This window comes from Schistocerca serialis, chromosome 6 (assembly GCF_023864345.2).
Source record: "Schistocerca serialis cubense isolate TAMUIC-IGC-003099 chromosome 6, iqSchSeri2.2, whole genome shotgun sequence".
Taxonomy (NCBI): Eukaryota; Metazoa; Arthropoda; class Insecta; order Orthoptera; family Acrididae; genus Schistocerca; species Schistocerca serialis.
Genome location: NC_064643.1, coordinates 340615114 through 340759292, shown reverse-complemented (window position 1 = coordinate 340759292; position 144179 = coordinate 340615114).

Here is a 144179-nt window from a genome sequence, read left to right as displayed (position 1 = left end):
GATACACCACAGCATCATCTGCAAAAAGCCTCAGTGAACTTCCGATGTCATCCACAAGGTCATTTATGTGTATTGTGAATAGCAACGGTCCTATGATATTCCCCTGCGGCGCACCTGAAATCACTCTTACTTCGGAAGACTTCTCTCCATTGAGAATGACATGCTGCGTTCTGTTATCTAGGAACTCTTCAATCCAATCACACAGTTGGTCTGATAGTCCATATGCTCTTACTTTGTTCATTAATCGACTGTGGGGAACTGTATCGAACGCGTTGAGGAAGTCAAGAAACACGGCATCTACCTGTGAACCCGTGTCTATGGCCCTCTGAGTCTCGTGCACGAAGAGCGCGAGCTGGGTTTCACACGACCGTCTTTTTCGAAACCCATGCTGATTCCTACAGAGTAGATTTCTAGTCTCCAGAATAGTCATTATACTCGAACATTATACGTGTTCCAAAATTCTACAACTGATCGACGTTAGAGATACAGGTCTATAGTTCTGCACATCTGTTCGACGTCCCTTCTTGAAAACGGGGATGACCTGTGCCCTTTTACAATCCTTTGGAACGCTACGCTCTTCTAGAGACCTACGGTACACCGCCGCAAGAAGGGGGGCAAGTTCCTTCGCGTACTCTGTGTAAAATCGAACTGGTAAGCCATCAGGTCCAGCGGCCTTTCCTCTTTTGAGCGATTTTAATTGTTTCTCTATCCCTCTGTCGCCTATTTCGATATCTACCATTTTGTCATCTGTTCGACAATCTAGAGAAGGAACTACAGTGCAGTCTTCCTCTGTGAAACAGCTTTGGAAAAAGACATTTAATATTTCGGCCTTTAGTCTGTAATCCTCTGTTTCAGTACCATTTTGGTCACAGAGTGTCTGGACATTTTGTTTTGATCCACCTACCGCTTTGACAGAAGACCAAAATTTCTTAGGATTTTCTGCCAAGTCAGTACATAGAACTTCACTTTCGAATTCATGAACGCCTCACGCATAGCCCTCCTCACACTACATTTCGCTTCGTGTAATTTTTGTTTGTCTGCAAGGCTTTGGCTATGTTTATGTTTGCTGCGAAGTTCTCTTTTGCTTCCGCAGCAGTTTCCTAACTTGGTTGTTGTACCACGGTGGCTCTTTTCCATCTCTTACGAACTTGCTTGGCACATACTCATCTAATGCATAATGTACGATGGTTTTGAACTTTGTCCACTGATCCTCAACTCTATCTGTACTTGAGACAAAACTTTTGTGTTGAGCCGTCAGGTACTCTGTAATCTGCTTTTTGTCACTTTTGCTAAACTGAAAAATCTTCCTACCTTTTTTAATATTTCTATTTACGGCTGAAATCATCGATGCAGTAACCGCTTTATGATCGCTGATTTCTTGTTCTGCGTTAAATGTTTCAAATAGTTCTGGTCTGTTTGTCACCAGAAGGTCTAATATGTTATCGCCACGAGTCGGTTCTCTGATTAACTGCTCAAGATAGTTTTAAGATAAAGCACTTAAAAAAATTTCACTGGATTCTTTGTCCCTGCCACCCGTTATGAACGTTTGAGTCTCCCAGTTTATATCCGGCAAATTAAAATCTCCACCCAGAACTATAACATGGTGGGGAAATCTACTCGAAATATTATCCAAATTATCCTTCAGGTGCTCAGCCACAACAGCTGCTGAGCCAGGGGGCCTACAGAGACATCCAATTACCATGTCTGAGCCTGCTTTAACCGTGACCTTCACCCAAATTATTTCACATTTCGGATCTCCGTCCATTTCCTTCGATAATTATTGCACTTCTTATCGCTATAAACACGCCTCCCCCTTCACAATGCAGCCTGTCTCTGCGGTATACATTCCAATCTGAGTTTAGGAGCATTCGGGAGGGCGACGGTTCAGGTCCGCGTCCGGCCATCCAGATTTAGGATTTCCGTGATTTCCCTAAACCCCTTCAGGCAAATGCCGGGATGGTTCCTTTGAAATGGCACGGCCGAATTCCCTCCCCATCCTTCCCTATTCCTATGAGACCGATGACCTCGCTATCTGGTCTCCCCCCTCAAAAAACCGTACCCAACCCTATACGAAGGCGTCGACGAGAGAATTTTTGCTCTGCCACTGCAGATTTCTATGCCTGGTCCAGACGTGTCTCTCCTCCACGGAGCGTCCAACGTATGACGTCCCGCAGCCTCAAGAAATTTTACAGACACCTGATCTTCTGCACTGGCATAAACTGTCGCCAGCACAGCGGACGGCAAAGATGAAGCGCGAAGGTCGATGGCTCTGAGCACTATGGGACTTAACTTCTAAGGTCATCAGTCCCCTATAACTTAGAGCTACTTAAACATAACTAACCTAAGGACATCACACACATCCATGCCCGATGCAGGATTCGAACCTGCGACCGTAGCGGTCTGGCGGCTCCAGACTGTAGCGACTAGAACCGCTCGGCCACCCCGGCCGGCTTATAAGATAACCGCGATTTACATTACATCAGTTTGCAAGATGAGTGTAACTGATGAGCTTGTACCACACCACATGGGCTCTACTCAAGTTAAGTTGCCAGTTCATGTAAATAAACAACTATAATAATACGTCTCTGCATTTGTGTTGTAGAAAGAGGATACCGGCCACCCAAAACAACATCCTCTCCGTTGCTTCCTTGCACCACAAGATTCAACATCTTCTTAAACCTCTATGATCTTTCATTGAGCCTAAATAAGCTCTGAGTTTCTTTGGCGGACGAAAGACGCATTTATCTTTCTGCTTATTCAGTAATCCTCGTATTTTAGAAGAAACTCCTTCTGGCATAAGGCAAGACGAAAATTCCTCTTCGTTCTTCACTTTCTTCCAGCTCCCAACTTTGTTTACGCTGCATGTCTCATTCAGAGCATCCACTCTTTGAAAATACGGCATGGAAGTGGTCTACCTCATGAGATAAGCTATCTGAATCTGATACGGCTGGTGGTAAACACGCCACTTCGTTGTGCAGAATCGTGACAGATGGTAGCCTTCTTAAGTCCTTGTTGTTGGAAATATTGGGAAATTTCACAAAGGCATACGACGTCTCACCCGAGAATCATATTTACCACTACGATACACACTGAAGAGCCAAAGAAACTGTAACAACTGCCGAATATTGTGTAAGGACCCCGCGAGCACGCAGAAGTGCCGCAACACGACGTGGCATGATTCGACTAGTGCCTGAAGTAGTGCTGAAGGGAACTGACATCATGAATCCTGCAGGGCTGTCCATAAATCCGTAAAGGTACGAGTGGATGGAGATGTCTGGAGAGCACGTTGCAAGGCATCCCACATATGGTCAATAATGTCCATATCTGGGGAGTCTGGTGGCCAGCGGAAGTGTTTCAACTCAGAAGAGTGTTCCTGGAGCCACTCTGTAGCAATTACGGACGCATTGTCGTGCTGGCATTGCTGCTGGAATGCAGACTGGACGTGAATGAACGCAGGTGATTAGACAGGATGCTTACGCACGTGTCACCTGTCAGAGTAGTATCTGCACCTATCAGTGGACCAATATCACTCCAGTTGCACACGCCCCACATCATTACAGAGACTCCAAAAAAATGGCTCAAACGGCTCTGAGAACTATGGGACTTAACATCTTAGGTCATTAGTCCCCTAAAACTTAGAACTACTTAAACCTAACTAACCTAAGGACATCACACACATCCATGCCCGAGGCAGGATTCGACCCTGCGACCGTAGCAGTCGCGCGGTTCCGAACTGAAGCGCCTAGAACCGCTCGGCACTGCGGCCGGCACAGAGAGTCCACCAACTTGAACAGTCCCTGCTGACATGAAGGGTCCATGGACTCATGAGGTTTTCTCCATACTCGTACTCGTCGATCGGCTCGATAAAATTTGAAACGAAACCTGTCGGACCAGACAACAGCCGGCCGGTGTGGCCGAGCGGTTCTAGGCGCTTCAGTCTGGAACCGCGCGATCGCAAGGGTCGCAGGTTCGAATCCTGCCTCGGGCATGGATGTGTGTGATGTCCTTAGGTTAGTTAGGTTGAAGTAGTTCTAAGTTCTAGGGGACTGATGACCTCAGATGTTAAGTCCCATAGTGCTCAGAGCCATTTTTTTTAACCAGACAACATATTTCCAGTCATGAACAGTCCAATGCGGGTGTTGACGAGTCCAGGCGAGGCGTAAAGCTTTCTGCCGTGCAGTCATCAAGGATACGCGAGCGGGCCTTCGGCTGCGAAAGCCCATATCGGTGATGTTACGTTGAATGGTTCGCACGCTGACACTTGTTGATGGCCCAGCATTGAAATGTGAAGTACTTTGCGGAAGGGTTCCACTTTGTCACGTTGAACGATTCACTTCAGTCGTCTTTGGTCCCGATTTTGCAGGACCTTTTTCCGACCTCAGTAATGTCGGAGATCTGATATTTTACCGCATTCCTAATATTCATGGTATACTCGTGAAATCGTCATATGGGAGAATACCCACTTCATCACTACCGCGGAGATGCTGTATCCGACCGTTCGTGTGCCGACTGTAACACCAAGTTCAAACTCACTTTGTAACGTCACAATAGGTTTCGTTGCATAGTTAAAATCACTGTTATGTTGCTATCAGCTGATAGACATTATCGGCGTAAATTCAATTACTTTACATAATTAATGAACAGTGAAATAATCTCAGCCCCAAATTACATGCACGTAGAAACAATTATGGATCAAAGTCTTTTATTCTCATTACAATATGCACGTCCTGTGTCCCTATTTACATTTCCCCACCTCTCCTTAAAGTACGTGGTCAGATGTGAATGTTTTGAGTGTGGCAGCAGACAAACCAAAGATGTAGTGGGTCTCAGAATCTTCTACCAACTTTAACACAGTCAGTGGAAGGCCAAGAGCAGGAACAGGATGGTTCGACCAAAGGTGCGAAAGTCTAAAAAAAAAAAAAAACGTTTTCTTACCAGAGGTTGGTCATGGGCCTCCCCCACCACCCCACCACCTCGCGCTTCTCGGGAGAAAGAGCCGCGCAACGGTTACGGGGAGTTTTTTGGAAGACAGGTAAGCGACCAGACGTTCCTTCAGAATGCTGCGTCGTAATCAGGACAAAGGTATTTTAGTGTTTAAATATGTTTAATGTTAACAATTTATTTATCAGTGGCTTTTTCGTGATTGATTAATTAAGAACCATTTATTGATATTTGTTCAATTTATCCGATATAAGAATAATCTTCTCCGTTCGAGATTTCCGTTACGACCCGCCACGTGGTGCATAGTTTCAAACTGCAGCCGCCGAGAAAGCTGATAGAGGGAGTTGTAGCCAGTTTTTTGCGATTGCTGAACATTTATGCTAGCGTGTGTCGATGTTTAACAACTTATTGAAAATTTAGTTAAGAGTGTTGCTTTTGTAAGATGAATCGTTTCGTATTCAAGCACTTCGCGCTGGAGATGCCAGCCACTGTACATAGAAAATCTGCATAGAGAAATAATTACGATATTTGCATTTCAGTGATAACTTAGTGCATATGCATGTATCAGCATAGTAGTAGTGACCACGTGCTCTCCAAGATTTTCCTTCCCCCCACAGGACGATGCAAATCAAAGGCAACACGGCTTGTAATTCAAAGGAGAAATAATCTATGTGCATAGGTAAATAATCTTTATCCATAGTTAAATGAAAATTCAAAGCAGAATTAGTGAAATCTGTATTCAAAAGATTGTTAAGAAGTAACTTCGTAAATTTGTCTAATGTTGCTTAAAATAAAATTAACTTTGTTTTTCGAAGTAATTTCCGTTCTCGGCTTGCTCATTTAAGCCATACCTAAGAAAAGAGAATCATATGAATAACGCTGCCCCTTTACTAAAATTATTGGCACAAGACTAGATTCGTGCAGGATGTAGTTTTCTCTGACCATCCCCATAATTACAATTGCGTTATCCGTTGCGACTTCACCTTCAATCGATAAGATTGTATTCTGAACTTTGATGGGCCTAAGCATCATTTCTAAAGCGGGCAGAATGGTCAGGGAAGGTTACGCTGGCGAGAGAGAAAAAGTGTGCATAAGATCCTTCCCCACAGCAGGCTTATATAAAAATGAATAAAAGTAATCGCTGCTGATAAAATTAAGCAAAGTCCCTTCTCAGGCTGCCACAGACAGGGAGAACTAACGACATTTACGCTCTAAATACCAGTCGTTGGGAGCTTGCAACTTAAATATTGATAACCTGCGATTGTAGCTGCAGTAACTGATCTAACAACTGCGCCAGCCACATTTTGTTCTATATAGGCGTTGCCGACGGCAGCGCCTTATTCTGCCTGTTGACATATCTCTGTGTTTGGATACGCATACCTATACCAGTTTATTTGGCGCTTGGCGGTTCAGTTTAGTTCAGAGATAAACACTAAAAACTCTCCATTGAACATTTCTGACTTGCCATCGGAAATATCAATCGAGTAGTTGCACAGACGGAAGCAGACGTGGGCTGCAGGGACCGTGTCTGCTCGCGTTCCGCGAAGAAGCGCTCCGGCTGTGCGGCTGTGTGTTGTGGCTCGCGTCCTCTCAGCGCTGCCGCTTTACGGTCCCATCCACTCTCAATCGATTCGGTACCTGCCTCTGCTGCCGCCGCCTCCGTCGTAAACTAAATACGAGCAAATCCCACAAAAGCCCACCCGCCGTCTCCTTTAGGGCTTTTCTCCCGAGAAACGCTCCTCATTTTATCTAATGCTGCACTCTAGCCGACTATAAGGTGCTTTATTCTCACCCGCGCGCCTTTCATTCGGAAATTTCTTTAGTAGTACTTCCTCTTGTCACACGAATATGTCGTTTCCCGTTACGGTGCTCGAGGTTACATATTTTGCGCGTCGCCTTTTTTATATGCGAAAATACGACGCTGTTGACACACTTTCAGCGGATCTTCCATCAAAACGGTGGAATACGTAAGCAATCTACAGGATATTAAACGTACAATGGAACAGAATGAGTGAAGTAAGAATGAGCGAAAAGTAAGCTTCTAATAGTATTTAGGTAAATGGAGAACATAGCAAACAATCGCAATTTGTTGTCTTTCGACTTTCGTGCCTACATAAACTACTGTTCATATTTGGAGAAAACTTTGAGCAGACTGAGTCAATTTAAAAGCTGTTTATCAATGCTAGTTTATAATTAATGTTTTCAGAATGCCTAATCCTCTTAGTACAGAAAGACAAACAACGTCTGTGTAACTTTTTTATTTTTCTGCATAAAAGGTTCCTACCATTTTTTTAGATCATCCTCAGATCCATTGATCACTAAAAAGGAAAGAAATGGAGGCGCGATACCTCTAGAAATACACTGCCTGACAAAAAAGCTGAAGCACCCAGAAGACATGTTCGGATATCTGAGTAACTTCTCACAGATATTCACCATTGGCAAGTATGTAAATGATTAGAGTTAAGAGGTGGCATGAGCCCGCTCTCATATTTCTATCTTACTCTGAGTAATTCGATTTTCCTCTCTAATTGCATGCGGTGAAAAGTTGCTATTTCTTCACACGCGGACTTCCCATGCAGCGTCTCTCGTCACCCGGGTGGTCTGGTGACAGGCGAGTTCTGCTGATCTTGAAATGGTTAAGCCGACGGGTGTGAGGGAGTCTTGTGGATTCTTTCCAGATGCCGACATTGTCATAAGAGCGGGAGCGACACACCCAGAGGGGCCTGAAGGAGCGGCTGGGCTAGAGATTCCGTTACTTCGCAGAAACTTCGTGAAAACACTTTCTGGCGGGCTACCAGCGAGGTGTGGGAATGACTTGTGTTCCCAGGCAGTCTTGGTGGGCAAATTTCCGCGTTTTATGCAAATTCGTAACTGTGATTGGCTAGCTCAGAGCATAGCTCCGTGACGTAGAAAAATCGGCGCAGAAACTGGCGCCAAGAATCTTCATTGGTGGAATGGTAGTGCTTCAGCAATAGAGTGGAATTTTCCGCCGGTTTTCGAGTTGCTGATTGGCACGTTTAACCACGGCCACTGTCGTGGGGGCGGGAATGTTCTGTGTTTGGTTTGTAAGGGTGCTCTTGAGAGAGTCGGCTCTCGCCTTTCGGTCGGAGTAGGCTACAAAACTGAGCTCTTGCTGCTGTGGACAGCCTGCCTTTCGTTGGCTGTCTAATATACTGTTATTTAATTCTAGCTGTTTGACGAAGTTGCTGAAGTTTCGACTTCAACGTAACTTTCCGAGTACAGTTGCCAATTGAGCGTTCTGCGTACAAGCGGCCTATGTTGTTTGTCTGGAGCAGTTTTGGCTGAAGTTGACTGTATCAGAGTTACTGTGTGACTTCGCTTGTTAAAATCAATCACTGTACCGTCAGTGATTGTGTGGCGGGCCTTCTTCGTCTCCCTCAGAGGCGCATTTGTATTGTTAGGAAGTCTTTAGTCTGGAACAACCAGACCAGGAAAATTTGTTTCGCGCTATACTCGCGATATTATCATCACCACAACGGGACGTCGAAGCAACCAGACATCGCCTCCGGTACGCCAGATGGTGTTCTTGCAGTTAAGAAGACAGCTTGGTAATGTATGTCCGCAGCACTGGCAGATTAGGGATTTTGCTAGGTGATAATCAGAGCTCAGCAGGACGCGCCTGTTCGCATTTTCTTTGTTCTGTCTTGGGTGTTCATTGTTTGAGTTCTCACTACTGTAGCAGCAATTAATGTTGGGTTAGCTGTGTGTTTCTCTTAAAATTTGAGTTGCAAGGAATTGGCTCCACATACCACATCGTCATAAATGTCACAAACTAGTTTCGGGACAATTTCACCCTCACAGCATTTATTTGAGTATCCAATTTGAGCCAATTTGATGCATTGTAAATGTTCCATGTGTTTTGTTTATTATTTTGAGTTTAGTCACAATAAATCATATTGCTATTTTGGACAGAATTTTCATTCTGTTAATTGGTAGAGCAATCCTTTTATTTCTCACTATGTTAATGAAACTTTCCTTTATTTAATTAGTTTCTATCAAATTAAATTATTGCAGGTGCCAAACTCTTTTCTACTCCACTTGCAGGGTCGATTACAGTCAGTTCGCGTTTCTTCTTAATCCATGTGCAACAGCAAAAGTCGGAGTTGAAAAAAGGGTGGGGGGGGGGGGGGCGGGCTTAGAGCATCATTTACATATGAAGATTCTAGAAGAATTTAGTGTTAAATACACTGCTAGCCCCGGCACCTCGCAGAGTTGCAATTCTCACTGACTTGTGGAACAGCTACAGCAGTGCATTAGTGTCGTTCGTGTTCACTGTTGTTAAAAAGCCTAGAACAGTATACAAGGGGCGTAAACAGACGTTGTCCGATCACTGTGGAGGATACGGAGATACCGCGTACACTTGTAAGACAGCGCTATCAGCACCTGAGTTTGAAAGGGGCGTCACTGTGGATCTCTATTTAGCCAGCTGGTAGAATCGTGCAATTTATGTGGCATTCGGATGTGACAATGGCCTGATATTTGACAGCATGGGAACATGAGGGCACGAATACTTGTCGTCAAGGTTCTGGTCGACTGTCACGAGGGAGGAGCGTCGTATTGTGTACCGAGCAGATTGCAACACCATATCTGCACGTACCGTACGACAAAAAGCAATGGACTCCCTGCAGCGTCCCGTGTTATGTGTCATCGCGCACCATAGGTCGGAGACTAGCAGAAATTGGACTAGGTCAGTACCGTCACAACCGCGCGGGGTAGCAGCGCGATCTTCGACGTCTTGTCTTGGTCTGTGAGGCTCCCCCCGTCGGAGGTTCGAGTCTTCCCTGGGGCGTGGCTGTGTGTGTTGTCCTAAGCGTAAGTTAGTTAAAGTTAGATTAAGTAGTGCGTAAGCTTAGGGATCAATGACCTCCGCAGTTTTGTCCCATAAGACCTTACCACAAATTTCCAAATTTCCACTACCGTCACATGCGTGGGCTGCCGTTAACACCACAACACAACCGGGTGCTTTTGGAATGGTGTCGCGACTCATAGTCGTGGACTGCTGAAGAATGCCGTCGCACTGCGTTGAGCGATGACCATCGTCGACAATTATGATGGCTACTCATTCTTCCAATGTTTTGGAAAGGCACAATGATGTTACACCTGGCATCAGGCGTGGTAAATCATCGGATTTGATTTCAGATATCTTCTAGTAGTGAGTGAGGAATCTCCGAGGACACAATGGTACGTCATGGACAAACTGTGTCCTCCTGTGTTAACTTTGATGCGACAGTGTCGAGATGCCATTTTTCAACAGGACAATAATTGTTTACATATGGCTCAGGGCTCTATCAACTGCCTGCATAAAGCTGAGTTTCTGGTGTAGCAGCAAGATCCCCTGTTCTGTCCCCAGTTGTGTGCTGGACCAGCTCAGATCTCATTTCCGTTCCAGTATTAGTATCCAGGACATTTAGGTTAAAAAATGGCTCTGAGCACTATGGGACTTAACATCTGAGGTCATCAGTCCCCTAGAACGTAGAACTACTTAAACCTAACTAACCTAAGGACATCACACACATCCATGCCCGAGGCAGGATTCGAACTTGCGACCGTAGCGGTCGCGCGGTTCCAAACTGAAGCACCTAGAACCGCTCCGCCACACCGGGACATTTAGGCCCAGTTACAATATGTGATGAATGTGTGGGTGCTATTCTGTCATTCTGCGCAACGGATTAATCTGAGATATACCCTTTATCCTGTGGCCCCTGCAAGATGCAATTTCCACCCCCACACTACTATGCAAGTCAGACAGATGCTCCTAACGTTCTAAAGAGAAATGCCTGAAGAACTTCCAACAATAAATACCTTCTGGAGTCATCCACTGTAAGGAAATGACACAAAAATTCACAAAATTTCTTACATAACTAGTGGGATACTTGTGTACTGGAGTAGTGCTAGTTAGTGTAAGAAAAACTCAATGGCACTTTTAGTTATGAACTGAACACGTTATTTCTGGGTTCTTTTCGGAATGTGAAGTTACCTCTTAAGGGTAGGATTCGCTAATGAAATTTCTGTACAAAGTTTAAGAGTGTTATTGACTGGCCGGCCGGGATGGCCGAGCGATTCTCGGCGCTACAGTCCGGAACCGAGCGACCGCTATGATCACAGGTTCAAATCCTGCCTCAGGGATGGATGTGTGTGATGTCCTTAGGTTAGTTAGGTCGAAGTAGTTCTAAGTTCTAGGGGGCTGATGACCTCGGAAGTTAAGTCCCATAGTGCTCAGAGCCATTTGAACCATTTGTTACTGACTTGGCAGAATGACTGAGAGCCGCACCTACTCAATTTGAATAATTATCCATTAGAATGTTGCTAGGTACGGTCGAGGCTGTCGCATGTGAAATGCAGTGAAGTGTACTGTGTGGAGGAAATATGGGGTCGCAGGAGCTGTAGCGCACAATACCATAACCTGCTATGACTGCTGTCTGCGCCGCTCGCTGCAGACAAATAAGATAACTCTCGTTCTATGTGGATTGACCTTTGCCAATCAAACTCTCCCTATCCCTTGATGAAGTCAAGGATCCCTATTCGCCCCTAGTCTAACTATAACTAACTATAACCTGTCCACTGCGATGCCACTCAAAAATTCGTGTGCAGGTGTTTAACTATAACTCTGTCCGTTCACATCGCACAATAAGTGAGGCGGCCAACACAGTGAACAACACTTAAACGCAAGGTCTCAATATAGAGTCGCACTCCGATTCGCTCTCGACAGAGGTGCTCTCCCAGTGAAGTACTGAGGAGACACTTGTTCCTCGCTCTTTGAGTACATGTATGAGCGTGCAGGTTCTCCTTACGTGTTCCCGGCCAACAGAACAGTCCCTCTCCATGGCAGACGTGAAGGGGTATATCTTTCGGTCTCTTCCATTACTCCTTCAGCTCAAGGCGTCAGAAATATCGTCTGCCAATGAGCATTGCTCTTCTAAAACAGGAGAATGACGTTTCGTTTAAGGCGACCAATCCGGAAATCTGTAGCATCGGCGTTTGGCGTTTGCTGTCTCCCTGTGAAAATCTCTGAAACTGTGTGCTATGTCTAAAGAATGCGTAGGCTGGTCGCTCCCACACAATGGAGCAGAATTTGCTTTTAAGCCGAACACGGGTCGTCCTTTCACTCGGGCAAACGCTGTCTGCTCTACGGGCGGTCACCAGCCGACGTAGATGGGTTGGGACTGGCCTCCTGGTGTGCGGTTGCTCTCCCAAACTAAAAGCCCCTGCGACCGTCGTGTCTGGAATGTATGTGTGTACGCCAGCCGCGAGTATTTCAACCACGGTGCACTTACTTGTTATCTGCATATCGTTTACATGCAACATTGACTTTATCTTATCGAGTTTGGGTTCGAATGAAGCGTCTTGATGTGCGGAATATGATTGTGAGGGCGGAATATGTAAGCAATGAAGGTCAGGAGACCACGATGTCTTACAACAATTGTGGTGAGCCATTTTGCCTCAGGAGAGAATACAAATGCTTTGCATCTTCCTTCATAACCGATGTATTGCATGTACCCAGACCAGAAGCGGTGTAATGTGATACTGTCTTGTTGGTTAATACTGCCAAGTTCTTTGTAATCACTGAAATAATATCACACACCCTCTCCACCCGCGAAGTTTCATTTCGTTTCCTCCTCTCACTGTAGAGACACTTTTCCGTCAGGCAGTGTATGTTTGATGTTATCAAATGGTTCAAATATGTCTAAGCACCATGGGACTACATCTGAGGTCATCAGTCCCCTAGAACTTAGAACTACTTAGACCTAACTAACCTAAGGATATCACACACATCCATGCCCGAGGCAGAATTCGAACCTGCTACCGTAGCAGCAGCGCGGTTGCCGACTGAAGCGCCTAGAACTGCTCGGCCATAGCGGCCGGCTCGATGTTATCATGCAGATAAAAATAAAATATATGAATCAAGTGGTGCAGAATAACTGTAAAGTTCAATTTGTCAGTTGAAAAGGACTCAGTCACAACTAATGAATTTATGGAAATTGAGCTACATGTTAAGATAGGCACACACTGTCAAGTGACTGAGAACATATTCCTAGGCCCTCATATAATGAAACCACTTTCATAATAAGTTACCATTTGAAAGTAAAAGTAGCAATGGGAACAGCACCACAAACTCCGACACCGCATAAAGGCTGCCAGCAGGCCCGGCCAAACCATGCGCCACAGAGATTTCCTCACTGCTCCACGCCAACCGACCAACTCCCAGGCCCAGAAACGGTGAAAGGACCAAATATACGTCAGCCGATGAGACGACCAACCGACCAATCGACCAACCAACAGTCGTCCCTCTCCAGTCTCCCTCCGTCGGACAGTTTGTGTGTGTCGGCAATGGTCGGCTAGTACTGGCTGTCGGCGCCTCACCGGAGCTCCGTTCCAGACTTCACTGCTGCTGCGTCGCGACTGAATTGCTGGTCCGTCTCCAACTGACTGCCAGACACACGACGACCCGGAAATACTATCGGCAGCTCCAGAGATGGTACGACAGTGCACTTACCGATAAAAGCTGCTGCTGCTGCTGCTCAAGGGGAAAATAAGGCAGGAAGTTGGTAACGCCAGTAATTGGAATAAGAAAACGAGGCGGCAGTACTGTAACAGAAGATGACAAACAATAAATGGGATAAACAGGAGCCTTGCACGCCTCAGTGGTGCACGGTAAGGTGTCGAAGTTGGGTGACTGTAGGAAGATAAAAGACGCCTTAGACAAAATTGTTTGTTACTGTGAAGAATGGCAGCTAGCCCTAAATGTAGAAAACTAAATTAATGCTGATGAGTAGAAGGAACAAATCTGTAATGTTCGGATACAGTATTTCTAATCTTCCGCTTGACACAGTCAGGTCGTTTAAATATCTCGGCGTTGCGTTGCAAACGATATTGTAACTGGGTAACCTTTTTTGATGCTAGTCAATTGGCAGGATGAGCATTACTGCAAAGGGCATTTGATTCTAAAAGCATTATGTCAGGGTGAAAAACACTAAATAAATTACTTTTTCTCTCTTAACAACACGTGGGCAAGGTGGGTTCTTCCTTGGCTCGGGTATGAGCTAGAATGAAACAGCTTTTTACATAAGATAACTTTTATTGAAAGATTTGTACAATGGTTTCCTTACTGGATTGTTCTGGCTGGGAGAGCGGCAGCTGTGTCGTTTGCGAAGCATCTGCTGCGTGAGTGGCGGCGTCTGATTACGCCTGGCGGTGTATATCTCGTGTCGCTGTTTCGCCCAGTTGACTGGAGACGCGCATCGTGAGATGACCCGTTTAATTATTGAGAACAAAATCGTGAATCGGATGGTGATACCTTGGATGTGGCGTCCCATTGTTTCTCTTCTCTATGCGGCCGCGTCTCTCCGTGTTGTGCGTCGGGCAGCGGAGTTGCGCGGCGGGGGAAGGCCAGTGTCCCGGACTCGAACAACAGACTCCAGCTTGCCAGTCTCCGGCTGTCAGATCTTTATCACCAGCTCACAGGTGACTGCTGATGTGAGGCCATCTCCTTCCCGTCCTCACGAGTCACCCGGGTATGTAAAGATCAGTCTTCAAATACCTTCTAACTTCTGCCTTCTGGCGGCGAGGCTGCTGCTTGCTATTCCATTACAGTGGCGGACTTGGTGCTTCTGTGTACGATGTAGTCTCTTCCTGTATGACGGTCTTCAGCACCGACTGCACTGTACTGGAACTCAAAACTACTGAAATGAAATGTCGTGTGGCTAGGGCCTCCCGTCGGGTAGACCGTTCGCCTGGTGCAGGTCTTTCGATTTGACGCCACTTCGGCGTCGATGGGGATGAAATGATGATGATTAGGACAACACAACACCCAGTCCCTGAGCGGAGAAAATCGAACCCGGGCCCTTAGAATTGACAGTCTGTCACGCTGACCACTCAGCTACCGGGGGAGGACCTCAAAACTGCTGTCGGGCCCACTGCGGCTTGCATATTTATTTACTTCAGTTCACTGGAGGGGAACAACTTCATGGTCATTGCCTCTTCAGTCACGTTGAAAAGCTTCTCGAAGAATCTTCTTAACGTCGGCCATTGGCTCTTGGAATGTAGGCGAGGGCCTCTGATCACATGTGACAATTGAGAAACACGTGAGCCGGTCGGGCGATGCCCTGATGGCTGAATCGACAGCTTCCGCTTATGTGGGGAGGGCGATGGCTTCTCCTGAACGTGCTGACTTGCAAGCGCCAGCCGTTGCCACTGCTGCTCTGCTCGCTGTTTGCCAGTGTGTAATTCTTCTAAACTAAGTTTTTCATTTATTTTCTGATTTCTACTTCGCTTCACATTGATTTCACTGATTTATTTACCTGTCTTAAGTACCACTCAACAATATGAAATGGAAAGAGCATGTGAGAACTGTTGTAGGGAAGGCGAATGGTCGACTTGGGTTTATTGGAAGACCGTGTATAGAACACTGGTGCGACGTATTCTTAAGTACTGCTCGAGTGTTTGGGAGCTGTACCAGGTCGGATTGAAGGAAGACATCGAAGCAATTCAGTGGCACGCTGCTAGATTTGTTGCTGGTAGTTTCGAGCAACACGTGTTACAGAGATGCTTTGAGAAATCAAATGGGAATTCCTGGAGTGCAGGAGACGTTCTTTTCGAGAAACACTGTTGAGAAAATTTAGAGAAGTGGCATTTGAAGCTGACTGTCGAACCCTTGTACTGCAACGAACATACATTGTGCGTAAGGACCACGAAGATTAGATCCAAGAAATTAGCGTGTAACCTCCCAACAGTTTATTTCTGTAGCTTCGGAATATAAATGTGACTGATATATAACCTTTCAATAATTAAATGACTGTGAATATAAACTGGTAAATCTGGACGTCAGCAATGCTGCGTCATGGCCCTGAAAAGTCATTCTGAATAAACTGAAAATTCTTACCTCAATTACGTCGCCAGATAACGCGTATATGTTTGCTCCTATAAGAAATTTTTCTGACGCAATCCAGTGCAATGCTGGCCACTAGATTTTGTTACGCATAAAAAACAATTGACTTTATTTACGATAATTGGCATGACTACGAATAGAAGAAATTAGTAAAAACTTCTATTCAGATGAATGACTGTCAAAAGTTATCTTTATAAGAAAGATTAGTATTGAAAAATTATTGAAAACTATTTACATGTGACTTTCATATAACAATAGTACAAAATGAGTTGTTGCAAATTACATATGCGCGCGGCAATAAATAATAATAATTTTTGCTTTTACCTTATACTACATAGCTGAGGCACCGCCATCGTTCTCCACGACCGGCCTTGGAAATTCCATATAGGATATAAGTGGTCTCTGTGAGCTATACAACTAGACAACTGCTCTCTAAGAGCGACCTGGCCCAACCGCCCGACTGCGACCTACTACTAATGCTGCTGCTGCCAACACTGCTCTCTGGTCTGCGATTCTATTGCAGCTTACATATCGCAGGCAGCGCATGAGCAAGCCATCGATGTTACATCTGCTCGAGTGCGTTAGCAATAAATTCCTTAGTATGAAATTACAATGAAATGAACACCTTTAGCTGCTTACAGGCGTTGACATACGTCAGCGGGGATAGATGAAAATGTGTGCCCCGACCGGGACTCGAAGCCGGGGTCTCCTGCTTACATGGCAGACGCTCTATCCGTCTGAGCCACCGAGGACACAGAGGATAGCGCGACTGCAGGGATTTATCTCTGGCACGCCTCCCGCGAAACCCACATTCTCAACGTATTGTCCCGCACTACATTCATAGTGCCACCGCCCATTATACTCATTACTCGCGGCGCGTTGCCGATTCCCGTAAGAGTTCGGGCACTGTTTGTGCATTCGCATAGAAGAAGAAGATGGTCAAGTGGCCTATATATATATATATATACACTATATATACTATATATACTAAGATGGCATCTTATGTCCGAAAGAACAGATACCATCGGTGTCAACGTTCGTTTCATTGTAATTTCATTCTAACGAGCTGCTTGGTCACCGATGGTATCTGTTCTTTCGGACATGTTCGAAAGAACAGATGCCATCTCAATATATATATATATATATATATATATATATAAGGCTCACCGGCCACTTGACCATCTTCTTCCTCTGTGCGAATGCACAAACAGTGCCCGAACTCTTACGGGAATCGGCAACGCGCCGCGAGTAATGAGTATAATGGGCGGGGGCACTACGAATGTGTTGTTGTTGTTGTTGTTGTTGTGGTCTTCAGTCATGAGACTGGTTTGATGCAGCTCTCCATGCTACTCTAACCTGTGCAAGCTTCTTCATCTCCCAGTACCTACTGCAGCTTACATCCTTCCGAATCTGCTTAGTGTATTCATCTCTTGGTCTCCCTCTATGATTTTTACCCTCCACGCTGCCCTCCAGTACCAAATTGGTGATCCCTTGGTGCCTCAGAACATGTCCTACCAACCGATCCCTTCTTCTAATCAAGTTGTGCCACAAACTCCTCCCCAATTCTATTCAATACCTCCTCATTTATGTGATCTGCCCATCTAATCTTCAGCATTCTTCTGTAGCACCACATTTCGGAAGCTTCTACGAAAGCTTCTACGAATGTAGTGCGGGACAATACGTTGAGAATGTGGGTATCACGGGAGGCGTGCCGGAGATAAATCCCTGCAGTCGCGCTATCCTCTGTGTCCTCGGTGGCTCAGATGGATAGAGCGTCTGGCCATGTAAGCAGGAGATCCCGGCTTCGAGTCCCGGTCGGGGCACACATTTTCATCTGTCCCCGCTGACGTATGTCAACGCCTGTAAGCAGCTAAGGGTGTTGTTCATTTCATTGTAATTTCATTCTAACGAGCTGCTTGGTCACCGATGATATCTGTTCTTTCGGACATGTTCGAAAGAACAGATACCATCTTAGTATATATATAAATTCCTTAGTCATGGACCTCTTACAAACGTTCATATGGAGGCTTATAGAGGGTCGTTTTTCCCTCGCTCTATTTGCATGTGGAGCTGGAAAGAAAATGACTAGCAGTGGTACAAGGTATCCTCCGCCATACATCGTGCGGTGGCTTGCGGAGTATCAGTGTAGATGTAGATTTAGATGTTAACCTTTTTTTTTCAGGCAAATCGGATTCTTGAAATTTCGTTCTCCGTGAACCGCGCGATAGGGGTCTGGTGGTATCGATCAACACCTCTGCGGTTGTGGGTACCCAGAGAGAGGGTTAGCTTGACACAACTTGCGCGACCCGAAGGCCACTCTATTTACCTCTACGCACTATGGTCGTCTACGGCAACTTCCGGCAAGCTGCGAGAAGTTGATCCGCGCTCTCCGTCGCCGACTGCCGAGCACTGGGGTTCACGACGATCCCCAACGTCTGCGCTGCTCAAGGTGTAGAGGGCGCTGCCCCAGTGCGGCCGTAGTTGGGTATGCAGCGGCCGCTGACGCCGGCAAATCAGCGGTAACCACATTTCGCTCGTCAGGCGGCCAAACATGCGCGCTATTTGGGGCACGCGCGCATAATTATGCAAATATGCGGCCCCGGGTCGCTGGTGCCGCCACTGTTTTATTCCGAATTATCGGCTCTCGTCTGCGAGTCCTCAGCTGCAGCCGTTCCAGGGTCGCGAATTAGCGTCATTGCAACAGAAATGAGTTTTCCGGGAGCCACTTCTGTTTGGTTTAACAACGGCGGATCGTGTGTGAAGCGCGGCTGCTGGTGGTTCGCATAGCAGCCTAATGCTATTTCCACAGGAATACGTGCTGCTGCTGTTGTGTGCTTTATTGCAACTTTTCATTTAATATATCTGAACCGTGGTACTACCCAATTCTTTAGAAAATCGAAATTGCAATCTCACCACAGTTATTTAAAGGATGGAGGAAGCCCGGGATCACTGGTGATGGACAAGATTGTGATTGTTTTACAGTTTTAAATTGACTCAAAACAGACTTTATTATAAACTTCAGCCGGCCGGAGTGGCCGAGCGGTTCTAGGCGCTACAGTCTGGAACCGCGCGACCGCTACAGTCGCATGTTCGAATCCTGATTCGGACATGGATGTGTGTGATGTCCTTAGCTTAGTTAGGTTTAACTAGTTCAAAGTTCTAGGGGACTGATGACCTCAGAAGTTAAGTCCCATAGTGCTCAGAGCCATTATAAACTTCAATTCGGTCATTTGCCCTCTTACTGATGCAATATACAAATTTTCACTTTGACTGAATTACATAAACAAGAATGAGAATCATATTATTTTGCATCCGCAAGCAAAATCATTGATAGTAGGCACGGTGAATAATCAATCACAAACAATCGTTCTTGTTTAACCATGTCTCAACAGACTAACAACACTATACAATTCCAACCAATGTTACAAAAAATGGCTCTGAGCACTATGGGACTTAACATCTGAGGTCATCGGTCCCCTAGAACTTAGAACTACTTAAGCCTAACTAACCTAAGGACAACACACACATCGATGCCCGAGGCAGGATTCGAACCTGGGACCGTAGCGGTCGCGCGGTTCCAGACTGAAGCGCCTAGAACCGCTCGACCACACCGGCCAGCAACGACTGTTACACAGCCACATAATACCACTACTTCATAAAGAACAAAGAGATCTTAAAGCTTAATAAAACTGAACTGCCCACATACAGGTCCACAGTGAAACATGCTTATACTAAAAATACAAAGTGAGCCAACCAAGGTCGCAAAACTTGCACACAGAAATAATAACAAGTTACACATTCATTAAAGATACACAGATGATTAACATAAGTCTCAAATAAGAAGAGATAGTAATAACTCAAGCAGTCAAATGACTTACAAAAACGCCGCTTGCACTTCAGAGAACAGTGTTAAGGCCCGTAACAGTATTTGGGTAGTAATAACGCTGCGGCCGGGAGGCAATACGAGCGTTCACTCCCCACGGCTTGTGCACAGGGTCACATAGTCGGCGGTACATATTTCTATATAATCCGACCAGCCCCACAATGGGCGGTCCTGACAAGAATCCATAACCGCGTCGACGCCAGGGAACGAGCAATCTTACCAAATGGCCTGTAGCACAAATAGATTGCAATGAAAACAAGGTCAAATTGCAGCCACACTGGAATATATAATAAGCACGCCCCCAAATTCGTAAGGAGCAATACTTTAACATTAGCCGTCTCCCAGTAAATGAGCAGGAAACTTAGAGATCACTTACAGTTGCACTAAGACACTTTCAACATTAAATAAACGTAACAAATGCCGTGACAAATGATTAAACCATTAACTCTACGGCTGCCGGGCACGTACACAACCGCAGCCAGTCCCAAGGCGGACAATATGTCCTAAAACAAGTTAAAATCTGCATAAAAACCACTTAAAACATACATTCCACGGATGATCAAAAGCGGGATGAAGAACATCAGCCTCCTTAAATTAGCCACTGTGGAATCAAGTTCAGAATCATTTCCGGCAGCTACCCATGCCAGAATAAGTTTCAACAATCTTCTTAGTTAAACACAGAATAAAAGTCATGCGTAACTTGGAGCTTGCAAATTACGAGCTGGGAAGCTGTTCTGCGTGAGACGACAAACCCGCCACAATTTTGCACGTGAAGGCGGCAAATGATCGGCACCGAACATCCGGCGCGCGCCAAAAGACAAGGACGGCGAGCACGGCGAGGCCCACGCACCACGGTTAGGGACGCGGGCTTGTTTCCAACACGAGTTGTCTCGTTGAAAGCCGACCGGAGACTCGTCACACGTTCACCCGGAAAACCCGCCGGGGGAGCAGTCAAAGTGTGGTGTGCGTACTGTAAGACCTTCGGTACACACACCATCAAATTATTTGACTTGACGCTCTAACGAAGTAGGCGAGTGTCAGCAATATGTCCCGTGGTCTTATCGTGGCGTATTTATCTTCTGCCGTTAGGTCAGACAATAGAAACGCCACTTGCACGCTTAGAGTAGCAGATTGACGGTGACCAACTTTAAACAGAACTTGATTAATTTTCACACACATTTATTAAAATAATAAAAAGCATAGACATTACGTAACTTGATTCTGGATGCTATTTACAATTGACAATCTGAAGTTCCTTTGGTCTTGGTACGTTAATGTTATTCTGACATATCTCTGATGCTTGACAAAGTGTCTATACATTTATCTTCATGGCTATGTACAGGAATATGATAATCTTATTAGGTGTAGATTGAAACTTCACTATAGACTGGTACAGACTAATGCAGATTAATGCAGACTGGTACAGACTGGTGCCAACAAATGCAGACTGACTAATCGGAGGTCTGTACACTCGTTATAAAACCTCGCGCGTTCAGGTATCACTGCGCGAGTGTGATCCGCGAGGAGAAAAGGTTCTACGTTAGCAGCAATCTCATATTAATACACGGATCGGCGGAAGCAGAATTTGGTCCGTCTCTATGGCAGCGCCATCTCGTAGTGCGGAGATGGACGAGCGCTGCGCCTGCGCTGTTGTTTTTAGCGGGGCGCGCTCTAGTGGGAAAGTTGTGTATGCGCTGACTACGTGGAACTATGTACACAGCACAAAGATAGCAGGACAACCGAATGTCGATATCAGCGATGCAAGTCGAACACCCTAGCGCCAGCTGCCAATATCTTTTTAAATCTAGCAGTAATCTAACACATGTCTGGCATTAAAATCAAATGGCTGCACTGACTGACGCTATTTGATTGTCACCGGAACATAAAAACCAACTTCTGCAAGAGAGGTCTTGGAGTCAGATCGGATACCAGACTAGTGTTCTCTGGAAGAGTGTTAGGGAATGTACGGTGGGCGTTCAATAAGTAATGGAACACATTCTTTTTCTTGTCCAGTTACGGTTGAAAAAATGCGGAATTTGTTGTGGGACATTGTGGAACATTCGTACTTCAGCCCCTGTAGTACCTTGAAGTTCTGATAGATGGCAGCGCTACATTTAGCTTTCAAAAGGGTATCTGCAATGGAGGTGCGGTCCAAGCGGAGAGATGTCCTATGGCGGAAAACCAGAGCATGTGTTTGCAGAATACCAGTAGAAACCAGGCAGTGAACAAACGTCCGGTTCATTTATTTCAGCTATTTAGTTAACTCATCCGTAGTTTCGATTACCTGGCAGTCTTGTAGGAGGCGATCTGTAGTTGTACATTTTGAAGTCTTATTACGCGAACACTTTATTTGCCAGTATTGCAATTGTCTGTACAGTCATGATTAGTTTCGGCAGATCTGTGTTGTCATATTCAAATCTCAAAATACCTAAGATGTATGCTATAGATTCTAACAACCCTACCACAACAAAGGTCAAAATTTAATAATTGTGGTGTTGCTCACGCTGCTAAATACTGCATTTTCGGGCAACAACAAAGTTATTATGTGGCAGGTGTCATTAGAGCACAGTTAATAAAGTCATTTCATGTAATAATGAATAAACTAGGCACTCATCTTTTCGTGTTTCCCACGCTGGTCTCTTTGTATAATCGTGGCTCAATCGTCGAAAATCTAGGTGGTGGTGATTCCAAGCTCGGATGCAAAGAGGCCTAGGTTTTATTCTGCTATATTCAAAAGTTTTGTAGATGCGCTTCACAAACCATTCTTGAAGATTAAACCTTTCAAAGTTAGCACAATGGCGACGTAAAAAAATAATCAGCACTCCGAATTTAAGTTACACTTCTTTTTTATTGCTTTTGTTGCGATAGCATGTAACACACAAAACATCACTTCACAATACAAAACATACTTGAAAACATCTTCCTCACTGTTAAAGTTCACATTTTATAAGCTGACTACGTTATGCGTCTTTCCAACATGACGTCCAAGACATGACTTTCTCAAGGTCCGACTCTAACTACTAACTAATAATCACTTACGCGCCCAAAAATCAGAGTTACAAATACGTCAAAGACCATAGTGACAAAAGAAAGAATACACGTAAAAATAATATCATTGCAATTTAAACATATCGATGTATCACAAATGAAATCAAATCTGAATGTTGTCTCAGAAATATGTTAAGTAGTTAACAGAAACACAGTAGAATGTCGCTGGTATAGAGAGGTTGAGTTGAGGTGCCGTAATGGTTACGTAATTCAAGTACCATTACAAGGTGAATGTTCGCCTTGAGTATGTAATACAAGGTAACAGATAACAAGGACAAAAATTACGTACTATATTCGTATAAGCACAGTATCGTCGACAACGGACATTATCGGTAGACACTTAGTCATAGTCCATAATAATGTTACTATAAGACAAAAAATAGGTGACTACGTAGAGAGATATCCATAGTCATAAAAAATTAATACAAGATATGTTCATAACTGACGTACCTCATAGTAAAGGAAAGACTGTATCGTGTACCATGGGAATTAGAAAAATAGGATGTACATGAATTGTTACAAGTCGTTGATAAGAAGTACCTTAGCCAGTACCATGTTAGATAATACGTCCATATTAACAGCTTGCAAAATTTTTTTAAAGGTATTGCAAACATTCGTTACATATATCTTCTTGGCTCAATGATCGGTTAAACAGATCTTTTGCACTGTCACTACATGTATCAATTAAAAGTTGGTGTATTGTTCTATGGTGTACGTTCAGTGGTTTACGCGCTGCGTGCGCAAACGTGTACAAAGCTATTTACACTCCGAGGGATAACCAAGCACTCTCGTGATGTCACCTCAGGACACGAACGACTTTGCTTTCTAGGCTGCATTCCCACCACCATCCTTTACTACTAGCCATCGACTAACTCAGTCCAACGTCTCGAAAGTACTTGTAGTTTTATCTAGGATAGTCCGACCATTAGAGTGAAACTTCTATAACACGAAGGATATCACTGCCACCGGAAACGAGGTGCTAATGTCGAAGTTCAATAAAAGTATCGATAACCGTACTAATACATACTGCAACATATAATGCTGCATCTTTAACAAACTGTAATGAACCACAAACTGTGGTAAGATCTACCGTGAAAAGCTCACAGACGCTTATGTATTGCTTTTTAAGGTAGTGGCACCGCCAATTGTTTGCAGTTGTTTGTTAAGCAGTACATACGAGGGCTATTCGGAAAGTAAGTTCCTATAGGTAGCGAAATGGTAACCACTGTGAAAAACAAAAATACTTTATTTGCAACAGTTAGCTACACTTTCCAGCTACTTCTCTACAAAGCTGTCGCTCCGACTTAGACATTTGTCGTAGCGTTATGCCAACTTTCCAACACTCGCGCCACAGGAGGGAGCCGCCTGTGTCTTCCATCAATATGCTGGTCTACGGCTTGTTGACTGTGCCAAAATGTTGTTTTCAGAGCCAGCGGTTCGTGTGAGCAGAGATGAAACTCAGGGGCAGCCAGTTGCGGGCTGTACTGTTGGTGATCACGCATTTCTCATCGAAAACGCTACAAGAGGATTTTCATTGCCCCTGCAGTGTGCGGCCAAGAATTTTCTTGAAGAAGGAACTGCATGACGGCTACGTTATGTGGGTTGCATGACATCAGGGGAAATCTCTCAGCAGGCCTCTTACTTTTCTAGGCATCCTTACGTGATGACTGTGCGTTCAGAAAAGCCTGGATAATTACAGGAGCTATGTTGAAAGGTCCCCCCCCCCCCCCCCCCCCCATGAACCATGGACCTTGCCGTTGGTGGGGAGGCTTGCGTGCCTCAGCGATACAGATAGCCGTACCGTAAGTGCAACCACAATGGAGGGGTATCTGTTGAGAGGCCAGACAAACGTGTGGTTCCTGAAGAGGGGCAGCAGCCTTTTCAGTAGTTTCAAGGGCAACAGTCTGGATGATTGACTGATCTGGCCTTGTAACACTAACCAAAACGGCCTTGCTGTGCTGGTACTACGAACGGCTGAAAGCAAGGGGAAACTACGGCCGTAATTTTTCCCGAGGGCATGCAGCTTTACTGTATGATTAAATGATGATGGCGTCCTCTTGGGTAAAATATTCCGGAGGTAAAATAGTCCCCCATTCGGATCTCCGGGCGGGGACTACTCAAGAGGATGTCGTTATCAGGAGAATGAAAACTGGCGTTCTACGGATCAGAGCGTGGAATGTCAGATCCCTTAATTGGGCAGGTAGGTTAGAAAATTTAAAAAGGGAAATGGATAGGTTAAAGTTAGATATAGTGGAAATTAGCGAAGTTCGGTGGCAGGATGATCAAGACTTTTGGTCAGGTGAATACAGGGTTATAAACACAAAATCAAATAGGGGTAATGCAGGAGTAGGTTTAATAAAGAATAGTAAAATAGGAATACGGGTCAGCTACTACAAACAGCATAGTGAACGCATTATAGTGGCCAAGATAGATACGAAGCCCACACCTGCTGCAGTAGTACAAGTTTATATGCCAACTAGCTCTGCAGATGACGAAGAAATTGAAGAAATGTATGATGAAATAAAAGAAATTATTCAGATTGTGAAGGGAGACGAAAATTTAATAGTCATGGGTGACGTGAATTCGGCAGTAGGAAAAGGGAGAGAAGGAAACGTAGTAGGTGAGTATGGATTGGGGGTGAGAAATGAAAGAGGAAGCCGCCTGGTAGAATTTTGCACAGAGCATAACTTAATCATAGCTAACACTTGGTTCAAGAATCATAAAAGAAGGTTGTATACATGGAAGAAGCCTGGAGATACTGACAGGTTTCAGATAGATTATATAATGGTAAGACAGAGATTTAGGAACCAGGTTTTAAATTGTAAGACATTTCCAGGGGCAGATGTGGATTCTGACCACAATCTATTGGTTATGACCTGTAGATTAAAATTGAAGAAACTGCAAAAAGGTGAGAATTTAAGAAGATGGGACCTGGATAAACTGACTAAACCAAAGGTTGTACAGAGTTTCAGGGAGAGCATAAGGGAACAATTGACAAGAATGGGGGAAAGAAATACAGTAGAAGAGGAATGGGTAGCTTTGAGGGATGAAGTAGTGAAGGCAGCAGAGGATCAAGTAGGTAAAAAGACGAGGGCTAGTAGAAATCCTTGGGTGACAGAAGAAATACTGAATTTAATTGATGAAAGGAGAAAATATAAAAATGCAGTAAATGAAGCAGGCAAAAAGGAATACAAACGTCTCAAAATAGAGATCGACAGGAAGTGCAAAATGGCTAAGCAGGCATGGCTAAATGTAAGGATGTAGAGGCTTATCTCACTAGGGGTAAGATAGATACAGCCTACAGGAAAATTAAAGAGACCTTTGGAGAGAAGAGAACCACTTGTATGAATATCAAGAGCTCAGATGGCAACCCAGTTCTAAAAAAGAAGCGAAAGCAGAAAGGTGGAATGAGTATATAGAGGGTCTGTACAAGGGCGATGTACTTGAGGACAATATTATGGAAATGGAAGAGGATGTAGATGAGGATGAAATGGGAGATACAATACTGCGTGAAGAGTTTGACAGAGCACTGAAAGACCTGAGTCGAAACAAGGCCCCGGGAGTAGACAACACCCCATTAGAACTACTGACAACCTTGGGAGATCCAGTCCTGACGAAACTCTACCATCTGGTGAGCAAGATGTATGAAACAGCCGAAATACCATCAGACTTCAAGAAGAATATAATAATTCCAATCCCAAAGAAAGCAGGTGTTGACAAATGTGAAAATTACCGAACTGTCAGTTTAATAAGTCACAGCTGCAAAATACTAACGTGGATTCTTTACAGACGAATGGAAAAACTAGTAGAAGCCGACCTCGGGGAAGATCAGTTCGGATTCCGTAGAAATGTTGGAACACGTGAGGCAATACTGACGCTACGACTTATCTTAGAAGCTAGATTAAGAAAAGGCAAACCTACGTTGCTAGCATTTGTAGACTTGGAGAAAGCTTTTGACAATGTTGACTGGAATACGCTCTTTCAAATTCTGAAGGTGGCAGGGGTAAAATACAGGGAGCGAAAGGCTATTTACAATTTGTACAGAAACCAGACGGCAGTTATAAGCGTCGAGGGGTATGAAAGGGAGGCAGTGGTCGGGAAGGGAGTGAGACAGGGTTGTAGCCTCTCCCCGATGTTATTCAATCTGTATATTGAGCAAGCAGTGAAGGAAACAAAAGAAAAATTCGGAGTAGGTATTAAAATCCATGGAGAAGAAATAAAAACTTTGAGGTTCGCCGATGACATTGTAATTCTGACAGAGACAACAAAGGACTTGGAAGAACAGTTGAATGGAATGGATAGTGTGTTGAAAGGAGGGTATAAAATGAACAACAACAAAAGCAATACGAGGATAATGGAATGTAGTCGAATTAAGTTGGGTGGTGCTGAGGGAATTACATTAGGAAACGAGACACTTAAAGTAGTAAAGGAATTTTGCTATTTGGGGAGCAAAATAACTGATGATGGTCGAAGTAGAGAGGATATAAAATGCAGACTGGTAATGGCAAGGAAAGCGTTTCTGAAGAAGAGAAATTTGTTAACATCGAGTATAGATTTAAGTGTCAGGAAGTCAGTTCTGAAAGTATTTGTGTGGAGTGTAGCCATGTATGGAAGTGAGACATGGACGATAAATAGTTTGGGCAAGAAGAGAATAGAAGCTTTCGAAATGTGGTGCTACAGAAGAATGCTGAAGATTAGGTGGGTAGATCAATAACTAATGAGGAGGTATTGAATAGAGTTGGGGATAAGAGAAATTTGTGGCACAACTTAACTAGAAGAAGGGATTGGTTGGTAGAACATGTTCTAAGGTATCAAGGGATCGCCAATTTAGTATTGGAGAGCAGCGTGGAGGGTAAAAATCGTAGAGGGAGGCCAAGAGATGAATTCAGTAAACAGATTCAGAAGGATGTAGGTTGCGGTAGATACGGGGAGATGAAGAAGCTTGCACAGGATAGAGTAGCACGGAGAGCTGCATCAAACCAGTCTCAGGACTGAAGACAACAACAACATGTTGTAAGGTAGTGTAAGGGTTATAGATTTTTGTGAAATACTCGATTCCTTTTTGATTACCAAACGGAATTTATTTTCCGAACTACCCTTGAACTACGCACTGATTACTGGAGAGTGCTTTAAACGCAAATTTCGGATCACTGGTTTGTAATTTCAAAATACTCAGTTTATAACTTTCTACAAAATGCATGAGCTTGGCCTTAAAGATTTTGGGCACGCTGTGTTTGCAAAGTGTTGAAGAAAATCTGATTTAAGATTGTATCAGTTTCGGGTCGACTGAATCAAGCCATATGTCTAAAAAGTACAGCGAGTAGCTGCAGCTGTAGCACAACAAAGAGTCGCAGTTGTGCAGAAGTCCACGCCTGTGAAGAGATGGTCGCAAGAAATTTGCAAGGAGTGCGTCAATTATTTCTTCGGCAATGACAACTTTGTGGTGATAGTGGAGACAGAATTTTGAATCATTTCCTGAAAACAGATATTTAAAAGAGCAAGGCTGTTTAAAATTCTATTTGTGTTTCCTTTTCTGTCTTTTCAGAGTATTTATTTCCAGTTACCGATCTACTTGCTGGAATAACAGTTCATACTTACTCTTCCTACACTATTGAAAACTACAACTCACTGCGTTTTCGTTACCGTAATTTAAAAAGTATTGCAACTCAGATTACCACACGCCGACTGCCTTATTACAGGGTTTTTTTCTATATTACAGTTTATTATCTTAACAAATTACCCGAAATGCAGTACTTCTAGTGTTGTGTTGGCAGAAGAGCCAACACCGTGTTACTAGTGGAAGCCGGCTCACGCAGGCTGGCGTGAGGAGGGAAGGACTACACTGACGTGATGTCTTGAACATGACAAGGAATTAGAATTCAGAAATCGGACGTAATTAGTTTGATACTTAACTTTAATCCATTAATGATGAACGTCGCTCTTGACGGTACATGATTCACAATGTTTTCTGTTCAGGATACATAGCAACTGAATATGGCGCCTTGCTAGGTTGTAGCAAATGACGTAGCTGAAGGCTATGCTAAACTGTCGTCTCGGCAAATGAGAGCGTATGTAGATAGTGAACCATCGCTAGCAAAGTCGGCTGTCCAACTGGGGCGAGTGCTAGGGAGTCTCTCTAGACCTGCCGTGTGGCGGCGCTCGGTCTGTAATCACTGATAGTGGCGACACGCGGGTCCGACGTATACTAACGGACCGCGGCCGATTTAAAGGCTATCACCTAGCAAGTGTGGTGTCTGGCGGTGACACCGCATCTAGTGCAGATTGTTTAATGGTAAACCCTTACCCGGTAAGCATTACGGAAAAATCGCTTCCAACGCAATAAGACATTATTAGGATTTTAAAGTTTGCCTACGTCTGTCTCTTCATTTTAAGTAATTGTCTTGAAACAGTTTAAACAATAACTGCGCTCTTTGGAAAAACAAATATTATCTTGGGGCAAGCTTGGTTTGATGCATACACCTTTGCTCTCTCCTCACTGATTATTTGCCGTTTTATGGATGTAACTACATAGGGCTGTAGTTCTGTGCTATGCTTATCTGCAAAATTTTGTCCAGTTCAGCGTCCTGTATCTTGCTCCGAGTTCATCGGTTTTTTGCTGTGTATTTTTCTCCACTGCCATCGCAACATTGGTGAGACTACAGCTCGTGGAGGAACAATCTTAAACGAAAGAAACAACTCTGATAGTTCTTTGCGGCAGCCCTCCAGCGCGGTAGTAGAACAATATCAATAGATTCCCGGGACGAGTGCTACAGACCGGCGGTGAGTAATTTACCCTCGCCAGCGTCATCCGCCTACGTTTTCGTCTCTATCGCGTTTCTTCTGCGTATACGGCGACGCACGCAGAAATCCCGTTCTTTTCTAGTAATCCTCAAGCAATATAGGTCAGAAACGCGGGTAGTGCATAAGTAAATAGCGTACACTGCAAACTTACCATAAACTGCGTAAGTGATCGGCGTAGCTGGGGCGAGGATAAGATGGAGCGCAAAGCGCGCACGGTGTAGAGAGAACTCCGCCTACGGACCCTGACAAAACAAGGCACTCCCATGTCGGAGTTCTCTGGCCCTGAGAAACGGCCTGTTTCGGGGCCTTCGCACTCTCCACTTACACCAGGCGGTTCCAGTTCTGCTTTGCTTCTCTTTGCAGACTCCAGCTAAAACTTGCGCCACCAACTTTATACAACATCTAGCAGGAGGTGTGTCGCTTAACTCGTGCCCCGGAGAAGTTGTGATAAACGACTCTCGCACCTGACTGTTTTTCCATGCAACTAAACGGAACTAATAAACCACGCGATACCGTGTCGATAGACCGATGACATCATCAATATAGTGGCGGTACGAGTCTTAGGAAGAACAAGAGGATGAAGTCACTAAGAACATGAAACCATTATCGAAACAAAAACCGAAAAGATATAACCTTGATCGTTGCGTGATTGGATTGAAGAGTTCCTTGATAACAGAACGCAGCATGTCATTCTCAATGGAGAGAAGTCTTCCGAAGTAAGAGTGATTTCAGGTGTGCCGCAGGGGAGTGTCGTAGGACCGTTGCTATTCACAATATTCATAAATGACCTTGTGGATGACATCGGAAACTCATTCTGGCTTTTGCGGATGATGCTGTGGTATATCGAGAGGTTGTAACAATGGAAAATTGTACTGAAATGCAGGAGGATCTGCAGCAAATTGACGCATGGTGCAGGGAATGGCAATTGAATCTCAATGTTGAGAAGTGTAATGTGCTGCGAATACATAGAAAGAAAGATCCTTTATCATTTAGCTACAATATAGCAGGTCAGCAACTGGAAGCAGTTAATTCCATAAATTATCTGGGAGTACGCATTAGGAGCGATTTAAAATGGAATGATCATATAAAGTTGATCGTCGGTAAAGCAGACTGAGATTCATTGGAAGAATCCTAAGGAAATGCAATCCGAAAACAAAGGAAGTAGGTTACAGTACGCTTGTTCGCCCATTGCTTGAATACTGCTCAGCAGTGTGGGATCCGTACCAGATAGGGTTGATAGGAGACATAGAGAAGACCCAACGAAGAGCAGCGCGCTTCGTTACAGGATCATTTAGTAATCGCGAAAGCGTTACGGAGATGATAGATAAACTCCAGTGGAAGACTCTGCAGGAGAGACGCTCAGAAGCTTGGTACGGGCTTTTGTTGAAGTTTCGAGAACATACATTCACCGAGAAGTTAAGCAGTATATTGCTCCCTCCTACGTATATCTCGCGAAGAGACCACGAGGATAAAATCAGAGAGATTAGAGCCCACACAGAGGCATACCGATAATCCTTCTTTCCAGGAACAATACGAGACTGGAATAGAAGGGAGAACCGATAGAGGTACTCAGGGTACCCTCAGCCACACACCGTCAGGTGGCTTGCGGAGTATTGATGTAGATGTAGATGTAGATCATGTTGAGCAATTCAGCTGACGTAATGGAATGTAAGGAAACCGGGGAAGTACTGGAGTATAGCGTTACAGAAGTACGCTGAAAATTAAATGGAGTGAAAAGGTAATAAATGAGGAGAATCAGCATAGAATTGAGACGGAAAGAACTACGTGCGTAACAATAACAAGAAGACGATGGGATGATTGAGCTTGTATTACGAAAGGCGGAAATAACTTCCATGGCCCTAGAGGTAGCCGCAGTAGGAAAACCTTGCAGGGGAAGACAGGGTATATTCGTAGATGTACAGGGTGGTTCACAAGTACATGTACATCTACATGGATACTCTGCAAATCACATTTAAGTACCTGGCAGAGGGTTCATTGAAACTCCTTCACAGTTCTTTATTATTCCAATCTCGTACAGCGTGCGAAAAAGCGACCACCTGTATCTTTCCTTGCGAGCGCTGATTTCCCTTACTATCGCGATCGTTTCTTCCTATGTAGGTCGGCGTCAACAAAATATTTTCGCTTATGCTTATTCATTACGGATATTTTAGAACCGTGACTGTATATTGAATGTAAATAAGTTACACAAAACTGCAACCAGTCACTTTTTGGAATAATTATGTTTTATTCCATGAACCGGTTTTCGAATCTTTTCAGGTTCATCTTCAGATGGTTTCAGGAAGTTACATCATTATTGCTAGCATAATGATGTAACTTCCTGCTTCGAACCTTTTCAGGTTCATCTTCAGATGGTTTCAGGACGTTACATCATTATTGCTAGCATAATAATGCAACTGAAAAGGTTCGAAAACTGGTTCATCGAATAAAACATAATTATTCAAAAAAGTGAGTGGATGCAGTTTTGTACAACTTATTTACATTAAATATTTTCGCATTCGGAGGAGAAAGTTGCTGACTGAAATTTCGTGAGAAGATTCCGCCGCAACGAAGAAGAAAACTGCGCGAAATCTACAGCAAATAGAAACATAGCAATGGATGGTGAATCCCACCACGTTTTCTAACTCACGTTACAGGTGTTCGACAAGACATATTTTTGTGATGCAGCAAACGTCAGTGCAGGCGGAAGATCACGTACGTGAGATTCATTGCTGCCCTGGAAGACGCAACGGCAGCAGCCCGGATTGGAAATCTGTCCATGGGGTTGCTTTCACGCAGGCGCGAATTAGTTCGATGCAACAACACGGAGCAGATGATTGGTCTACAAGTTCTGACGAGTCTCTCTCTTGTGCGACTACATCACGGCCTGTATTAAGAATGGAAACTTGGAGACACACTCTGTCCGCTGATATGTGGCATTTTTCTGCATTTCTGCACTCTGTAAAGCACATCGGACTACACCAGTGGGCGAGTGTTATCGTGTTGGAAAACGCCTCCTGGTATACTGTTCATAAATGTCAGCACAACAGGTCGAATCACCAGACCGACGTACAGCTCTCCAGTCAGGATGCTGGACTAACCATGAGAGTGCTCCTACTGTTATACCAAGTCGCAACCCTGACCATAACTTCAGGTAAGGTCCACTGTGTCTAGCACGCAGATAGGAGACTTATATGATTGCAGTCTTTCTTGGCGTATTCCACTTCGCCAGAAGATGATGGGTATGAAACTCATTGAAACGCTGCGACAAGACGACACCACCACTCGGCGGATAACCCGAGAAGAATTAATCAGATAGGAGACAGGTTGCTTGCAGGCTCTCAACCAGCCTCTTCCTAACCAACACTCGACCATCACTGGCTCCGAGGCAGATCCAGCTTTCATCAAAAAATGCAGCAGACTGTCACACAATGAGCTCTCGCTTGATGCCACTGAAGTTGCATACGGCAGTGGTTTGGGGTTAGTGGAATGCACGCTACAGGGCACCCGGCTCGGACCTGTCCGTGAAGCAACCGATTTGTAACAGTTCGTTGTGGCACTGTGGTGCTAACTGCCGCTCATATTACTGGTGCAATACGATGCGCCAGAGCCATGCGCCTAACACGATGGTCTTCCCTCTCGGCAGTGCCAGATGACCTTCCGGAGCCCGGTCTTCTACCAACTGTACTTTCTCAAGACCACCACCAACAGCTTTCATGTACGAGAGTAACAACATTCCAGCCAAATCTTTGTGCCTCAAAGGGATTTTTGACGAGGATCAACTCATACGTCAAATCTCAAAGGCAACTAATGCTCGCCGCGCGGGGTAGCCGAGCGATCTTGGGAGCCTTGTCACTGTCCGTGCGGCTCCCACTGTTGGAGGTTCGAGTGCTCCCTCGGGCATGGGTGTCTGTTTTGTCCTTAGCGTAAGTTAGATTAAGTAGTGTGTAAGCCTAGGGACCGATGACCTCAGCAGTTTCGTCCCATAGGACCTTAACGCAAATTTCCAAAAAATCTACCGCTCACGACCATTTCAGTGTATATCTACAGCAAATCTGATTTGCAAAGTTATAGTGGCCCTACTGGCGCCACTCTTATGCGACTGGCGCGAAATCTGAATAGACATCATCTTTCGATCTAGAAACAAGCCTACCGACTTTCGTTTATGCCGCACAACTCTTGTTTTCCATTGGTGTAGTTACATAACACACGGCCATACTGTAAATTACAATTCGGAGACCTCTAGCGGTAGGGGGTTGCAACTTTGTCAGCGGAGCAGAAAAGTCGACCGAGTAATACGCATGACATGTAAATCCTCAACCAATATTGATAACAGAGTAAAAAAAATCAGAGGCACTACTTTTTCAGCTCGGCACATACGTCTTTAACAGGACCATGTTAGAAGGATAAGGTAACTGACTCGTGTCTTTAACTTTAGTACTAAAATTAATATTTCACATGCAGTTAACTACAAAAGGTGCTTGATACGCCCCATATTGTTTTCGTTACGCAAAATGTGTATAGCCAGAAACTTTTGTTACACTGTTTCACTGATTTCAGCTGTGCACATGACTTGTGCAACTAGGTCTCTGGCCGACTGTGCTCTGTTCTAATACACAAGATTCGTCATCTATCACCAGAAGAATGTTCAAAAATGTTCAAATGGGTGTGAATTACTAAGAGACCAAACTGCTGAGGTCATCGGTCCCTAGACTTACAAACTACTTAAAGTAACTTATGCTAAGAACAACACACACACACACACACACACACACACACACACACATATATATATATATATATATATATATATATATATATATATATATATATATATATATATACCCGAGGGAGGACTCGAACCTCTGGCGGGAGGGGACGCGCAATCAGTGACATGGCGCCTCTAACTGCGCGGCCAGTCCGTACGGCCACCAGAAGAAGCAAAGGAAGAAAAGAAGATTAAATTTTTATTCAAATAACTATGTGATTGACGCTTTAGCGAGTGGAATGGCAAATATCAGTCGCCAGCCAAACTTAATTCCTTATCCAACGCTATTTGCTGATTGTGTTCCGTGTTTTTATAGGTTCGTGTAGAGCCATTCAAAGCGTGACTCGCTGCACGCTAACAGAACCGCCGTCCGCCCCCTACCCTGCCCCAAGCCACAGCAGTCTGTCAATCACGGAGTTAGTTTATTCAGGCTGACGTCAAGGAAGAGGTTATTACGAGGTGCATTCAAGTTCTAAGGCCTCCGATTTTTTTTTCTAATTAACTACTCACCCGAAATCGATGAAACTGGCGTTACTTCTCGACGTAATCGTCCTGCAGACGTACACATTTTTCACAACGCTGACGCCATGATTCCTGGCAGCGGCGAAGGCTTCTTTAGGAGTCTGTTTTGACCACTGGAAAATCGCTGAGGCAATAGCAGCACGGCTGGTGAACGTGCGGCCACGGAGAGTGTCTTTCATTGTTGGAAAAAGCCAAAAGTCACTAGGAGCCAGGTCAGGTGGATAGGGAGCATGAGGAATCACTTCAAAGTTGTTATCACGAAGAAGCTGTTGCGTAACGTTAGCTCGATGTGCGGGTGCGTTGTCTTGGTGAAACAGCACACGCGCAGCCCTTCCCGGACGTTTTTGTTGCAGTGCAGGAAGGAATTTGTTCTTCAAAACATTTTCGTAGGATGCACCTGTTACCGTAGTGCCCTTTGGAACGCAATGGGTAAGGATTACGCCCTCGCTTTCCCAGAACATGGACACCATCACTTTTTCAGCACTGGCGGTTACCCGAAATTTTTTTGGTGGCGGTGAATCTGTGTGCTTCCATTGAGCTGAGTGGCGCTTTGTTTCTGGATTGAAAAATGGCATCCACGTCTCATCCATTGTCACAACCGACGAAAAGAAAGTCCCATTCGTGCTGTCGTTGCGCGTCAACATTGCTCGGCAACATGGCACACGGGCAGCCATGTGGTCGTCCGTCAGCATTCGTGGCACCCACCTGGATGACACTTTTCGCATTTTCAGGTCGTCATGCAGGATTGTGTGCACAGAACCCACAGAAATGCCAACTCTGGAGGCGATCTGCTCAACAGTCATTCGGCAATCCGCCAAAACAATTCTCTCTACTCTCGATCGTGTCGTCAGACCGGCTTGTGTGAGCCCGAGGTTGTTTCAGTTTGTTGTCACACGATGTTCTGCCTTCATTAAACTGTCGCACCCACGAACGCACTTTCGACACGTCCATAGCTCCATCACCACATGTCTCCTTCAACTGTCGATGAATTTCAATTGGTTTCACACCACGCAAATTCAGAAAACGAATGATTGCACGCTGTTCAAGTAAGGAAAACGTCGCCATTTTAAGTATTTAAAACAGTTCTCATTCTCGCCGCTGGCGGTAAAATTCCATCTGCCGTACGGTGCTGCCATCTCTGGGACGTATTGACAATGAACGCGGCCTCATTTTAAAACAATGCGCATGTTTCTATCTCTTTCCAGTCCGGAGAAAAAAAATCGGAGGCCTTAGAACTTGAATGCACCTCATAGAAGTGGAACACAAGCTCGGATTAGGAACGATGAGGAACGAGATCATCCTTGCCCTTTTCCATGGATCGATGCAGCCATTTCCATTAACGGATTTAGAAAAGCCATGCATAAACTAAATCTATATGGCCAGACGGGTACTTGAAGCAAAGCCCTCGGAAATGCGGGACCCAGGCAAGTAAGACTCGCTTCACCGTGCTCCCGCACCACATGCAGATATCCAAAGATATGAAAGTTACTAATATCGACCATAAACCAAAACTGTAACGAGGTACTTTGTATCGATTCGTATTCATGTCCCTCGAAGGCGGACATAGCCGGACCACATAAGGAGAAGTGAGCCAGTAACAAATACTTATGGTCAGGATAAGAAGGGGGTGAAGCTGACTCCTGCACGTGGTGCCCCTGCATAGGTACTGGACTAGATTCTCCAGTACTGAACTGAACGTCAGCATTCCAAAAGCATTGCATTATAGGTTTCACTATGAATGGAAACCAAAGGTCTTTATCAAGACCTCACCTTGTGATTTGTTATATTGTATATATTGTAAATATTGTTGTAATGTTTTTGACTCGAAATAAAAATAAAAGGATAAGAAAACTTTTTAAAAATTTGTTGGCTTCCGGATCTTACCCGTATAGCCATCTCACCACAGGAAATGTTACATTTTTTTGACAATTCATGGTAGTTATTATTTTAAGTAATACCCTGCTAAGAAGTGACATAGGACTCAGTCAACATAAAGCAACATTTACAATCAGAATCTATTAAAACGAGTAAACAAGACGAAAATGGAACACAGCATACGCAGTGGTAGTGTAGTATAAAAATCCTACTGGTAACACAATAAGAAATGGTAAATCCCAATTGGTACGCATTTGGGACATTCTCAGTTCAGGCCGTATTAATGACTACATGTCTAAATTAACCATAAAATGTTCTTTGTATGTGCTGTGAGAATTGTTACAAAAGCTGCGGATACAGAACTGAATATTTTTGCAATTCTATAGGCCACTAAGACGGTTTTACAAGAACTAGAGTTGTTTATTACAGCCACAAGGATAGATACACCAGCATTCAGACAGGTACGTATAAGAGGTACATAGTGACATACATTTAGCGGCTGTGCGTTCCAGCATCTTCTGCAGAGCAGCATGTGGGAATATAGTCAGGTAATTGAGCTTTTGGTCTTCCCCTACCACAACCGTAAATATTTGTTATTAGCTCACTTCTCCTTTATGTTCTGGCTAGAGTCCACCTTCAAGGGATATGAATTCTAATCGATACAAAGCCCCAGGTCACAGTTTTGGCTTATGGTTGGCATCAGAACATTAGATTAGCAGTGCAGGGAGCTATATTTTGATGTTGGCACTGTTGACGAACTCGTACAGTAAGCTTATACGTTGCTACGTCGTTGGATACTAACAAGGTTTGGAAGCTGCTTTGGAAGTGATGATCAAGAGCCCGAAGATAACTTGCAAGGACGTTTATGTGATACGTGTCCCAAATACATTGTACAAATATATGGTTTGCTTAAGGTTGAGCCAATGTAAGTGTTTGCCGAACTTCCAATGATTAAATTTCAGCCACTCTGTAGCACTCGTGAATCTCCGTGATGTTTATGCCTTATGGATGGTACTCATAGACTCGTACGGTGGATTAGCACGTAGTGACTGTCATTAATTTTAGATGTCCTTGACCACTCCTCTTGCAGAACAGTTATGTTAGACAAGAATAACATTTTGATACTGCACTGAAGCGCAGATGAAACTGGTATAGGCATGCGTATTCAAATACAGACATGTAAACAGGCAGAATACGGCGCTTAGTCGGCAACGCCTGAGTAAGACAAGTATCCGGCGCAGTTGTTAGATCGGTTACTGTTGCTACAATGGCAGGTTGTCAGGATTTAAGTGAGTTTTAACGTGGTTTTTATAGTCGGCGCACGAGCGATGGGACACAGCATCTTCGAGGTAGCGATAAACTGGGAATTTTCCCGTACGCCCATTTCACGAGTGTACCGTGAATATGAGGAATGCGGTAAAACATCAAATCTACAACATCACTACGGCCGAAAATAGATCCTGCAAAAACGGGAACAACGACGACTGAAGGGAATCGTTCAAACTTACAGAAGTGCAACCCTTCCGCAAATGCTGGGCCATCAACAAGTGTCAACGTGCGAACCGTTCAACGAAACATCATCGACAAGGGCTTTCGGAGCCTAAGACCCACTCGTATATTCTTGATGACAACACGACACAAAGCCTTACGCCTTGCCTTTGCTCGTTAACACCGACATTGAACTGTTGATGACTGGAAACATGTTGCTTGGTCGAACGAGTCTCATTTCAAATTGTGTCGAGCGGATGGACGTGAACGGGTATGGAGACAACCTCACGAATCCATGGACCCTGCATGCCAACAGGGGACTGTTCAAGCTGGTGAAGGCTCTGTAATGGCGTGGGGCGTGTGCAGTTGGAGTGATATTGGACCGCTGATACGTCTAGATACGACTCTGACAGGAGACACGTACGTAAGCATCCTGTCTGATCACCTGCATCCATTCATGTCCGTTGTGGATTGCAACGGACTTTTGCAATTCCAGTAGCATAATGCGACACCCCACACGTACAGAATTGCTGCAGAGTGCCTCCAGGAACATTTCACTGTGTTTAAACACTCCCGCTGTTCACCAAACTCCCCTGACGTGAACATTATGGAGCATATCTGGGATACCTTCCAATGTGCTGTTCAGAAGAGATCTCGACCCCCTTGTACTCTTACGGATTTACGGACAACCCTGCAGGATTCATAGTGTCAGTTCCCTCCAGCACTACTTCAAACATTAGTCGAGTCCATTCCACGTCGTGTTGCGGCACTTCTGCGTGCTCGCCTACACGGTATTAGGCAGGTGTTCCCGTTTCTTTGGCTCTTCAGTGTTCGGCACAAATTTTCATTGTCATCATGCCATCTACAATTTATGCGAACTCATCTGATACGTTTCGTAGCGGCTGTGGTCGCCACAGTGCATCGTCGTCAGAATAGCACAGGCACTGCAGTATTGTGGGATGTACTTTGATTGAAAGGGAAACTTCTTTAAAAAATTTAACTTTCACAATCGCAGACAAAAATTGTGTAATTCGTAATGCTGTTATTCTTGTACTTAATGATTCGTAAATACGGTACACGCAATATACGATGGTCATTTAGTGCTTTTTAAGCCACTGATCTTTTAGCCTCGATGTTAGACAACATCCATTATTTGCGATCGATTATTACCAAGCCGGTGATGAAATATGAATCAATGTAGATGATTTGTCCACAACTCATGTTCTGTGTGTCATCAGCCTTCCTATTTATTTTGACACCGGCTGTGGCGATATCTTGTCCTGCACCTTCTCTTCATTTTTGAGTAGCACTTGTACGTCCTCGATGATTTGTTCTATATATCCAAATCTCTCTCTTATGCTACAGTTTCTATCCTCTACAGCTCCTTCAAGTGCCTTGAAAATTATTCGCTGTTGCCTTAACACATATCCTGTTACACTGTCCTTTCTTTTTCATGTTTACCATATTTTCGCTCCTTCATAATTCTTCAGAGAACTCTCTAATTTCTTAACAGTTCTCTTTATGTCTAACATCCTTTACACGGCACCACACCTCAAACACTTTGATTCTCTCCTTTTCCGGTTTTGCCATCGGACATGATTCACTTCCGTACAATGCTGTACTCTGAACGTACATTGAAACTTCTTGTTCAACTTAAGGTCAATTTTTGATACTATGAGAGTTACTTTTAGAGAGGAATGCTCTCTTCATGGTAAAAACTGCTGTTTGGTCGCTACGTAACTGGTTGCTCGACAAAACCGCTATAGTATGAGGAACCATTCGAGCTGTGTACCACATGTGGAACAGTAGAATCACACTACAAAATCAGCAGTGTGAAATTACTCTTAACTTTGACACAGAGTTTCTGGCGAAATTTTTCACCAAAACTATTATATATAGTACAGCTGATTCACGCAGATGTGTTGCCCCAGCCGCGTAGACAACAGGGAACAGAGCAGACGTACTACGCTTTGCGAAAGGTTTCACTAAGATCTTTATCAAACGTCACAGAACTATAATAGTCCTTTATGGCTACCGAATTATGTGTAAATTACGTCGCTAGATTTTGGACGGATAAAGTATACATTCATGTCCTGTATACTGGCAGTTAGTACTGTCACTTATTAACCACAAAGCAAAACACTTGCCATTTTATGAATCAGAATTTGAAGAAAACTCTGAGGTCATATAAAATGTTTCATCATGGAGGTATGCCATGGTTCCATGAACTTAAGAGGTTATAAAGAAGTTTTTGTGCTGGTAATACCAATATCTCACCTCCTTATTGTACAAAAATGTGTTCCACCACAAAAAGTCGCAATAAAGAAGCTTAATAATGAATATGTAAGAAATATCACTCGAGGATGAACAGCGAAACAGTGTTCTCCCACTGCGATACTCCTTTTACAATATTTTCCAAGAGGAAGCCTCCACTGCAGTAAACAGCATCAGAACACGTTCCGTTTATGCAAAAATATACAATTTTGTTTCTTATTTGCTATTCATATTTTTTTTCTACCAAATACTTTTTCCCTTGAATACATTTCTGTTTTTCATTTGCAGAAATGCAACTCCTGCGTTTTGACTTCCCAACACAGAGTTGCATAATTTCTGTCACTAAAAAATATATAAAAAAATCCTCCAGTACCTTCCGCAAAGTCGTGCTCGTTGTTTGAAGCATGCCGGCATCGTTTGCATGCAAATACTTGTGGCTGGTGTGGGGGAGAGGGAGGAGTGAGAAGCGTGCGGTGCCCCCTCCATTCCCTACTCTCCCCCCTCCCCCCACCCCCCCACCCCCTCCTGGCATCCCCATTCAACCACTGGCTTCGCGCCAGCAGCCTCGATGAATTCCCTTTTCCTCCTCGTTTCTATAGTCTGGTGCTTCTGTGACACGACGCGAAGTATGCGAAAATGCGTTGAATGCTTATCTCCAGAGTGTATCATGATTGTTGGGCGTGAACGGTGATTCTCGCTCTTGTAGCAAAGTTGCTAACGCATGTCGGTGTCGGGGCGCTCAGCCGGGCTTCGTGGCCGAGCGGTTCTAGGAGCTTCAGTCCGGAACAGCGCGGCTGCTACTGTCGCAGGTTCGACTCCTGCCTCGGGCATGGATGTGTGTCATGTCCTTAGGTTAGTTAGATTTAAGTAGTTCTAAGTCTAGGGGACTGATGACCTCAGATGTTAAGTCCCATAGTACTCAGAGCCATTTGAACCAATTTTGTTGGGGCGCTCGATTGGCAGGTGGTCGGTTCAGAGCCTGGAGACGGCGACGTTTGAAACAGCGTCTGCACTCCATCACATCAACGTCATACGATCTTCATGCAAGTACAGCGAAAACGAGAAAAGAAATCACAATTTCTTTGGCTGCATACACAGGAAGAATATGTCAACAGACTTATTAAAAAAATTTGCATATGAGACATCATTTACCAATCTCAGTCCCTGTAATGTTATCATTAAAAGAAGTTGTAATGTACCCCTACCTGACAAAAAAGAAAATGAAACACTCAGACGAGATGGAGGAAACGAAATGAAACTTCACAGACTCAGAGTGTGTGTGACTTTATTACAGTGATAACAAAATCAAGCCAAGTTTACAGAGAACTGGAAGATCTTCCAACTTATCAGTATGATGTAGCACCAACGTCCCGATCCTAAAAATTTTCTCCGCCGTGAAAAATCGTCACAATCGTGAACGGCATAAGCTAAATGTAGCATTAAACATAAACCTGCCAGTGCGAAACCGGCCAAAATGTTAACAAAGAGCATTATTAAAAGTACCAGCTTGCTGTTTTTAGTTTCTTTTCTGAGGTTAGACCTTTATTTTTACACAGCCACGGTGTCACTTTGTCAATTTTCGACTTGCTTAGCATGTTTACTCTGAAATTGCTATGTAAGTCTTTATAGCTCCCGATGATGTCTCCAGCACTATGAGCCAGAAACTAGGGTACCGTCAGGAGTGCCCCAGGGAAGTGTGGTAGGACCGCTGTTTCTCGATATATACATAAATGATTTGGCGGACAGGGTGGACAGCAATCTGCGGTTGTTTGCTGATGATGCTGTGATTTACGGTAAGGTGTCGAAGTTGAGTGACTGTAGGAAGATACAAGAGGACTTACACAAAATTTTAGTTTTCTGTGACAAATGGCAACTAGCTCTAAATGTGTGTTCTTTCTACTCATACGCATTAACGTACATTTTTAAACTTTTACTCTTCGGATACGTATTACTAGTGTTCTGCTTGACGCAGTCACATTGTTTAAATATCTGGGCGTAATGTTGCAAAACGATATGAAATGGAACGAGCACATGAGAAGTGTTGTAGGAAAGGCGAATGGTCGAGTTCGATTCATTGGGAGAATTTTAGGAGACAATGGGTCACCTGCAAACGATACCGCACGTAGGACGCTGGTGCGACATATTCTTGAATACTGTTGGAACGTTTGGGATCTCTTCCAGGTCGGACTGAAGGAAGACATGGAATTACGAGGCGGGCTGCTAGATTTGTCACAGGTAGGTTCGAGCAACACGTAAGTGTTATAGAGATGCTTTGGGAACTCAAAGGAAGACGACGCTCTTTTCGAGAAATACTTTTCAGAAAATTTAGAGAACCGACATTTGAGGCTGAATATCAAACGATTCTATTACCGCCAACATACATTGCGCGTAAGGACCACTAATACACTAATATACCACGAAGTTGACGTGCTACAGACGCGAAATTTAACCGGCAGGAAGAAGATGCTGTGATATGCAAATGATTAGCTTTTCAGAGCATTCACACAAAGTTGGCGCCGGTGGCGACACCTACAACGTGCTGATTCGAGGAAAGTTTCCAACCGATTTCTCATACACAAACAGCAGTTGACCGGCGTTGCCTGGTGAAACGTTGTTGTGATGCCCCGGGTAAGGAAGAGGAATGCATACCATCACGTTTCCGACTTTGATAAAGGTCGGATTGTAGCCTATCACGATTGCGGTTTATCGTATCGCGACATTGCTGCTCGCATTGGTCGAGATCCAATGACTGTTAGCAGAATATGGAATCGGTGGGTTCAGGAGGGTAATACGGAACGCCGTGCTGGATCCCAACGGCCTCGTATCACTAGCAGTCGAGATGACAGGCATCTTACCCGCAGGGCTGTAACGGATCGTGCAGCCACGTCTCGATCCCTGAGTCAACAGATGGGGACGTTTGCAAGACAACAACCATCTGCACGAACAGCTTGACGACGTTTGCAGCAGCATAGACTATCAGCTCGGAGACCATGGCTGCGGTTATCCCTGACGCTGCATCACAGGCAGGACCGCCTGCGATGGTGTACTTAACGACGAACTTGTGTGCACGAATGGCAAAACGTCATTTTTTCGGATGAATCCAGGTTCTGTTTACAGTATCATGATGGTGGTATCCGTATCTGGCGACATCGTGGTGAACGCACATTGGAAGCGTGTATTCGTCATCGCCATACTGGCGTGATGGTATGGGGTGCCATTGGTTACACATCTCGGTCACCTCTTGTTCGCATTGACGGCACTTTGAACAGTGGACGTTACATTTCAGATGTGTTACGACCCGTGGCTCTATCCTTCATTCGATTACTGCGAGTCGCTACATTTCAGCAGGATAATGCACGACCCCATGTTGCAGGTCCTTTTCTGGCTACAGAAAATGTTCGACTGCTGACCTGGCCAGCACATTTTCCAGATCTCTCACCAATTGAAAACGTCTGGTCAACGGTGGCCGTGCAACTGGCTCGTCACAATACGCCAGTCACTACTATTGATAAACTGTGACATCGTGTTGAAACTGCATTGGCAGCTGTACCTGTACACGCCATCCAAGCTCTGTTTGACTCGATGCCCAGGCGTATCAATGCTGTTATTACGGCCAGAGGTGGTTGTTCTGGGTACTGATTTCTCAGGATCTATGCACCCAAGTTGGGTGAAAATGTAATCACATGTCAGTTCTAGTATAATATATTTGTCCAACGAATACCCGTTTATCATCTGCATTTCTTCTTGGTGTAGCAATTTTAATGGCCAATAGTGTATAAGACACGAAAAATTAGGGCTCATACGGAGGCATATAGACGTTTTCCGCTAGTTCTATTTGCGAGTGGAACAGGAAAGGAAATGACAAGTAGTGGTACAGGGTCGCCTCCCTGCTGTGTATTGCGGAGTATCTATGTAGATATTGATGTAGACGAAACGCTAGGCACATATGTGTGCGTTGGATCATGGCCTAATCCTCTCAAAAGAAAATTGACCGAGGACGCAAATACCGGTCTTTAAAGCCTGCATTGTTAGTGAATGAACCCTCGAAACGCGTTCTGCTACGGATGGAAAAAGATACTGGAAAATATTATAGTACGAAAGCAGTAAATATTGTGGCTAATGCTCGACGGCGCTCAGAAAGAGCTGACGATGCACGTGGCTTCCCACAGGCGGCTTCTAAACATACAGTGGCGGGGCAGAAAAGGCTAGGACATAATGGTAACGAAGCAGAATTTACGGCCACATCCCTGCCCTTTCGATACAGTGGACGTAGAGGAATGCTAGTCAAACACACAAGAAGGAGCGCGCATTGTCCATGGCTGTTGCCTCTGAAACGGTAGGGAGCAATCAGGGAGAGAGCAGGGACGCCCGTGTGGTCTTGCGGTTGATTTATACACGCCTGCGAGGGGGCGTCTCGTGATTTGTGAAGGACCCGCCACCTCCCACGCATAATACTGGTACACGGGGGCGCGAAAGTGTGTTAAACGGTGCTGCCAAGTACGGGGGTAGCACTAAGTAAATAAGTTCCTCAAGCCTCCGTGTTGGGGTTTACTCTATACAGAATTGTAGTGATACATACAGTTTGACCCATTACCGAGAATCTAATCAAACTGCGTGCCTACGGAGTATCGCCTCAGTTGTGCGACTGGATTCCCGATTTCCTGTCAGAAAGGTCACAGTTCGTAGTAATAGACGGAAAGTCATCGAGTAAAACAGAAATAATATCCAGCATTCCCCAAGGAAGTGTTATAGGCCCTCTATTGTTCCTGATCTATATTAATGACATAGGAGACAATCTGAGTAGCTGTCATAGATTGTTTGCACATGATGCTGTCATTTACCGTCTTGTAAAGTCATCAGATGATCTAAACGACTTGCAAAATGATTTAGATAAGATATCTGTATGGTGCGAAAAGTGGCAATTGACCCTGAATCAAGAAAAGTGCGAAGTTATTCACACGAGTACTAAAAGAAATCAGCTAAATTTCGATTACGCGATAAGTCACACAAATCTGAGCTGTAAATTCAACTAAATACTGAGGGACTACAATTACAAATAGCTTAAATTGGAACGATCACAAAGATAATATTGTGGGTAGAGCAAACCAAAGACTGTGATTCATTGGCAGAACACTTAGAAGGTGTAACAGGTCTACCAAAGAGACTGCTTACACTACGATATTCTGTAGTATTGGTGTGCGGTGTGGGACCCGCATCAGGTGGGACTGACGGATGATACCGAAAAAGTACAAAGAAGGGCAGCTCGTTTTGTATTATCGCGAAACAGGGGATATAGTGTCACAGACATAATACGTGGAGTGGCAATCATTAAAACAAAGGCGTTTTTCGTTGCGACGGGATCTTCTCATGAAATTTCAATCACCAGCTTTCTCTTCCGATTGCGAAAACATTCTGTTGGCACCCACCTACATAGGGAGAAATGATCATCACGATAAAATAAGAGAAATCAGGGCTCGCACGGAAAAATTTAAGTGCTCGGTTTTCCTGCGTGCCGTTCGTGAGTGGAACGGTAGAGAGACAACATGAAAGTGGTTCATTGAACCCTCTGCCAGGCACTTTCTTGTGAATAGCAGAGTAATCACGTAGATGTAGATGTAAGAAGCTGGAAGTGAGCTAATGAAGCAATACAAGGTATTTACAGAGACAGTTTTAAACCAGTCAATGATATGAGTGCGGAAAGTGACGCAGGAATAGTTTCGCGTGTATTTGGCGGCGCATGTTCCGTTGCGTGGCTGAGCAATTTTGCAAAATGCAAATTTTGCAAAATGTTGTCTCTCTACCGTTCCACTCACGAACGGCACGCAGGAAAACCGAGCACTTAAATTTTTCCGTGCGAGCCCTGATTTCTCTTATTTTATCGTGATGATCATTTCTCCCTATGTAGGTGGGTGCCAACAGAATGTTTTCGCAATCGGAAGAGAAAGCTGGTGATTGAAATTTCATGAGAAGATCCCGTCGCAACGAAAAACGCCTTTGTTTTAATGATTGCCACTCCACGTATTATGTCTGTGACACTATATCTTGGGACAGAGAGTAAGAGCAAGGCCTTCAAGTACAAACTCGATGAAGACACTGGCCTCGGGCAAAATCGACCTTACCAGGAAACTTCACAGAGAAGTTTTTCTCAGTCGTTGTATGGAGTGGATGCTATTCTAACAACAGTCCACCAGAGACTGTTTCTTAGGGTCCTCTGTCTCATTCGATAAAAACAGAACCCTTAAAGAATCGCTTTGTAATCCGTCTGTCTGTTTGTCCAACTGTTGGAAACTCTTTCTCTCAGGAACGAGTACACGTATTAAGGTGAAATTTATGTCACATACTGAGATCTATGGCCCCTTTTCTAGATAAAAAAAAAGCTTGTAAGTCACTGCAATCAAAAGATATGGCCGTTTACGTCACATAGTTTAATACTCGCAAACTCACTCATCGGAGCCTATATGATATTTTCTGTTGATCTACAATGATGAAATTTGGCAAGAAGTAAGGTTTCACAGTACAAGTAAAGGAAAAAATCCGAAAGCTGTTAATTTGTGATCATATCACATGAAAAAATATTTCTTTTGTAATTTGTTAGGCAACGGCCTTGTCGCAGTGGATACACCGCTTGCCGTGAGATCACCGAAGTTAAGCGCTGTCGGGCGTGGTCGGCGCTTGGATGGGCGACCATCCGGGCCACCATGCGCTGTTGCCATTTTTCGGGGTGCACTCAGCCTCGTGATACCAATTGAGGAGCTACTCGACCGAATAGTAGCGGCTTAGCTCAAGAATACCATCATAACGACCGGGAGAGCGGTGTGCTGACCCCACAACCCTCCTAACCGCATCCTCCCTTGAGGATAACACGGCGGTCGGATGGTCCCGATGGGCCACTTGTGGCCTGTATACGCAGTGGTTTTGTAATTTGTTACCTGATGTTAAACTTGAAATTAAAACAATTAGTAGTTGTGCATTCAGGCTGATTATGTCGCGATGGTAAAAGTCAAACACCAGACGAGGAAATTTTCTATCGTCATTCGTCCAGGAGCGAATACTGCATGTAGATATGGCATTTCAAGTTGCATGTGAAACAAATATTCTCAGAATGGTTTTGTACAAAAGTTCTTCATAGTTATAAACCTTTGGTGAATTTTAGTCTACTCCTTATTTTCAGCATACATACAATTTTTGGCTGTATCTATAATCTTTACTTACGTTGTAAAATCTTATTTATCAATTATAATCTAGTTATTTTATTTGTGCGTGTGTTAGACGGTGGCATGACATTTAGATTATCGATTTATATGTGAAAGACGTAGTTTGTTATGAAATTTATATCTTTGATGAAAATCATTTCAGATCGTATGTAAAACATAAGATTGTCATATCTACCACTGATAAGAATTTTGTCAATGTCCTCAATATATTTATTTGTGAGTTCTATTTCTTCCATTTCAAAAGTTGTTTGGATTTTTTGCCAAATCTCTGTAGATTTCTGTTTCCTCTAAGGTATTCATATACATTCTTTTTTCGGCTTTATGAAGAATGAAAAGATTAATGCTTACATCTGCCGCAGTGTCGATTTTCTGGAAGATTCATTACGTGAAGCGCGATATAAACTTTTCGTTTGAGGCCACTGCTACAGCTTAAATGCAACGTGGCATTGCCACACTGCACCATGTGCTATGCAACAGTTTGTGTATGGTTCAGAAATTTTATTCTGAAATAGAAATCTAATTTAGTCGCAGCTTGCTTGCTAATGTCGTTGTGTTTTTGAGACATCTGCAACTATGTTGTCAAGACGCGAGGTATGTGGACATTTTGATTAGTTCAATTCAAATTAAGTTTTGTCCATCCAAAGGTTAGCAGACGAGTTTGTGAGTACATAGTTTTTGCTTTACGTAGACTTTCTATAGGGTGGGAAGTAAAAAAGGGCTACAATCTCGTACAGAAACATATATGGTGCGGAGGTTATACAGGTAGTTTTCGGGTTACTCAATGTGCTTTTTAGCTCATGATGCGTTGTACGGAAGTGTTGACACAGTGGATAGAGTCACGGTCTCGCTGTTTTACACTCGTGTTGGAAACCCGATTATTGCTTTTATTTACGTTTTTGTTTTTCATTATCTGCCGTGGAAGGTTACTACACGATTGTTTTCCAGTGTACGTTGAAATCAAGTTGTCCTTATTCGTCTAAATTGTCTTCCTGGAGAATGAATTCAAAAATAAATAAATAACAGAACGATAAAATTATTTAAAACAGTTTCCGGTGAAATTCCTATGGTGTACCTTGATCCATAACCAACTGCAAGCGCCAATTTTCGGAAAAAATGACTCATTATGTGTGGTTTGCCCCGAAATCATTTGTGAAATGCGTGAAATTTTCAGCAATGTTGACGACGTTTCTTTCCCAACTGACATTCATATCAAGATATGTCACTGCGACAAACTTGCCTTCGTGTGGTGCTCGTGATATTTGGAGTTTATATGTTTCGAATGTTTCTACGATCGATAGCATCCACGGTAATGCACCAAATCTTCCTGAAGAATGAACGTAAGAAGAAAATATAAGTTTGAACCTAAGTATTGAAAAATATAAGAACGGACTTAAGTATTGATATAAGAATGAAGTACAAGATTATGAGAATTTAAAAAGATTGTGACCCCTGAAAATACCACACACACATGTATGTCACTTCTTGTGAAGCCTAGTTGTAATTTTACCTTTAATATAACGCCACTGTATCCCCTATTTTGATATGAAACGTTTGTGTAGTAACCTCCTGCGAAAAAGTGTAGATAAACGAAATAAAAGGAATCGGGTTTCGAACACGGGGCGGAGAAGTGCAAAATCTCGATGCTAGACACTTCGCCGCCGCTTCAATTCAACTGCAAAAGCGCTAAAAGGCATATAAATTGCGGTGAAAACTCTCTTCATAAAGCGGCCAAGTATCTAACAAGGGAACCTCCCCATCGCACCCCCCTCAGATATAGTTATAAATTGACACAGTGGATAGGCCTTGAAAAACTGAAAACAGATCAATCGAGAAAACAGGAAGAAGTTGTGTGGAACTATGAAAAAATAAGCAAAATATACAAACTGAGTAGTCCATGTGCAGGGTAGGCAACATCAAGGACGATATTAACTGATGAGCGCCGTGGTCTCGTGGTTAGAGTGAGCAACTGCAAAGTGAGAGGTCTTTGGTTCGAATCCTCCCGCTACTGAAAATTTTATTTTCGCAAAGTTACGACCTGTCGGTTCATTCATTGACGTCTCTGTTCACTGTAATAAGTTTAGTGTCTATGTTTTGTGACCGCACCGCAAAACCGTGCGATTAGTAGACGAAAGGACGTGCCTCTCCAATAGGAACCGAAAACATTTGATCGCAAGGTCATAGGTCAACCGATTCCTCCACAGGAAAACACGTCTGATATATTCTTTACGACACTGGTGATGGCATGTGCGTCACATGACAGGAATATGTTGTCGACCCACTTAACATGCACACTTGGCGAATGGGTAAAAAGATTCTTCTACCTTGCCCGATTTAGATTTTCTTGTGGATGTGATAACCACTCCCAAAAAAGTGATGAAAACATAAGAGTTTGTCACATATACTGCAACAAATGAATGCAACAGTTTCACAGTCGCACAGTTTTCCCTGTGCTCTGTCAAAACATATGTTTTTTACGTTTTCAAATGTTTCCGTGCATAGACTGTCAAATTCTGTATATGTCCAAGCAAATCTGAACATGTCCTGGAATTTTGGAGAGCGAAGTTGATTATGTGTGAGTGCCTGAACTTTGATAATTATCTGAAAATAAAAAAATTAAACTTTTCTCTCGAGGGGAGACTTGAACCAAAGACCTCTCGTTCCGCAACCGCTCACGCTAACCACGGGACCACGGCGCTACTTAGCTCACATTCTCCTTGATGTTGCCTATCTTGCGCATGGACTACTCAGTTTATATATATTGCTTATTTTTGCATAGTTTCCACACAACTTCTTCCTGTTTTCTCGATTGATCTGTGTTTAGTTTTTCAAGGCCTATCCCTGTGCCAACTTATAACTAAATCTGAGGGGGGTGCGATGGGGAGGTTCCCTTGTAAGAGTAAAAAATGGCTCCGAGCACTATGGGACTCAACTGCTGAGGTCATAAGTCCCCTAGAACTTAGAACTACTTGAACCTAACTAACCTAAGGACATCACACACATCCATGCCCGAGGCAGGATTCGAACCTGCGACCGTAGCGGTCGCGCGGTTCCAGACTGTTTATCTAAGAGTAAGCAGAGACATGTGCTCGCTTACTTTGACCCATCTTCCACTGAGCGAATTTGGCAGTATCTAACAACGGAGCCTGGTACTTGGCCGTGCTTACACCACTATTTCCGATTCTGACCACTTTGACTTTTTCGGATTTTTTATGAAAAGTTTAGACGTCGACATTAACAAGTGTTATATCACTGGCTTGTGCTTTTAAGGAATTTAGAATGCCGTTCAAATGTATATCATTCCAAAAGTCCATTTTTGATTCAATATTTTGCTTGATACTAGAGTCAAGTAAAACTGTATCGTAGTGTATTGTGCCGAATAAGGTGACACAGAATTTAATGTGGTCAGTAACAAACTAGAGGGTGACTGTTGTAAATCCCAGCTGGCAGGTTCTGTAATGTGGTCCGCTTGTTTCGCGTCTTTCCGCTGCCCCATTAGACCGTGAGAGCTGTCAACCCGACAAGGACGAACCTGCTGGCATTAACGACTGTGCGGTTCGCAGGCTTTTGTGCGGCAGGAGGACGTGCATGCGTGAGTGTGACGCACTTCCCATTACATTATGCGCAGCAATTAGTGTAATTAGCGAGCGCAGCCGACGCTAAGCCGTGGATCACACACCTGCCGCTGGGGAGTATCATCGTTACAACGGAGGACAATCCATTACCCAGCAGCGTGTTCACGCTTTCCGGGCGCGAGAGTGGGAACCGACCTTAATGAAGTCTGAGTTACCCCGACGTCAAATAGAAGGGGAAAAAAGGAAGTCCTCATCCTAACAGACAAGTTAATTGACAACTTAGCAAGAGAGGTTTGAAATCTACTTTTCTTTGGAATAGAATTTTGCCCAAAAATGCCGGAGTTTATACCGAAATCTGGAAAGTAAGATTATGATATAACATTCCATTCACAACGAGATTGTTAGAGACGAAACATGTTGCCGAAAGTGGTAAGGGCTAGACGAGCAATATGCTGTGTGCTTTGCTGTCTTTTTCCACTGGTTCTGCTTTTAAAGGAAGCATCTCGGCTTGCGTGGATCTACAAAAAGCTTAAGTCTGGATGATAGGACAATTACACTGGTGTCCAAAATTAAAGCAACAAACGGAAATTTTGCCAGTTAGCGTTTATTTTTCCACAAAATAGTATAAACAGGTGATAGTAAAGAAGAAACAATGTAAAGAATATAGAACGTAAACAACTGCAACTTGCAATGGCAGACAAAAATGCTCTTCGTTTTTTCCAAATTAAGGGGCTCCGGAAAGGCTCAAAATCATGAAAAGTTCAATTTTTACTTTTTTGCGTTTTCTGAATCTGCAGATTAATAGATATATAATTTATTCAGTTCCGAACACTACAACTATTTTTAAATTTTTTTTGAAATGTGTTCTACATGGGCGTGACCCACTGTGGCGCTGTTAAACTGCTGTCAAATGGTGTTATTATTAACGTCCGTGTTCATCAGGTAAATTTTAGTGATGTGAGATAAAGTATGTGTTGTGGCTAACCTGTGATGGTTCAATATATATCGCTGGTGTGATTGTCGATTGTTTCATGTTTATTTACTCTGTCGTTATCTCGAAAATATTCGTAATTAATTCTGTTTCCTGAGTCTCTGTTTTGTTGAAGTATAATAATGAGTAAAAGCAAAGTTATTAGAAATCCTCTGAAGGCTTCTAAGAAAAGGAGAAATGTTGGAAAGCCAAAGGTATGTGTTATTACTGTAAACAATAAAGACGATAACCAAGTGAGTGAACCTAACCTCTCAAGTACACCTGCCCATAGCAGTCAAAGTGGGAAAGAAAATACTTCACAGAAGAAGCTTGGTTCAATGAGTGAAAACTATGAATGTTTTATGGGCGAATCGGATGTGAATGAAATATTTGATATGTCGGTTCTCAAACGAATTTTTTCAAACTGTGTAAGATGTATTCATTGTAGTGAAGTTGGTCTGGAACTCTCCATAATAAAGCAAGTAGGACTTGCTAGTGAAATACAACTGAAATATGATAAGTGTTCATACATGACCACCTTTTGGAACAGTGTTGCAGTAACTGCAACAGAAGAAAATGGTAGCAAAATCTACGAACACAACAACGAGCGATGCTTGCTTTAGACAAGGAACGCCTTCGGGCTGCAGACAGGGCTGTAAAGAGTCTAGAAATACAAGCAAGAGTAAACAGGAGGAGGAACAAGAGGAAGCTGGAGGAGGAGTGTGCAGAGGATGAAGATAATCCATCCTATGGACCTGGAATGCACTAAAAAAGTTAATCCAATCTTTGTCGCTCGATTCCCAAAACTTTTATTTTCCCATACTAATTACATGTTTTCTAAGAATCTTCCAAACATATTTGTTTCAAACTTTCAGTAAATGTTACACAGTACCTTCTGCATAATTTAACACAGCCTTTTTCCAAAAAACTGTATATTTTTGAATATATAAATAAAAAATTGCAAAAATGTTGTGAATTTTCATTACAATTGAAAAAAAATCATCTTTAATAACTGAACTAAAATTTTGTAAAATCCCTGTGTTAAGTTGTAGCCCATATTCCAATAAATAATCTGTAAAAAGTTCAACTTCCTACCTTGAGGAAAGATGTAATTTATAAGCGTTATTTTAACATTGCAAGTATAGGGCGTTCCGGAGCCCCTTAAGGGATTTGCACACACATTCCAACAACCGGTTAATGTGTTCAGTATAGGGTGTGAACAATTCTAGCAGCAAAACAGGCCTGACAACGATGGTGCATGCTGTGAATGATGTCAACAATCTCAAGTTGAGGCAATAGCACCTATTCTTCCTGCAGAGCTGCTCGCAAATTTTGGTGTGTGGTTGGTGGATGCTGATGTGATGCAATCTGTCTTCCTAGTGCATCCCAGATATACTCTATGGTATTTAAATCGGGAGAGCGAGGAGCCCACCGGCATGCTTGCAATATCTTCGGTTTCCAAGAAAACATTAACCACCCGTGCCGTGTAAGGTCGAGCATTATCGTCCAGCAACACGAAATCCGATCCCATAGTGGCATAGCACATCGCAGCAGCCACACATGAAATCCCAGGATCTCCTCACGATACCTGACAAGCTAAACCTTACGATTCACTCGTACAATATCATGAAGAGGCGTTCTTGTGGTCAACATAATCCCTGTCCACACCACTAGGGATCCTCCTCAATATCGGTCTCTTTGCACAATGTTCGGGTCCCAAAATCGTGTTCCATGTTCTCTCCAGAAGCGAATCCGTCGAGCATTGCTCTCAAGGCCAAATCGGGACTCATTTGTGAAAAGAACATTAGCTCACTGTTCCACAGTCCAGGTGGCATGTTGACGACTATAATATAGACTTCCCTTCTGTGAAGACGCATCAGAGGTACACATACAGCAGGTTTCAGACGTGAAGGGCACTCTGTGGAAGCCTTTTGTTCAGCGTTTGCGTCGATACAACTCGTCCAGTGGATGTTGCGAGGTTAGATGCCAGTTGCCGTGCGGTTCTAAGGCGGTACCGTCGCGCTTTTACAGCCACATAACGGTCCTTTCTTTCTGATATCACACATAGTCGGCCCTGTCCTGGTCTTCGGGATACAGTTTCGGTCTCTACAAACTGTCGCCACATCCGAGAAACAACAGAACGATTCACATTAAGCCATCGGGCCACATCAGGTTGCGACTGTCGCGCTTTCATTCTACCTATGGCCCTCTTCTACAGTGTCTGGTAGGAACGTTCTCTGCGTCATTCTGCAACGTCTGTGACTGTGTAAACGGCGATTGTTAATGTGGAACCACCCGGCAAACACTATCCCGTATAATAGGTGCACCGACGTCATTGGCATGGCTGGCTATTAACCTGAATGCCATCTTCCGTGCATAACACCTGTTGATTGTTTGTATGATTATCTCGTGAATTAGACACAGTACGGGTAAACAGCGGTCTGTTGCTTTAATTTTGGACATCGGTGTATTTGAACTCCGCTGTTCCCGAAAACGAATACAGAGTCAAGGTCGCTGCATTTCCTTTCTCTGTAAAATAGAGGAGGATATTCTTAAAAATCTATTGAACCTTTATTCTCAGCCACAGGCATATTTAATGTATCCAGCTAGCGCCGATTTCGCCACTGTGGTGATCTTGAGGTAACATATAATAAGAAGAAATACTACTGTTTGTTTGCGTATAGCACGAAATGCCACAAATCTTAATTTTTTTAATAATTACTGTAATAATAATATTTGCAATATTCCAGTAATGAGAAGATATAACTCACATCCACCAAAATGTAACTGGCGCGGAGACACCGTACCTGGTTGAATTCTGGTGCTGTTAGTCTCTGGTGAATTCCTATAGACCTGATCCCTCACTTGAGAGCGTCATGCAGTTTGTACTGATGCTTCTCTACAAACTATTGCCATTAGGTTGTAATTCTTGGATGAAGGTGCAGTTATTTCTTTTAAATCCGTAAAACAGATATTAAAAACTATCAATCACTTTATATGGGAAACACGTGTTGGGTAATGATTCATGACTGTGATGTACTGGTTACCGTCGCTGTATCTCAGTATACACTTTTGCACCAATAAAAACACAGGCAGTTCTAAAGGTAAGATTAACAACAGGGTTTTTTTAACAGTGTAAAGCAAAACCATTTGATATATTTCTCTTATTAGAGTTGATCACATTACGATCGGTATTTAAGGCCAGAAAATATAAGTACATGTACTTGCAATATTTAAAGAAACTGAAGGGAATTTAAATACGAAATGGCTGAAAATGGGACGTATTAAGAAATTATTTTAAGGAAGTAGGTTGCAAGTGCTACTCTGAGATGAAGAGGTTGGCGCGGGGGAGGAATACGTGGCGGGCCGCATGAAACCAATCAGAAGGCAGATGACCCAAAAAAAGGAAAAAATACATTCATTATTCCACGTAATGGTTTTCTTTATCCGCAAAAGGGATGCACACTGTTGCGACCGATATTTTTGGTCACTTATATAAAACGTCTGACAGACAGGAAAGTTTTATTGGAAAAAAAAATGAAAACGTTTCTCTTTAACTACTGTTCCGTAAAAGAATGAAAATAAATGGTCAGCATGTAGCCTTATTTATATATGAATGCGTAATATGAATTTAAAATTCGTCCACGTCGTTACATTTAATTGTAGAAATGATCTATGGAACGTAAATCTAACTTACGTTTCGCAACAAGCAGCGGCCTGCTTCACCGACGTGTGTGTGTGGCAGGATCCTTACAATAAGAAATTCTTTTTCTTTGTTTAACCCCTAAACATATTTCAACACACATGTGGCATATTCAAGTTTTTTTTTCTGTTTCCGAAATATACGCTTATAAATTTTATGTAGATGAGAAATATGTTAACATAAGATTTTGTTTTTTAGGTCACATTTATATATTACATGTGATAACGTTTGTATGCGTGTGTCAACAGAAATCATCCCCAAGTCTAAATTAATACAGCATGTCATATGTTACACAGTGGTGTTAGGGCAACATCTGAACTAAATTTTTATTAATACTATAACCTCTTAATTATATATTCCGGTCCTTACAGTTGGTGTACCTGACCCATTCTGAGCAGTACTTAGTTTTTATTTGCCTGCTAAATGTGGTCTTGTTTTTCTTTTTGTGTTTAAAATGACCTGTGGAGATTGATGAACTAAGGTTTGGGTTTGGAAAACTATTTGGCGTGCTTTGCTATTTATGGATTGCGTTACTTGTTTTTGTAGCCATAGTGCACACACAATTTAATAGGAAGTAAGGTACATACGTCATATAAACAACAACAAAATCTGATGCTTCTACTTAAAATTTTCATGCATGCCTATGATATTTCAGAAGCAATAAAACAAAAAAAAATTAAGGTGGTTTAAACAAAACAATAAAATAAGTTCTTGCAAGAAGACGTACTCTATCCAATTATTTTTAGCTATTTTCTGCAAAGACGGGAGGCCGGCGAGAGTGGCCAAGCGGTTCTTGGTGCTTCAGTCTGGAACCGCGCGACCGCTACTGTCGCAGGTTGAAATCCTGCCTCGGGCATGGATGTGTGTGATGTCCTTAGGTTACTTAGGTTTACGTAGTTCTAAGTTCTAGGGGACTATTGACCTCAGAAGTTAAGTCCCATAGTGCTCAGAGCCATTTGAACCATTTTTTTTGCAAAGACGGAAACAGAGTTTATGACGAATTTAATGTACGGTGCAGCATGATGAAGCGACTTTAAATCAGTATAAATGTACAGAAACCAGTTTGAAGTTGGTGTCGTCCTAACTGGAAAAAAATATCGTTGTGGTAGAAAACTAACCCTGTTGTCGCAGAGAGTTGGTCAAGGTTTTCGAGAAAGAATTCTGCGCTGAGTACTATTGCAGGAAACGCTCTTGGACCGTGTAAAAGAAGATCCATTAACAAACAATGTGAACTTGCCTGTCACATGCGCATGAAGAAGTTACAATGTAGCTCTTTCTGGTGTAGCAACGATATCAATCCTTTCCTAAAGAATGTGTGCAGTCAATGGGAGCCATATTACTTTTAACCTATATTCAGATCTGTCAGTCGCAATCTGTCGTATCTAACAGTTGCTATGACGATAGATTGTTATAGCGTGTACGTCGTAGGCGTCTATAAAAGTAAATATTCATTTGAACCAACGTTTCAATGTACTTCTGTTGTGATCCATCGCCTATGAGCCTAGGTTTGGGAAGCTATATACCTGATGAGCTGCCAGTTTTTACAAGACAACACCGAAAACAAATAGATTGCGTCGTAATTAATTTATTGTACGGTGTGTGTGTGTGTGTGTGTGTGTGTGTGTGTTTGTGTTTGTGTTTGTGTGTGTGTGTGTGTGTGTGTGTGTGTGTACTGCGGATTGCAATGGAGCTAGTTTTTAAGGCCGAATACTTGGACAAAATGATCGAGCACGCCCCACACAATTATTCGTTGCGACATATCTGTTTCTTTTTCCAGTCAGGTGTCATTTTTGGTCATTATCATATAGACGAATGTGTGACACCTATACTCTACATCCAATCATGTTATCAAAGTTACGCCCTCTCGACTGCGGGGCGAGAAGCGGAACTTGGAAGATGTTATTTTAGATATTCGTCACTTTATTTTTTTCCCCCTGCGTTTCGATTTACGATTAACGTATTTATGCATAAGGGTGCAGACAGAGCGGTAACAAAGCTTCTGTAGCTGAAGGAAGCGACAATGGGGGACGATTTTGTGGACCTCGAACTGTGGAATACATTCAGGTGTCATGCTTCCGCCTAAAGAGACTGCGGAGCGTCTCTTTCGATGTGCGGAAGGAAATTAATTAATGAAGTCCAGTTGTAGAACACCAAGCATTTCAGAAATAACTTATCACCAGTCTAGATTACAATTTTTAATTTTTATTAAGGTATTTCCGATAACCAGTTTCAGCGAGTACAAGGCATCTTAAGATCTAAAAACTCGTCGCAGTAACTGTTGCTTGTGGCTGAGAACAGCTGTTGCAACGGGATTCGTCGATCCGAAGTTGGGTTATTCTGGCTAAAACTGGTTACCGAAAATACAGGGCGTCCAGCGAACGAGTGCCAGATATCAAAATTAAATACGTCGAAAACTAAGATCGATAGACTAGTGCAACAAACGGTATGTTTATTTTGCAAGCTGTACGAATTTTATACAGAAGTTATACTGAAATTTTGAAATAATTCTAAAAATTCCTAACAGATGGTGCTATAATCGCAATACGTAGTACCTATAACTAGTGCACAACAACTCGGAGCGATCAGTACCACGGTTTGGGCCGTTAAGGAGGTTAATGAACCAAAGAAAGAGGCTGAAGTCATGTATTCAATTGAACAACTTTTTCTTCAAAAATGGTTCAAATGGCTCTGAGCACTATGGGACTCAACTGCTGTGGTCATAAGTCCCCTAGAACTTAGAACTACTTAAACCTAACTAACCTAAGGACAGCACACAACACCCAGCCTTCACGAGGCAGAGAAAATCCCTGACCCCGCCGGGAATCGAACCCGGGAACCCGGGGTGGGAAACGAGAACGCTACCACCGCACGACCACGAGATGCGGGCAACTTTTTCTTCTTCTAGGGAACACCACAGTTTAAAATACAGTCGTACGACAATAAGGTGCATTTCTCAGACACTAACTAAGGTACCAGAAGGACCCGATGCGAAAACCATTTGCAACCTCTTCGCCAAATTCCAACGCACAGGCAGCGTGGAAGATCATCAAGCGGAGAATTTTGCCTCGTGAAAATTGCAGTTACGCCAGTAATGTCGCTACGATTTCTCTAATTACTATGCAAAATCCAAGGAATTCCGTCTGAAGAATTTAAGCAGAGACTGTCTGAAGCCTTACGGCACGCAGAAAATAGTAAGACGAAGCCTACACGTTTCCATTCAAAATCCAAAGCCATCAGGGCATCCCGTACGTGTTGTGCGGCAGTGGTCTGATTTCGCGAACACAATGATGTATGATGAAGGATTTCATGTTGGCTGCTTCTGTTTCACAGATGAAGCACATTTGTGCCTAAATGCAACGGTGATTTTTTTTAAAAAAAAGTGGCAATTTTGCGGTTCTGAAAATCTCAATTTGTGTGAAACGAAAGCACTGTGTTCTTTCAAAGCTGCAGTAGCCAGCACAGGTATTACTGGTCTTTTTAAATGCGAGAAAGGATGACTAGAATACGTTACCAACATTTTAGACTAAAAATCTTTTAGCGGATCTGCAAGCATGTTTTCATTAATACGCCCTTGTCTTGCTCGCCTTATATACAGTATATAGTACTGTCATAAAAATTATAGTGACGAAGACAAGTGTGGTATTCACAGGGCGTTGCATTGCAATTCTGGAGCAATTTGTCGCCAAATAGATAGTGTTGGAGGATCGACAAGGCCCCGAGTGGTTCATGCAAGATGAGATCAGAGCACATCTCTCCGGACCTGTATTTCACTTTATTGTTGAATACTTCGGAAACAGAGTCACTGCGTTGGATTATTGCATTAATGCTGGCACAGGGATGGATTGGCCTCCATATTCATCCGATCTGTCTCCTTGTGACTAATTTTTGTGGGGCACATTGAAAGACATATCTACCGGAACCATACCGCCACGCTCAAAGAGCTTCAGTCGGTGAGTTGTGTGGCATCTCAACCGATTTCTGTTGAGACACTACAGGATGTAATGGCAAATTTCATTGTTCGTTTGCGCAACCTCCGTACTGCGACTGGTAGGCATTTCGAAAAGATTGTGATGCAACTGCAAGACTGCTTGCAGAGCATGAGTTTAGTTATGCACGCTGATATTGTACGAGGTGCGCAGGCTACAGTGCCGTCTATATGTAGCATTTAGAACTATTTCGAAAGTTCTGATCTACATAATTCTTACAGCTTTAATCAAAAGGAACCAAAATTTGCACCATCATAAACAAAGAAGAAAACAAATTAAATACATCTGAATGTAAAATATTAAGAAAAATATTTGAACATCTAAGAGCAGCACTAATAAGGTCTGGATAATATTAGTTAATAATGGGCTCTGATATCTACACAAAACAGATAAGCTAGTCAGAATTAGAATTAAAGAACTACTTTTTCTGCGGCACGTCTTCAGAGACCAGGTATAGTGGAGCTTGAGTTGACTGCCGGAAGATCGCACGAATTCCGTTCTTAATATTAATGGTGATTTGGAAAATTTAGTCCCCCTACAAAAACCGGGAAATTATCCCTGAGGACAGAGCAAAGTGATTCACTGTGCTTCATCTTGCAGCGAAGAATCTACGTGGCTTGTTCAAAAATGGTTCAAATGGCTCTGAGCACTATGGGACTCAACTGCTGTGGTCATAAGTCCCCTAGAACTTAGAACTACTTAAACCTAACTAACCTAAGGACATCACACACATCCATGCCCGAGGCAGGACTCGAACCTGCGACCGTAGCGGTCATGCGGTTCCAGACTGTAGCGCCTTTAACCGCTCGGCCACTCCGGCCGGCTACGTGGCTTGTAATGCTACATAGTGGTAACAATAATAACTGTGAAGATCGCACAAGACTTAAAAATTCATCATTCTGCAGGCAAATTCAGAAGGCAGTTGTACTAAAGATCGCTTAATACTTCGTAGGATGCTCTGAGTGTTACAGTTCATTAAGTGATAAGTTGTTGTTTAAACCGTTATCATTACATAATTGTCATGTAAAAGTAAATGGTCCAGGCAGCAATAATAACAATAATAATAATAATAATAATAACAGTAATGGTCATAACAATAATAATAATAACAGCTCAATTAGGAAAACGATGAAGCTCATGTCAATTCGTCATGAAATGCAGCAATATTGTCCCAAAAATATCAAGTGGTCCCGAACGTCAGAGATTTAGACAGAGAGTGAAAGAAGAAAGCTATTCACTAGCACAATATATGAAAAAAAGCGAGAAAGGTAACACTTGGAAGCTGCTGAATTTACGACAAACCGTGTGTCAGCACCGGATAACAGGTGTGCTAATTCGGGCGCACAGCTGACGCAACAAAGTACTACACTGACAATTTGTGGGGATGATCGAAGGTAAAGTAGGTAAGAGAAAACATGATTGTCACGGAACAATGGAATCCTGAAAATGGGAAACATAAGGGCCAATTCTGCACCACAGTAGCAACCTGGAACACAATAAGCCGGACATCGTAACTGTGGAGAAAACGGAAAGTACGGATAGTTGATATTGCTATTACACACGATAGCTTATTCGATGTAAAACAGTTCCTAAAACTTACTGAAACTCCCTGCTAAATCCGAAGGACATGACAGGTAGTTGGAATTGTGCAAATAAGTCAAAATGATCGGCTGTCAGTTCCACTCGAACACGTATAAGTTTATTTATTTGACCAAACATTGCAGTACAAATTCTTGAACTTAGTAATCGGCTAATACACCACACTACCTAATGCCTTAAGGGAACAATCACTTTAATTAAAAAAACTAAAAGCCATTAACTCAAAATTCAGACGCCAAAGAGAATATTTAGAGGGCAAGAGGCCTCAAGATCTACAATTTGGCTGAAGGCACAAAATCTAACACTTGAAAAGCAACAACCTTAATTTAAAGACGGCTGAAGGCCCATGATTTAAGACTCAAGGTAACGTTAAATAAAAAAACACAAGGCAGAAGGCCTTATCTTCAATTAGGCTGAAGGACCCAAACAGTCCGATGCTCGAAAGACAAAGATCCTTAATTTAAAAACGGCTGAAGGCCCCATGACTTAAAACTCAAGGCAAAATAAATTTAAACAACAAAGCCTTGTCTTAAATTAGGCTGAAGGCCCCAAACAATCTAATGTTTGACAAGCAATGAACTTTAATTTTAAAACGGCTGAACGCCCGTGACTTAAAACACCATTAAAAACAATTCAATTTTTAATTCAAAACCATCGGCTATGAACCATAAAAATACACACAAAAGAAAATAAGAAAAGGCAGTGCAGCTAACGGCGCTCAGAAGTTGGCAGTCAGCAAAGATAATATGCCAGGGCTTATATCGATAAGCGCCGCTGCTCCCGCTCACGGGCAGGCAAGGCGGCAACTCAGTGACACCAGTAATGGAAATTAACATTACGAGGTGGTATTACAGTAAAAACAGGATGTCAAATGAGATATGGCACGAACACGACCCACGCACGACTCACTCACAACGTGCCTAGACCAGAAATTCTACCTTAAGTGGCTCTGTAACAAAGCACTAAATGATAGTCTCAGTTGTTCTCGATACAATGGGTGGAGGGGCACTTGGTCTCATTAGCGTTTGCCAACTACAAGAAGCTCCATCGGTGGGATCGGTGCGCACTGTCCGCCGATGTAACATTCTGGATTGGATTGGATTGTTTGGGGGAAGAGACCAAACAGTGAGGTCATCGGTCTCATCGGATTAGGGAAGGACGGAGAAGGAAGTCGGCCGTGCCCTTTCAAAGGAGCCATCCCGGCATTTGCCTGGAGCGATTTAGGGAAATCACGGAAAACCTAAATCAGGATGGCCGGACGCGGGATTGAACCGTCGTCCTCCCGAATGCGAGTCCAGTGTGCTAACCACTGCGCCACCTCGCTCAGTCCGCCGATGTAACACTCAGTGCTAGGCACTTGGGAAGTGTCTGTCTGAAGTTAAACTATAAAATCTGGAATAGTTATAGTTACATGGTAAATGAAGGTGCCTGATTTGTTCGAGTATTAACGCGGAGTGTATATCGTGTCGCAGTCGCAGTAATATAACACTGCGTAAGATCTTACTATCGTCTCACTTTTCTTTTTTTAATTCATTGGCTTTCAGTTCGTGCCCGAAAAACGACCTCATTGGTGGGATGTCAGTTATGACGATACGAACGTAAGGAAAACTCAACGCCCAGTCCGTGAACAGAGAAAATCTTCGACACGGCAGGGAACCGAACCCAGGAGCCTTTGTATACCAATCCGAGACAAACAGTCGTCTTTTATGACAAGAAGTAACAGATAAGGAGTTGGGCACAAAGCACCAATAGTAAAATGTTTACTGTGAAGCTGACGTGTTGCGGGAAGCCGTTCCAGGCACAACAGGCAGATGACACCTGCTGCTTCTCCGCACTATGAGATGTTCGATTTTCGAGGCAGAACGCTTCCTGAAGGGTCAAAATGAATAATTCTTCAACCAAGGTCTGATCCAGGTCATCCACAGTTGCGAAAAATGTATCGCAATGGTGTGATTATGTAGAGGAGGACAAGAGGATCAGCAAGTTTCATGATCGCAGCTTGATTTTCTGGAGGTGCTAACTGAAACTTTACATGTACCCCACGTACAACATTACGTTCTCCTTGGTACCAGATATCGACAAAGTTGGCCGTATATCTGAACACATTTTCTTAGATTAAGCTGTCTCTGTTTTTCCTTCTGTCTTCGCGTTTCGCGGGTGACACTGACAGGACGCCGCGCAAGCGAAGTTTCCGGGAGGTCCCTCCCCGTCGCTACGACAGCAGGCTCTGGTGCCGCAGCTGGCTGGAGAACACGACACGCAGCGTGTCCTCACGGCATCGCGTGCTGCGGAGCCGTCACACGACTATCTGCCCGCCGCAGCTGCTCAGACTGCCCAGTTCGACTCTCTGTCTGCCTTAATGGCTTTTCCGGACAGACGGGAGCGCTGTTCTCAAGGCGCCAACTTCCTCTACCTCGAACCACTGCTCTACTTCGACGAAGATTGTAGTCCGTCACAGTTAGCAACGAAGCAGCATACCACGGCTCGGCACGGGTGACTGACTGCATGGGGACGGTACAACCGCGTTCGTCTGAAATCAGAAATATGTCACGTGACGTTGAAACGTCCCCTTAGAAAAATTTATGAATTACTGTGCTGATAAACCCCCTTACGTTATTTGATTTTCAAACAGCTGAGCAAAACTGAACGCGCTCAGACGTTTCTCTCTTTACTTATTCCGATCATCAATAAACTGACACACAATATTTTTAGCGCAACGCAAACTGACTTTCAATAACTCCTACAAAAGAATGACCCTGACTAACAGTAACCTATACCTTTCATGAATGACTTACCTCACAAAAATCTTCGTTACTCGAACTACTGCAGTACAGCGAGCGCCAATACTGCCAGCTAAATAAAAGATTCTAACTACTGAAGGCACTAACTACGACAGGCATACTTAGCAAATGAAAGATTTTGACAGAGAACAAACAATGTATTTACCTTAATAGTGTTCAAAAAATGGTTCAAATGGCTCTGAGCACTATGGGACTTAACATCTGAGGTCATCGGTCCCCTAGAACTTAGAACTAGTTAAACCTAACTAACCTAAGGACATCACAAACATCCATGCCCGAGGCAGGATTTGAACCTGCGACAGTAGCGGTCGCGCGGTTCCAGACTGAAGCGCCTAGACGTAATAGCGTTCAAAAGTCATAAGATATATATCAGTTCATGACACCCAGTCTTACAATTTTACTGTCTCTGATGGACACACGTCCAGATCATCCGCTCTCAAAAATCCGCCATCTCTCTCCCCACATCCACCACTGCTGGCAGTTCACCTCCAATTGTGCAACGCTACATCCAACTGCCCAACACTACAATAGCAAAATTTCCAACAATGCAAAGCAGCCACAGACTGCACACAGTACAGTCAGTGATTTTCATACAGAGCGCTACGTGGCGTTACCAACATAAAAACATAAACAGCCTACTTACAACGTCACTCGCTCGTTAATTTGGAAACGCACAGTAGATTTACTTATTTCGTCTTTTTCTTGTTGTAGTTTGCGTGTTACGGAAGTCAGCCCCGGCTTTACGATATTTCCGAACCGGGGAAAAAACTTGATAGTGGCATCTACCCCCTCCACTCCCCCTCGAGCGTTTGAGATAGGACTTCAGATTTTTAAAATACTCTGCTTTTCAAAAATATGTTCATATTGAAGCATATGTTTGATATATAAAACATATATGTTCGAGGAAATGTAAGACATGTTATTTGCTCGTAAGTCTACCAAAGTGCAGTGCCACGCCTCTTCACACAGCATTCTTCTATCGCAAGTCTTTGTATTCCGCTCTGTGGAATTCAAAAGCGTATACTTTGTAATGGAAGCCTTCAAACGTGTATTCAGGATGGTGCAAATTAAAATGTCCTGTGGTGCCTCTCCTGCTTCCAGTCGCCCAGTTTGACAGCCTAACCCTCTTGAAAATGGTTCAAATGGCTCTAAGCACTATGGGACTTAACATCTGAGGTCATCAGTCCCTAAAACTTAGAACTACTTAAACCTAACTAATCTAAGGACATCACAAACATCCATGCCCGAAGCAGGATTCGAACCTGCGACCGTAGCGGTCGCGCGGTCCCTCTTGAAAAGAAGACTCACAATTAATACTGGGTGGGATTATTTGAGACCGGAGGAATAAGAACTCTTCAGAAAATTTGCTCTCTTTATTGCCTGTTAGCTAATAACTTTCCCTTTTGTGACCTGAATATAGGAAATAAGAAACCAGTAAAGACAAGAGACAAGCAAGACAGTAGACATTTCTTCAGTCCCTAGGTCCCAGCATTTTTTTGTCTCTAATCTTGCTACAGCGTTACGCGACGTGCTTTCCTTTCTGCGAAAGAATCTATTACCTCACCAGAGTTCGTCAAACATCTTGCTGCATGAAAATCAAAATGTTGTTGTCTAATACTGAAAAAGTTGTTAAAACGAATGGTATCCAAGACTGGCGTGATTTCTGTCAATGTCTCCTAGATAAAACCAAACAGGCCTTTCTAATATTGCAGCAATTGTAACACACGCCAAGTAAGCGAGACTGACGAGTGTGAGAATTATCACAAAATTAGTATAACAGCTCGTGCATCCAAGTTGCTGACAATAATAATATACAGAATAATGAAAAAGAAAATTGAGGTGTTAGATGAAGATCAGTCTGGCTTTAGAGAGGCAATTCTGACGTTTCGGTTGATAATGGAAGCAAGACTAAAAAATCAAGATACGTTCGTATTATTTGTCTACCTAGAAAAAGCGCGAGACAATGTAAAATGTTGTAAGGTGTTCGAAATTCTGAGAAAAATACGAGTTAGCTATAGGGACAGACGGGTAATATACAACATCTAGAAGAGCCAAGAGTGAATAATAAGAGTGGACAACGCGGACGACCAAGAACGAAGCGCTAGGATTAAAAAGGGTATAAGACAGGGATGTAGTATCTCACCCCCATTGCTCAAGCCGTGCATCGAAGAAGCAATTACGGAAATAAAAGAATGGTTCAGAAGTGGAATTAAAATTCAAGATGAAAGGATATCAATGATACAATTCGCTGATGACATTGCTATCCTCAGGGAAAGTGAAGAAGACTTACATTATCTGCTGAATGGAATGAACAATCTAATGAATACAGATTATCGATTTAGAATAAATGGAAGAAAGACCAAAGTAGTGAGAAGTAGCAGAAATGAGAACAGCGAGAAACTTAACATCAGGATTGGCGGTCACGAAGCAGATGAAGTTAAGGAATTCTGCTCCCTAGGCAGTGTAATGGGACGCGAAATTAAAGCGTCACCCATCCACAAGGTTGGCTCTGAGCACTATGGGACTCAACTGCTGTGGTCATAAGTCCCCTAGAACTTAGAACTACTTAAACCTAACTAACCTAAGGACAGCACACAACACCCAGCCATCACGAGGCAGAGAAAATCCCTGACCCCGCCGGGAATCGAACCCGGGAACCCGGGCGTGGGAAGCGAGAACGCTACCGTACGACCACGAGATGCGGGCCATCCACAAGGATTAGCTCAATTAAATATAAGTTTAATTTAGTGTTTTGTTTATGTATTTGTAATATTTTGTCATGTTTGTAAAATATTTAAAGTTTTGTATGTTTCATGTTTGGAGAGAGCAGCGCAACTCGCGGAAACAGCATCTTCACTGCCGGAACCAGAAAGAAAATTGCTGGCCACTAGACGTCGCGGGTCAACGGCCAACGAGCAGCAAATGATCCTGTGACCGGGTTGTTGCGTCGAACCTCCAACATTCAAATAAATAAAAATTTGTAATTTTCCATTGTAATGACGTCACAGAATGTTTAGTTCATGTTGTATTTTGTTCAGTTCTGCTTTGTCGAGTCTGATGTTCACATCTGTATGTAGCATATACGAAGACAATAAAACAGTGTATACTCTAAAGCTTAAATACGTGTTCGAGAATTATTTATGAAGAGTTATATTGAGGATGAATTATTACTGAATTTTTCCAAGATATTAATTTTCAGGAGACTTTGATTTAGATTTTTTGAATCTTAAAGGTTTTACAGTCTGATTTTAATATGGGAAAAATAAGATAACTTGCAAGAATATTATTTCCAAGAAGAAACAAACGACATCTAAATTTCAAAAGTCTGCGCAAACCAGTTGGACTGAGTGACGTAATTTTGCACATACGACTCAACTGAAGGTGTTTTAATTACAGTTTCCTTCAAGAATTTTTTATAGAGAACTTTAAAAGAATTTAAATAATTTTTTGAAGTGTTTTGTAAACGACGTAGGTGACGAAGTCTGCACATGGTCATATTTCAAACAAAAATCATTGAGTCATACGCGTCGTTACACTACAGCAACAAACTAACTGACCAATGACGGACGGGGCAAGGACATCAAAAGCAGACTAGCACCGGCAAAAAGGGCAATCCTGACCAAGAGAAGTTTACTATTATCAAACATAGGTCGTAAATTGAGGAAGTAATTTCTGAGAATATACGTTTGGAGCACAGTATTGTACGGTAGTGAAACATGGACTTTGGGAAACCGGAACAGAAGAGAATCGAAGTATTTGAGATGAGGTGCTACAGACGAATGTTGAAAATTAGGTGGACTGATAAGGTAAGGAATGTGGAGGTTCTGAGTAGAATAGGGGAGAAAAGGAGTATGTCGAAAACATTGATAAGGAGGAGGGACAGGCTGATAGGACTTCTGTTAAAACATCAGGGAATGTCTTCCACGGTACTAGAGGGAGCTGTAGAGGGCAAAAACTGTAGAGGAAGGCAGAGATTGGAATACATCCAACAAATAATTGAGGACGTAGGTTGCAAGTGCTTCTCTTGAGACGAGTAGGTTGGCGCAGGAGAGGAATTTGTGGTGGGGTTGCATCAAACCAATTAGAAGACTGATGACTCAAAAGGATAGGAATTTCGGCTTAGGAAAATGGAAAATGTATACTTCGCTATGGATTTCCTTCTTGTACTTTTCCGTTGTGATCTAATCCGCTCCCGTTATTTTCCATTCGAATGGCCCAACTTCGGTTACCTCAAGTACGTAGCGCACGGTTTATAAACAGCTAAGCCCTGTTGCTTTCTCGAACTACAGATACTTCCACAAATCAAACAATCTCCAGACTCTCACTACGTTGAGCACACAAACAGTCAATAGAGCAGTCGCTTCGCAAAAACCTTTGTTTACCGTTACCAGGCAGTCAACTGCATCAGCGTAAGCACAATACAGCAGTCAAAACACTTCTTGCTTCGCCGTGTTTTCAACTCTCAGCAGTTCACCTGTTTGTTTAACTCGGCTCCGTAGCTACTTATGGTCCTAACTAATAGCTTCTGTTTAGTAGGTAGTGGAGTGGTGTAGGCGATGGCGGGAGGGGGAGGGGTGGGGGCGGTAACGCAGAGCGCAGAACAATCTCTGCGACGTCAACTGAAACCTGCTACTTCTAGTAAATACCAACACTTGCACAAACACATACATCCGTTGCCTGTTTTCCACATACAGCGACTGTCATAAATATTCTCATATAGAACTGGTGACAATATGCTCTACGGTTTTATTCAGTGCGTAAACGAAAATATTAATTATAGCCGACACTTTCGTCCCGAGAGCCGAGAGAATCAGTCGGTGTATTGGTAATTACGGCAATTCTGATTTATTCTTCAGTCTCTGTTGCACATTTTTAATTGCACATGTTTCTATCTCTCTGGATCATTTCCAGGTCTAAGTAGTTGTTTCAAAAACCCGTCTTGTCTGTGTCAGAACCTCATATCAGAGTATTGTGAAATCAGAATACATTACTCGGATGTGAGGTCTGACACAGACAAGATGGGTTTTTGATGCAGTTGCTTAGATCTGACGATCATCCAGAGAGATCGAAATATGTCATGTAACTAAAAATGTGCAACTGCGACTGAGGGATAGATAGTAACTGTTTTTAAAATAATAATATTTTTCAAGAAATACAGCTTTTATCTTTTCACAGGTACGAGAGCTATTCGGAAGGTAGGGAACGATAGGTAACGAAATGGAAACCACAGTGAAAGTCAAAACTGTTTTATTTGCAACAGTTAGATACAACTCCCAGCTACTTCTCTCCATAGTCGCCGCTCCGACTTAGACGTTTGTCGTAGCGTTGTACCAACTTTCCATTACCTTCGTTATAGAAGGCAGCAGCCAGTGCTCTCCGCCAATTCCCTACGCTGGCCTACAGCTCGTTGTGTGTCCCAAAATGTTGTCTTCATAGCCAGCGGTTCATGTGAGCGGAGATGAAACTCAGAGGGAGACAATTACGGGTTGTATTGTTGGTAATCAAACATTTCCAATTGAAAACGATGCAGGAGCATTTTAATTGCCCCTGCAGAATGCGGCTTAGAATTGTCTTGAAGAAAAAAATGCACGACAGTTATGTAATGTTGGTTGCATAGCTTCAGGCGAAATTTCTCACCAGGCTCTCGTACATAGCGGGAGACACTATTGTTCTAGGTACCTTTATGTGCTCCCTGTGTGCTCACAAGAAAATAGAACGACGGAACGCGATCAGCGGACATACTACAGATGCTGCCCAACACTCCTGTGCACAGTTTCATCGGATTTTCATTGTGGTTTCCATTTCGCGACCGATCGTTTCTTACTTTCCGAGTAACTCTGGTGCATAAAATAATTTTTCGATACAGAAAGCAGTAAACGTTTCAAATGTCAAATGTTTGTGAAGTCCTAAGGGCCAAACTTCTGAGGTCATCAGTCCCTAGACTTACACACTACTTAAACTAACTTATGCTAACAACAACAACAACAACATCACACACACACACACACACACACACACACACACACACACACACACACACACACATATATGCCCAAGAACTCGAACGTGCGGCGGAAGCAGCCGCGCAGTCCATGACACGGCGACTCAAACCGCGCAACCACTCCGCGCGGCTAATAAACGTTTCAGTCGTTTCTAAATTTGAATGAATGCTGTTCGAACAATGTATATTATCCGGTAGAATTTCTACCGGTTCGTCATACGTCTTTTAAACGTTCAAACTCATGGTGGACAAAAATTCAGTCCATCGTTAGGCTGATAACGTAACTGGTCATTCAGTAGTATTTGAAGTTAATATTTAGAACTGACAGGTGGAAAGAAATCTCGGTTGGCTGCAGAGATGCAGGTATTCGTAAAATAAAGGCAACTCACAAATGAGCAACAGGACAATGGGCTTGCAAATACCAGAGAAGCTACACTCATTTAAAGAAAAGGTTAAATGATTTCAATGAACTTTCTTGTTAATTGTGTTTGCATTTTAGTGCGAGAAAAAGAGGATTTACGAAACGGCTACGAAATTTATTGTTAAATAATTCAGTTGGTGCTGACAACCTCAGCTGGTCCCTAAGCTGTGTGGACACAACGATAGAAAATTTTTCAGAACACCTGGGGCGAGATCGTCTTAGTATGGAACGCTTCACTCCAGAAGTTCAAAGCGAGTCTTCATGTGAGACACTTCACTGTTAGACCTAATGTGTGGCACTTGAATTACTGTTCAGAGGTCACTCAAGAATTGGCTTTCGAGTGCAATGACTGACGGTGGAAGTCACCGTTGCTAAAGCCAAGCCTGCGCACGCCTGCCTCCTGAACAATGCTACCTGCTAATTCCAATAGGCAGTCAAATGCATTGCTTACAGGGCGACAATCACCTAGTAACGATTTGCACTGGAAAACTGTAGTCACAACCTGCGTGCAAATGTTCCATTTGTCTCAAGGTTACAGAACTAAAAACAAAGGAAAAATGGCTGTCAGAGACTTTCATTAATACAAGAGAATATTATTGTTCTATTGTTTAAGTGGTAATGATGGTCATCTAATAAACCTCTTGCAACTGTGTTTCGAAAAGCGTAACCGAAATTAACTAGCCATAGCCAAGAGCAGAACATTTTATGTAAACAAAATCATTATAATGTACTCTATTTGCATTCCTGAAGCCTGTACTCATTATCCCTTTATTTACTGAAATAATTGCAAAAGTTATGCTCAAGTGCTATTATCTTCTAAATAAGAAATAGCATTAAAATTTAGTAATGTGGGGAAGTCTTAATTTGGCAAAATTCTATCTCTTGCCGTATACAATACTATAAAATATTTAGTCTATTGGTATGATTAAATTTGTATTTGTTACTCACTATAAAAACTGCTGGCTTATTAACGTAAAATTTCCTGTGGAACAAGAGGAATTCCTCCTAGCTGCTTCAGCTTCCTTTAAAATTTGATAAAAGATTTTGGCTGCAACATTATTCGCTCTATTGGTATGATTAAATTTGTAATTGTTTCTCACTATAAAAACTGCTGGCTTATTAACGTAAAATTTCCTGTGGAACAAGAGGAATTCCTCCTAGCTGCTTCAGCTTCCTTTAAAATTTGATAAAAGATTTTGGCTGCAACATTATTCGCTCTATTGGTATGATTAAATTTGTAATTGTTTCTCACTATAAAAACTGCTGGCTTATTAACGTAAAATTTCCTGTGGAACAAGAGGAATTCCTCCTAGCTGCTTCAGCTTCCTTTAAAATTTGATAAAAGATTTTGGCTGCAACATTATTCGCTCCTTTCTGAACTACAGAAATTTCAGTGAAAATAAAGATTCCTTTCTTTTAAAAAGAGCAAGTACAAGTGATGTGGAGCTGTAGTTTTAAAAGTTAACTCCTTAACGTTTGCCCACAAGAAAATGATGAGTGAGGATCGCGTATTATAATTATTACATATCCATCTTTCTTCATATGGGCGAAATCAACCCATACAATATTAGTGGAGGAAAATATGCAAACTACGTTAACTCACTGATTTGTTTCTCATCGAGGCTTGGAATGATGCAAAAAGCAAAACGGAATCAATTTTGTTACTGGAATTTTAGAACCTCCAGAACATGTGTTTCTCTTTCTTAATTTAATTTTTCATCGTATGTGTATGATCAAGGAACAGAAAGTGGTCTCTCAAGCAGTTGGTTTGGACAAGAAATGGGATAAACTGAAGTTCTGAATCCAGACAAATGACTTATTAAAACTGACGATGAAGCTATTGAAATCGTCCCCAAATATATCATCCTTGGCCATAAAATACATCCGCAGAAACCGGAGTGGCCGAGCGGTTAAAGGCGCTACAGTCTGGAACCGCACAACCGCTACGGTCGCAGGTTCGAATCCTGCCTCGGGCATGGATGTGTGTGATGTCCTTAGCTTAGTTAGGTTTAAGTAGTTCTAAGTTCTAGGAGACTTATGACCACAGCAGTTGAGTCTCATAGTGCTCAGAGCCATTTGAACCATCCGCAGAAAGCCAACGAAAAGGTAGGAATTTCACGAAAAATAGATTTGAGTTGGTCTTTGTTCAGAAAACTTTCAAACGCAAACCTAGGAAAAAGAGTCTACAATACCTTTGTCTTACCAGTAACAACACACTTTCCAAAAACATTGCTTCTGTGAAAATTGAGCTCTCGTGAAATGGATGCTGGCCGTTAGCCCCAAGGAGAAGATCAGGAATGAGGTCATCAAAAGAAGAACTCGTGAAACAGGTAGCTTGGGGATAGTTACCCGACTGAAATGGCAGTGAGCCGACCACCCAGCGAGGGAAGAATCCAACAAAAGGAGCAGTACTTCATTGGACACCTTGGTGGGACGGCTGAGAGAGCACAGAGAGACACTGCAAGACCCTAAAAGACAAGGCTCGATGTTACAAAGAGCACTGCTGTAACAAGATCGTATCTAAAGGTACACATCCGAGTGCAGTGGAAGAATATGGAAGAGATCTTCATTCAACAGTGGATGGGTTGTGGCTAAAGGCGGAGAAGATCATTGGTACCCAGGTTTTTGATGATTCCGCTTTACATATTAATTCTTGTCTATCTACTAAACTTATCGTTGGTGGTGCATTTTGCGTTCCAGAGAACTGTAAATGCTTTCCTGAGTTTGATTAAGGGAGACACCGTCAGCAGAAAACGTGAAAGCAATTCTTTTAAAAAGATTTCTCGTGTTACGTAGTCTATTGGAGTTAATTACAACATTTGCGACAACCTGGGAAACATCCAGTTCTCCACGTTTACCGTACATCAGCTTCGGATGGAAAGTGGGACTTCAGTTGATTAGTATATTAGAATTGATGGTAACACTTTCAGGCTGCGTCAAAATCTCTTTAGTCAAATGCGACTGTTTCTAGTGCCTGTCATCAGGACCCTCTATTGGCAAGTATTAGTCCTATAACCAACTTCCCATGACAAGCAATAAAAAGCAAACTCGGCGTCCGTGGACGAGTGAAGTGCCCGCTACACACATCACGCAACTACTCAACTGTAGTTAAGTGTTACCATTAATTCTCAAATACCTTGCACGTTGCGTGCAATCTGTAAAAATAATCTACTCAAAACACTGAATACAGAAAACAGGTGGTATTTAGGTTTCGGACTACAGCTAAATCACGACCTTAATGGGAAACCAACACCCAACAATGAATGAAGTGCAATAGTTCGGCTTCATACGCAGTGCTCATCATCACTGCAACAGGTGACCTAGAAATGAATAAACCAGTTTTTTTGGCAATTTTCCATTCACTGATAAGTTACGTACTGGTTATCCAAGTAAAAAGTATCCGTGATACATATTGTTTTCAGTGAAGAAATTATATCTGGTGTTAGTTCTACAATGTATTACACAAACTTCGCAAAAAATCCTGATATTTTGACTACTTCTTTGCAATACATACGTATGCAATAATACTGTCGTTACCAAGAAAGTGCATAGCCTGAAGTAATACTAGGACAAAGAATAGCCTCTAAAAAGACTTCAAGAGTGCACGTATGCATTAAACGACCTGCCAGAGTGTTTTCAATGCCTTTTGGTTAACGAGATTCTGTTTAAGACTGAAATTAGCGCTCTGTTTGTTTTTGTTACAGTGAAGATTATCTTCAGAGAAATTCTTAAAATTAAAGTTTTACGTCATTTTATTATTAAGTATCTGCAGTGCCCGGTGTTTAATACGTTTAATATTTGCCACAAGAAGTTATTGGCCCTGTGCTTTGTTGACACTCACAGCGAATGTAAGCCGTATGGAATACTGCCATTGCCTTAAATCGAAGGGCATATTTAAATCACGGAGTATCAACGGAATGTGAGGAATGAGTACTTATTCGTCTGCAAAATACCCCGTGGTGATGGTGGTCTCTATTACGTTCGGCAATACGTTCTTCACGAACAGCCTTGAATTTGTAACAACGACAGCTAATGAATAAATAAGAGTTTGCAATCATCTTCCTGTTAAATTCTCGAGCTATCACTCGTCCCATCATTTAGTGACCTCTACTTGTATGGTCTGCAAGACGGGTATTGCCGCTGTAATTTATGCTCGCTATAGGAATTACAGTCAGTTCACTACGATATATTTCGCATGTTGGGCATTTAATCTTTTATTAAATCTCTTCACAGTTTCGTCTGAATGTAGAAATTTGAAGAAAATCTGTCAAGTACTTTTCGAGATGTTTGATACACAGGATGGTCCATTGATAGTGACCGGGAAAAATATCTCACGAAATAAGCGCAAACGAAAAAACTACAAAGAACGAAACTTGTCTAGCTTGAAGGGGGGAAACCAGATGGCGCTTTGATGGCCCGCTAGATGGCGCTGCCATAGGTCAAACAGATATCAACAGCGGTTTTTTTTTATATATAGGAACTCCCGTTTTATTAAATATTCGTGGAATACGTAAAGAAATACGAACGTTTTAGTTGGAGCACTTTTTTCGCTTTGTGACAGATGGCGCTGTAATAGTCACAAACATATGGATCATAATTTTAGGCAACAGTTGGTAACAGGTAGGTTTTAAAATTAAAATACAGAACTTGGTACGTTTGTACATTTTATTTCGATTGTTCCAGTGTGATACATGTACCTTTGTGAACTTATCACTTCTGAGTACGCATGCTGTTACAGCGTGATTACCTGTAAATACCACATTAATGCAATAAATGATCAAAATTATGTCCGTCAACCGCAATGCATTTGGAAATACGTGTAACGACATTCCTCTCAACAGCGCGTAGTTCGCCTTCCGTAATGTTCGCACATGCATTGACAATGCACTGACGCATGTTGTCAGGTGTTTGTCGGTGGATCACGATAGCAAATATCCTTCAACTTTCCCCACAGAAAGAAATCCGGGGACGTCAGATCTGGTGAACGTGCGGGCCATGGTATGGTGCTTCAACGACCAATCCACCTGTCATGAAGTATCCTATTCAGTAACGCTTCAACCGCACGCGAGCTATGTGCCGGACCTCCATCACGTTAGAAGTACATCACCATTCTGTCATGCAGTGAAACATCTTTTAGTAACATCGGTAGAACATTACGTAGAAAGTCAGCATACGTTGCACCATTTAGATTGCCATTGATAAAATGGGGGCCAATTTTCCTTACTCCCATAATGCCGCTCCATACATTAACCGGCCAAGGTCGCTGACGTTCCACTTGTCGCAGCCATCGTGGATTTTCGGTTGTCCAATAGTGCATATTATGCCGGTTTACGTTGCCGCTGTTGGTGAATGACGCTTCGTCGCCAAATACAACGCGTGCAAAAAATCTGTCATCGTCCCGTAATTTCTCTTGTGCCCAGTGGCAGAACGGTACACGACGTTAAAAGTCGTCGCCATGCAATTCCTGGTGCATAGAAATATGGTACGGGTGCAATCGATGCTGATGTAGCATTCTCAACACCGACGTTTTTGAGATTCCCGATTCTAGCGCAATTTGTCTGCTACTTATGTGCGTATTGGCTGCGACAGCAGCTAAAACATCTACTTAGGCACCATCATGTGTTGTAGGTCGTGGTTGACGTTTCACATGTGGCTGAACACTTCGTGTTTCCTTAAATAACGTAACTATCCGGCGAACGGTCTTGACACTTGGATGATGTCGTCCAGGATACCGAGAAGCATACGTAGCACACGCCCGTTTTGCATTTTCATTACAATAGCCATACATCAACACGATATCGACCTTTTTCGCAAATGGTAAACGGACCATTTTAACACCGGTAATGTATCACGAAGCAAATATCGTCCGCACTGGCGGAATGTTAGGTGATACCACGTACTTATACGTTTGTGACTATTACAGCGCCATCTATCACAAAGAGAAAAAAGTGGTCGAACTAAAACATTCATATTTCTTTACGTACAACACTAATATGTAATAAAAATGGAGGTTCCTATTAAAAAAAAAAAAAACCAAGTTGATATCCGTTTGATCTATGGCAGTGCAATCTAGCGGGCCAACCATAGCGCTATCTGGTTTCCCCTTTCAAGCTAGACGAATTTCGTTCTTTGCAGTTTTTTCGTTTGATGCTTATTTCGTGAGATTTTTGGCCCGGTCACTATCAATTGACCACCCTGTATATGTATATAATAGCCTATATCCACCCAACTATTCATTTTGGGATGCAGAATTTTGAAGTAAATCGGTCAAAAACTTTCAGAGATCCTTTTATTTTAGATATAGTTTATTGCATACATATACACTCCTGGAAATGGAAAAAAGAACACATTGACACCGGTGTGTCAGACCCACCATACTTGCTCCGGACACTGCGAGAGGGCTGTACAAGCAATGATCACACGCACGGCACAGCGGACACACCAGGAACCGCGGTGTTGGCCGTCGAATGGCGCTAGCTGCGCAGCATTTGTGCACCGCCGCCGTCAGTGTCAGCCAGTTTGCCGTGGCATACGGAGCTCCATCGCAGTCTTTAACACTGGTAGCATGCCGCGACAGCGTGGACGTGAACCGTATGTGCAGTTGACGGACTTTGAGCGAGGACGTATAGTGGGCATGCGGGAGGCCGGGTGGACGTACCGCCGAATTGCTCAACACGTGGGGCGTGAGGTCTCCACAGTACATCGATGTTGTCGCCAGTGGTCGGCGGAAGGTGCACGTGTCCGTCGACCTGGAACCGGACCGCAGCGACGCACGGATGCACGCCAAGACCGTAGGATCCTACGCAGTGCCGTAGGGGACCGCACCGCCACTTCCCAGCAAATTAGGGACACTGTTGCTCCTGGGGTATCGGCGAGGACCATTCGCAACCGTCTCCATGAAGCTGGGCTACGGTCCCGCACACCGTTAGGCCGTCTTCCGCTCACGCCCCAACATCGTGCAGCCCGCCTCCAGTGGTGTCACGGCAGGCATGAATGGAGGGACGAATGGAGACGTGTCGTCTTCAGCGATGAGAGTCGCTTCTGCCTTGGTGCCAATGATGGTCGTATGCGTGTTTGGCGCCGTGCAGATGAGCGCCACAATCAGGACTGCATACGACCGAGGCACACAGGGCCAACACCCGGCATCATGGTGTGGGGAGCGATCTCCTACACTGGCCGTACACCACTGGTGATCGTCGAGGGGACACTGAATAGTGCACGGTACATCCAAACCGTCATCGAACCCATCGTTCTACCATTCCTAGACCGGCAAGGGAACTTGCTGTTCCAACAGGACAATGCACGTCCGCATATATCCCGTGCCACCCAACGTGCTCTAGAAGGTGTAAGTCAACTACCCTGGCCAGCAAGATCTCCGGATCTGTCCCCCATTGAGCATGTTTGGGACTGGATGAAGTGTCGTCTCACGCGGTCTGTACGTCCAGCACGAACGCTGGTCCAACTGAGGCGCCAGGTGGAAATGGCATGGCAAGCCGTTCCACAGGACTACATCCAGCATCTCTACGATCGTCTCCATGGGAGAATAGCAGCCTGCATTGCTACGAAAGGTGGATATACACTGTACTAGTGCCAACATTGTGCATGCTCTGTTGCCTGTGTCTATGTGCCTGTGGTTCTGTCAGTGTGATCATGTGATGTATCTGACCCCAGGAATGTGTCAAAGTTTCCCCTTCCTGGGACAATGAATTCACGGTGTTCTTATTTCAATTTCCAGGAGTGTATGTTTGAAGTAAGAATACGAAATCTGATGTAGAGAGCGATCTTCCTCTTCTCTTGAAGGTGAAGTGTGCAAAATTTCATCAAGATTGGATTGTTTGAATTACAAACAAATTGACAGACGAAATTGACAGACGCTCTTCTCACGGAAGGGGTTCACCCTAGAGAGGATATGGGCTGCAAATAGGGAAATCCATTGATATAAACGACTTTCACAAAGGGCAGATTATTGTTATGCAGAATCTGTGAATGAGTATCTCGAAAAGGGCGAAGCTGGTCGAATGTTCACTTGCTACTGTCATGAGCACCTATGGAAAGAGGTGAAAGAATAGTAAGCTATCACTAGGATTTAAATGGTTGATCATCCACGACGTTTTACAGAACGTGGGGTTCGAAGGCTTGTCGGCTCTATAAAATAGGATAGATGGCAATATGTGTCATCTCTGCCCAAAGAGCACAATGCTGATGCATGCAAAAATATTTCGGAGCACACCGTTCATCGTACATTGTTGAAGATGGAGCTCCGCAACAAACCTCCCCTACGTGACCTAACGACATCAGCAGTTACAATTGCAGTGAGCGCCGGACCATCGGGATTCGACCGTCGACCAATGTAAACATATCGGCTCTTCGGGTAAATCACATTTTTGCCACACTGTGTCGATGGTCTTTTCCAAAAACACCATCATCGAGGTGAACGGCGGCTCGAAACGTACGGACGCAGGATAGTGGGAGCAATATTGTACTATGGGACACATTCTTCTGCGCTTGCATGGGACGTGTGGTAGTAATCGAAGACACGCTGACAGCTGCGAACCACGTGGGTCCCTTCAGACTGATGTCTTCCCCGACGGCGATGTCATATTTCAGCAGTGTAATTGTCCGTATCTCGCATCCAGTGGTTTTAGGAGGATTATAGTAACTCACGTTGACGTCTTGCGGCCAAATTCGCCTGATGTAAATCCTATGGAATCCATCTGGGTCGCTATCGGACGTCATCACCACGTACGCAAATCAGCGGCCCGTTATTTACGCGAACCACATGACCCGTGCGTAGACGACTAACCTACCAACAAATAGTCGGATCGTTGATACGCAGAATCAGTGATATATTTCGTTCCAAAGACGAACAACCAAGCTATTACGCTGGTGGTCTTAATGTTTTGGCTCATCAATATACGAGGTGCGACAATAAAGTAATGAGACTGATGTGAGAAAAAAATGTTGCTTACCGTTTTAGTCAAGTTTAGTGTTGTCTCCTTCAAAGTAGTTCCTTCCTGATTGAACACACTTTTTCCAGAGCTTCTGCCATTGATGGTAACATTTATGGAACTCATCTTCTGTAATATCCTCCAAGACCCTCGTCACAGCTTTTTGGACATCTTGTGTTGTTTGAAAATGGTATCCCTTGACCGCCGTGTTGACTCTTGGAAATAGAAAAAAGTCGCACCGAGCGATATCTGGTAAATAAGGTGGCTGTGGTAGTACTGAAATTTGTTTTGAGGTTAAAAATTGCTGTACTGACAGAGCAGTATGGGATGGCGCATTATCGTGATGCAGAATCCAATTATAAGCAATGTTGTCACGGACACGAAGAACTCTTTTACGAAGTCTTTCTAAAATTTGTTTGTAGTAATACTGGTTAACTGTTTGTGCAGGAGGCACCCACTCTTTATAAACAATTCCCTTGGAATCAAAGAAGCACACAAGCACGCATCTCACTTTTGACTTTGACATGCGAGCTTTTTTTGGTCTGGGTGATCCCGTTGAGCTCCATTGCGAACTTCAGCTTTTTCTCTCTGGATCGTACTGAAAAAACCATCTTGCATCATCAGTGGTAACATGACTTAACAATTCTGGATTGATTTCCGTTAGCTCTAACAGATCGGCTGTCACATTTTTCCGTGTTTCTCGCTGTTGTGGTATGAGATTTTTGGGGACCATTTTTCCACAAATCTTTGTCATACCAGGATCTTCAGTTATTATTAGACGAACCGTTTCTCGACTGATGTTCAGTTCTTCTGTAATCATTTTCACGGATAATCTTAGATCTGATAGTACGAGTTCACGCACCCTGGCCAAGTTGACATCCGACCGTGATGTTGATGGTCGTCCACTGCGGTCTTCATCTTTAACATTCGTTCTGCCTTCACTAAACATTTTATGCCAACGAAAAACTTGAGCTCTTGACGTAACCTCCTCTCCAAAAGCTTTCTGAAGCTTACGGTTTTCATCCAATTTAACGCGAAAAGAGGTGGCATACCGTTGCGCAATATTATGCGGTTCTATTTCCATGACGAGAAGCAGCTTATGGACCTAGGTCAAAGATATTGTGCCTACGCAAGCCTGCAGGATTGCCACATCTTCCAAAGAAAATCAGTCTCATTACTTTATTGTCGTACCTCGTATATAGTGTGACAAGAATATTGTGTAATGTTTAGTCATTTCATTTATTATTCTTAAATGGAAGGTACGTGTTTGATTTGCTTCCAAGCCTCAGAGATCCATCTCATATTGAAGGAATACAGTGTAATGCAATAACACATACAGAATATCTTTATTGTTATTGGTACCGCAGCAGACGTGAAATTTTATAGATTCACCGGTAATATATTTCTACAACTCTAACTCCAGTTACTTACGAGTTACGTAAAAAAATACGTTGACGCAAGTGCGGTTGCCAGTGAACTGTGCTTTCTTATTTCATCTCTCCCTACCATGGCCCGTAACTCTGGGACAGGTAATTTATGGCGGCAGCGGTTCCGATTGGCCTCCGCTGCCGGGAGGGAACGGCTGCAGCTCACAGGCCATTAGAGACGAACACTTGTCCCGCTGCAGTCTGGGAAGGCGGTCGCTGCACTTTCTCCAGACGAGCCGCTTCCTCATTCCTCTGTCTCGCCGCCGGCGGACGGCGTGCGGGGGCGGAGGGGGTGGCGGCGGCGGCGGGGACGGGCGCCGCAATTCTCGCCGCGACGCGACGAGGCGCCTCCCTCGCCCGCAAACGAGAGATCGATAGCAGTTATTGCTCGACTCGACTCGCGAGGATGAGGCTCGCCTCCGTCTGCCGTAGGGCTTTGCAAGTCTCCGCACCACCGCGTCCTCGCGCTCCCGGAATCGTTTGCTGCTGCTCTAACTTTCATCCTTTCACTAGTTTTTTTCTTTTCTTTATTGTGGTTTCATCCCCCTCTCCATCGGGGGACTGGGGGGTGGAGCGCGGTGGAGGAGAGACATTCGAGGTACAAACTTTCCGCTCTTCAGCCTAATGGTTTTAAACTCCGTAAATTGATATTACGCTGTTAAAAGGTGAAACATTTACATGGTTATTTAGAATTATTTAAAAAGATGATTTTCATTGACAACTTGTAAATAGTTGTTTTATTGTTTTCTTTGATTTTAAATTTAAATAATTTTATGTCTGAAATTCGGGCCCATGTCGTAGTCTTTTCGTGAAAATATGGGAATAAAATCAGCTACAAATATTTCGAATTAATATGTAAATTGATTACCATAGAATAGTAAAATGTTTACTGAACAAATAAATCACTAGTTCGGACTGTCGCTGGCCACTATATCACCAATGGTCCACCGACGTAATTTTTCATCTCTTTCTCGACACTGCCGTAGATCTTGCATTCGCTCGGCACTATATTTTTAGGATTTTTGGATTCCTTTCGATGCGAACTTTCCTCTGACTTCCGTTTACTACAATTCCAAGCAAATTTACGAGCCATATGAGAAGACTTCTTACACTAACCTGCAAAGTTCTAATTTATACTGATTTTCGCTTATGTTCCGGCGAATATTGTTATTCCGTCCTCAGCTCATCGTATCGCGGTAGCGTTCTCGCTTCCCGAGCACGGGGTCCCGGGTTCGATTCCCGGTGGGATCAGGGATTTTCACCTGCCTGGAGATGACAATGTTGTTGTGTCGTTTTCTCGTCATCATTCATCCCCATTACGGTCGGAGGAAGGCAACGGCAAACCACCTCCACTAGGACCTTGCCTAGTACGGCGGTGCGGGTCTCCCACATTGTTCCCCTACGCTCTGTCAAGGCGTATGGGACTTCATCATCATTGTTATTGTCTGATTTTGGAGCCTTACAGTGTTCAAGCCACGTTTTTTTAACATGATTTTATTGCACCGCTACTAGATTCCTGCCTGGGGCTATCACCATACAGTTACGTTCATTTCTTGGCAAGTGTTACTTTTGTGTCCAAAAATACCGCAAAGTTTTTCTGATTACAAGAGATATTATATTTGTGCCCTAAAATAGAAAAGGAGCTGTTGTGATTACATAGGTTTGCAAAAGGTTTTACAATGTATATACGCTCTATACATTGCACTTACTTCAAGCTCGGCCGGCCATTTTGGCTGAGCGGTTCTAGGCGCTTCAGTCTGGAACCGCGCTGCTGCTGCGGTCGCAGGTTCGTATCCTGCCTCGGGCATGGATGTGTGTGATGTCCTTAGGTTAGTTAGGTTTAAGTAGTTCTAAGTCTAGGGGACTGATGATCGCAGATGTTAAGTCCCATAGTGCTCTGAGCCATTTGAACCATTTTTTTCAAGCCGAAGCTAGTAACGGCACAATGAAATCATTTCGAAAAAACTTATGGCTGGTTTAACTATTCCCCGCAGTATAATTTGCGAAATCGCCTGCGGTATTCTCAAACCACAATAGATAACGTGATGTTGTATCCATTGTGGGCTCAATCACTGTGTTAACGCATTATTAATCTCGTAGGTGTCAGCGATTCATACCTGTCCGTATTTTGTCACACGAGGAACTTCGGCCGATGAACGAGTAAACGGTTACAAGCCAAAAGTAATAATAAAAAATGAAATAATGATGGCACAGAAACGTGGACGATCTTTTGAATAAGCACTGTATATCCACTGACACTTGAAGTATTCAATGGAATACCTCTTCAACTCTCACATCGAAGAAACTGTGAAAGAAGTGACAGAAAGGTTTGGAAGAAGTGCAGTAGGAACAAATATCAAGGCCAAAGTATGCACGCGATACAATATTTCTGGCCAGAGAATTTATGGCAGATGGTAAATGAAAGGGTACATCCTAATACCCAACACAGTGGCGGAATTTGTCACTACGAATATGTCGCTTTATGGATAATCGGGTCCTTTGCGCGGTTTTTTAGTCAAATTTTAAGTTTTATGGAGATTCATACATTGCAATGTTATCTGAAGCTGCAGCTTACAGAACTATCAACAGCAGCCAGAAGCTGTTCCCACGACCGGAGAGAGGTTTAACAATACATACGGCCTGCCATAATTTTATGGTGCTTATAGCGGGTCGGTGGTGTGAGGGACGACTCGAAACGAGGGATGATACCTCGCACAATGATTCATAGATAAAGGTTGACCCGGAGAATGTGCGCTGAAAAAGCGTTAATTAGAAATACTAATAACAATAACTCCTTTTGATACAGAAAATGCCACGGAAGTCTCTCAGTCACTGGCCAGAATTATGTCATTATTAAACGCAGAAAACCTCTAATTGTTCTAAACGAATGATGGTGACAGAGAATACAGGACGAGATACGAAATAGTACCACATTTTAAAGGAGAGGCTCGTATATACCAAATCTCGGCCGGTGCTGCTTGCTAACGGTATTAACTGAAACCACTATACATCACAATATTCAGAGTAGATGTACGCGGTTCATTGTTGCTGGCGACAGTTTTCTAGTCTTCTATTTGGGTTTTTTTGTTTTTGCAGCTGTAAGTGTTCATTTTCTGGTATAATTAGATCCCATTATTCATTCCGTATTCAGTGAAGTCTATAGCCCGGTTTTTTTCTATTACGAGGGGTATTCGGAAATAAGCGACGGCAAAATGGGAGCCACAGTGAAAATCAAAAATGTTTTATTTGCAACAGTTTGTTACACTTTCCAGCTGCGTCTGTCCACAGTCGCCGATAGTCATTTGATGTAGCGCTGTACCAACTTTCCAACACCCTCGTCAGGTAGTCGCCTGTGCTTTCCGCCACTTCTCTACCCTGGTTTGCAGTTAGTAGTCTGTGCCAAAACGTTGTCGTTATAGCCAGCGGTTCGTGTGAGTAGAGACCAACATCAGAGGGAGCCACGTCCGTGCAACATGATGGGTGGTCAAACATTTCCCATCCAAAAAGCTGCAGGAGCGTCCTCATTGCCCCTACAGTGTGCGTCAGACGATTGTCAAGAAGAAGGAATTGCGTGACAGCTACATTATGTGGGGTTGCGTGAAATCAGGCTAAATCTATCAGCGGCCACCCATTCTTGGCGCAAGCCATTGTTGTTGACCGTGTGTTCATAACTGAAAAGAGCGACGAGACGCTATCGACAGGCATGGTAGAGACATTTGCAAATACATCTGTGCAAAGTTTCATGGAGGTTTTACTGACGTTTCCATTTCGCGACTGATCGAACATACTTTAGCAATAGCTCCCATATTTTATGAAAGTTACCCATCATTAGTCTGTGATACCATTGACATTAGGTACAGAGTTTTTTTTCCAATTCGATTTTTATCTGAAATATCTGTTCGGGATTGATGTCATAAAAATTTCCTTAATGGAATTCACATTCCAGCAGGTCATTTCAGTAGTTTTTGCACTTGTTTGAAAAAAGACAAATGTAGGAGTGAGGAAGGGAACAAGGAGGGATTATCAGTTCGCAAAACTGCCGCTGATTACCAAGTTAATTATTGAATTTTTGCTATATTTTGTAAGAACTCACTTTCACTGAGCGTAGAAATACCATCAGCAAATCTTATTGTTAATGTCTTTTCACTTCCGGTTTTATTCCCACTCTTGAATTTTTATTTTATTTCCTTGTTTCTGTAAGATGTGGATCTAACTGTAAAGAGAAGTGGACCCCTGTCTTACATCTTTTTTAATCCGAGTACTTAGTTTGTGGTGTTCCATCCTTATTTTTAATAAATGTAAACATCATCTGTAGTAGGCTGTAATGTGATGTTGTAAGTAGGCTGTTTAGGTTTTTATATTGGTAACGCCACGTAGTGCTCTATATGAAAATCACTGACTGTGCTGTGTGAAGACTGTAGCTGGTTGGCATTGTTGGAACATTCGCTATTGTAGTGTTGGGCAGTTGGCTGTTAACAGCGCGTAGCGTTGCGCAGTTGGAGGTGAGCCGCCAGCAGTGCTGGATGTGGGCAGAGAAATGGCGGAGTTTTGAGAGCGGATGATCTGGACGTGTGTCCATGAGAGACAGTAAATTTGTAAGACTGGATATCATGAACTGATATGTATATGACGACTTTTGAACATTATTAGGGTAAATACATTGTTTGTTCTCTATCAATGTCTTTCATTTGCTAAGTATGCCTATCAGTAGTTCGTCCCTTCAGTAGTTAGAATCTTTTATTTAGCTGGCAGTAGTGGCGCTCGCTGTATTGCAGTAGTTCGAGTTTTTTTTTTTTTGGTCATCAGTCTATTGACTGGTTTGATACGGCGCGCCACAAATTCCTTTCCTGTGCTAACCTCTTCATCTCAGAGTAGCACTTGCAACCTACGTCCTCAAGTATTTGCTTGCCGTATTCCAATTTCAGTCTTCCTCTACAGTTTTTGCCCTCTACAGCTCCCTCTAGTACCATGGAAGTCATTCCCTCATGTCTTAGCAGATGTCCTGTCATCCTGTCCCTTCTCCTTATCAGTGTTTTCCACATATTCCTTTCCTCTCCGATTCTGCATATAACCTCCTCATTCCTTACCTTATCAGTCCACCTAATTTTCAACATTCGTCTATAGCACCACGTCTCAAATGCTTCATTTCTCTTCTGTTCCGGTTTTCCCACAGTCCATGTTTCACTACCATACAATGCTGTACTCCAGACGTACATCCTCAGAAATTTCTTCCTCAAATTAAGGCCGGTATTTGATATTAGTAGACTTCTCTTGGCCAGAAATGCCTTTTTTGCCATAGCGAGTCTGCTTTTGATGTCCTCCTTGCTCCGTCCGTTGCCGGCCGAAGTGGCAGTGCGGTTAAAGGCGCTGAAGTCTGGAACCGCAAGACCGCTACGGTCGCAGGTTCGAATCCTGCCTCGGGCATGGATGTTTGTGATGTCCTTAGGCTAGTTAGGTTTAACTAGTTCTAAGTTCTAGGGGACTAATGACCTCAGCAGTTGAGTCCCATAGCGCTCAGAGCCATTTGAACCATTTGCTCCGTCCGTCATTGGTTATTTTACTGGCTAGGTAGCAGAATTCCTTAACTTCACTGACTTCGTGACCATCAATCCTGATGTTAAGTTTCTCGCTGTTCTCATTTCTACTACTTCTCATTACCTTCATCTTTCTCCGATTTACTCTCAAACCATACTGTGTACTCATTAGACTGTTCATTCCGTTCAGCAGATCATTTAATTCTTCTTCACTTTCACTCAGGATAGCAATGTCATCAGCGAATCGTATCATTGATATCCTTTCACCTTGTATTTTAATTCCACTCCTGAACCTTTCTTTGATTTCCATCATTGCCTTCTCGATGTACAGATTGAAGAGTAGGGGCGAAAGGCAACAGCCTTGTCTTACACCCTTCTTAATGCGAGCACTTCGTTCTTGATCGTCCACTCGTATTATTCCCTCTTGGTTGTTGTACATATTGTATATGACCCGTCTCTCCCTATAGCTTACCCCTACTTTTTTCAGAATCTCGAACAGCTTGCACCATTTTATATTGTCGAACGCTTTTTCCAGGTCGACAAATCCTATGAAAGTGTCTTGATTTTTCTTTAGCCTTGCTTCCATTATTAGCCGTAACGTCAGAATTGACTCTCTCATCCTTTTACTTTTCCTAAAGCCAAACTGATCGTCACCTAGCGCATTCTCAATTTTCTTTTCCATTCTTCTGTATATTATTCTTGTAAGCAGCTTCGATGCATGAGCTGTTAAGCTGATTGTGCGATAATTCTCGCACTTGTCAGCTCTTGTCGTCTTCGGAATTGTGTGGATGATGCTTTTCCGAAAGTCAGATGGTATATCGCCAGACTGAAATATTCTACACACCAACGTGGATAGTCGTTTTGTTGCCACTTCCCCCAATGATTTCAGAAATTCTGATGGAATGTTATCTATCCCTTCTGCCTTATTTGACCGTAAGTCCTCCAAAGCTCTTTTAAATTCCGATTCTAATACTAGATCCCCTATCTCTTCTAAATCGACTCGTGTTTCTTCTTCTATCACATCAGACAAATCTTCACCCTCATAGAGGCTTTAAATGTATTCTTTCCACCTATCTGCTCTCTCCTCTGCATTTGTGGAATTCCTGTTGCACTCTTAATGTTACCACCGTTGCTTTTAATGTCACCAAAGGTTGTTTTGACTTTCCTGTATGCTGAGTCTGTCCTTCCGACAATCATATCTTTTTCGATGTCTTCACATTTTTCCTGCAGCCATTTCGTCTTAGTTTCCCTGCACTTCCTATTTATTTCATCCCTCAGCGACTTGTATTTCTGTATTCCTGATTTTCCCGGAACATGTTTGTACTTCCTCCTTTCATCAATCAACTGAAGTATTTCTTCTGTTGCCCATGGTTTCTTCGCAGCTACCTTCTTTGTCCCTATGTTTTCCTTCCCAACTTCTGTGATGGCCCGTTTTAGAGATGTCCATTCCGCTTCAACTGTACTACCTACTGCGCTATTCCTTATTGCTGTATCTATAGCGTTAGAGAACTTCAAACGTATCTCGTCATTCCTTAGTACTTCCGTATCCCACTTCTTTGCGTATTGATTCTTCCTGACTAATGTCTTGAACTTCAGCCTACTCTTCATCACTACTATATTGTGATCAGGGTCTATATCTGCTCCTGGATACGCCTTTACTATCCAGTACCTGATTTCGGAATCTCTGTCTCACCATGATGTAATCTAATTGAAATCTTCCTGTATCTCCTGGCCTTTTCCAAGTATACCTCCTTCTCTTGTGATTCTTGAAGAGGATATTCGCTATTACTAGCTGAAACTTGTTACAGAACTCAATTAGTCTTTCTCCTCTTTCATTCCTTGTCGCAAGCCCATATTCTCCTGTAACCTTTTCTTCTACTCCTTCCCCTACAACTGCATTCCAGTCGCCCATGACTATTAGATTTTCGTTCCCCTTTACATACTGCATTGCCCTTTCAATATCCTCATACACTTTCTCTATCTGTTCATCTTCAGCCTGCGACGTCGGCATGTATACCTGAACTATCGTTGTCGGTGTTGGTCTGCTGTCGATTCTGATTAGAACAACCCGGTCACTGAACTGTTCACAGTAACACACCCTCTGCCCTACCTTCCTATTCATAACGAATCCTACACCTGTTATACCATTTTCTGCTGCTGTTGATATTACCCGATACTCATCTGACCAGAAATCCTTGTCATCCTTCCACTTCACTTCACTGAAACCTACTATATCTAGATTGAGTCTTTGCATTTCCCTTTTCAGATTTTCTAGTTTCCCTACCACGTTCAAGCTTCTGACATTCCACGCCCCGACTCGTAGAACGTTATCCTTTCGTAGATTATTCAATCTTTTTCTCATGGTAACCCCCCCTTGGCAGTCCCCTCCCGGAGATCCGAATGGGGGACTATTCCGGAATCTTTTGCCAATGGAGAGATCATCATGTCACTTCTTCAATTACAGGCCACATGTCCTGTGGATACACGTTACGTGTCTTTAATGCAGTGGTTTCCATTGCCTTCTGCATCCTCATGTCGTTGATCATTGCTGATTCTTCCGCCTTTAGGGGCATTTTCCCACCCCTAGGACAAGAGAGTGTCCTGAACCTCTATCCGCTCCTCCTCCCTCTTTGACAAGGCCGTTGGCAGAATGAGGCTGACTTCTTATGCCGGAAGTCTTCGGCCGCTAATGCTGATTATTTATCGAAATTTAGGCAGTGGCGGGGATCGAACCCGGGACCGAAGACGTTTTGATTGTGAATCAAAGACGCTACCCTTTTTTTTTTTAATCTCAATTTGTTCTTGATTGTTCGTTGAATTTGTTCGTGGCGGACGTCCGATGACGCCTGTTGAGGTTGATCGTTGATTCGTTCACTCAGTTTTTTTGTTAGAGAGGGTAGCTAAACCCTCTGACCGAACACGCTGAGCTACCGTGCCGGCGACCCCTAGACCACAGGTACCATTTCAAGTAACGAAGATTTTTGTGAGGTAAGTGATTCATGAAAATTTATAGGTTATTGTTAGTCAGGGCCATTCTTTCGTAGAGATTATTGAAAGTCAGATTGCGTTGTGCTAAAAATATTGTGTGTCAGTTTAGTGTTGATCAGAATAACTAAAGAGCGAAATGTCTGAATGCGTTCAGTTCTGCTCAGCTGTTTGAAGATCAAATAATGTAAGAGGTTTATCAGCACAGTAATTCACAAATTTTTCTAAAGGGACGTTTCAATGTTCATTTAATGGTGCGATTAGCTAATTTCTGCTAAGCGTCATTGTGAAGCACATTTGTAATGAACCTTCCTGGCAGATTAAATCTGTGTGCCAGACCGAGACTCGAACTCGGGACCTTTGCCTTTCGCGGGCAAGTGCTCTACCAACTTGGTAGAGCACTTGCCCGCGAAAGGTAAGGGTCCCGAGTTAGAGTCTCGGTCCGGCCCATAGTTTTAATCTGGCAGGAAGTTTCATATCAGCGCACACTCCGCTGCAGAGCGAAAATCTCACTGTGGGCACATTTGTAATATCTGTATTTCAGGTCACTATCAAATCAGTCTCAATTAGAAGTAAAAAATAGCCATACTCCGTCATTTCATGAAAGGATCCATACTACAGTGCTACCTTTTAAGATCGTATTCCGAACTTTGTGTACAACGCCTTGGTTACCATGGTTAACATGTTGTTGTACACAGAGCAATGTTCAGAATACGGCCTTTAAAAGGTATCACTGTAGTATGGATCCTTTCGTAAAATGTCAGAATATGGCTACTTTTTACTTGTAATTGAGACTGATTTGAAAATGACATGAAATACGGATGTTACATGTGTGCTTGACAGTGACACTTAGTCGAAATTAGCTAATCGCACGATTAGATAAACATCACATTACAGTGTAGTACAGAACATGTTTACTTTCATTAAGGTTCTAGAGGCTGTGGATCCCCAAAAATGCAAAATTGTATTTTTATTTTTTCCTCTTGGTTCTTCTACACATTTTACAGGGAGCGCAAAATAGATGTTTCTCAAGAAATATTTCTTGCCCCTTAAGATAGGCAGCCCAACTTGTATCATCCGCATCCGAGGCGGATGATGTAAGTTGGGTTGCCTATCTTAAGAGGCATTAAATATTTTTCGCCCCAGTTATATTTTGCGCACCTTATATGTACAGGGTGGTCCATTAATCGTGACCGGGCCAAATATCTCACGAAATAAGGGTCAAACGAAATAACTACAAAGAACGAAACTCGTCTACCTTGAAGGGGGAAACCAGATGGCGCTATGGTTGGCCCGCTAGATGGCGCTGCCGTAGGTCAAACGGGTATCAACTGCGTTTTTTAAAAATAGGAACCCCCATTTTTATTACATATTCGTGTAGTATGTAAAGAAATATGTATGTTTTAGGTGGACCACTTTTTTCGCTTTGTGATAGATGGCGCTGTAATAGTCACAAACATATGGCTCACAGTTTTAGACGAGCAGTTGGTAGGAGGTAGGATTTTTAAATTAAAATACAGAACGTAGGTACGTTACCTTTGTGAACTTGTCAATTCTGAGAACGCATGCTGTTACACCGTGATTACCTGTAAATACCACATTAATGCAATAAATGCTCAAAAAGATGTTCGTCAACCTCAATGCATTTGGCAATATGTGTAACGACATTCCTCTCAACAGCGAGTAGTTCGCCTTCCGTAATGTTCGCACATGCATTGAGAACGGGATGACGCATGTTGTCAGGCGGTGTCGGTGGATCACATCAGGATAGCAAATGTCCTTCATCTTTCCCCTCAGAAAGAAACCGGGGACGTCAGCTCCGGTGAACGTGCGGGCAATGGTATGGTGCTTCGACCACCAATCTACCTGTCATGAAATATGCTATTCAATACCGCTTCAAGCGCACGCGAGCTATGTGCCGGACCTCCATCATGTTGGAAGTAGATCGCCATTCTGTCATGCAGTGAAACATCTTGTAGTAACATCCGTAGAACGTTACGTAGAAAATCAGCATACATTGCACCATTTAGATTAGCATCGATAAAATGGGGGCCAATTATCCTTACTGCCATAATGCCGCACCATACATTAACCTACCAAGGTCGCTGATGTTCCACTTGTCGTAGCGATCGTGAATTTTCCGTTGCCCAATAGTGCATATTACGCCGATTTACGTTACCGCTGTTGGTGAATGACGCTTCGCCGCTAATTACAACGCGTGCAAAAGATCTGTCATCGTCCCGTAATTTCTCTTGTGCCCAGTGGCAGAACTGTACACGACCTTCAAAGTCGCCGCCATGCAATTCCTGGTGCATAGAAATCTGGTACAGATGCAGTCGATGTTGATGTAGCATTCTCAACACCGACGTTTTTGAGATTCCCGATTCTCGCGCAATTTGTCTGCTACTGATGTGGGATTTAGCCGCGACAGCAGCTAAAACACCTACTTGTGCATCATTTGTTGCAGGTCGTGGTTGACGTTTCACATGTGTCTGAACACTTCTTGTTTCCTTAAATAACGTAACTATGGGGCGAACGGTCGTCCAGGATACCGAGCAGCATACATACCACACGCCCGTTGGGAATTTTGATCACAATAGCCATACATCAACACGATATCGACCTTTTCCGCAATTGGTAAACGGTCCATTTTAACACGGGTAATGTATCACAAAGCAAATACCGTCCGCACTGGCGGAATGCTGCGTGATACGTACCACGTACTTATACGTTTGTGACTATTACAGTGCCATCTATCACAAAGCGAAAAAAGTGGTCCACCTAAAACATTCATATTACTTTACGTTCTACACGAATATGTAATAAAAAATGGGGGTTACTATTTAAAAAAAAAAAACGCAGTTGATATGCGTTTGACCTATGGCAGCGCCATCTAGCGGGCCAACCATAGTGCCCCCTTCAAGCAAGATAATTCTCGTTCTTTGTAGTTTTTCGTTTGATGCTTATTTCGTGAGATATTTGGCCTGGTATATTGCCTATCTTTTCCTGTCCCATACACATGTTTTCCTTAAAATTTCGAACATCTTGCACCCCTTTTCTGTACAAGTGATACAAAAACAGTAATTTTGATAGAAGGCAACTGGTTACGTCGTAGTGCCCGGCAGCGTGGCGGCGGTGGACTCCGCACGAGCGAAGGCTTCGGCCTCGCTGGCGCGGCCGCTTGCAGATTCCGGGCACGCAGGCCCACCGCACTGCAGCACCGTCTGGAGGCCGAGGCCGGACAGGGCTGGCGCACGTTTCACCAGCTCTCTGCTCCTCACTTTTCTTCTCCTTTTTTTCTGGACTCTTTCTCTCTTTTGGCTAGTCTGATGCGACCCGCCTAGTGTGCCAATCCTATCATCTCACAAGGAAAGCGTACACCCTACAGCTCACCTATTTTGCTCATCCTTCGCACTATTGTAGTACATACCTAGACGTAACACATGCTGCTCTAGCACGACGCGCTTCTAGAACTTTCCGGAGAAATACAGTTTCAAAGACTGCCGAACTTTCCGAATACCGTACGAGAGCGTCGGGCCGTACAGCAGGGGCGTTAACGGAACTGGCTAAAGTGGCAAGCTGGAATACAAATCCAATTGCCTTATAATCTTCCATTTTTTTCTTAATCTCTCAACAACTTCTAAATATTAGAAAAGTTACGCTTCTTCGGCCAGGAATCTCATTGACTTGAGTACAGTTGTCTTCAGTGATGAGTCCCGCTGCGAAATGAGCGCCGATGACCAGTGAAGAGCTGGCCTATTTGGCCGAGCGGTTCTAGGCGCTTCAGTCTGGAATCGCGCGACCACTGCGTCGCAGGTTCGAATCGTGCCTCTGGCATGGATGTGTGTGATGACCTTAGGTTAGTTAGGTTTAAGCAGTTCTAAGTTCTAGGGGACTGATGACCTCAGATGTTAAGTCCCATAGTGCTCAGAGCCATTTAATCCAGTGAAGACGTGACTGGAGACGTTGTGGACGGCGGTGGGATACCGGTGAAGCGCGCCACCCGGACATATAACTAAGAATGATGGTCTGGGAAGCCCTTTTTTTTCATATCTGGATCGCTTCGGTTGTCATTCTCGGCTTCATTATAGCACAGCAGTACGTCGACTACATTCTACGCTCCATTTTGTTGACAAGAAAAAAAATTGTTCAAATGACTCTGAGCACTATGGGACTTACCTTCTGAGGTCATCAGTCCCCTAGAACATAGAACTTCTTAAACCTAACTAACCTAAGAACATCACACACATCCATGCCCGAGGCAGGATTCGAACCTGCGACCGTAGCGGTCCCGCGGTTCCAGACTGTAGCGCCTAGAACCGCTCGGCCACCCCGGCTGGCCCATTTTGTTGCCCTTCATGGACAGTCATCCTGGACTTACACTTCAGCAAGCCCGTCCTAACACTGCGAGAGTTTCTACTGCCTGTCTTCGTGGTTGTCAAACCCTATCTTGGTCATCAAAGTCCTCGGATCTTTCTGAAATTGATAACGTTTTGACCAGCTCGGGATTTTGACGATATGACGTGCCAATTGGACTGAATTTCGCAAGATGACCCTTCAGAACATCCTACAACTCTATCAGTCAATGCCAAGCCGAATAACTGCTTGCATAAGGGCCAGAGGTAGGCCAACGCGTTATTAACCTGCGTTTCTATTGAATAATTCATCCAATTTTTCTGAAATTGTAATGATTTCTTTCTGCGTACATGTACATCACATCTACTGATTTCCGTTCCGTTTGGATAATTCTTCCGTGATGCGCGGTTTTTTTCTTTTCTTTTTTGTCAAAAAAGAAAAGTAGGAATATACTTTCCCATGGCGATAAATACTGAACATGGTAAGGAATTTTCTGTGAACAAGATTGCATAAATACTTATTTTAGACGATCGATGTGAACAGTCTTTGCTGCCATCTTCTGGTCTTGAAAGACTTCAAATGGTTCAAATGGCTCTATGGGACTTTAACATCTGTGGTCATCAGTCTCCTAGACTTACAACTACTTAAACCTAACTAGCCGGCCGGTGTGGCCGAGCGCTTCTAGGCGCCTCAGTCTGGAACCGCGCGACCGCTACGGTCGCAGGTTCGAATCCTGCCTCGGGCATGGATGTGTGTGATGTCCTTAGGTTAGTAGGGTTTAAGTAGTTCTAAGTTCTAGGGGACTGATGACCTCTGCTGTTGTCCCATAGTGCTCAGAGCCATCTGAACCAAACCTAACTAACCTAAGGACATCACACACATCCATGCCCCAGGCAGGATTCTAACCTGCGACCGTAGCGGCAGCGCGGTTCCGGACTGAAGCGCCTAGAACCGCTCGGTCACAGCGGCCGGTCACAGCGGCCGGCCTTTAAACACTATCATGCCGTCGAAAAAAAAAAATATATTTGCGATTCTCGCTATAGAAATATTTTTACCGTGTAAAACAGATAGCTTCTTTTCATTTCTCAACATGTGAAATTTCAATCAGATATTGAACAGATTCTGTTGATTTTCCACCGACTTCAAGTAGCTTAAAACCCACGAAATTTCGACTAACCGCTCGTCGATCATTGTCAAGTTCGCTTTATCACTTTCCAGCAGCTCCGAGGCTATGTAACTCGCCATTCAATTCGACAAGTACGCATTGTACCTGAAAAAGATCGAACTCACCCTTCTTGCGAAACGGTAGATCTGAAAAACTTTGAATACAGTTTTATATTACAGCTGCTAACGAATTAAGAGTTGATTATACATTTGCAGATTCTCTCCGGAAATGTTCAAATTTATGTATCACTTGGTCTCCAGTCCTGCACAAGCTGCAATATGAACATATTATTAAAGTATTAAAGTCCAGATTTGTTCGCAGCTTACAGTGAGAATACTTCGTCTGAATGGTGGGGAACACCTTGGCGCCACATGCCAGGATCATACATCAAATGTATCAGCACTCAAACGACTGGAGACGTCTCCTGGTAAACGTGGCTTTCGCCAGTAGTGGCTTTACAGTACGGACCCCTCCATCCATCACTGCTGTGGTGTTCTCGCCGCGCCACTAGAGATGACCATCGGCGATGCGCGCTGTCAGCTTGATGACCGATCGTTTCGTACCTGTCACGACGAAACTGGAACGCTGGTAACTCCACAACAAGCTCGTGATGCTCCCATCAGTAGGTATACAACGTTGTACCACGACTTAAAGTGAATAACATTGCCATCCCACTCTCGTGTTCAACATAAAAGATTTATTGGTACCGTTAACCATTACCATTATTGAAGGAGTAGGGTGACAGCATTGATATTGACGTATTTTACGGGAAACGTACAATGATACTGACAACTATACTGAAATGAGGACATAAGTAATATAAACTGTAAACTGAAAATAAAGTGTTATATTGTCAGAGTGAATGCTTAAAATATATTGTGGGAAGTGAAGCGAAATGGAGAAAGATAGGTGATGGAGCGAAACTTTAAAGTACACTACTGGCCATTAAAATTGCTACACCACGAAGATGACGTGCTACAGACGCGAAATTTAACCGACGGGAAGAAGATGCTGTGATATGAAAGTGACTAGCTTTTCAGAGCATTCACACAAGGTTGGCGCCGGTGGCGACACCTACAACGTGCTGACATGAGGAAAGTTTCCAACCGATTTCTCATACACAAACAGCAGTTGACCGGTGTTGCCTGGTGAAATGTTGTTGTGATGCCTCGTTAAGGAGGAGAAATGCATACCGTCAAGTTTACGACTTTGATAAAGGTCGGATTGTAGCCTATCGCGATTGCGGTTTATCGTATCACGACACTACTGCTCGCGTTGGTCGAGATCCAATGACTGTTAGCAGAATATGGAATCGGTGGGTTCAGGAGGGTAATACGGAATGCCATACTGGATCCCAAAGACCCCGTATCACTATCAGTCGAGATGACAGGCATCTTATCCCCACGACTGTAACGGATCGTGCAGCCACGTCTCGATCCCTGGTCAATAGATGGGGACGTTTGCAAGACAACAACCATCTGCACAAACAGTTCGACGACGTTTGCAGCAGCATGGACTATCAGCTCGGAGACCATGGCTGCGGTTACCCTTGACGCTGCATCAAAGACAGGAGCGCCTGCGACGGTGTACTCAACGACGAACCTGGGTCCACGAATGGCAAAACGTCATTTTGTCGGATGAATCCAGGTTCTGTTTACAGCATCATGATGGTCGCATCCGTGTTTGGCGAGAGCGCGGTGAACGCACATTGGAAGCGTGTATTCGTCATCGTCATACTGGCGTATCACCTGGCGTGATGGTATCAGGTGCCACTGGTTACACGTCTCTGTCACCTCTTGTTCGCATTGACGGCACTTTGAACAGTTGACGTTACATTTCAGATGTGTTACGACCCATGGCTGTACCCTTCGTTCGATCCCTGCGAAACCCTACATTTCAGCAGGATAATGCACGACCCCATGTTGCAGGTTCTGCACGGGCCTTTCTGGATACAGAAAATGTTCGACTGCTGCCCTGACCAGCACATTCTCCAGATCTCTCACCAATTGAAAACGTCTGGTCAATGGTGGCCGAGCAACTGGCTCGTCACAATATACCAGTCACTACTCTTGATGAACTGTGGTATCGTGTTGAAGCTGCATGGGCAGCTGTATCTGTACACGCCAACCAATCTCTGTTTGACTCAATGCCCAGGCGTATCAAGGCCGTTATTACGGCCAGAGGTGGTTGTTCTGGGTACTGATTTCTCAGGATCTATGCACCCAAATTGCGCGAAAATGTAATCACATGTCAGTTCTAGTATAATATATTTGTCCAATGAACACTCGTTTATACATCTGCATTTCTTCTTGGAGTAGGAATTTTAATGGACACTAGTGTACAGAAGGATGAGGAAGACAGTCGGCCCGTCCTTCGAGCTGCACGGCAAACGGATTTCCGTGGACTCATTGTGAAACTATGGGGATGCGTTTGACGTCTGTGCCAGACACTCGGGAACGGCCAGGCGATTTGCCTTAACACAAACAACCTGTTTCTCGGAAATGTTCATGCCATCGTCTAATGCTCTGTGCTGCAGGAGGGTCCACACCGTACCTAGTACGAAAGTCACGCTGAACAGTTATTACTGACCAGCACAGTGCAAAACTTAGAACGTTCTGTTGTCCCAATAACATTGTTCCTGTAACTGAAGTGGGCGCACACTGCTGCTGCCTAGCGGGAACCAAAACTGGAGAGTTTGCTCTTTCTAACAGTACTTTGTTCACTCACATATCTCGAATAACTTCACAGTTATGATTTTTTTAATCGGATGATTCTTTTTGATACCCCCTGTATATTAGCGGTGCAGAGGTGGACGATGAACCATTCCAGTGACAATACGGGCTACCAACGGAGAAATCAACAAAGCGATCTTGACTAAGGGCAGATTGTAACGGCGGGGCGCCTGTGAATGTCCATCTCAAAAACAGCGCAGCTGGTCGGCTGTTCGCGTGGTAACGTTGTGAGCATCAATATAGAGAGGTTGAAGAACGGTGGCAAGGTGTTGACCGTCCATGCCTCACCACTTACGTGCAGATCAGCCTCCCCGCTGTGTAAAACAGGATAGGCGGCAATCTGACGCAGACTACGATGCTGCTGTAGGCACAAGTCCTTCGGATCACCCATACAACGTACATTACTGAACAGTGCAGTGAGCATAGGATCATCGAGAATGGGCTGTGCATCAATAGACACCAATGCACCATGACACGGAAACAACGATAGTGGTGGTATCAAGCTGTGCGGGATATTCTCCTCGGCTTCGATGGAGCTTGTGGTAGTAATAGAAGGCACCACAACAGCTCTGGCCATCATGAACATTTTCGTGGTCCACTCCATTCTTGATGCCTTCCCATACGGCGATGGCACATTTCAGCAGGATATGTGTTATTGAAAACGGGTGGTGATTTGAGGAGAATGGCAGTGAACTCACGTTGATGTCTTGACTACTAAATTCGCCTGATCTGAGCCATGTGGAACACGTGTGAAATGGTATCAGGCACCAACACTTCGCCCTTAAACCACTGGGCCACAATCTATGGGAATCGAGTGACCACTGACTATACATACGGTGCCACGTATCAACGACTTGTCGAATCCTTGCCATGAAAGGCTGTATTGCGTTCCAGAGATGGACCAGCACACTACCTCTGTAATATTATGTCTATTCCTCCAGTGGTACACCTACATCTACATACAGATTCCGCAAAACATTCTACCGTGCATGTTGGAGGGTGCGTTGTACCACCAACAGTCATTCCCTTTCCTGTTCCACTCACAAATGGAGCGATGGAAAAACAAGTCTTTATACCTCCATAAGGGTCCAATTTCCCTTATCTCCGCGGCCTCTACGTGAAGTATTCGTTGACGGCATTGGACTCATTCTACAGACAGCCGCAAATGCCAGTTCTCTGAATTTTCTCAATAGCGTTCCGCGAAAACAATATCGTCCACCCTACAGGGATTCCCATTTGAGTACACCAAGCATTTTCATGACACCTGCGTGTTGATTGAACCGATTAATAAGAAGTCTAGCAGCAGGCCTGTTTCCGTGTCTTTTAATTCGACCAGGTAGTTGACCCAAACATTCGAGCAGTGCTCAAGGATGAGTCAGACTGGTGTTTTATATGTGGTGTCCTTTGTAGATTAGCTACATTTTTCTAGAATTCTCCAGCAACCCGAAGTCGACCATTCGCTTTTCCTACTACAGCGCTCATGTGCTCGTTCCATGCCATATCGCTTTGCAACGTCACTCCCAAATTACACTCCTGGAAATTGAAATAAGAACACCGTGAATTCATTGTCCCAGGAAGGGGAAACTTTATTGACACATTCCTGGGGTCAGATACATCACATGATCACACTGACAGAACCACAGGCACATAGACACAGGCAACAGAGCATGCACAATGTCGGCACTAGTACAGTGTATATCCACCTTTCGCAGCAATGCAGGCTGCTATTCTCCCATGGAGACGATCGTAGAGATGCTGGATGTAGTCCTGTGGAACGGCTTGCCATGCCATTTCCACCTGGCGCCTCCGTTGGACCAGCGTTCGTGCTGGACGTGCAGACCGCGTGAGACGACGCTTCATCCAGTCCCAAACATGCTCAATGGGGGACAGATCCGGAGATCTTGCTTGCCAGGGTAGTTGACTTACACCTTCTAGAGCACGTTGGGTGGCACGGGATACATGCGGACGTGCATTGTCCTGTCGGAACAGCAAGTTCCCTTGCCGGTCTAGGAATGTTAGAACGATGGGTTCGATGACGGTTTGGATGTACCGTGCACTATTCAGTGTCCCCTCGACGATCACCAGTGGTGTACGGCCAGTGTAGGAGATCGCTCCCCACACCATGATGCCGGGTGTTGGCCCTGTGTGCCTCGGTCGTATGCAGTCCTGATTGTGGCGCTCACCTGCACGGCGCCAAGCACGCATATGACCATCATTGGCACCAAGGCAGAAGCGACTCTCATCGCTGAAGACGACACGTCTCCATTCGTCCCTCCATTCACGCCTGTCGCGACACCACTGGAGGCGGGCTGCACGATGTTGGGGCGTGAGCGGAAGACAGCCTAACGGTGTGCGGGACCGTAGCCCAGCTTCATGGAGACGGTTGCGAATGGTCCTCGCCGATACCCCAGGAGCAACAGTGTCCCTAATTTGCTGGGAAGTGGCGGTGCGGTCCCCTACGGCACTGCGTAGGATCCTACGGTCTTGGCGTGCATCCGTGCGTCGCTGCGGTCCGGTCCCAGGTCGACGGGCACGTGCACTTTCCGCCGACCACTGGCGACAACATCGATGTACTGTGGAGACCTCACGCCCCACGTGTTGAGCAATTCGGCGGTACGTCCACCCGGCCTCCCGCATGCCCACTATACGCCCTCGCTCAAAGTCCGTCAACTGCACATACGGTTCACGTCCACGCTGTCGCGGCATGCTACCAGTGTTAAAGACTGCGATGGAGCTCCGTATGCCACGGCAAACTGGCTGACACTGACGGCGGCGGTGCACAAATGCTGCGCAGCTAGCGCCATTCGACGGCCAACACCGCGGTTCCTGGTGTGTCCGCTGTGCCGTGCGTGTGATCATTGCTTGTACAGCCCTCTCGCAGTGTCCGGAGCAAGTATGGTGGGTCTGACACACCGGTGTCAATGTGTTCTTTTTTCTATTTCCAGGAGTGTATTAAGTGACGTGACTGGATCAAGCAGCACACCGCTAATACTGTTTAAGAACATTAGGAGGATCGGCATTTTGCAACTTATCTGCATTAACTTACGTTTTTCTCTGTTTAGAGCATGTTATTATTTATCACAGAAAATAGAAATTCTGAAGCACCCAGCATCCTCTTAGAGTCATTCAACAACGACACTTTACTAGACATTGCAGCGGCATCAGCAAACAATCGTAGACATCTGCTCACTCTATCAGTCAGATTGTTTATTTATACATAAAACAAGAGCGGTCCTATAACACTTTGCAGAGGCACTCCTGACTATACCGTTGTCTCTGATGCACAATGGACCGTCCAGGACAATATACTGAGTTGCATTGCTTAAAAAGTCTTCGAGCCACTGACATATGCTCAAACCTTCGTTAATAGCCTGCAGTGGGACACTGTCTCCCCCTGAATAAACACACATCGGAAACCGTTTCAAAAGAGTTACGAAACAGTTACTGTAGTCCTCTTTTAGAATTGGATTTGTTGCTCCATTACAGTTTCACTGGAAATTGGAAATTTGTAGTAAGTTCCTGTGGGACCAAACTGCTGAGGTCGTCGGTCCCTCGGCTTACACACTGCTTAATATAACTTAAACTAACTTACGCTAAGGACAAAACACACACGCCATGACCGAGGGAGGACTCGAACCTCCGACGGAGGGAGCCGAGCGAACCATGCCAAGGCGCAGACCGCACGGCTACCTCGTGCTGCACAATTTCATTGGATGTCCTTAATTGTCTTGTATTGGTGACCTTTCACTGTCAACTTCTATTTGGGGAAAAACAAGAAGTTGGCTGTGGCCAAATTCGGGGAATACGGAGGGTTATCCAGTATTATGACCTGTTTACTGGTCAAAAACTCATAAGTCTGGCTGGTTTGATGTGACCCGCAACGAATTCCCCTCCTGTGCCAAACTGTTCGTGTAAGAGTAGTTCTTGCAAGCTACGTCCCCAATTATTTGGTCGATGTATTCCACTCTGTCTTCTTCTACAGTTCTTACCCTCTACAGCTCCCTGTAGTTCCATGGAAGTCATCCCTTCTCCTTGTCAGAGTTTTCCGCATATGCATTTCCGATTCTGCGCAGAACCTCCTCATTCCAGTCCACCTAATCTTCAACATTCGTCTGTAGCACAACATCTCAAATGCTTTGATTCTCTCCTGTTCCGGTTTTCAAACAGTCCACGTTTCACTACCATATAATACTGTGCTCCAAAAGTATATCCTCAAAAATTTCTTCCTCAAATTAAGGCCTATGTTTTATACTTGTAGACTTCTCTTGGCAGGAATGCCCTTTCTGCCACTTCTAGTCTGCTTTTGATGTCCTCCCTTTTCCGTCCGTCATTGGTTATTATGCAGGCTAGGTAGCAGAATTCCTTAATTTCATCTACTTCGTGACCGTCAATCATGATGTTAAGTTTCTCGTTGTTCTCATTTCTGCTACTTCTCATTACTTTAGTCTTTCTTCGATGCACTCTCTGTCCATATTCTGTACTAATTAGACTGTTCATTCCATTAAGCAGATCATGTAATTCATCTTCGCTTTTACGCAGGATAGCTATGTCATCAGCGAATCGTATCACATATCCCTTCACCTTGAATTTTCATTCCATTTCTGGACCTTTCTTTTATTTCCATCATTGCTTCTTCGATGTTCAGATTGAACAGTAGGGACGAAAGACTACACAACAGGCTTACACCCTTTTTAATCCGAGCACTTCGTTCTTGGTCGTGCACCCTCATTATTCCCTTTCGGTGTTTTGCATACTCTATATTACCCGTCTCTCCTTTTAGATTACCCCTATTTTCCTCAGCATTTCGAACACCTTGCACCATTTTACACTGTCGAATGCTTTTTCCAGGTCGACAAATCCTATGAAGATATCTTGATTTTTCTTTAATCTTGCTTCCATTATCAACTGCAACGTCAGAACTGTCTCTCTGGTGTCTTTGCCCTTCCTGAAGCCAAACTGATCGTCATCCAACACATCCTTAATTTTCTTTTCCATTCTGCTATATCACATTCTTGTCAGCAACTTGGATGCATGAGCTGTTAAGCTTATTGTGTGATAATTCTCGAACTCGTCAGCTCTTACAGTCTTCGGTATTGTGTGAATGATATTTTTTGGAAAGTCAGATGGTATGTTGCCTACAAACACAATACTTAAAACCTGTTAATGTCTCGCTGTTCCACCGCCATTTTCTAACGATAGTCAGACACGTACTGTTACACACGCTGCCAGGACCTTCTACGCGTCTGTTGTTGAAATTTCAAGGATCGGAACGCCATGACTCGCTATGAGATAGCATTGCAATTTGGAATTGCGCACAAGCAGTCCTAACGGAACTGTGCCGAACTTCATGAGGCTATTTTCATTTCGAATTCATCTCGTCCGTTTACCCTGCCGAACGAAGGTCAATCAGGATGATAGATTTTAGGGTGAGAGTTCTCGCAGTTTACACACCTCTACCATTCAGTGCTTTCCCCGACCGAAAGACCTCCTTTCTGAGTACGAGTCCCCCACAAATGGTAATTTTAAAGTGCTGAGGGTACTTTTGCAGTTGCGGAAGCGACTGTGACACCATTGGCGGAGAGCTGCTCGAACGCTGTACCGGAGACCGCCGGATAGCAGTACAGCACAGTACAGTACAGAACAGCACGACCAGGCCGTTGTGTTTGGACGTAGCGCAGCGCGGCACGGTGGTCGGCGTGCGTTTGCGCAGCGGCTCAGCGCAGCCGTCCGTGTTTGCCGACGGCTGGGCCGGCCAGGTGCATTATGCAGGCACGCAGTCGGCACACGGCCCCCGTTCGATTCCCGCCACGACCAAACGCTTTATCGCGCTCCCAGAATATCGCTGCTGCGTGCAGAGCTGACGCATCAGCAGAAGCACCTAACTAATACAGGTCTCCCCAGCGGTAGTCACGATTCGCGCCTCCCATGTGACGTCAAGTAGGGGTAACGTTGCAAAGCGATTTCAGATGAAACGAGCACGCAAGGGCTGTAATACAGAAGGCGATTGGTCGACTCACCTTCGCTGGGAGAATTTTAGGAAAGTTTAGCTCATCTACAACGGAGACTGCATAGAGAGCACTAGTGCAATCGTTCTTAGTATTGCTTGAGTGTTTGGGATCACCACCAGGTCGAATTAAAAGAAGACATTTCAGAAATTCAAAGGCTACCCACAAGGTCTTATTACCGGTAGGTTCCATCAACACGCGAGTATTATGGAAATGTTTCGTGAATCGACCTGGATGGAGGACGACATTTTTTTTCGCGAAACGCTACTAAGAAAATTTAGAAAATCGGTATTTGAAGCTGACTGTAGAACGCTTCCACTGCAGCTGACGTGCATTTCCGTAAGGAGTACATAGATAAAATAAATAAAAAAATTAGCCTTGGTACGTAAGCATATAGACATTTGTTCCTCCACCCGCTCTATTTACGACTGGAACAGGCAAGGAAATGACTTGCAGTGGTACGAGGTAGACTACATTGTGCGCTATGTGGTGCCTTGCAGAGTATGTACACTGTAGATATAGAACCAAACAACTATTTATTTGATTTGTTGACTATAAGTATGATGAATTATTCGACTTTCGCACCAACACCCCGAACACAATCCCGAAGATAGCAGTGACAGATGAGTTAGAGAAATACACGGGATCACTATCGAGCGAGGTGGTGCAGTGGTTAGCACTGTGGACTCGCATTCGGGAGGACGATGGTTCAAACCCGCGTCCGGCCATTCTGATTTAGATTTTCCGTTTGAACAGTTCAAATTGCTCTAATCAATATGGGACTTAACATCTGAGGTCATCAGTCCCCTAGACTATAGAACTACTTAAACCTACCCAACCTCTCATTTCGAACACCTTGTATCGTTTTACATTGTCGAACGCTTTCTGTCGGTCGACACAACCTATGAATGTGGCTTGAATTCTCTTAAGTTTAACTTCCATTATCAATAGCAAGGGCACAGCCTTTACCTTTACCTTTGCTAAAGCTGAACTACTCACCGTTAACAAATCCTCAGTTTTGTGTTCCATTGTTTTCTATATTATTCTTGACAGTAGCTTCGATGTATGAGTTGAGAAGGTGATCCTGGTTGTTGTTTGATTTGGGCGAGGCGACCAAACTCCGAGAGCATAGGTCCCATCGGATTATGGAAGGGTGGGGAAGGAAATCAACCATAGAAGCAGCGTGGTTCCAGACTGAAGCGCCTAGAACCGCTCGGTCACAGAGGCCAGCGCTCCCTTCATGCACGTACTGCGTCCGGTGGAATGCCTCCTTCATTGAGCGACACGGATGGAAGTCGGAAGGTGCGTCATCTCGACAGTAGAGTGGGTGAGAAAGGTCCAATGAAGTTTTCTGAACTTCTCTCGGGTCCGCAGAGTTGTGTGAGGTCTTGCATTGTCAAGGAGAAGGAGAAGTTCGTTAGCATTTCTGTACGAGTCACAGTTGTGTGAAGCCTGTCGGCACCCGGGAAGTTGGACACGTTTGCCCTACCTTCTTGCGATGATGACAGACCCCTTGCCCAATGACTCACCGTGTTTTAATACGCTGCGTCTCCATAGACATTCTGCAAGCGCTTATGTATATCTGCGATACCCTGGTTTTCCGCCGAAAGAAACTCATTGACATCTCCCTGCTTGGAACGCACCTCCGTTATAATGCACGCAAAATGCTGTGGCCGCTAGATGCGCAATCTGCTGGGGAAGCGTGGGGAGAGCAGTAGTGGTGGGGGGTCGCTCAGAATGCTGTAGGGGAAATGCCGCGCGCTGGAGGGGAAGTGCAGTTTTAAACTGAAGCCTACACTCTCATTTTTGTAAATATTAAATGGGGCCCTCTTCGTTTACACTTGCATGGTGTCCACTCAAAATGATCTTGGTTCTAATGGCTCTGAGCAATATGGCACTTAACATCTGTGGTCATCAGTCCCCTAGAACTTAGAACTACTTAAACCCAACTAACCTCAGACATCACACACATCCATGGCCGAGGCAGGATCCGAACCTGCGACCATAGCGGTCACGCGGTTCCAGACTGAAGTGCCTAAAACCGCAAGGCCACACCGGCCGGCTCAAAATGATATCCGCCGGCAACCCAACCAAGGGACAGTCAACGGACCCACCGAGAAGACGACTTGCTTTCCACTCGACCAATGCACAAGGAACTCCAAACGTTGTCAATACATGAACCTGTGTTCCGTGTATGCCGTCTTTAGAATCTGAAGATGGCCATTGTATGGTCGAAACCGGTTATGACTGTGCCATAAGAATGTAACTGCGTCTATAAATAAACAAAAAATTTTTGCAAAATATTCAGTCACGCACTCCATGACAAAATGTGGTTTTTTCCAAGACCGTCCCTATTGAAACCATGTGTGCCGGCAACGGTGGGGCGAGTCATGGCTAGCCGAACCTCACTGCCGCGTCCCAACTGTCCGACAGCCAGGTGGGAACTCCACTGCTGGCGCGTTGCAACTCACTGCCAGATATGAACTAACTTCTCAACCCACAACAACCAGGAAGTAATAGCAGTCCAGCCGAGACAATACGGCGGGACATATATCGATAACAGCTGCTGCTGCCCACACGAGTAGGCAAGGCGGCAACTCACCAGTAATTGAATTAACAAAACGAGGTGGCAGTACAGTAGAAACAGAATGTAAAAAAGAGAGAGATGGCACGAACATGAGCCACGCACGACTCAACCATATCCTCGGTTCAAAAAAGTGTAATTTCTTCACATATGTAGTTATTGGAATAACACGGCAGATAATGAAGTTTTACATAATAATGATATGGTAAAATTCTGTCCTCTTTGAATGCTATCATTTTCCAAAATCTCGTTTTGATATCTGAAACCGTTTATGAAATATCAGAAATGTTGCCGGGCGCGGTGGCCAAGCGGTTCTAGGCGCTTCAGTGCGGGACCGCGCGACTGCTACGGTCGCATGTTCGAATCGTGCCACGGGCATGGATGTGTGTGATGTCCTTAGGTTAGTTAGGTTTGAGTAGTTCTAAGTTCTAGGGGACAGATGACCTCCAGTGTTAAGTCCCATAAGTGCTCAGAGCCATTTGAACCAATTTTTTTAGACATGTTGTGGATATTTCGCTTTCTTTATCGCTAGCGTGGCGCGATTGCAAATGAGTGTGCTACATCAGATCAATTTTCTGCAGCTTGGTGACAGATAGATACTTCTACCTAAGTCTAAAGAAAAATTCAATATGTTAGCTAAATTTCATACGCAACAACATATTAAGTAAAATGCACCAAACACAAAACCATAGCGACCTCTATTTCGCATTGCAAACTTTTCCGAATTTCGCACAGTGTCTTACTTTTCACGTAAATATCACAATAACTGTGACCATTAAAGAAATGATGGGCACATCATAATGAATCTGACATATAAAGCTATAAGTAAAGCAGAAATGAATTCTTTTACCAAATAGTTACTGCAAAACCGTTTGGAAAAGACTACTGGGTGCGCGCCTCGATTCTGCCATCGCCGACATGCCGAAAGGTGGAAAACGCTTTTGGGCCTCCACTTGCGAGCAAACAAATGAACTCGCCCTGCGCTTTGGACGGGGACTGGTCGCTGCGCATCAGGTACTGAATACTGCACGAGATAGACAGTCGCCATTTCTAAGGCTACGTATAGCGCTGCCACCACTTCATGAAGCTATAAGGGCTGAAGCGGTGATATTCCACTATGTCCCACAACAAATCCCACGTTTTCTCAACCGAAACCGTCCGCGAAAAAAATGTGTTGTATTGTTGATTGAACGTCCCTCGTATAGCTGGTTGTAACATGGGGTGGTCCATCCTCCGCCTCTATAACTGCTTGAACTTTACTGCGGCACTTACAAAGCGTGGGGAAGTGAGAGCCCATTTTTCAAGAGCCGAAACCACATAATGTAATGATGATACACGCTGATGTTTGGAGAGAGGCTGACGTTGCAATTCATCCCAAAGGTGTTGTGTTGGGTTCAGGTCGGGATACTGGGCAGACCAGCCCAGTATAGAAAATACCTCACGGATGCTGCTTTATGGGGTAGAGCACTGTCCTTGTGATACAGTCACTCATCGGCTCCGAAGTGTTCCTCTACTGTACGCAGTACATAGTACTATAAAATGTATTCATACCCTTCCACATTTAGCGTTTTCTTAAGTCCAGTTTTATGCTAGCGGGTCCGCCACTCCTGACACCTAGTGGTCAATTCCGCATTACAGAGGGGTGTCTCGGTACTTTCCACCAAACAGTCTAACTTTGGTGGTCATTATCGAATACTTGGCGTAGTTTGTGTCTGAATGTCTGAAGCGTTTGCACAGAAATGTGGTGGCCTTTCCGACTGACATTCGAGCGCTCTCACATGTTTTCGACCCGCTATTCTTTCTAACGATAACTAACATCAGAACCCGATTTCTGCCCACGAAAATTTTTTTCATGCGGGGGTAGGAGAGGTCGGATAGGCCTCTAACACGAATCTGTTTCAAGGAGAGCCGTGAAACATGGGAGTGCGTCACGCAACACTCAAATCGCCTTCGCCCATCGACCTGCAAGGATCTAATCTCTGGCCGCAATCGGCGACGCCCGTTTGAAGCCGGTCACCATTCCGCGATTTATCTTTTCCCCGCGTCACAACATGGAACTCTGCTACATTAGTGAGTGACGATTTGTCGAAATATTCCGCTTGACTTCGCGCAGCAGTATTGAGAAAATTTCAGATGACCGGCATTTGTGACAGACTGCGGAACGATTCCACTGCTACCAAACTGCCTATCACATAAGGGGCGCGAGGCCGTGATAGAAATCAGAGCTCGTACAGAAGTATATAGAAAGTTGTTTTTACCTTGCTACATTTTGCTTGTGAAACTGCAAAGGGGAAGACTACCAGGTATCCTCCACCATGGAGTGTATGGAGATTTCTGGACTGCGTTTATAGATGTAGATGGTATAAGATTAATGTAATCCACTGTAGCCGACGCATTCGTCGCGAGACAATCAGCACCTATATTGGCAGTTAAAACGGTTATCTTTAATTCTACAATTTCAGTTGCACGTTTTTAATTACATGTGATGTTTGGATCTCTCTCTGGGCTATTTTCAGATTTAAAACAAAATAAAACTAACTAGTTGAATCATAAATCCATCATCTCTGTGCCAGAGCCTCATATCACTGTCTCTCACGGCGGAATCAATGTGTTCATTGTGCTGTTCAAAGTACCTAACCCGCATCCCTATTTTATTATTCGTTGTTAAGACTATTATAGCGTTACCCCTGTCGAATTTTGTGTTTATAACCCTGTACTCCCTACCAGAAATCCTGTTTTTTCTGACACTGCACATCGCCAATGTTCGCAATTATACAATATAAAAACATCCATTTTCTAAATACTCTAACCCACGTACTCGAATAAGAAATACGACACACCACATGGCTCTTATTGTACACCATATGTAAATATAATGTCGACATAAACCTAAGAACAGACATTGCGGACAACAACATCAGTACCTAAAGCCAGTAAAGTCACATAAATGAATTCAGTTATCAACACTTTGTCGTCAGGGATTTATTTCTATCCGGCCGCTGTGGCCGAGCAGTTCTAGGCGCTTCCGTTCGGAACCGCGTTGATGCTACGGTCGCAGGTTCGAATCCTGCCTCGGGCATGGATATGTGTCTGATGTCCTTAGAACTACTTAAACCTAACTAACCTAAGTTCTAGGGGACTGATGACCTCAGATATAAAGTCCCATAATGCTCAGAGCCATTTGAACCATTTATTTCTAACTGACAACTGATTTAATCTAGCGACCCCCTACCCTCCCCAACCCCTCCATACCCCCTACGTGTCTACGTCCGGTAGCTTTGTTTACCGGGCCACTGCATAGAGTTACGATTAGAAGTCAGAAAACAACGTTAAATGAAATGGTTCAAATGGCTCTGAGCACTATGGGACTTAACTTCTGAGGTCATCAGTCCACTAGAACTTAGAACTACTTAAACCTAATTAACCTAAGGACATCACACACATCCATGCCCGAGGCAGGATTCGAACCTGCGACCGTAGCAGTCGCGCGGTTCCAGACCGTAGCGCCTAGAACCGCTCGGCCACTCCGGCCGGCCGAAAAGAACGATAAGTAACAATATTAACTCCAAATTCTTGTATAACTTCAATGACCCCAGGTGCGCACACCACACAAATTATCAGGAGGCACGATTTAAACGATAAACCATCATACGAGAGGCGTAATGCAATACTTTTCTTTCTCGGCCTATTGAGACTGAAGAAATGCAGAATTTGTTGTGCGTCATCGCGGAATATTCCCGCTCAGACACTATAGTTTACAGAGCGAGGTGGCGGTGGCGCAGTGGCTAGCTCACTTACCTCGCATTCTGCAGGACGACAGTTCAAACCAGGGTCGGGCCATCCTGATTTAGGTTTTCCTTGATTTCCCTAAATTGCTGCAGGTAAATGCCAGCATGGGTCCTGTGAAAGGGCGCGGAAGACTTCCTTCCGCACCCTTCCCTGATCCAATGGGATCGATAGCCGCACTGTTTGGTCCCCTCCCCTGAATCAACCAACCAATCAACCAACCACTATAGTTTCATGAAGTTACGATAACTGGCGGCACTATATGTAGCCTTCAAAATGGCATCTGTAACGGAGATGTGTTCCATGCAGAGAACTGTCATTGAGTTTCTTTTGTTGGAGAATCAGAGCATCGCAGATATTCAGGGGCGCTTGCTGAAAGCCTACGGAGACTTAGCAGTGAACAAAAGCAAGGTCAGTCGTTGGGCGAGGCATGTATCCTTATGGCAAGAAGGTCGCACAAACCTGTCCTATCTTCTGTGTGCCGGCCGGCCGCACGTAGCTTGACTCCTGCAATGTCGCAACTGCGGACACTGTCGTTCGAGGCTTGGCCTAATAAAGGGTGCGTTCCACATGAAGCTGTTTGTGGGCGATGGCAACGTTATTGATGCAACCACAAATTGTCTCTGACGTCGACCAGTATGGTACCATGCCGGCATACAGGTCCTCTCCTCTTGCGGACACTCTTATTTGAGCTTTGGCAGAATAAAGGAGCACTCCGCGGGAAGTAGTTTGTGAATGCTGGGACGTCATTCATGCAGCAAGACGCTGTCTGACGTCGACCGTAAGAGTGATAAAATGCGGGCATAAAGGCCCTGCCAGTAAGGTGGCGTAAGGCCGTCGCCTTGAACGGAAATTATGTTGAAAAATATGTCTTGTAGCAAAAAGAGTGGGAAATAATGTGGTGAATTGGGCTCCTGAAGAAAAGCTTCTTCCAGAAAGAAATGTGTTGCATTACTTATTTAGCGCCCCTCGTAGGTCAGCTAGTTTGCAGGGAATGTTTATAAATTACTCGCGACCAGCCCCAGCTTCGCACAGATAGCGCTATGTATTTACGGCCGGTCGTCGTGTATGGCGTAGTGGTAATAAATTATATTCGTAAACCTTCCTTGTGAATCAGTCTGAGGAAAGCTTGCACATACAAACAGCAAATGCGGCTGGAAACTTTAATTTATAAGAGTTATAGATGATATGTAGAGATGTACAGATTCTGCTTAAGCTTCGCTTCTCTGTAGTGTAGCGGCGGCTGATTACTTCGCTGCTTTTCACGCCAGATACCGCCTCCTCTGTAGCTGACCTTCTTGCATGTCCAGTAACTGCCACGACGTCACTCAAACGCCAATTAAATATCAACAGAAAACATTACTCACTGCACACCCATCTATGCGATAATTATAAATTATACACATATCAAAACAGTTTTGCATCACCTCGGTTCCTAGAGTTCCGGAACCTGTACAGAAAATTGGAATAGAGATAACGTAAACATCGTTTCCAAGCCTTTTATTGCTCATGAAAACCACACGTTGTATATTGTACCACCATACAGAGAGACCTTCAGAGGTGGTGGTCCAAACCGCTGTACAAACCGGTTCCTCTAATACCCAGTAGCACGTCCTCTTGCACTGATGCCTGCCTGTATTCGTCATGGCATACTATCCACAAGTTCATCAAGGCACTGTTGGCCCAGATTGTCGCACTCCGCAATGGTGACTCAGCTTACATCCCTCAAAGTGGTTGCTGGATCAAGTCGTCCATAAACAGCCCTTTTCAATCTATCCCAGGTGATAGGGTTCAGGTCTGGAGAACATACTAGCCACTCTAGACGAGCGATGTCGTTATCCTGGAGTAAGACATTCACAAGATGTGCACGACGGGGGCGCGAATTCTCGTCCATGAAGACAAATGACTCGCCAGTATGCTGCCGATATGGTTGCACTATAGCTAGGAGGATGGCATTCACGTATCGTACAGCCGTTACGGCGCCTTCTATGACCTCCTGGGGTGTACGTCGTCCCATCCTGGGGCTAGCCCTAAACAGCAGGGAACCTTCACCTTGCTGCACTCACTGGACAGTGTGTCTAAGGCGTTCAGCCTGACCGGATTGTCTCCAAACACGTCTGCGATTGTCTGGTTGAAGGCATATGCGACACTCATCGGTGAAGAGAACGTGATGCCAATCCAGAGCGGTCCATTCGGCATGTTGTTGGCCTCATCTGTACCGCGCTGCATGGTATCGTGGTTGCAAAGATGGACCCCGCCATGGATGTGGGGAGTGAAGTTGCGCATCATGCAGCCTATTGCGCCCAGTTTGAGTCGTAACACGACTTCCTGTGGCTGCACCAAAAGAATTATTCAACATGGTGGCTTTGCTGTCAGGGTTCCTCCGAGTCATAATCCGTAGGTAGGCGTCATCGACTGCAGCAGTAGTCCTTGGGTGGCCTGAGCGAGGCATGTCAGCGACAGTTCCTTTCTCTCTGCATGTCCTCCATGTCCAAATAACATCGCTTTGGTTCACTCCGAGACGCCTGGACACTTCCCTTGTTGAGCGCCCTTCCTGGCACAAAGTAGCAATGCGGACTCGATCGGAGCGCCGTATTGACCGTTTAGGCATGGTTGAACTACAGGCAATACGAGCCGTGAACGTCCTTCCTGGTGGAATGACTGGAACTGATCGGCTGTCGGACCTCCTCCGTCTTATAGGCGCTGCTCAGGCATGGTTGTTTACATCTTTTGGCGCGTTTAGTGACATCTCTGAACAGTCAAAGGACTGTGTCTGTGATACAGTATGCACAGTCAACGTGTACATTCAGAAATTGTGGCAACCGGAGTGATGCAAAACTTTTTTTGATGTTTATATATACAAGCCTTCCTCGTGAATTGCTCTGTCTATTAGTGAAAACCGTATCAAAATTTCTGCAGTGGTTTTTGACATAAGCCATCATCCACAAACAGAAAAAAGCGGCAAAAGTCTTCATCTTACACTAATTATGTAACCAATGTAGCTGTTAAAACAAAATGGGTCCTCCCCTAACGTCGTTGCAGATTTCGTTTTGATTCCTCTACACTGCAGAACCTGCAGAGTACTTTTATGTGTGATTTTTTAAAAAAATCTAGTTTTTCACATGTATCCGCTTTTGCTTACTCTGGAAGCGTAACAGTTACATCCTGTTTACCTTGGCGTGTCTTCCGCTAGCAAGATGACCACCCTGAGTAGTGGACGATGTTGATCTCCGACACACCGCTGATACGCTTGCTGAGGCTCATCCATCTAGGTACTCGACCGTCCGTTGCCGCCTAGAAAGCTAGCGGACTCGGGGCCGCCTTCCACCCCTCTTTCTCACATGCAATTGACGTCCGTCAGGAATAACTGACGTTAATGAGCGAAATGCTTTCAAATCTACATGATTTAGATCCCTATAAATCACTTATGTAAATATAGACCCGCTTCCGCCTTCCATTCAATTTCTCTCCGATGGCCGGACGGCGGCGGAAAGGGACCATATTTCATTAGCTGCTCAGCGCGACCCTCAATAAAGTTATCTCCGGTAGCCGCGAGTAAAGTTTCGGCCAATGTCGCCGTGAGCAGGGCGCTCGCAATTAGCGCTGATTAATCATGGCCGTATCGAGTCGTTAATCACCTCCCCCACTGGCGACGCCAGCTATCGCGACACGATGACGAGTACAAGTGAAGGTGCCCAGCCGGTACCAACCGGGACAGTCACTCGAACGCCGCCCTCAGGTGGGCGGAATTATTCTTCGGAGACAGGAGCTAAGAAGACCATGGTATTACGCTAGAGCTACCTCAGCGCACTAGAGTGTGCGAAGGTTTTGTTCACATCTTGAATAATAACCGTTCCGCTTCTCTTGTAAATAATTTATTTAAAGACCGGTTTCGTACGCTAGAAGCCACATTATGAGGTTACATCTGCTAAATTAGAAAAAAAGTTTTCGCTACAATTGTGGTAGAATTATAGTTACAGTAGTGAGAACAGGTCATATTTATTTGTATGGCGAGTCGTCATATTAAAGTTGTAAAATGGACTGGACCGAACATTCCTTGTCTATGAATAAGTGACGCAATTATCAGATCATCAGATAAGCGGTAAATTAAGGTCCATGGTCCATCAAGCATGCCTAAAGTACCATAATAATTACAGGAGTTTCTATTACCACATCGAAAACATAAGTCTCCGAACATGAACCTGCCGGCGGGAGTGGCCGAGCGGTTCTAGGCGCTACAGGCGCTACGGTCGCAGGTTCGAATCCTGCCTCGGGCATGGATGTGTGTAATGTCCTTAGGTTAGTTAGGTTTAAGTAGTTCTAAGTCTAGGGGACTGATGACCACAGCAGTTAAGTCCGATAGTGCTCAGAGCCATTTGAGCCATTTTTGAACATGAACCTAAATGTTAGTAGTTCTCTAAAGTTTTGATATGTATGCTTCGGTTTTGGCTGTTCAGGAAATGTTTGAGCCGTGTTCATTCCGTTTATTGTTTGCCATCTTCTCTTACCGTACTGCCGCCTCGTTTTCTTATTATGTTTACTGGCGTCACTAACGTCCTGCCTTACCTACCCGTGAGTGGCAGCAGCAGCGCTTATCGATAAGTGCACTGTTGTACTATCCCTGGAGCGACCGACAGTACTTCTGGGTTGTCGTGTGTCTGGAGTGCAGTTGGGAACTCAGTTGCGGACAGACCAGCAGTGGAGTGTCGGGGGATGGACCGGCAGTGCAGTTGGGACAGAGCGCCAGTGAGGTGTGGACAGCAGTACTCGCCCGACCGTTTCTGGGCCCCTTCAGTTGGTCGTCTTGAGGGACGTCGGTCGGTTCCTTTCCTTGTGCAGAGATGTCGGATGGTGCTTTCTCTACATGGTTGGGTCCAAGTCAATGTCTCCGGGACGTCGTGCGTCCGAAGGGCAGTCGGTCGGTTGGGGCAGAGCAGCGAGGAATTCTCTGTGGCGGATGGTCAGACCAGAGTCGCTGGCGGCGTGCACGCGCGGTTCGAGTTGTGAGGCGCTTCTTGCGAGGGTTACGAAGTTCGTCGCCCACCGATCCTGGACACTAAAGTTGAGTGCTCACTTAACCTACTATCAAGCTTCAACTGCTAACACATCTCTTCATTTGATCCTTTCTAGGAGATTCCCACCAGCAACAACATGTGTGCGTTGAAGTCGGATAAAACTGCAGCCATCTTCCTATGTCGTGTTTAACTTAATTTAATTAATTCATTCATTAGCGAAGTGTACCAGTGGTATCTTCTACCTTGTGGCCGTTGACGTTCCAGCGACCTGTCCCGGTCGTTGACGTAGTTTTTGGCAGTGTATTTTCCTTGTTGTGTTGATGCAGTCCAGCATGGCGTGTAGTTTGACGGCTGAGGTGTTGTTGGTAGGTTTGGGTCTTTATTCTGACTTGGCACCAGTATCCAGAACGTTGTGCTATTGACATCTTGTTGTCGTTTTGCTGGTTGGGTGGAGCAGAACTGATCTTGTTGGTTGGTTCGTCGGCTGGCTTTCGGTTGGGTTGCCTTCCGATTAAGAGGTTGTCAGTCTGGCTGCCTCTCTCACCTAAACGTGCGTTAGTGTAACCATAGCAGGCCGGTTCTTGGAACGTTCTGATCGCCGCTCCTTGTGTTTTACATAGTGATTTCCTTTTTAGTCTTAAGTACTCCGTGTGGCCTTCAACCGAGTTTTAGCTTATTAAAATTGCAAGGCTTTTCTTCCTAGGGCTTAACCCGTAAAAAGTTGTTTCTTGTTTGGTATGTGGCCTTCAGCCGAGTTTCGGCCTTTCAGAATTAAAACTGAAAATTCCTTGTGCCTAAGCCTTAAGCTGTAAATTTGTTTCAAGTTAGTATGTGGCCTTCAGCCGATTTTTGCAGCTTAAATTAAAAATTGGAAAGTTCTTTGTCTGGGCTTTAAGCCGTGAAATTGTTAGGGTCTCATATGTGGCCTTCAGCCGAGTTTTGTGTGTATCATTTTAGGGTAAAGCCTTTAGCCTATTTTAGTTGAAAATTAGAAGCTCTTCCCTTTAGGCCTTAACCCGTAAAATTGTTTTCTACACGGTGTGTGGCCTTCAGCCGAGTTTTAACCTCTCTTCGATTGTTGTTGTTGTTGTTGTTGTTTTGTAGTCTTCAGTCCTAAGACTGGTTTGATGCAGCTCTCCATGCTACTCTATACTGTGCAAGCTTCTTCATCTCTCAGTACCTACTGCAGCCTACATCCTTCTGAATCTGCTTAGTGTATTCATCTCTTGGTCTCCCTCTACGATTTTTACCCTCCACGCTGCCCTCCAATACTAAACTGGTGATCCCTTGATGTCTCAGAACATGTCCTACCAACCGATCCCTTCTTCTAGTCAAGTTGTGCCACAAACTCCTCCTCTCCCCAATCCTATTCAGTAACTCCTCATTAGTTATGTGATCTACCCTCCTAATCTTCAGCATTCTTCTGTAGCACCACATTTCGAAAGCTTCTATTCTCTTCTTGTCCAAACTATTTATCGTACACGTTTCACTTCCATACATGGCTACACTCCATACAAATACTTTCAGAAAAGCTTTCCTTGCCATTGCCAGTCTACATTTTATATCCTCTCTACTTCGACCATCATCAGTTATTTTGCTCCCCAAATAGCAAAACTCCTTTACTACTTTAAGTGTCTCATTTCCTAATCTAATTCCCTCAGCATCACCCGACTTAATTCGACTACATTCCATTATCCTCGTTTTGCTTTTGTTGATGTTCATCTTATATCCTCCCTTCAAGACACCATCCATTCCGTTCAACTGCTCTTCCAAGTCCTTTGCTGTCTCTGACAGAATTACAATGTCATCGGCGAACCTCAAAGTTTTTATTTCTTCTCCATGGATTTTAATACCTACTCCGAATTTTTCTTTTGTTTCCTTTACTGCTTGCTTAATATACAGATTGAATAACATCGTGGAGAGGCTACAACCCTGTCTCACTCCCTTTCCAGCCACTGCTTCCCTTTCGTGTCCCTCGACTCTTATACAGGGTGTCCAGAAAAGGACTCCCTGATTTCAAAATTAAATATCTCGAAAACAAAGATCGACAGAGGAATGCAGTAAACGGTATGTTTATTGTGAAAGCTGTAACTAGTTTATACAGCAGTTTGAAATAATAGTTACAAAAGCTGCTAACAGATGGCGCTGTAATCGCCATACGTAATGCCTAGTATAAATAGTGATCCGAAGCCCAGAGCGATCAGTTCCACTATTGAAACGTGAAAGGAGGTTAGCGTACCGAAGGAAGAGATTAAAACCATGTACTCCATTGAACAACGCATTTTTCTGGTGCTAGAGTACCACAGGTTAGAGGAGAGTCCTACGGCAACAAGGCGAAGTTTTCAAGCACGATTTAATGTTCCAAAAGGACCCGATGCGAAAATCATTCGTACGCTCTTCACAAAATTTCAACGAACAGGCAGCGTAACTTATGATCTAGAGAGGCATGTTGGCCGCGAGCAAACCGCAGTTACGCATGAAAATATCGCCACAGTTTCTGGAATTCGCACCAGGCCATACCCGTACGAGCCGTGCAACAAAGGATTGCCTTTGCTAATCAGATGCTCACAATGATTGATAGTGAAGGATTTGATGTTGGCTGCATCTGGTTTACAGATGAAGCACTCTTCCACCTGAATGGATACGTGAATAAGCAGAACTGGCGATTTTGGGGTTCCGAAAAGCCATATTGGTGTGAAGCGAAACCCCTGTATTCTCCTAAAGTTAATGTGTGGGCTGCAGTATGCAGCAGAGGCATTATTGGCCCTTTTTTCATTCGAGAAACGGTCACTGGTGCACGTTACGTTGCAATTTTGGAACAATTTGTCGCCACACAGCAAGCGTTAGAGGATCGACCAGGTACTGAATGGTTTATGCAAGATGGAGCCCGACCACATCGGACCGAACAAGTGTTTCGCTTTCTTGAGGAATACTTCGGGAATCGAGTCATTGCTTTGGAATATCCCAAATTTACTGGTGCAGGCATGGATTGGCCTCCATATTCGCCGGATTTGACTCCCTGTAACTTTTTTTTTGTGGGGCATAGTGAAAGACATGGTCTACCCGAAACATCCCGCCACGCTGGACGAGCTTGAATCGGCGATCTCCGTGGCATGTGAATTCATTTCGGTTGAGACACTACGAAATGTGATGGCGAATTTCATTCTTCGTTTGCGCCACCTCTGTAGTACCAATGGTGAACATTTTGAAAACATTGTGATGTGATTGTTTGCAAAGATTGTTTTCATACGATTATTTCACTTATGTATGCTGATATGAGCTGTACAGCGTACAGCGCCATCTGTTAGCAGCTTTTGTAACTATTATTTCAACCTGCTGTATAAACTTCTTACAGCTTTCACAATAAACATACCGTTTACTGCATTCCTCTATCGATCTTTGTTTTCGAGATATTTAGTTTTGAAATCAGAGAGCCCTTTTCTGGACACCCTGTAACTGCCATCTGGTTTCTGTACAAATTGTAAATAGCATTTCTCTCCCTGTATTTTACCCCTGCCAACTTCAGATTTTGAAAGAGAGTAGTCCAGTCAACATTGTCAAACGCTTTCTCTAAGTCTATAAATGCTAGAAACGCAGGTTTGCCTTTCCTTAATCTAGTTTATAAGATACGTCGTAGGGTCAGTATTACCTCACGTGTTCCAATATTTCTACGGAATTCAAACTGATCTTCCCGGAGATCGCCTTCTACCAGTTTTTCCATTCGTCTGTAAAGAATTCGCGTTATCATTTTGCAGCCGTGACTTATTAAACTGATAGTTCGGTAATTTTCACATCTGTCAACACCTACTTTCTTTGGGATTAGAATTATTATGTTCTTATTGAAGTCTGAGGGTATTTCGCCTGTTTCATACATTTTGCTCACCAGATGGTAGAGTTTTGTCACGACTGGCTCTCCCAAGGCTGTCGGTAGTTCTAATGGAATGTTGTCTACTCCCGGGGCCTTGTTTCGACTCAGGTCTTTCAGTGCTCTGTCAAACTCTTCGCGCAGTATCATGTCTCCCATTTCATCTTCATCTACGTCCTCTTCCATTTCTATGACATTGCCCTCAAGTACATCGCCCTTGTATAGACCCTCTATATACTCCTTCCACCTTTCTGCTTTCCCTTCTTTGCTTAGAACTGGGATTCCATCTGAGCTCTTGATATTCATACAAGTGGTTCTCTTTTCTCCAAAGGTCTCTTTAATTTTCCTGTAGGCAGTATCCATCTTACCCCAAGTGAGATAAGCCTCTACATCCTTACATTTGTCCTCTAGCCATGCCTGGTTAGCCATTTTGCACTTCCTGTCGATCTCATTTTTCAGACGTTTGTATTACTTTTTGCCTGCTTCATTGACTTTATTTTTATATTTTCTCCTTTCGTCAATTAAATTCAATATTTCTTCTGTCACCCAAGGATTTCTACTAGCCCTCGTCTATTTACCTACTTGATCCTCTGCTGCCTTCACTACTTCAACCCTCAAAGCTACCCATTCTTCTTGTACTGTATTTCTTTCCCCCATTCCTGTCAATTGTTCCCTTATGCTCTACTTGAAACTCTGTACAACCTCTGGTTTAGTCAGTTTATCCAGGTCCCATCTCCTTAAATTCCTACCTTCTCTTAGATTAAAAATTCAAAATCCTTGTCTTGCCCTTAAGTCATGAGATTGTTATTGTTTAGTATGAGGCCTTCAACCGAGTTTTACGCGAAATATTTTAAGATAAGGTTTTCAACCTTTTCAAATTGAAAGGTCTTAAGCCGTGAAATTGTTTTGTTGGTATGCGGCCTTAAGCTGAGTTTTCAGCGCGTTTAGATTGAACATTTAAAATCTTTGTCTTGCCTTAAGCCATAACAGTGTTTTTGATTTATGTGTGGTCTTCAGCAGAGTTCTGTGAGAAAAATTTAAGCTAAGGCTTTCAGCCAACTTATATTGGAGATAAGGAGAATTGGGCGGGTGGGTTTGGGAGGGGGCAGAGCCTGGTAACCCAGATAACAAGATTTGTGGCTGTCTCCTGTACAGAATCAAGCAGAACGATGTCGTCAACTTATACATCGAAACAGAGGATGACGAATTAGACGAATTCCGCTACGTTGGAAGCAAAACAAGGATATAAGAAGTAGACTAGTACGGCAAATAGAGCACTGCTGGTCGAAAGAAGTATACTGGTATCAACTATTGGCCTAAATTTGACGAAGAAATTTTTGAGAATGTAAGTCTGGATCACAGCATCGTATGGATGTGACTCATGGACAAGGGGAAAACTGGAAAAGAAGAGGATCGAAGACTTTGATATAGGACGCTAAAGAAAAGAAATTAAAGTTCCGCTTTCTGGTTCTAGACGAGCCTATCGGTTCCGTGTCGTCCTCTGCCTATAGTGTCATCGGATGCGACACGGCCAGCGCACCGCTCTTCCGGTTGTTGTCAGATAACTCCGACCTTGGAACCGTCAATACTCGGTCAAGTAGTTCCTCAGTTGGCCCCACGAGGCTAAGTGCACCCCATTCTATTCCTCTCACCAAGGAAAAATCCCTGGCCGTATCGGGAATCGAACCCGGGTTCTCCATATGGTACTCATCCCTGCTAAGCACTCAACTGTGAAGGCGGACAACACTGGAGATGGACGTTGAAAATCAGTGATACGAAATGAGGTGGTTTTCCGCAGAGCCAGACAGAAAAGAAATATGAGGGAAACGCTGAAAAGAAGAAGAGGCAGACTGACAGGATTATTGATACGTATTAAGACATAAGCAAGTAAATTCCATTGTATTAGAGGGAGTTGTAGACGTTAAAAACTATATAGAAAGGCAGGTATTGTAATAAAAGGGACTGTCAAATGAATAACCACCACAATGGAACCATGCAATGATTCCATTCAGAAATAATCACACAGGAGTTGACATTATTATGTATGTATTATTTATTGTATGATTATGTGATAGCGGAACAAACACTGGTAGCAGTTAATTCTGTAAAATATCTGGGAGTATGCGTACGGAACGATTTGAAGTGGAATGATCATGTAAAATTAATTGTTGGTAAGGCGGGTGCCAGGTTGAGATTCATTGGGAGAGTCCTTAGAAAATGTAGTCCATCAACAAAGGAGGTGGCTCACAAAACACTAGTTCGACCTATACTTGAGTATTGCTCATCAGGTCAGGTTGACAGAGGAGATAGAGAAGGTCCAAAGAAGAGCGGCGCGTTTCGTCACAGGGTTTTTTGGTAAGCGTGATTGCGTTACGGAGATGTTTACCAAACTCAAGTGGCAGACTCTGCAAGAGAGGCGGACTGCATCGCGGTGTAGCTTGCTGTCCAGGTTTCGAGAGGGTGCGTTTCTGGATGAGGTATCGAATATATTGCTTCCCCCTACTTATACCACCCGAGGAGATCACGAATATAAAATTGGAGAGATTCGAGCGCGCACGGAGGCTTTCCGGCAGTCGTTCTTCCCGCGAACCATACGCGACTGAAACAGGAAAGGGAGGTAATGACAGTGGCACGTAAAGTGCCCACCGCCACACACCGTTGGGTGGCTTGCGGAGTATAAATGTAGATGTAGATGTAGATTCATCCCACTGGAAAGCGGTCGGCCCCTACGGATGCATAACCGCATCCACTCTTACACTTCTTCGTCCGACTGAGACCGACGATCCACGCATGTCTAATTTCAGGTCGTCAAAGGTATAAAAATCATGTGGTGAAAGATCCGGGCTGTATGGAGGATGTTGCAGTGCTTATCAACCAAATCGCCTTCGTCTGGTTGGCAATATAATCCGGTACACTAAAACCATCTGTCAACGCTAGCTGTCTAGTGAGGTATTTGTTCCTGGCTGAGTTAAGCCTAGAAACCAGCAAATAAGATGCATGCAATCAACTGCAACAGAATAGACTCTCAAAAAAGCGATTTTGGTTCCACATGAGCTGCAGAGTATTTCAGAACAATCGAAAATTTTGTGCCAGATCGCGACCCGCACCCGGATTTCCCATTTGTCGCGAGCGGTCTCCTTAACCTCCCTGCGGGATGCGCGCTCGGACGGCCAAAGTTGTTAAGGCGATCACTCGCTACAAGCGCGAAAACAGGATGCGGGCCCCGATCCGTCACAGATTTTCATTTCCTCCCAAATATTCTACAGCTGACGTGGAACCATAGTCGCAGTCTCCGAGCTCATTCTCAACTGACTGCGACTGTCGATCGTCAATGTAGTGCCCCACACTGCACTATAAGTAAAACAGGTTTATGTACTGGAAACCGTTGTTTTTTGTACTTAATTCACCAACACAGGACGCGGTAACCGAATATCGAATTGGGAACGTTTTGAAATGACATTAGAATGTGTTCAAAGAAGGCAGTGCGGGATGTACGGGGTGTCCAAAAAGTCTCTCCGCTGTGCCGTATGAATGTTCGCCTGCCTGGGTTACTTCCCTTCAAGTGGACTCTCCCAACATTCCACTGTTTTGTTTATCTCAGCCAGCGTCAGTAGTATCGTTAGTGAGTGTCGTTACGTGTTGGCGCGAAAGTTTAAGTTTCGTTCTTTGATCGTTTGTTTCGTTTTTGTCACTGTTAAAATGCTAACCATTGAAGAACGTGTGTTTTCAGTCGAACAAGTGTTGAAAGCTGGCGGTAAACACACAGTTTCAGTTCGTCAAATATTTAATTCAGTTTTCCCGGAGACAACACTCACACATCACGATACTCTGCGAGATCTGATTAACAAATTTCGAAATACGGGTTCAGTAACAGATGCACCGAGAAGTGGTCGCCCTAGCGTTTTGTGTGAGGATAAACTGCTCGATATTTCCGATAAAATGCCCATGAGTCCGAACAAGTCAGTAAGAAAACTCGCCCAGGAAATCGATGTTAGTGTCGGAACGGCCCACACAGCTGTAAGGAAAGAATTAGAACTTTTCCCATACAAAGTGACAGTCGTGCGCGAACTGAAGAATACTGGTCATGGCAAGAGACTGAATTATTGTCAATGGTTCAAAAACTTTCGTTCAACAAAATAGAAGGGATATTCTTAATGAAAGGTTTTTCACTGATGAGGCGTGGTTTCATTTATCCGGGTACAGGAACTCGCAAAATTCTCGTAAGTGGCGTACTACAAATCCATTGTGTATTCATGAGGAACCACTTCATTCTGTGAAAATAGGAGTTTGGATTGCAATTTCTAGACGTCGAATTGTGGGTCCCATATTTTTCAACGAAACAATAAACGCACAACGATACTGCAGTGATATTCTGTACCCACTCATAGGAGAACTTGAGTTAAGTGAAATACTGAACGGCTATATTCAACAAGATGGTGCAACCGCGCATACAGCTCGCGTTTCAATGTCACTGCTTGCTGATGTTTTTGGTGATCGCATAATTTCACAGAAAGTTTGGCCTCCACGATCGCCTGACCAAACTCCACCTGACTTTTTCTTCTGCGGTCAGCGGAAGCAACTGTCTATTAAACCGTCCAAAATCCATGGATGAATTGAAAACTGCAATATCCACTTTCACTGCTTCTGTTACAGAAGAAATGTTACAGCTTGTGTTTGGGAACATGATTAAACGAATTGATTTGTGTATTCATTAAGAGGGGGGACACTTTCAACATTTAATATAAAAATGAATATTCAATAAATTAATAACTTGTATTTCACTGAGTTTCATTTCGGTATATTCACTACGGCATATGGCACTCGCGGCTAACAATCATACGGCACTGCGTAGAGACATTTTGAACACCCCGTAATTGATGCATCAGTCCTAACAGGAAAGAGTGAGAGAAAGCAATCTTTATCTACGAACACCACTCGTTCCGACAGATCTTCCTTTTAACCTTAAGAGGTTGTCATTTCTAGTGAGATTTGCGTTCACAGATCACGATGGCACATGATGGCGGCTGTCTGTTAAGTGCTTTGGGGTGGAATTGAGGTTGCCATGTTTCTCCTATCTTCATTCAAGAATTTATCTAATATTCGTTCGGTGTGGATACTAAACAAAATGTATATGATAAAGTTGTCTCTTAAATAACTGTTACAGTTAATTTGTAGGAGATTATATTTAACACTTTGTATTTTGTATTTATAACTTTAATTACAGCTAATTAAATTAACTTTGTTTTTCACGCAACAGAGAGATTCCATTATTTTTTCTAAGTTTTCTAGAACACATTTCTCGATAACTTCTTCGCCAGCTAACAGACACCTGTGATTTGAAAAGAGAGCATGTAACTCGTATTTGCAATGAGACTAACATGTTGTATGCTTAGAATTACAGACCGATACCGCTGATGGCTGTCTGGTGCAGGATATTTAACCGTACCATAAGCTCAACCATTATGATGTTCCCGGAGGAATCAGGAGTCAGGTCTTCAACCAGACAATCGTCGGAGACGTGTATGGAGGCAACCTGGTCAGGCTGAAAGCCTTAGACACACTGTTCAGCGAGAGCAGCGAGGTGGAGGTTCCCTGCTGCTTTGGGTTGGCATTAAGTGGGACTGAAGTACGCCGCTGGTGGTCATGGAAGGCGCCGTTACGGCTGTACGATACGTGAGTGTCATCCTACGACCGGTAGTGCAAACGTACCGGCAGCATATTGCTGAGGCATTCGTCTTCATGGTCGACAGTTCGCGCCCCCATCGTGCACATCTTGTGAATGACTTTCTTCAGAGACTGCTCCGGCCGCAGGTTCGAATCCTGCCTCGGGCATGGATGTGTGTGATGTCCTTAGGTTAGTTAGGTTTAAGTTGTTCTCAGTTCTAGGGGACTGATGTTAAGTCCCGCAGTGGTCTGAGCCATTTGAACTTCCTTCAGAATAACGTCATCGCACGACTAGAGTAGCCAGCATGTTCTCCAGACACGAACCCAATCGAACATGCCTGGGATGGATTTAAAAGGGTTGTTTATGGACGACGTGACCCACCAACCACTCTGAGGGATCTACGCCGAATCGCCGTTGAGGAGTGGGACAATCTGGACCAACAGTGCCTTGATGAACTTGTGGATAGTATGCCACGAAGAATTCAGGCATGCATCAATGAGGACGTGCTACTGGGTGTTAGAGGTACCAGTGTGTGCAGCAGTCTGGACCACCATCTCTGAAGGTCCCGCTGTATGGTGTTACAACCTGCAATGTGTGGTTTTCACGAGGAATAAAAATGGCGGAAATGATGTTTATGTTGATCTCTCTTCCAATTTTCTGTACAGGTTCCGGAACTCTCGGAACCGAGGTGATGCAAACCTTTTTTTTATATGTGTATATAATGTTAGCACTGACAAGTAACGGATCAGTACTGGGTAATCAGCTAGTAAGTGGTGAAAGTACCGCAAGCTTCGCTGATGGGCGAGTCAGAACTGCGAGATCTGGGTGCCCGTATGTCGGGCTGCGCGGCGGGACGCGGGCCATTATACTGTTCCGCGCGGCTGAACAAACAATGCATGCTGAACGGGCAGCGGGCTAAGCGCACACACAGAGACGCATTCGCAGCCGGAATAAATCCGACCGGCCCGCGTCCCTGAATTTATTTCCATAAATTGCAGCCGCCTTCACGAAACACGCGAGTGCGCGATGCCTCCCCGTCTCTAGCCCCGCCGATACTATCTGACTGGCCCGGACAAATATTTCTCTTTTTCTCCCTCGTCGCACCGTAAAGCATCTGAGGAGTCGTAAAGTAATGCACTCGGCCAGATTCGTCTCTGTCCGCTGATATCTGATGCGTAAAGGCTCGGCGAGAAAAAGCCGGAGGGCGCCGGGCGGGGATTTCCCCAGGAGATGCACCGTCGCGCACCCTGCTCGCCGGAGCCGTTCCGCTAAACTGTGACCCGTAGGGAAGGGTCGCAAAAAACCTCTGATGGAAATGGTGAACAGACAAACTCGGACAGTGTTCAGTGGATTTTTACTCAAACGAGGATCTCTAAACATAACAAAATATTCATGCTGCCGGTTTCGGCACATTTTGCCATCGACAGTTGAGGTAAGGATGTTCACAAAAAATAGTTACATCCAAAGCTAAGGAAATAGTTCTCCTTACAACAACATCGAGAACACAGTTTTATAAATATACTCATTCCTTTCCCTACCGTTCATGTTCAATGTAAATGTAATGTATTGCGAATACATAGAGAGAAGGATCCTTTATTGATTATATGATAGCAGAACAAACACTGGTAGCAGTTACTTCTCTAAAACATCTGGGAGTATGCGTACGGAACGATTTGAAGTGGAATGATCATATAAAATTAATTGTTGGGAAGGCGGGTGCCAGGTTGAGATTCATTGGGAGAGTCCTTATAAAATGTAGTTCATCAACAAAGGAGGTGGCATACAAAACACTCGTTCGACCTATGCTTGAGTATTGCTCATCAGCGTGGGATCCGCACCAGGTCGGGTTGACAGAGGAGATAAGATCCAAAGAAGAGCGGCGCGTTTCGTCACAGGGTTATTTGGTAGGCGTGATAGCGTTACGGAGATGTTTAGCAAACTCAAGTGGCAGGCTCTGCAAAAGAGGCGCTCTGCATCGCGGTGTAGCTTGCTGTCCACGGTTCAAGAGGGTGCGTTTCTGGATGAGGTATCGAATATATTTCTTCCCCCTACTTATACCTCCAGAGGAGATCACGAATGTAAAATTAGAGAGATTCGAGCCCGCACGGAGGCTTTCCGGCAGTCGTTCTTCCCACGAACCTTACGCGACTGGAACATGAAAGGGAGGTAATGACAGTGACACGTAAAGTGCCCTCCGCCACACACTGTTGGGTGGCTTGCGGAGTATAAATGTAGATGTAGAATGTAGATGTGGATCCTGTCTTGTACAGGGTTCGCTTTTCTAAGATGTTACACATTTTACTTTTCGTTATTCAACTTTCCGGGTGGATGCCCTTTCCTGACGCTACAATCTCAGGTAGGGAAGTTTTGTGCGTCATCGGTGTGTTAATTGCATAAAGTGTCTTCTCCGTGTTATCGTATTGTAACTGATTGTGAACTGCATTCTCTGAGGCGCACTTTGGCAGGCTGAACGAGCGCGCGAAACCACCTAAACAACACATTTGACTGTCTGCTGAAGCAGCTCACAGTCTGATCCGGGTCTAGCTCATCTCACTGCGTGACAAACTAGTGCGTTGCACTTAACCCCATTCAGGCAGGTCTTTACTACAATATTGTGCTAGTCGTTGAAATTGTAACATCTGAAAAGCTAGCAAATAATGAAATTTTGATCACTGTGTGTATACACTAGTGAAGGCGGCAATGCTTCTCAGTTGCTAAATATATATGGCAACTGCATGTACGTCCTAATTTCCTCTTCCCCAATCTCTCTGTCCGTCACCTCCTCCTCTATCACCGTCCATGTCCTCCTCTCGCCTCTCTCTGTCCATCACTCGCACCCCCTCTTTATGTTCATCTTATGCTCCCCCTTGTCTCTATCCATCTCACCCTCCTTCCTCAGTCCATATCCTGCCTTTCCCTGTCTGTCCCCTTGTTCCATTTCCTCTTCCTCCTTCCTGTAACCATGAGCCTCATTTATTGCTATTGCAAACAAAACCTTGATTGACAACTGAGGTCTCTTCAAACGAATGGGTAAATCGCTTGGGATCATTGGTGTACGGGGTTTGAGAGAGAGAGACTTCTCCAGCTGTGGCTTCAGTGACAGTATTTCATATAGTTCAACGGCTAGGATTACAAAGTTGGACGACTGAGTCCGTAGCAGTATTCCAATCATAAGCCGACAACCCACAAACACCGATTTCCTGTTTTCTGTTAAAACAGACTGTGAGGAAGAAAGCAATAAATAAACAAAAATAAAAACAGAAAACTACGTGTACAATTTTTGTGTAAAATTGTGTGTAAGGAGAAGGGCATTTCCCATTTACGATAACTCCCATCAGCCACCGCGCACAGTGTCACCGTGAATTTGCGCAGACGGTATGGGAAAATCAATTTCGAATGATTGAAATACCCCGATATCGTACATAAATCGGACTGCGAGAAAGAAAACTAAACCGCACATTTTGTCAGCACAGCACTTTTTTCTCGCAGCCAGTTTCAACAGAAAACCTGTAAATTGTTGTTTAAAAATATATGTAGCCTGTATGATGGCAGAGCACATAGCGAAAAGCGAAGCTCCCGAGTTCGAGTCTCGGTTCAGCACACAGCCTTAATCTGCCAGGAAGGTTCATATGTAGCTTGTGATTGACCGAATGTTTCTTAGAGCCTCGTGTAAAAATTTGAAGTAAATCGCTCATGAGTTGTTGTCGCTTCAAGAAACATTGTTTCTAGATTTTTGGTAACTACATTATACTAACTATTGTCTTTACATAGCAGTACAGATAAGCGTTCAATATGTCAGTAAATTTATGGGTAAATTGAAGGTGTATAGGTTACGAAATGTAATATACAGAGGTAAAACACTTTTGGCAACGAACAATGACTTTTAACTGGCTAGTCACTTAATCGAACCGCACCTTGATGACAGGTACAGCTATGTCATTCCTTGCTGTTTTATTCCTGCCAGAATCTGCCAGTCATAGTGGACTGCGACTGTTGGTGTGCAGTCTAAATAGTTGAAATGGCTCTGAGCACTGCGGGACTTAATATCTGAGGTCATCAGTCCCCTAGACTTAGAAGTACTTAAACCTAACTAACCTAAAGACATCACACACATCCATGCCCGAGACAGGATTAGAACCTGCGATCTTAGCAGCAGCGCGGTTCCGTACTGAAGCGCCTAGAACCGCTCGGCCACAGCGGCCGGCTTAATGGCGTGCAGTCTCTCATTAACTCAACACTACATGTTTACAGTGGGTTAGAATCCAAGAAGACTTGTACGCCAGGACAACAATCGAACACCCTCTTATCGAGGTAGGTTAGCACAGACAGGCATCATGTGGGACTTGTGGTGTCTTATTAATAGTTGTCACAGAGACATTGAAGACAGGGCACAGCCACTGGCCATAACAAATGAAAGATGCAATGGCCACTGTACAAATTACGTTTTGTGTACGGGAGGTTTTCACGGTGGTGGTGTACCCCATACCTACACACGATAATCTGGGTGCCAACGACTGTGTCGACTGAGGTTTGGCAACGTTCTTTCTCCTCGGAGTTTCCACACATGGTTACCCCCATTGTGATGCTGTACGCAAAACCGAGACTCGTGTGAAAAGATGACGTAGTGTTATTGGTGTGTCCAGTGTCGCTCCACTGTCGGCGCGCACCTGCCTACCGCAATGTAAAAGGAAGCTGCAATGATGATCGCTACGTTGGCAGTCCTTGCTACTCATAACTCTGTCGCAATGTCCGTTACTACTTGTTGCACTAAAAAACTGTCCACATGCTGAATCAACGTACATGACGTAGCTGTACGATCCTGTACAGCCGAGCGAACAATACCTATGTCCTCTCCAGTGATAGTCGCACGGAACCGTTAAGATACAACTTGCGCCTTCCTGAATCCATCAAAGCTGTATTCGTTTGACAGTCATGGGATGCTGACCGAAGCGACCACCAGTATCGTGAAATGAGCCGCAGTCTCGATAGGCCCACGCCGGATTCCGACAAGTGCTGTTAGACGCTTCTCCTACTTACAGGGACGTAACAAGACCTTGTCACAAACAGTCAGCACAAGTGAGATTCCTGAAAGAGAATTCAGCTGCATAATCTTTCTTTCAGAATGTTTTTGGCTTTACCCCTACCTACTCTCTGCCGCTGCACTGAAATGTTGATCATTTACCTACGAAAGAAATGTTTCACGCCACTTTAACGACGTATTCTGCCTTCTCGATGTTGCAGTTTCAATGTGTATAAGTGTGTGCAAGTGCTTATAAGGTTCAAGAGTGGGCTTAAAATTAGGGGAGAAAGGGTATCAATGATAAGATTCACGGATGACATAGCTAGCCCGAGTGAAAGTGATGGAGAATTGCAAGATCTCTTGAATGGAATGAACAGTCTAATGCGTACAGTATATGGACTGAGAGTAAATCGAACAAAGACAGAAGTAATGAGAAGTAGCATAAATAAGAACAAAGAGAAGCTTAAAATCAAAATTGGGGATTATGAAGTAGACGAACAAAAGTAGCTACCTAGGAACAAAATAGCCCATGATGGACGGCGAAGGAGGAAGTAAATAGCAGACTAGCACTAGCAAAAAGGACATTCCTGGTCAAGAATACTACTATCAAACACGGGACTTAATTTTAGGAAGAAATTTCTCAGAATGTGTGTTTGGAACACAGCATTGCATGGTAGTGAAACGTGGATTGTGGAAAAGCGGAACGGAAGAGAATCGAAGCATTTGAGATCTGGTGCTGCAGAAGAACGTTGAAAGCTAGCTGGACTGATATGACAAAGAATGGGGAGGTTCTTCACAGAATCAGAGAAGAAAGGAATATGTGGAAACACTGACAAGAAGAATGGACAGGATGATAGGACATCTGTTAAGACATTGGGGAATAACTTCCATGTTAGAATGGTTCAAATGGCTCTGAGCACTATGGGACTTAACTTCTGAGGTCATCAGTCCCCTAGAACTTAGAACTAAAACCTAACTAGCCTAAGAACATCACACACATCCATGCCCGAGGCAGGATTCGAACCTGCGGCCGTAGCGGTCTCGCGGTTCCAGACTGTAGTTCCCAGAACCGCTCGGCCACACCGGTCGGCTCCATGTTAGAAGCAGGAGCTGTAGAAGGTAAGAACTGCAGAGGAAGACAGAGATTGAGATGCATCCGGCAAATAATATTGAGGACGTAGATGGCATTGGTGCTCTGAGAAAAGGTTGGCGCAGGAAAAGAATTCGTGGCGGACCGCAGAAATCCAGACAGAAGACGGAATCAAATGCTTTCACTGCACAATGTGAAGTATATTAGCCACAAAATATGGTTCTGTTGAGGCTATGAGGTCAGATTACTACAACAAGTGTCTCGGTGGCCAGAGTAGGCGATGTTTTTTTTGGCTACAGGCAATCACAACTCTTCACAGTATTTAATTATGGTTTTTTATAAGAAAGTTATTTTTCAGATTAATTCAAGTTTTACATAGACAATTACAGTTTCAAAAATCCCCCACCCCTCCTGCTTCGTAATGTCTGTTTAAGAGATGTTTGAAATGATGACGTCTTTTACTTCGTATTTGTCTATTACACAGTTGAACGCAACTGTTAATATTTATACCTTCCAGTATGGTATTTTTCCGTCACCATAGTGCCATCAGTAATGCAGTTTGGTTGCAAACCAAAGTGAAAGTGGTTCAAATTGCTCTGAGAACTATGGGACTTAACGTCTGAGGTCATCAGTCCCCTAGAACTTCGAACTAAAACCTAACTAGCCTAAGAACATCACACACATCCATGCCCGAGGCAGGATTCGAACCTGCGGCCGTAGCGGTCGCGCGGTTCCAGACTGAAGCACCTAGAACCGCTCGGCCAAAACGGCCGGCCAAAGTAAAGTGGTCCGAAGAGACTCCTATGATTATCAAATACATCATCTACTCATGCAATTACAGCCTGTGTGCGTATTAAGTTGGTCAACAACTTTCTTCTTCTCTGTCCTCCGCAGGGAATTTTTTCGCCATCATCTAAGAGATTTTATATTTACTTGCACATTTCCTAGTCTTCGTCTGTATTTTACCATTTGGTCTCCGTCCACACAACTTTTTTGGTGATTCTTTTAACAAACTTCATAAGAACATGTCTAGGTATTATTGCTCTCCAACTTCTTGTTAACCGTACATTGTCGACGCCGTATACAAGGCAGCCCATCCCAGCATTCGTACTAGATCTGCATGAACCATATCATCTTCAATTGCCCATCTCTCCTCCCGCTTGCCCCCTTCTCCCAGCCTAGTGATCCTCACCACAAAGGCTCCCGCACTGTAAAAATTTAATATTAAATAAAATTGTATTAATAGTGTGTTTAGGGATCTCTCACAATCTAAAAACACGCAGACTTACTTTGCAAGAGCTCATTGGGCTAAATTTGTCAGTGGTCAGCTAACACACACTGACAGGATTCACCTCTCAAAAAACGCTATCGCATCTGGCCTGTTACACGACACGTCAGATGGCTACTAAGACTTTCAGGAGAATGGGTAGAAAGATTTTGGAGAATTGAAGTACAGTAGGTCAGATTTCGCGAAAAGTCGTTTACTTGTATACCTCATCTAATTCAAATCAGGAACCATAAAACGTCAAAAACAATTTCCTAACATCGAGGTCACTCTAAGGAAGTATCACTCACTTACGGGCACATGCAGTCGTGGCGAAATGTCATTTTCAAAACTTAAGTTGATCAGAAACAGACTTCGAAACTCCATCTCAGAAGACAATCTTAACGTTGCGGCGTCGTTCAGGAATGAAAGTGATGTTTTAAGACATCTGAGCCATGAAATTGATATAAGTAGATTTAGAGGCAAACCATTGAGCCAGTAAGATTACTTCAAACGTTCATTATAATCGTAATCGTTAGGAAAGTATTGAATTGTATTAGATATCAATAATATTTGATTCCTTCTATTGGTTGAATTTGTTTAAAATATGTTTGCTTATAGTTACAGTAAATAATTTTCAAAATTGAAATACTGGTTTCTGGCTTGACAACAATCTGAAAATTTTAAATATATATGTATATTTGCATATATAGTTGTTCACACTATTGCTCAATATCTTAATGATTTCAGTTACTTTTATTATTTATTCCATCTATTACTGATATAAATTGTACAGGAAAATTTTATATAAAAATAATAAACGTTATAAAACTGCAATATAGGATTTAAATTCGAAAATGGCTTTAAAATGTTATTTTTGCATGTTAGTTATAGCGAAAGTATCCTAGTCGGGCCCGCACCACAAGTTTAGCTTAGCTGTCTGTAGATTCTAAATACAACCCTGCTGCTCCCATCAATTTACGCAGCACCCTGCGTCCAAATATACCGAGCTGCCACTCATCAGAAGGTTACGGTTAGCGTACTAATGACATTGCATATTTGCTGTTTAATCTCTTGTTAAGCATCCCAAAGGACAACTAAACGCGTGGAAGATTTCTATTTACCAGCAAATATTGTTTTTGAACTTTGTACACGATGTGGTAGCCTTAAGCAATTTATTGAGTAAATAAATAAAAAGTAAAGAACAAACAAATGAACGCTGTTCATCTGTGTTCTGATACGTTTAAGGAAAGCTACTGTTTTTCTCGCCCACGCAAAGTCCGTTACTGATTTTCTGCAAAGCGATATTTGTGACACGGTGGAGTGTGCTGAGAGGAATGTGGCACTCTACCTCCGCGAGCAATCCATTTGCCCAGCGGCCTGGGAAATCAGTGGCAAAGCAGAGGGGTTGTTTACAGTGCTAAGTAGCGTCCACGTTGTTGTTCCAGCCGTGTTTTGCGTGCTTGTCCAAGCATCAGGCGTCTGGGACACTCAGCTCTCTTTTCCGCTTGAAAACATCTGAGTAATATTTTTATGTCGGCATTGGAGAACTGTGACTAGTAGATTTTTGCTTTTAAAAACTGCTCTTAGATTCTTAAACACATGCTACAGCAATTACTAAAAGAGATGACCAAGTGCTAAGAGTTATGTTACCGTGCACGAATCATTTGCATGAGCGGTTTTACCAGACGTTGACGTCAGCGCCTATACACCTGAAGTCCAGCGGTTTTCCTTGAGTTGCAAAGTTGTATTATGACTGAGCTTTAAGACATGCCGGTAACAAGGTCATTAAAAATTGCTGTTCGTAGACATCACCGTGCTACATCCCTACGGAAACCAACCGATAATTCGACTGGCGTACACCTATGCTCAACCTGTACCTTCCCTGTCGTACACCGAAGATTGTCAGTATGGTACAATTATTGAATTACATTACGTTTTATAATCTAGTAGTCAAGCTTATGAATGCGTACAATGTACATTAAGAGTGCATTATTTTTAGGATATGGTGTTCTGCAGCTTTTAACTGTTACTGGAATAACATGATCTAGCGCCATAGCTCTACGACGCTTCATTAAAACACCAGTTTTGGTCAAATGATAGAAGATCCCCAGTTATAAAAGATATTAATTACAAGACATGTTTAGCCGGCCGCGGTGGTCTAGCGGTTCTAGGCGCTCAGTCAGGAACCGCGCGACTGCTACGGTCGCAGGTTCGAATCCTGCCTCGGGCATGGATGTGTGTGATGTCCTTAGGTTAGTTAGGTTTAAGTAGTTCTACGTTCTAGGGGATTGATGACCACAGATGTTAAGTCCCATAGTGCTCAGAGCCATTTGAACCATTTTGAACACGACATGTTTCCAGTATTGATGATCTGTACCTACATCAACGTTACACGTTAATCGCATCAGAATTATACACTGGTAGGCAAAACATAGGAACGAAAGAACCTTCGCATGATGTGTCTCTGCCAAGTAACATAGCTCGATGTATTGGACCGTACGTCGGAGGAACTGCTACAATATGGTACAGAGGGTAACAGAGAAATACGCAGTGAAACGAACAAAAACGATACATTTATTCAAAGATATTAGTTACACACATCAAAAAAGGTTTTGCATTACCTCCGTTCCGAGAGTTCCGTAAATTGTACAGAAAATAGGAATAGAGATCAACATAAATATCCAGAATGAGATTTTCACTCTGCAGCGGAGTGTGCGCTGATATGAAACTTCCTGGCAGATTAAAACTGTGTGCCCGACCGAGACCCGAACTCGGGACCTGGAGAGCTTCTGCAAAGTTTGGACGGTAGGAGACGAGGTACTGGCGGAAGTAAAGCTGTGAGGACGGGGCGTGAGTCGTGCTTGGGTAGCTCAGATGGTAGAGTACTTGCCCGCGAAAGGCAAAGGTCCCGAGTTCGAGTCTCGGTCCGGCACACGGTTTTAATCTACCACGAGTCAACATAAACATCTCCTCCGCTTTTTTTATTGCTCATGAAAACCACACATTGTGACTTGTACCACCATACAGCGAGATCTTCAGAGGTGGTGGTCCAGATTGCTATACAAACCGGTACCTCAAAAATGTTCTAATGCGTGTGAAATCTTATGGGACTTAACAGCTAAGGTCATCAGTCCCTAAGCTTACAAACTACTTAACTTAAATTATCCTAAGGACAAAAACACACCGGTACCTCTAATACCCAGTAGCACGTCCTCTTGCATTGATGCCTGCCTGTATTCGTCGTGGCATACTATCCACAAGTTCATCAAGGCACTGTTGGCCCAGATTGTCCCACTCCTCTACAGCGATTCGGCTGTTGGTGGGTCACGTCGTCCATAAACAGCCCTTTTCAATCTATCCCGGGCATGTTCGATAGGGTTCATGCCTGGAGAACATGCTGGCCACACTAACTGAGCGATGTCGTTATCGTGAAGGAAGTCATTCACATGATGTGCATGATAGGGGTGCGAATTGTCGTCCATGAAGACGTATGCCTCGCCGATATGCTGCCGATGTGGTTGCACTATCGGTCGAAGGATTGACCTTCGCTGTATGGTGGCACAATATGCAATGTGTGGTTTTCACGAGCAATAAAAAGGACGGAAAGGATGTTTATGTTGATCTCTATTCCAATTATCTATACAGGTTCCGAAACTCTCGGAACCGAGGTGATGCAAAACCTTTTTTGATATGTGTATATATACATAATTTTAAACAATAATTTTTATTCAAAACAGTGTGCTGTTTGTTTTCTTCCTAGCACTCAGTATTAAGAGGAAACAGGAAAGTCGTACTTATGACTTACTGACTTACGATGATAATACTACTATAGGGATCTAAATCATCCGAAACCTTACAGTGCTACCCGTTCACAGATTTCATTGATGCTACTATCCTCACAGATCCAGCAGCCGGATAGGCTTCTCCTGTACCCCTGATGTTAATGATCTCAGCTTATTTTAACCATTTATTTTAAGTGACTTCATTTCGTTTGCAAAAATAATAAACAACACTCGAGGTCAGAGGAAGAGAGGAGAAAAGGAGATGTGCAGCGAAGGGGCCGGGTAGAAATTAAACAGAGAGGGGGAGAAGGGGAGAGAGACGAAGAGAGTGGCAAGGAGAACATGGAAGGAGATTGTGGCGCTGAGGAGATGGACAGTGAGAGTTGAGAGGAGATGAACAAGGAGATGGATAAAGGGGGGAAGAGGAGATGGGCAAAGGGTGGGGGAGCATAAGATAGACAGAGAGTCGAGGGAGAACTAGATAAGAATATAACGGCTGCTTTCCTGCATTATGCGCTATTCTGCAAAACGAGATAGATGATATAATATAATAAACACTGATCAGCCAGAACCTTATGACATACTACCTAACACTCGGCATGTCCACCTTTGGCAAGGATAGTCGACGCCTAGTGGCATGGAAACAATGAGGTCTTGGCAGGTCACTGGAGGGAGCTGGCATAACATCTGAACACACACGTCATCTTATTTCCGTAAATTACTGGGAGGGGGGCAGTGAGCTCTGACGCCACGTTCAATCACATCCCAGATATGTTGGATCGGATTCAGATTTGACGAGCTGGGTAACTAAGACATCAACCGGAACTCGCCACTGTGTTTCACTAACCACTCCATCACACTCCTGGCCATATGACAGCGTACATTATCGTGTTGAAAGATACACATGCCGCCGAGAAGAATGATCCTCATGAAGGGGTGTACATGATTTGCAACCAGCGTACGATACTCCTTGGCAGGAGCTCCATAGGTCCCACGAATGCCCACGTGAATGTCCCCCCCCCCCCCCCCCCCCATCATAATGGAGCTGCTGCCACTTATCTTCGTCCGCAATACAGTTGTCAAGGAGCTGTTCCCCTGTAACACGATGGATTGCCATGTCATTGGCATTGTGAAGAAGGTATCGGGATTCATTAGGCCATGTAACACCCTGTCACCGCACCAACATCCAGTGCCGATGGTCACGCGCCCATTTCAATCGTAGTAGCTGATAAAGTGGTGTTAACATTGGCACATGCATTGGTCGTCGGCTGCGGAGGCCCAATAAGGAGCGATCGGTGCACTGTGTGTTCAGACGCACTTGTTCTCCGCCCAGCATTAAAATCTGATTTAAGTTCCGCCACAGTTCGCCGCCTGTTCCGTTTTACCAGTGTACCCAGCCTACGACGTCCGACATCTATAATGAGGGGTTGCCGCCCAATCCCACGACGTCAGGACGTGGTTTCACCTTGTATCGAAAATGATATAGTCTATGCCCATCTGGATGTTAATAGAGAAATCGTTTAATATTTTGAAGTAAGACGGTCGCAAACTTTTCGAGTTTTTTCCTAACAATGTTTCCTCTTCATGTATACCCATGTATTTATATACCACATATCTTTTAAATGTATGTAGATTATGTCCGCCAGAATGATTATGGTGGTATAATGTAAAAAAAAATGAAAAAAATCGGTCAAAGACTTTTCGAGATTTTTACTTACAACGTTTCCCATTTATGCGTTACATATACAAATATGTACCACATACATTAAAAATATGTATCTTATGTCCGTCTGAACGTTTATTAAAGTATCGCGCATATATATATATATATATATATATATATATATATATATATATATATGTATATATATATATATATATATATATATATATATATATATATATGTGTGTGTGTGTGTGTGTGTGTGTGTGTGTGAACGTTTATTAGAGCATCCTGTAAAAATTTTAAGTAAATCGGTGTTAAATTTTCCGAGATTTTTGCTTATAATGCTAAACTACAACCTGTCTTTATATAGTTGTGTAATTTACGTATGATCAATGGCACTAATGTGTAAACTAACTGTGACAAATGCATTAACCTGAATCGGTTAAAAACAACTTGTAAAGTCTGTACAGTAGACCTTCAATGTTGTCGGCTTTGTATTATATCAAGACACTTGTTACGTTTACATGAATAACTTCCGGAAGACAGACTGTTGTAATATCGGTTTCTGATTACATAGTGGCTGTTTCTCTTCAATTAAGTATCGGAAGTAGACAAAGTCATGCTCAGTCTAATATTTCTAGTTCTCCTTCACAGCACAAGACGTCATCCCGTCCAGATTAGCTGATAATTTTTAAAAACGAGACATATTTAGACAATACAAGCACGCTACAAGTACGGTTGTGCGTATACATGGGAGTGAAAATGGAGTATGGAAGAGGAATTCCAGCTGCTGGAACCGCACTTCTAAAATCGATATTGGAGTGGTCACACAACCATCTCGAAGCAATATGGAGAAAACAATTTACGAAAACCGGTTTTGGGAGCCTCATGTAACCGCAATGATTGAAACTGCCAGAGTAATTAAAACGAAAGCTTTGTGTCAGATTATGAACGCTAAATTTGATTGGTATTGAGAGCGTAACAATGTTTGCTTGATTTTGGAAGTTAATGTCGTTGCTCATTAATTAAAAGTCATTAAGTTTGAGTGACAACAACAATTATTAGATGGCCGGAGTGGCCAAACGGTTCTAGGCGCTTCAGTCTGGAACCACACGACCGCTATGATCGCAGGTTTGAATCCTGCCTTGGGCATGGATGTGTGTGATGTCCTTAGGTTAGTTAGGTTTAAATAGTTCTAAGTTCTAGGGGACTGATGACCTCAGATGTTAAGTCCCATAGTGCTCAGAGCCATTTGAACAATTATTAACTTTTGATGTTAACATTGAAAACAACTGCTGAAACCACAGAATTTGGAAAATAATAGTAAATTTTACATCTTATGTAATTATATCATTTAATGTTCTGTGATAGTAATATATCTCATTTCTCAAGTCAACATCCCTTTTCCTGAACACATACTAATCGCACAGCATGAATGACGAATTGTTAGAAACGTTTTTTGATCGGTTTCTGACATTGCATAATGATTTTGCTCTAAAACTTAATATTTGTGGAAAATTAAAACATAAGAAAGACTTTTAACTATCATAGGTAACAGGACATGATAAATGCCCAGCTTCATACCTATAGTTTACGAAGCTAACTTATAACTTGCGAATAAGAGACTCCGTTTTCACACTATCTTATTACAAATAACATTTTATATGTTTTAAAGCACTTATTAACTGGATAGTTTGTATGTACCAATATCATAGATAATAGCAATGACCACTGCGATATTCCATTATCTCTGCCCGTCATACAAGCTGACTTTTCTAACCGAAAATACTCTCCGAAACGACAAACGTATTTGTCACTGTCGCCTTGAACTGCGATTTACCTATTGCTACTACAGGCTATCGTGCTTACTGTAACTAAAGCATTTGTCGAGTTATAGATTATGTGACCTTTCTGACAGTTCCTGATCTCTGCCCGCCTTACAAGGTGGGACAAATATTCCGAATGCATAGCACATTTTTGGACATGTGGAAATGTGTATACAACGATGTATCATAAATTCATGATTATTATTTCTCATAGTTAGATTCATTTTTACAGATTTTTCTTTTCATTTCCACAATTACACTTATCCCAGTGACTACACTTTTTCCAGACAATGTCATTATTTAAAACTATACGAGTACTAAAGTATGTCCCTCATAAAACTTTCTGTATGGATGTCTTGACTGTCGTGCTCGAACGTTTCCACAGTGTTTTACTGTTTCTTTGAAACGACTATGGTTTAGCCGGCCGGGGTGGCCGAGCGGTTCTAGGCGCCACAGTCTGGAACCGAGCGACCGCTACGGTCGCAGGTTCGAATCCTGCCTCGGGCATGGATGTGTGTGATGTCCTTAGGTTAGTTAGGTTTAAGTAGTTCTAAGTTCTAGGGGACAGTGCTCAGAGCCATTTTTTGATTATGGTTTAAATCAAGTACGACTGAGAATGAACTTAAATTATTTGGAAAAGTATGTTTACGAACATTCGTAATGGTAAATATTATTTTGAGGTTACCCTAAGTAAGTATTATCGCGTAGTGTGCTGCTATGAGCTATTCAGTGTCCATTTTCTTTATGATTACTTTGAACAGTTCTGAGGTTATGAGTATGAACATTAAGTAAGGTTTTTTTTCGCTTAAAACGAGAATTTACTCCCGGGCAAGCACAGATTGACGTTAGAAATACGTGCGTAACCGGTTGTTACTTGAAGTTAAGTCTGATTTCAACAAACTGGTTATTAATTCCGAATCGATGGCTTTGTTCAACTTTAAAATAAATGAATTAATACATATGTGGTAAACAATTTCAAAAAGCTGTATACCTAGACAGGAATACACTTTTAAATAACTTCCTCTTTGCTGACAGTGCAGTGATCCTAGTAGATAAATAAGAGCAACTACAGAAAGCAATTTACTTACTGAAACAAATAAGTGCCAAATCTGACGTGGATCTCTCATCGGGAGAAACTAAGACAATGGACTTCATGGGGAAAGAACACGTCAGATCCAAAATAGTTGTAGATCAGAAGATTTTAGAGGAAGTAAGTCACTTCGGTTACCTAGTTTGTGAGCTACAGCAAAAATATAGAAACTAAGCCTAGTTAATTCAGATGAGTATGTAGAAGAATTGAGAGAAACCTTAGAAACGAAAATAGGAAAGATAAAACAAACACCGCCCGAACAGGCCGTGAAGACCCAACGATATCGACCGGCCGCCGTGTGCTTCCTCAGCCCTTCGGCGTCACCGGATGCGGATCCGAAGGGCATATTGTCAGCACACTGCTCTCCAGGCCGTTGTCAATTTTCGTGACCGGAGCGGCTACTCAATCAAGTGACTCCTCAATTCGACTCACAAGGGCTAACTGCTCTCCGCTTGCCAACAGCACGCGGCAGACCTGGACAGTGACCCATCCAAGTGCTAGCCAAGCCCTACAGCGCTTTACGTCGGTGATCTGACTGGAACTGGTGTTAAAACTGTGACAAGGCTGTTGTCATATTAAATTCTACAAAACAGTTGCAATCCTCACACTGCTCTGTGGAAGCGAAACTTGGGTGATTAACGAAACAAGAACGTCGCAGTCAGGTCCAAGAAATGAAATTCTTGAGACAGGGGTTGCACATTACGAGACAGACTAAAGAGTAACGAACTTAGAAAAGAACTAACAATTTTTAGTCTAAATGATAAAATACTAGGTCATAGCAGAAAGAACACCTAGAAAGGATGATGGGGAATGACAAACTCCCCTCAAAGGCTAGGAATTAGAAGGGCCAAAGAAGAAGAGATAGAGAAAGACCCTGGCAACGATGTGCACCGCAACAAGCAACTTCGCCTGAATATCTCAAAAGAAGAAGAAGATCGATAGCTTTCCGACAAATTAGGTGCACGTAATTGCGGTCGAGTACAGCATAAACCGGTGAAGTGGGTGGGTTACAAGCTGTTGAACCAAAACCTTACTTTTCAAAAATACATTTAGACACCGACCAGTCAGTGCCGACAGCAGTTCCCTGCAACACTTAGGACAGCCCTGAGGTTCGTTACTCGACACGTGGGACCTGCAGAGCGCAGTACACGAGAGGTCTGTCGCTGCCCACGCATCGCCTTGCCGATCACGTGGCGGTCCCTGGCGGCAGTCTGGCCACGTAGGGCTCGCGACAACTGAATAACACGACAAACCAGCCGGGGCGCGTCCGTCCCTCCAATTAGCGGGGGATTGTCGTCTGCTTTCATCAGCACAGCAGCTGCACCTACCTGCGACTACTGCAGGGAAGAGAACCATCCTGCCTCCCCTCCCCCTCCCCCCACCACCTCCAATCCGTCAACGAATCGGATATAACACCTCTCAAGCTGCACTGTTTCCAGGCAGCGCCGCTCTCATAACTGTCTAATGGCACCCTGCAGATTGTCTGTGAGATGATAGCCAGTCACTTAGCTTTTTTACGTCGTGTCCAAGGCGGCGCTGAGACTTCAGTAGTGCCGATTTAAGGGTAACACACATGGGCGTATCAGCTAGCCCCCCCTCCCCTCATCCAGAAAAAAATGATTACAAAATCCTCACACACACACACACGCACACACACACACACACACACACACACACACAAGCGAGCGTGCGCGCGCGCGGTTTTACCATGAGCAAACCGAGGGTGCAAGGAAAGACCAGAGGGGGGATAAAAGGGAAGAATAAAAAGGAGGGTTGAAGAATTAACCGGAAGAAGTATATTAGTTCACCTGTATCTCTTCTGTTTTACTTGGTAAAAACTTTCGAAAGCCAAGATCGCATAAATATTTCTTTATTTACGAGCAACCGGTTTCGACAGACTTTGCTGGCATCTTCAGGTCTTCAAAAATTTATCTTATAAAATGTGCTAATTTTGAGTTGGACCTCACGCAAAGGTGTCACGAAGATAAAATGTGGCAGGTGATGTGGATGAAATGATGATTAGGAGTCCGCAGCTAGTGGTCGTGCGGTAGCGTTCTCGCTTACCGCGCCCGGGTTCCCGGGTTCGAGTCCCGGCGGAGTCAGGGATTTTCTCTGCTTCGTGATGACTGGGTGTTGTGTGATGTTCTTAGGTTAGTTAGGTTTAAGTAGTTCTAAGTTCTAGGGAACTGATGACCATAGATGTTAAGTCCCATAGTCCTCAGAGCCATTTTTTTGATGATTAGGACAACAGAACACCCAGTCCACGAACGGAGAAAATCTCCAACCCGGCCGGGAATCGAACCCGGGTCGGCTACACTGGAAGCGACCAAGTTCCTGCTCATCTTTTTTTTTTTTTAATCACATTTTGTTCGTTTTCGTTCGTTGCATATGCTCGGGGCGGACGTCGCAAAATACCCGTTTCAGTTCGTCGATGATCCATTAACTCAGTTTTTTTATTACAGAGGGCAGCTAACCCTCTCTAATCAGGCAGACACCGAAGAGATATCTATTACTAACATAGTTTAAATGGAAACAGTGCAGTTGGTTCATAAAACTGCTGCCTACATTGAGCGCCAATTCAACAATGGCGTTCTTGCTGTTCCTTGGCTACGGTATTTTAGGTTTTCAGAGATCGGCGAGCAGGTGCCGAAACAAAACGCTTCCGATTTTTCCCAATTTCTGCCGACTGATGGCTGAAGCAAGATGCGACAGTGGAGGAAGCAAGAAGAAAAGGCCTCCAGCCAGTATTTTTTCTCTGAAATTTGAGCTGCTTCTGTATCGAATATTCAAATAACTTACAGCAGTGTAACCGCGTAACGCGCTCAACAGCCCCCAGTGTATTGACAGGCGAACGCACCGTCATTTTCAAAGCACTACTGAAAATAAGGGTCTCTGCGTATGGCAACCGCTGCCAAGAGTATTTTTAGAAAAGGAGACGGCATTCGCAGGCACAAATCCAACTTTTTTTTTTCCTGCAGTTCTAGACTTCAGCAATTGAGTAGCTACTGTATCTTCATCGCATTTAAACATGTAAGTGCAATGAAGACAGCTAGTCAGTAACTCAAATCCAAATCTGCAGTATAAAAAAAAAAAAAAAGATTGGATTTGTGGCTCACTGCTGAATACTTCTTCCTTTCTTAGAGTCTACTGCCGCTATGCATAACGACTCCAATGCAGTGGAATTTTGCTAGCGATATTTTTCGAATGTTTCATTTTCTTTTAAACTATTTACAGATTTATAAAGTTTGCTAAATCTGTATAAAAGAACCAACGAAAGTTAGTTTTACAGGGAGACAGGTCGCAACTTTAGAAGATCTGCCAACGGCGCAAGTTCACCACGGTAGGGCGCTCTCTCCCTCTCTCTCTCTCTCTCTCTCTCTCTCTCTCTCTCTCTCTCTCTCTCTACACACACACACACACACACACACACACACACACACACACACACACACACACACACAGACCTGTCACTTCAATATTAATAATACGATAATAATACAATGAGAAATGGGTCGTGAACATCCCACATGTAACTGTTAAATATGGTCGCCTCCGGTTACAGACGTCAAAGTTTTATTTATTGCGATTGGAGTTTCAAATA